The sequence below is a fragment of the Salmo trutta genome, chromosome 4, assembly GCF_901001165.1.
Source record: "Salmo trutta chromosome 4, fSalTru1.1, whole genome shotgun sequence".
NCBI classification, from domain to species: domain Eukaryota; kingdom Metazoa; phylum Chordata; class Actinopteri; order Salmoniformes; family Salmonidae; genus Salmo; species Salmo trutta.
This window is the reverse complement of record NC_042960.1, coordinates 63,633,657-63,736,937: the sequence shown is the minus strand read 5'-3', so window position 1 is coordinate 63,736,937 and position 103,281 is coordinate 63,633,657. Positions and strand designations below refer to the sequence as shown.

The following is a 103,281-nucleotide window of genomic DNA, read 5'->3' as shown; positions in this document are numbered from 1 at the left end:
TCCTCCCTTTCTGCATCCTTTGATTTTCTCTGTCCCCTATCCTCACAGAACAGGGCTCCGGGCAGCCGAGCGGAAATGGAGGAAAACTTGCCTCCCTGCGGACCTGGCATCCTTTCACTCCCTCCTCTCTACATTTTCCTCTTCTGTCTCTGCTGCTAAAGCCACTTTCTACCACTCTAAATTCCAAGCATCTGCCTCTAACCATAGGAAGCTCTTTGCTACCTTCTCCTCCCTCCTGAATCCTCCTCCCCCTCCCCCCCCCTCCTCCCTCTCTGCGGATGACTTCGTCAACCATTTTGAAAAGAAGGTTGATGACATCCGATCCTCGTTTGCTAAGTCAAACGACACCGCTGGTCCTGCTCACACTGCCCTACCCTGTGCTTTGACCTCTTTCTCCCCTCTCTCTCCAGATGAAATCTTGCGTCTTGTGACGGCCGGCCGCCCAACAACCTGCCCACTTGACCCTATCCCCTCCTCTCTTCTCCAGACCATTTCCGGTGACCTTCTCCCCTACCTCACCTCGCTCATCAACTCATCCTTGACCGCTGGCTACGTCCCTTCCGTCTTCAAGAGAGCGAGAGTTGCACCCCTTCTGAAAAAACCTACACTCGATCCCTCCGATGTCAACAACTACAGACCAGTATCCCTTCTTTCTTTTCTCTCCAAAACTCTTGAACGTGCCGTCCTTGGCCAGCTCTCCTGCTATCTCTCTCAGAATGACCTTCTTGATCCTAATCAGTCAGGTTTCAAGACTGGGCATTCAACTGAGACTGCTCTTCTCTGTGTCACGGAGGCTCTCCGCACTGCTAAAGCTAACTCTCTCTCCTCTGCTCTCATCCTTCTAGACCTATCTGCTGCCTTTGATACTGTGAACCATCAAATCCTCCTCTCCACCCTCTCCGAGCTGGGCATCTCTGGCGCGGCCCACGCTTGGATTGCGTCCTACCTGACAGGTCGCTCCTACCAGGTGGCGTGGCGAGAATCTGTCTCCGCACCACGTGCTCTCACCACTGGTGTCCCCCAGGGCTCTGTTCTAGGCCCTCTCCTATTCTCACTATACACCAAGTCACTTGGCTCTGTCATATCCTCACATGGTCTCTCCTATCATTGCTACGCAGACGACACACAATTAATCTTCTCCTTTCCCCCTTCTGATAACCAGGTGGTGAATCGCATCTCTGCATGTCTGGCAGACATATCAGTGTGGATGACGGATCACCACCTCAAGCTGAACCTCGGCAAGACGGAGCTGCTCTTCCTCCCGGGGAAGGACTGCCCGTTCCATGATCTCACCATCACGGTTGACAACTCCCTTGTGTCCTCCTCCCAGAGTGCTAAGAACCTTGGCGTGACCCTGGACAACACCCTGTCGTTCTCCACCAACATCAAGGCGGTGACCCGATCCTGTAGGTTCATGATCTACAACATTCGCAGAGTACGACCCTGCCTCACACAGGAAGCGGCGCAGGTCCTAGTCCAGGCACTTGTCATCTCCCGTCTGGATTACTGCAACTCGCTGTTGGCTGGGCTCCCTGCCTGTGCCATTAAACCCCTACAACTCATCCAGAACGCCGCAGCCCGTCTGGTGTTCAACCTTCCCAAGTTCTCTCACGTCACCCCGCTCCTCCGCTCTCTCCACTGGCTTCCAGTTGAAGCTCGCATCCGCTACAAGTCCATGGTGCTTGCCTACGGAGCTGTGAGGGGAACGGCACCTCCGTACCTTCAGGCTCTGATCAGGCCCTACACCCAAACAAGGGCACTGCGTTCATCCACCTCTGGCCTGCTCGCCTCCCTACCTCTGAGGAAGCACAGTTCCCGCTCAGCCCAGTCAAAACTGTTCGCTGCTCTGGCACCCCAATGGTGGAACAAGCTCCCTCACGACGCCAGGACAGCGGAGTCAATCACCACCTTCCGGAGACACCTGAAACCCCACCTCTTTAAGGAATACCTGGGATAGGATAAAGTAATCCTTCTACCCCCCCCCCCCTAAAATATTTAGATGCACTATTGTAAAGTGGTTGTTCCACTGGATATCATAAGGTGAATGCACCAATTTGTAAGTCGCTCTGGATAAGAGCGTCTGCTAAATGACTTAAATGTAAATGTAAATGTAAATGTAGTTCCATGCAATAATGGCTCTATATAATAATGGCTCTATATAATGTTCTGGATTTGGGGACTGTGAAAAGACCCCTGATGGTATGTCTGGTGGGGTAAGTTTGTGTGTCAGAGCTGTGTGTAAGTTGACTATGCAAACAATTTGGGATTTCAACACATTAATGTTTCTTATAAAAATAAGAAGTGACGCAGTCAGTCTTTCCTCAACTCTTAACCAAGAGAAACTGGCATGAATAGTACTTATATTAGCCCTCTGATTATAATGCAAGACGTGCCACTGTTCTGGGCCAGCTGCAGCTTAACTAGGTGTTTCCTTGCAGCACTCGTCCACACAACTGGATAATAATCAAGATAAGACAAAACTAGAGCCCGCAGGAGTTGCTTCTTGGAGTGTGGTGTCTTTATTACGGCCAGACCTCTCCCCATCTTTACAACCATTGAATCTATATGTTTTGACCATGACAGTTTACAATCTAGGGTAACACCAAGTAATTGAGTCTCCTCAACTTGTTTAACAGCCACACCATTCCTTACCAGATACAGCTGAGGTCTAGAACTTAGGGAAGGATTTGTACCAAATACAATGGAGATGTTCAGGACCAGTTTATTATTAGCCACCCATTCCAAAACAGACTGCAACTATTTGTTAAGGGTTTCAGTGACTTCACTAGCTGTGGTTGCGATGCGTATATGGTTGAATCATCAGCATACATAGACTCACAAATAGAAAAGAGTAGAGGGCCTAGAGAGCTTCTCTGCGGTACACCACACTTTACATGTTTGACATTAGAGAAGCTTCCATTAAAGAAAACCCTATGAGTTCTATTAGATAGATGGCTCTGAATCCACGATATGGCAGAGGTTGAAAAGCCATAACACATACGTTTTCTCAACAACAGGTTATGATCAATAATATCAAAGGCTGCACTGAAATCTAACAGTACAGCTCCCACATTCTTCTTATTATCAATGTCTTTCAACCAATCATCAGTCATTTGTGTCAGTGCAGTACATGCTGAGTGTATCTCTATAAACATGCTGGAAGTCTGTTGTTCATTTGTTTACAGAGAAATAGCATTGTATTTGTTCCAACACAATTTTTTCCAAGTTTGCTACGAGCTGGCAACAAGCTTATAGGTCTGCTGTTAGAACCAGTAAAGGCCGCTTTACCACTCTTGGGTAGCGAAATTACTTTGGCTTCCCTCCAGGCCTGAGGACAAAGACTTTCCTCTAGGCTCAGATTAAAGATATGACAGATAGGAGTGGCTATAGAGTCAGCTACCGTCCTCAGTAGCTTTCCATCTAAGTTGTCAATGCCAGGAGGTTTGTCATTATTGATTGATAATCATTTTTCCACCTCTCCCACACTAACTTGACAAAATTCAAACTTGCAATGCTTTTCTTTCATTATTAGTTTTTTATGCATAAGTACGGTGGCTCAATGTTCATTGTTGGCATTTCCTGCCTACATTTGCCACTTCGCAAATTACATAATCGTTTAAAAGAATTGGAAACATTAAATGGTTTTGCAATGAATAAGTCATCTGAAGATGGAGTTGAATTTGTCTTTCTGCACCTCATTTCATTTAAAGTACTCAAGTTTTTTTCCATCATTCTTTATATATGTTTAACATCATTGTCACATGTGCTCCCTCTCTGGCCTCTAGGTCACCAGGCTACTCATTATGCCGCACACCTGTCACCATCGTTACGCGCACCTGCATGTCGTCAGACTAACCTGGACTCCATCACTTCCCTGATTACCTTCCCTATATATGTCACTCTCTTTGGTTCTTTTCCCCAGACATCATTGTTTCGGTCTCATGTATGTGCGTTGTTCATGTTTTCTTGTTTTGTATTATTGTTATGTTTATTTATTAAAATACTCACTCCCTGAACTAGCTTCCTGACTCTCAGCGCACGTTGTTTCAGAATGACGCCTCACCTAAGGGAAGCATCAGGGAGTGGTTTTTTTCTCTCTTGTTTCGGTGGGAATGCCGTCGGGTCCGGGAGCCGCTACAGGCTCTCATGCCTCAGACAGATCACCAGGCTCTCCTGCCTCCGCCGGTTGGTCAGGCTCTCCTGCCTCCGCCGGTTGGTCAGGCTCTCCTGCCTCCGCCGGTTGGTCAGGCTCTCATGCCTCAGACAGATCACCAGGCTCTCCTGCCTCCGCCGGTTGGTCAGGCTCTCATGCCTCAGCCGGCTCATCAGGCTCTCATGCCTCAGCCGGTCTGTCAGGTTCCCGCACCCCAGCCGGCGACAAGTTCCCGTGCATCAGCAGGGGTGACCGGTTCGCTCCTGAACCCCAGGATCGTCATTTTGGTCAGCGTCCTGCGGCTGGAGCCACGCGTCAGAAGGTACTGTCACGTGTGCTCCCTCTCCTGCCTCTAGGTCACCAGGCTGCTCATTATGGAGCACACCTGTCACCATCGTTACGTGCACCTGCGTGTCATCAGACTCACCTGGACTCCATCACTTCCCTGATTACCTCACCCTATATATGTCACTCCCTTTGGTTCCTTCCCCAGGCGTCATTGTTTCGGTGTCATGTCTGTGCATTCGTGTTTTCTTGTTTTGTACTATGTTACGTTTATTTATTAAAACACTCACTCCCTGAACTTGCTTCCCGACTCTCAGCGCACGTCGTTACAATCACGAGTCACAGCAAAATCTTTTGTATGATCTCGTATACACTATTTTAGGCCCAGCTGTTGGAACTTTGGCTTTCCTGGATATAGCCACTATATTGTGGTCACTGCGTCCAATGGGTACAGATGCAGCTTTAGAACAAAGTTCTACAATATTAGTAAAAATGTGACCAATACATGCGGACAATCTTGTTCCTGTAATGTTTGTGAACACCCTGGTCGTTTTTTGTAATAACCTGAACCAGATTACAGGCACTGGTTACAGTGAGAAGCTTCCTCTTGAGCAGACAGCTTGATGAAAAACAGTTAATATTCACGTCCCCAAGAAAGTAGACCTCTCTGTTTACATCACATACACTATCAAGCATTTCACACATATTATTTAGATACAGACTGTTAGCCCTTGGTGGCCTATAGCAACACCCAAAAGAAAAGGCTTTAGATGTGCCAAGTGAACCTGCAACCACAACACTTCAATAACACTTGACATAAGATCTTCTCTAAACATTACAGGGATATGGCTCTGAATATATTCAGCAACACCTCCCCCATAAGAATTAATGTCTCTTCTATAGATGGTATATCCTTGTATTGCTACTGCTGTATCAAATGAATAATCTAAGTGAGTCTCAGAAATGGCTAATATATGAATGCTATCTGATGGTAGCAAGTTATTGATTACATGAACCTTATACCTAAGGCTACATATATTAATATGGGCTATGTTCAGCCCTTTCCTGGGTAGCTTATCAGAGCTAGACATAATACTGAAAAGAGCAGACAAAGCAAGATAAAAAATATATACATTCAGCAGTCCATCAATCAATTGGTGTGTGTGTGTGTGTGCTGCAGGGTTGAAGCTAAGAACCCATAGGCTTAGCTCTCTCATCCCTTCGAGGCTTTTGGGAGGGAGGGTGGAAAATGAGCCTGTCATAGCGGACGTAAGCAATGTCCCCACGCGCTCTGGCAGATTTCATAGCTGGGATAAGTTATTTTCTCTTCTGGCACACAGCTTCTGGATAGTCCTCGTTGAGGAAGACATACAGTGTATTCGAAAAGTATACAGACCCTTTGACTTTTTCCAAAAGATTTTACGTTATAGACTTATTCTAAAATTGATTAAATACATTTTTTCCTCATCAATTTACACACAATACACCATAATGACAAAGCAAAAACAGTTTTTGAAATTTTTGCAAAAGTATTAAACATAAAAAACTGAAATATCACATTTGCATAAGTATTTAGACCCAGAGAGGTTTGATTTGGTTCAAGTCCAGGCTCTGGCTGGGCCACTCAAGGACATTCAGAAGCCACTCCTGTGTTTTCTTGGCTGTGTGCTTAGGGTCGTTGTCCTGTTGGAAGGTGAACCTTTGCCCCAGTCTGAGGTCCTGAGCACTTTGGATCTTTCTGTACTTTGCTCTGTTCATCTTTCCCTCCATCCTGACTAGTTTCTCAGTCCCTGCTGCTGAAAAACATCCCCACAGCATGATGCTGCCACCACCATGCTTCACCATAGGGATGGTGCCAGGTTTCCTCCAGACGTGACGCTTGGCATTCAGGCCAAAGAGTTCAATATTGGTTTCATCAGACCAGAGAATCTTGTTTCTCATAGTCCTTTAGGTGCCTTTGGCAAATTCCAAGCGGGCTGTCATGTGCCTTTTACTGAGGATGACTTCAGTCTGGCAACTCTACCATAAAGGCCTGATTGGTGGAGTGCTGCAGAGATGCTTGTCCTTCTGGAAGGTTCTCACATGTCCACAGAGGCACTCTGGAGCTCTGTCAGAGTGACCATGGGGATCTTGGTCCCCTCCCTGACCAAGGTCCTTCTCCCCCGATTGCTCAGTTTTTAGCTGGGCGGCCAGCTCTAGGAAGTGTCTTGGTGGTTCCAAACTTCTTACCATTTAATAATGATGGAGGCTACTGTGTTCTTGGGGACAGAAATGTACCCTTCCTCAGATCTGTGCCTCGACAACATCTTGTCTTGGAGCTAACCGCTACACAGAGTCTACATCGTCAACATAGCTACTAGGACTAAAACATTAGTAAAGCTGCTACAATCATGAAGTACAGTGTACAGCAAGCAGTTTAGCAGTTAAAACGGTGGGCACCTGTGGAAATAAATTAATTAAATTGAAAGCTTACCATGACTTGGATGAGTTCCAGTGTTGGATAGCCTTAGCTAGCTAGCTAACATAAATAGCATTCCTTTCTGTTTGAGCCGGGTATTTGAGTAGCTTAAATTAGCTAGGTGCATTAGCTAGCTAAGTAAGTGAAAGTGGTGAAAAAATAGACAGGTCTTTCGCTCTGCTGCTTCTCCTGATTTTGTAAGAAATTATTTTGTTCAAAACTGTTCAACTATGGTATTTTTCTCGGAGTCAACTACTCACCACATTTTATGCACTGCAGTTCTAGCTAGCTGTAGCTTATGCTTTCAGTACTAGATTAATTATATGATCCCTTGATTGGGTGGACAACATGTCAGTTCATGATGCAAGAGCTCTGATAAGTTGGAGGACGTCCTCCAGAAGTTGTCAAAATTACTGTGTAAGTCTATGGAAGGGGCTGAGAACCATGATCCACCTAAGTTTTGTATTGAAGTCAATGTACCCAGAGGAGGACGGCAGCTATCTGTTCTCCGGCTACACCATGGTGTTATCCTACAGAGTGCTGTTGAGGCTACTGTAGATTTTCATTGCAAAACAGTGTGTTTTAATCAATTATTTGGTGACGTGAATATACAGATTATATATGATATCATACTAATGATAATATATATATATATCATACTAATGATGATAGATAGATAGATAGATAGATAGATAGATAGATAGATAGATAGATAGATAGATAGAAAGAGATATAACAGCGATCTGTTTCATTATATATATAACAGCGTATATGGATAGCTTGCTGCCACAGATCCTCCCTCTGTTGCATTTTTTTTCGTCACTCAGACTGGCATCGCCAAACTGTCTGAGAAATGTGCAAATTTCAGAAGGGGAATCAGCAGTTTACCATGGCTTTGGAATTACACTGGTAACATACTGACACTGTAATCTGCCAATTTGTGCAGAGGCTAACATAAACACACTTTGACAAACTGCATAAATGTTATTTGATCTGTGTGTGTGTGTGTGTGTGTGTGTGTGTGTGTGTGTGTGTGTGTGTGTGTGTGTGTGTGTGTGTGTGTGTGTGTGTGTGTGTGTGTGTTGTTCTCAGAATAGGCTGTAAGCTACTTAAAATAAACTTTGAGATGCTGCAGAAGTCAGCCCATTGGTATTTTGGTATTTATAATTTACCTTTGAGATTTCAATCTAATCATATTATTTGCAAGGGGGGGGGCTCACCGTTTCCAAAATCAAGGTCCGACCCCTTGGACTTGCCCGATAACTCAATATGTGACATCATCCTGCTACATGGGCCTTTCGACCAATCAAATGGAAGTAAAAAGCTCCAAAAGTAAACGTTCTAATACTCCTCCTACCTTTCCGCTGCACACTCCGTGCTTGTGGAAGTTGTCATGGAGATAGAACCGTCCCCGGCGTCTGCTCGCTGGGGTGTTGCCATGGAGATCCCGGCTAGAGGTCCGCTCGCGGCAGTGCTGGAGGAAGAGAGCAGCTCGCGGCTGGGGTCCGAGAAGCGAATTCAGGACCTTGGAGAGAAGCGGTGCCGAGGACCCCCTTTCAGCCAAGGGAACTACTACATGCTCATAGTGATCGGAGAGATAGCGACAGACCACCAGCTGCAACGCGCCAGAGACCACTTAGAGCGGGGTGAGTAGGCAACTTCAACGAGTCTCACTTTTACACACGAATTCTGTAATTCCAGCATGCATAACCTCCAATAGATACCTTTATTTAAAAAAAAGATAACATAGAACGGATTGAAATGTATAAGATGCAATTGAAAGATATGAAGAATGTGCGGCCGGTTTCCCAATGGAAAAAAAATGACGCATCAGGCATTTGAATCAGCAGTTTTGCACGAACGAATAGCCTACTACGCCACTTTTTAGTGGAACGAAAACGTTGTGGAGCCTTGCCTACACGTTTCACATTCGTTTGATAATTATAAGGGATTCTGTAATTCTTTGATGAAAAAATCTATACATTTATTAGTTTTTCAAATAGGGACACAAACAGGCAAGTCTCATGGATTCCCAGAAAATGTATGGTTGTTTTATAAAGCCTCCAACATAGTATGTAGCCTTGTGTAGCCTTTTTGTAATTATCAAACGAATTCCCCATCTATTTCCAAAAATGTGCCTGTGATCCTAACCAACATGGTCTCAGAGCATTTCATGTTATTCTGTACATAAATCCGAGACACTATGTTACATATGTTACATTTCGTGTGGTATGTATTATTTTGTGGATGTCCATCATTCATTTCATATGATATGTTACTATTTGCAATTCGTTCAATATGTTACGAATTTTCAAAACGTATGATATGTTACGAATTCCTAGCTGGCTAACGTTAGCTAGGGGTTAGGGTTAAGGTTAGGGTTAGGATTAAAGGTGAGGGTTAGGGGGAAGGGTTAGCTGAAAGGGTTAAGGTTAGGGGGAAGGGTTAGCTGAAAAGGTTAAGGTTAGGATTAAAGGTGATGGTTAGGGGGAAGGGTTAGCTGAAAAGGTTAAGGTTAGGATTAAAGGTGATGGTTAGGGGGAAGGGTTAGCTGAAAGGGTTAAGGTTAGGGTTAGGGGAAAGATTAGCTAACATGCTAAGTAGTTGCAAAGTTGCTAATTACCTAAAATGCTGAAGTTGTCCGTGATGAGATTCAAACATGCAACCTTTGGGTTGCTAGATGTTCGCGTTATACGCCCACCCTCCTTTTGTTTTTGTCTTAAGTAAACTTCTGTCTTATGTAACCCTACCAAAGTAAACTTCTGTCTTATGTAACCATACCAACGTAAACTTCTGTCTTATGTAACCATACCAACGTAAACTTCTGTCTTATGTAACCATACCAACGTAAACTTCTGTCTAAACTTCTGTCTTATGTAACCATACCAACGTAAACTTCTGTCTTATGTAACCATACCAACGTAAACTTCTGTCTTATGTAACCATACCAACGTAAACTTCTGTCTTATGTAACCATACCAAAGTAAACTTCTGTCTTATGTAACCATACCAACGTAACCTATCATACTAATTTGAGAATCCCGGATTTACATTTACTATGCTACGTCTAGTCTATGAGACCAGACTGTAATAACTCACATGTAGCCTGCCATGAGAGGGCCTGCTACAGGAAGAAAACAGTTGCACACATTCTCAGCAAAGGTGTTACAAAAACAACAACAATATGGAAGCCTAAATTGACCATGTAGGGGAAAAATCTGTTGACTAACTGCTTGTGCTTGTTACAAATGCACTGTGCCAAACTCCTGGGACATTGCCCTCATTAATAATGAGTCATCCGTTGCACTAAAGCATTCAAAATGATGTTCAGTTAAATACAGTAATGTTGTTGTCTTGTTCAAAACTATGGCTGTCATGTTCTTTCTGTATCAAGGGAGCCCAGGGCTATGCCAATTGTTGCACGTACAGTATGGAAACATCTTCAATATGAGCTAAAAAGACATGTTGGATGATAGAGAGTTGGGTACAAATGGAGGGTGTTGTCCACTGATTTCTGACACATGGCCCACGTCCTAAATGGCACCATATTCCCTTTATAGTGCACTACTTTTGAGCAGAGTCAAATAGGATGCCATTTGGAACATATTCATGGTGTGAAATATGCTAGGGGTTTACATGGTGTGAAATATGCTCGGGGTTTACATGGTGTGAAATATGCTCGGGGTTTACATGGTGTGAATGAAATATGCTAGGGGTTTACATGGTGTGAAATATGCTCGGGGTTTACATGGTGTGAATGAAATATGCTAGGTGTTTACATGGTGTGAATGAAATATGCTAGGTGTTTACATGGTGTGAAATATGCTCGGTGTTTACATGGTGTGAAATATGCTAGGGGTTTACATGGTGTGAAATATGCTAGGGGTTTACATGGTGTGAATGGAATGTGCTAGGTGTTTACATGGTGTGAATGAAATATGCTAGGTGTTTACATGGTGTGAAATATGCTAGGGGTTTACATGGTGTGAAATATGCTAGGGGTTTACATGGTGTGAAATATGCTAGGGGTTTACATGGTGTGAATGGAATGTGCTAGGTGTTTACATGGTGTGAATGAAATATGCTAGGTGTTTACATGGTGTGAAATATGCTCGGTGTTTACATGGTGTGAAATATGCTAGGGGTTTACATGGTGTGAAATATGCTAGGGGTTTACATGGTGTGAAATATGCTCGGTGTTTACATGGTGTGAAATATGCTAGGTGTTTACATGGTGTGAAATATGCTAGGTGTTTACATGGTGTGAAATATGCTAGGGGTTTACATTGTGTGGAATGTTCTAGGTGTTTACATGGTGTGAAATATGCTAGGTGTTTACATGGTGTGAAATATGCTCGGTGTTTACATGGTGTGAAATATGCTAGGTGTTTACATGGTGTGAAATATGCTCGGTGTTCACATGGTGTGAAATATGCTAGGTGTTTACATGGTGTGAAATATGCTAGGGGTTTACATGGTGTGAAATATGCTCGGTGTTTACATGGTGTGAAATATGCTAGGTGTTTACATGGTGTGAAATATGCTCGGTGTTCACATGGTGTGAAATATGCTAGGTGTTTACATGGTGTGAAATATGCTAGGTGTTTACGTGGTGTGAAATATGCTAAGTGTTTACGTGGTGTGAAATATGCTCGGTGTTTACATGGTGTGAAATATGCTAGGTGTTTACGTGGTGTGAAATATGCTCAGTGATTACATGGTTTGAAATATGCTGGGGGTTTACATGGTGTGAATGGAATGTGCTAGGGGTTTACATGGTGTGAAATATGCTAAGTGTTTACATGGTGTGAAATATGCTAGGGGTTTACATGGTGTGAATGGAATGTGGTAGGTGTTTACATGGTGTGAAATATGCTAGGGGTTTACATGGTGTGAAATATGCTCGGTGTTTACATGGTGTGAAATATGCTGGGGGTTTACATGGTGTGAAATATGCTCAGTGTTTACATGGTGTGAAATATGCTCGGTGTTTACATGGTGTGAAATATGCTAGATGTTTACATGGTGTGAAATATGCTAGGGGTTTACATGGTGTGAAATATGCTGGGGGTTTACATGGTGTGAATGAAATATGCTAGGTGTTTACATGGTGTGAAATATGCTCGGTGTTTACATGGTGTGAAATATGCTAGGTTTTTACATGGTGTGAAATATGCTCAGTGTTTACATGGTGTGAAATATGCTAGGGGTTTACATGGTGTGAAATATGCTCGGTGTTTACGTGGTGTGAAATATGCTAGGGGTTTACATGGTGTGAAATATGCTCGGTGTTTACATGGTGTGAAATATGCTAGGTGTTTACATGGTGTGAAATATGCTCGGAGTTTACATGGTGTGAAATTTGCTCGGGGTTTATGTGGTCTCTGGAGTGATGAATAACTCTGGGTTTGGCGGATGCCAGTAAAACACTACCTGTCCCAATGCATAGTGCCAACTGTAACGTTTGGTGGAGGAGGACTAATGGTCTGGGGCTGTTTTTCATGGTTCAGGCTAGGCTCCTTAGTTCTAGTGAGGGGAAATCTTAACGCTACAGCATACAATGACATTCTAGACGATTCTGTGCTTCCAACTTTGTGGCAACAGTTTGGGGAAGGCCCTTTCCTGTTTCAGCATGACAATACCCCTGTGCACAAAGCGAGGTCCATACAGAAAGTGTTTGTCGAGATCGGTATGGAAGAACTTTACTGGGCTGCACAGAGCCCTGACCTCAACCCCATCATCCACCTTTGGGATGAATTGGAACGGCGACTGCGAGCCGGGCCTAGTCGCCCAACATCAGTGCCCAACATCACTAATGCTCTTGAGGATGAATGGAAGCAAGTCCCTCGCATCAATGTTTGGTCATGTAGTGTAACTTAAAAAAAGGTAGGAGTGTGGATCAGAAAACCAGTCAGTATCTGGTGTGACCACCATTTGCCTCATGCAGCGTGACACATCTCCTTCACATAGAGTTGATCAGGTTGTTGATTGTGGTCTGTTGAATGTTATCTCACTCCTTTTCATTGACTGCTCGAAGTTGCTGGATATTAGCGGGAACTGGAACACACATCAATCCAGAGCATCCTAAACATGCTCAATGGATAACATGTCTGGTGAATATGCAGGCCATGGAAGAGCTGGGACATTTTCAGCTTCCAGGAATTGTGTACAGATCCTTGCAACATGGGGCCGTGCATTATCATGCTGAAACATGAGGTGATGGTGGCGGATTAATGGCACGACATTATATCATTCTGGCAGGTAGGTATAGGCTACTTTGTAGCTAGTTAACGTTTAATAGAGAAGGATTTTGGGAAAGCCTTTCCATCTACCAGAAAACGGTTAGATCTATCATTACCATCGCTATATTTTTCCTGTTCCTTAATTGTTTGACACCTGGATGTTTTACTTCATATTATGAGGTATGAGGCATGTCTTACCTTGCTTCAAAGTAGCCTATAGCCAAAATTCCACCATGGAAACGTGGAGGCAATCATTTTTTTAAACAGACTTCCCCATTATGCGTTCTCCTGTTGTGTTGGTTTTCTGTCAACTTACTTTAATTGTCTAACAGCCATAGGCATTATCCCAGTCATATTAGCATCCCATGATAGTTGTTGCATCTTTAGATCCCCCCCCTCTTTCTAACAGATATTTCCACCTCTGTCCATGAAACTGATCGCATGTGCAAATGTGCATTTTAGAACTGTTTTCCTGCACATTGCATTTTGGAACATTCACACGTAGGCCTACTGCCGTGTGTACATTTCTGCGCCTAAAATGTGAAGAAATAATAGTTGATCAACATTCCGATCTGTTAAGCGAAACATTCCGATCTGTTAAGCGAAACATTCCGATCTGTTAAGCGAAACATTCCGATCTGTTAAGGCGAAACATTCCGATCTGTTAAGGCGAAACATTCCGATCTGTTCCATCAACCCTATTAATTGATACGGCGTATACCCTCCACTACACCACTGAACATAGACTAGTTCAGGGAACAGCAAATGTCATGTTAAAAAACAGGCACAAGGAGATATAGGGAATAACTTACTAATCAAACGTCTGAAACATGTTCTGTATGAGCTTATGATGTAGGTTACAGGCATGTTCCACAAAAAACAAAGTGTCAGGAGAAGATATATAGCCTAGCTCACACACTAGCTTAGCCAGAACTAGAGGCAGAGAGGCAGACGGGAGGCAGACAGCAGCATGGAAAATTACCCCTTGTCAGTGTAATTGAGAATGTGGGCTCCCCCAGCTTTCTCCGCTCCTCGGACACGATGCGAACATAGTCCCCATTTTGTATTTTCTACCCTTCGTCCTCACAGGATTTCTCAACCACCTTTTGTATGGCAGCGTGTGCCCTCCACATAGATTTACAGGGGTGCTGTGCAGAACTTGTCCTGCATTATTCATTTGGTAACACTTCGGGAATGTGGCGAACATGTTTGAAGTATTACTAAGCATGTACAGTGCATTCGGAAAGTATTCAGACCCCTTGACTTTATCCAAATTTAGTTACGTTACAGCCTTATTCTAAAATGGATTAACAAATTTGTTTTCCTCATCACTCTATGCACAACACCCCATAATGACAAAGCAAAAACAGGTTTTTTGAATTTTTTGCAAATTTATACAAAATAAAAAACGGAAATATCACATTTACGTAGGTATTCAGACCCTTTACTCAGTACTTTGTTGAAGCACCTTTGGCAGCGATTACAGCCTTGAGTCTTCTTGGGTATGACGCTACAAGCTTGGCACACTTGTATTTGGGGAGTTTCTCCCATTCTTCTCTGCAGATCCTGTCAAACTCTGTCAGGTTGGATGGTGAGCGTCGCTGCACAGCTATTTTCAGGTCTCTCCAGAGATGTTCAAACGGGTTCAAGTCTGGGCTTTGTCTGGGTCACTCAAGGAAGGTAACTTAGGCCTCACTCCCCCCTATCTGAGATACCTACTGCAGCCCTCATCCTCCACATACAACACCCGTTACCCAAAGCACAAACATCCCTGGGTCACTCCTCTTTTCAGTTCGCTGCAGCTAGCGACTGAAAAGAGCTGCAAAAAACACTCAAACTGGACCGTTTTGTCTCCATTTCTTCATTCAAAGACTCAATCATGGACACCATGTTTTGTGCCGCTAGCATGTTGTGCTGTTGCCATGTTGTGTTGCTATCATGTTTTCATGTGTTGCTGCCATGCTATGTTGTTGTCTTAGGTCTCTCTTTATGTAGTGTTGTGTTGTCTCTCTTGTTGTGATGTGTGTTTTGTCCTATATTTATATTTATATTTTATTTAAACATTTTAATACCAGCCCCCGTCCACGCAGGAGGACTTTTGCCTTCTGGTGGGCCGTCATTGTAAATAAGAATTTGTTCTTAACTGACTTGCCTAGTTAAATAATTGTTAAATTAAAAAGATTTGTAAAAAAAAAAAGACATTCAGAGACTTGTCCCGAAGCCACTCCTGTGTTGTCTTGGCTGTATGCTTAGGGTTGTTGTCATGTTGGAAGGTGAACCTTCACCCCAGTCTGAGGTCCTGAGCGCTCTGGAGCAGGTTTTCATCAAGGATCTCTGTACTTTGCTCCGTTCATCTTTCCCTCAATCCTGACTAGTCTCCCAGTCCCTGCCGCTGAAAAACATCTCCACAGCATGATGCTGCCACCACCACGCTTCCCCGTAGGGATGGTGCCAGGTCTTGTTTCTCATGGTCTGAGAGTCATTTAGGTGCCTTTTGGCTAACTCCAAGCGGCTGTCATGTGCCTTTTACTGAAGAGTGGCACTCTACCATAAAGGCCTGATTGGTGGAGTGCTGCGGAGATAGTTGTCTTTCTGGAAGGTTCTCCCATCTCCACAGAAGAACTCTGGAGCTCTGTCAGAGTGATCAACTCCCTGATCAAGGCCCTTCTCCACCGATTGCTCAGTTTGGCTGGGCGGCCAGCTCTAGGAAGAGTCTTGGTGGTTCCAAACTTCTTCCATTTAAGAATTATGGAGGCCACTGTGATCTTGGGGAACTTCAATGCTGCAGACATTTTTTGGTACCCTTCCCCAGATCTGTGCCTCGACACAATCCTGTCTCGGAGCTCTACTGACAATTCCTTTGACCTCATGGCTTGGTTTTTGCTCTGACATGCACTGTCAACTGTGGGACCTTATATAGACAGGTGTGTGCCTTTTCAAATCATGTCCAATCAATTGAATTTACCACAGGTGGACTCCAATCAAGTTGTAAACATCTCAAGGATGATCAATGGAAACAGGATGCACCTGAGCTCAATTCTCGAGTCTCATAGCAAAGAGTCTGAATACTTATGTTAATAAGGAATCAGTTTTTTATTTTTAATAAATTTGCTAAAAATTCTAGTAACCTGTTTTCGCTTTTTCATTATGGGGTATTGTGTGTAGATTGATGAGGAACATGTTTTATTTAATCCATTTTAGAATAAGGCTGTTACGTAACAAAATGTGGAAAAGGGGAAGGTGTCTGAATACTTCCCGAATGCACTGTATTAATTAGTTGATCGTTACTAACTTAGTAGTATCATTTTCTAGTTGGGTGAATTGGTGTCTGATAAGTTTGTATGACATCAATTACAAGCAAATTAGTTACTGTAATGAGTTTTTCATCAACCACTTCAATGATGCTAATTGGCTCTTTGAGCCAATCAGTTGTTGAGCTGCAGTGTCATTCAGTGGGTGGCTCTTTATTTTACCAGGTAGGTTGACTGAGAACACATTCTCATTTACAGCAATGACCTGGGGAATAGTTACAGGGGAGAGGAGGGGGATGAATGAGCCAAGTGTACGCTGGGGATGATTAGGTGACAGTATGAGGGCCAGATTGGGAATTTAGCCAGGACACCAGGGTTAACACCCCTACTCTTACAATAAGTGCAATGGGATCTTTAATGACCTCAGAGAGTCAGGACACCCATTTAACATCCCATCCAAAAGACAAAACCTTACACCAGGCAATGTTCACAATCACTGCCCTGGGGCATTTTTTTAGACTAGAGGACAGAGTGCCTACTGCTGGCCCTCCAACACCACTTCCAGCAGCATCTGGTCTCCCATCCAGGGACTGACCAGGACCAACCTTGCGTAGCTTCAGAAGCAAGCCAGCAGTGGGATGCAGGGTGGTATGACAGTTTTCCCATGACTATTGAGCGATCACACACACACGCACACGCACACGCACACACACACGCACACACACCTCCTATGAGTTAGGTATTGAAAGACGGATACCCACTATCTTATCTCACCTTCCACCAGTCCAGGAAATTACATTTTAGACATGTCAAAACATGTCAAGTTGTCTGTCATAATGATCGATGCAATTGTCACGTCTTTGACAAGGGTTTTGTCAGTCCAAACACAAAATACCAATTTGAGCAAGGAGCATTGAGGCCTTTGCCAGAATTAATATCAGTGACTCAGCATTTCTGAGAATAGGCCGTAGTCGTCTGCAACGGGAACATTTCTCTCTCTCTCTCTCTCTCTCTCTCTCTCTCTCTCTCTCTCTCTCTCTCTCTCTCTCTCTCTCTCTCTCTCTCTCAGTGAAGCAAAACAGAGGCTGGAAAAAATACAAAATAACCTAAGTACAGTCATCGAATAGGATCAGAGACAGGCTTCTCCTGCGGTTAAGGCCCTGTTGAATAGGATCAGAGACAGGCTTCTCCTGCAGCTAAAGGCCCTGTTGAATAGGATCAGAGACAGGCTTCTCCTGCGGTTAAGGCCCTGTTGAATAGGATCAGAGACAGGCTTCTCCTGCAGCTAAAGGCCTTGTTGAATAGGATCAGAGACAGGCTTCTCCTGCAGCTAAAGGCCCTGTCGAATAGGATCAGAGACAGGCTTCTCCTGCAGCTAAAGGCCCTGTCGAATAGGATCAGAGACAGGCTTCTCCTGCGGCTAAAGGCCCTGTTGAATAGGATCAGAGACAGGCTTCTCCTGCGGGTTAAGGCCCTGTTGAATAGGATCAGAGACAGGCTTCTCCTGCGGTTAAGGCCCTGTTGAATAGGATCAGAGACAGGCTTCTCCTGCGGCTAAAGGCCCTGTTGAATAGGATCAGAGACAGGCTTCTCCTGCGGTTAAGGCCCTGTTGAATAGGATCAGAGACAGGCTTCTCCTGCGGTTAAGGCCCTGTTGAATAGGATCAGAGACAGGCTTCTCCTGCGGCTAAAGGCCCTGTCGAATAGGATCAGAGACAGGCTTATCCTGCGGTTAAGGCCCTGTTGAATGACATCTGATGCAGGTTTCTCTCTGAACTCATGAGAATCTTCACTCGAATCCAGTCTGACAAAGGCTCTCTATTGTGGGGTTGGAAACGAGGAAGTTGACTGGAACATTAATGAGAATTATTTGCTTGCTCTTTAATCAGTGGGCCTGTTCTGGTAATACGTTACTTTAAATCCAGGTATAATGTGTTATGATGCAGTTGTAATGCATTGTAAGACTTGTTATAACATGTATGACCCCCCCGGAACATGGCTTAGAAATGTTCAGCTTGTACTAAACCTGTTGCTCCTTAATAATCAGTGAGTCTGGTTCAGTAATAGACTTCAAGGTATGTATAACATGTTACAATGCAGTTATATTGTAAGCCTTGTCATAATCATATGACCCCCATTATAATGCCCTATTATTGTAATCTCATCATGATTCTGACAGTTATTTTGAGGAATACTCTGTTCCTTAACTAATTGACTAATGTTCTAGTCCAGTACATTTGTAAAAAAATATATATATATTTTTTCCATATTATAGAAAACATAATAGCTGTCTGGACCAACTTTTATTCATTCCAATTACATACAGTATCAACTGGGGTTAAATTACATCTTGGAGAAATGAAGGAACATTTCCCACTGAAATATTTAAAATAATTGTCACGTCCTGGCCAGTATAAGGTTAATTGTTTTTGTAGTTTGGTCAGGACGTGGCAGAGGGTATTTGTTTTATGTGGTTCAGGGTGATGTGTGTTTGGTTAAAGGGTGTTTGAGTTAGTATTTCCGGGGTTTTGGTTTCTAGACTATGTTTATGTATTTCTATGTGTAGTCTGGTGAGTGTGTTTCTACGTTGTGTTGATTGGGGTTGGGACTCTCAGTTGAAGGCAGGTGTTGTCTATCTGCCTTTGATTGAGAGTCCCATATATTAGGGTGTGTTTGTGGTTGTTATTTGTGGGTGATTGTTCTGTGTTCAGCCTTATGCTTTACCAGACTGTTTGTTGTTCGTTCGTTCATTTTCGTGTTTTGTTATTTTGGTATTCATTTTGTAAATAAATAATCATCAAGATGAGAAAACACATACCTGCTGCGTTTTGGTCCTCCTTCACCGACGACAACCGTGACAATAATACAGATAGAGATTTAAAAGACGTTGGTTGTTTTCCAATTTCCTTGCTCTGACTTCCTATCCATGTGCCCTTGCACAAGATCTGCAGATAATGAGAAATACTAAAATGGAAGTTTAGTATTTTATAAATTCATTTTAAATGGTTTATCACCACGAAAGTACAGTATGGGCCACTGTTGAACGGTTTCCCTCATCAAGTCCATTGAAGTTAGTAGTGGCTGTTTAAAGAAAAGTTAACAATGCATTACAGTTTCTTCTGGCCCATGTACTACTATCAGGATAAGAAACCATAAAACAGTTAGGGTTTTAAATAGCCAACTTATCCTTTAATGTAACATTACCCTCTTCTTCTGTCTTGTTATACCAGGGATCCGCTCCTGGGATGTCAGCCTCAAGTCATGTGACCTGGACCATCAGCTGCAGCTGTTTGTGACGCGTCACTCCGCCCAGTTCTCCGCAGAGGTTAGAGGTCAGTCAAACCTGGGTCCTGTGACGTCACACACACACGGCAACGTTGGACTATAAATGGGCCCTTTTTCAAACTAGCCTGGTCCCAGATTCTGTTTGTTCTACCTTGCCAACTCCTACGCTCTTTGTCACAACAAACAATGACAATGACATAGGAGTTGGGACCAGACCAGGCTCTTAACACCTAGTGACAAGAATTCATGTCAGAATAAATAAGATGATGACTTCATTATTACTTCAGGTACAGTAATAGGTGAGTTGAGTTACTCTGTGGAGTCCTTCCACCTTCACACACATATGAGATGTTTCTAGTACTACTCAAATGCTTTCACCCGTCCAGACTTGTCAGGTGACTAAATCCAATGAGGACGGAGGGAAAGATGTATTTCTTTACTGATAAGTCATGATAATAATATTATTCACTTACTCGTGTATCTTTATCAGATAAAAATGAGCTGTTGAACACAATACTAGGATGGCCAGGGGTTTGAGACTAAGGTCAGTAAGGTTTATTTTTTATTTTTTATCATTTCATTAACTATTTAATTACATACATGGTGTGGTCCATAAACGTTTTGTAATATTATTCCACATTTTGTTTGTGTTACAGCCTGAATTTAAAATGGATTATTGTAATTCTTCAAGCTCTGTTAAATTGTTGATCATTGTTGTTGATCATTGCTAGACAATCATTTGGTCTTGCCATAGATATTCAAGTAGATTTAAGTCAAAACTGTTACTCGGCCACTCAGGAACATTCACTGGCTTCTTGGTAAGCAACTCCAGTGTATATTTGGCCTTGTGTTTCAGGTTATTGTCCTGCTGAAAGGTGAATTGATCTCCCAGTGTCTGGTGGAAAGCAGACTGAACCAAGTTTCCCTCTAGGATTTTGCCTGTGCTTGGCTTCATTCCGTTTATTTTTTATCCTGAAAAACTCCCAGTCCTTAACGATTAAAAGCATACCCATAACATGATCCAGCCACCACTATGCTTGAAGATATGGAGAGTAGTACTCAGCGATCTGTTGTGTTGGATTTGCCCCAAACATCACACTTCATATTCAGGACAAAAAGTGAATTGCTTTGCAACATTTTTTGCAGTATTACTTTAGTGCCTTGTTGCAAACAGGATGCATGTTATATTCTGTACAGGCTTCCTTCTTTTCCCTCGGTTAATAAGGTTAAGGTATTGTGGAGTAACTACAATGTTGTTGATCCATCCTCAGTTTTCTCCTGGCACAGCCATTAAACTCTATAAATGTTTTAAAGTCACCTGCTCGACTGAGGGACCTTACAGATAATTGTATGTGAGGGGTACAGAGATGAGGTAGTCATTCAAAAATCATGTTAAACACTATTAAACACACAGAGTGAGTCCATGCAACTTATTATGTGACTTAAGCACATTTTTACCCATTAACTTATTTAGGCTTGCCATAACAAAGGGGTTGAATACTTATTGACTCAAGGCATTTCAGCTTTTCAAGTTGAATTCATTTATTAAAAAAAATGGAAAAACATAATTCCACTTTGACGTTATGGGGTATTGTGTGTAAGCCAGTGACCAAAAACCTAAATTGAATCCATTTGAAATGAATGAATAATTTCTGAAGGCACTGTAATTGTAATTTTCTTATATTTTGTGTCATTATAAGGCATTTGCATTTTACATCAGTTTTCAACAAGGACCTCTTGATCCATCTGAGTAGAATCCACAATGTACAGTAACTCAGAATAGATGTTTTTTGAGAAAGATTAAGGGGTCATCAAAGGATTTATGATTCATCTCCACAGCTACAGTGGGAATATGTATGATGATCTCAAGGCACGGCATTTCAATGCAGTCTGAATTCATTGCTCAAAGATCTCATAAACCACACATGTCCTAAACCACACACACACACACACACACACACACACACACACACACACACACACACACACACACACACACACACACACACACACACACACACACACACACACACACACACACACGGTAAATAGGGAACTATGATGGTGATTGATACTTCTACATCGCATCCAAGGGGCTTGACTGCTATCCCATAGCCTCTGTATTACACACACACACACACACACACACACACACACACACACACACACACACACACACACACACACGGTAAATAGGAAACTATAGGATACATTGTAACAATGCACTGACAGTAAGTGCTGAGCTATATCGAAGCCAGCAGAAATGACACAGCATTTTGTCAAGAGAAAGACATCCAGAGAATGTCCCATCTTATAAAAATGATTATTTTTAGTGGTGTAACATTTATTTTGGACCGTCCCTTCCGGGTTTTTCCATGTGGCTCTAAAAGGTGTGGTCATAAATACACACTCACATTGTGCTGCATTAAAAGCCCTCTCCTCCATCAGAGACCTTGTGCACTGCTTGTATGGGCAGCTTTGATCTAAAGTCGATCTAGTCTCTGAGGACCATTGCGCTAAAAGGGGGCGGGGGGGGCGGGGGGGGGGGGGGACTCATTGATTTCGCCAGGGTTTTTGTCCTCATTAAGAACAAACAAAAAAAGATTTGCGTCGTGGGGGTGTGGTTTGATGTGGGTGTGTTTGATGTTTGTTATATCCTTCCCTGGCAGTTATGGTTGTTTGTTCCTCTTCACTCACCGCAGTTGAGTTATCTCTGTAGTTGATTGTCTCTGTAGTTGAGTTGTCTCTGTAGTTGAGTTGTCTCTGTAGTTGATTATCTCTGTAGCTGATTATCTCTGTAGCTGATTATCTCTGTAGTTGATTATCTCTGTAACTGATTATCTCTGTAGCTGTTATCTTTGTAGTTGAGTTCTCTGTAGTAGATTATCTCTGTACTTGAGTTCTCTGTAGTAGATTATCTCTGTAGTTGAGTTCTCTGTAGTAGATTATCTCTGTAGTTGAGTTCTCTGTAGTAGATTATCTCTGTAGTTGAGTGCTCTGTATCTGAGTTATCTCTGTAGTTGAGTTCTCTGTAGTAGATTATCTCTGTAGTTGAGTTCTCTGTAGTAGATTATCTCTGTAGTTGAGTTCTCTGTATCTGAGTTATCTCTGTAGTTGAGTTCTCTGTAGCACTAGCGGTTCTGGGGGAGGGGGGGGACAGGGGGTGCCAGTGCCCCTGTGACAACAATTTTGGACCCCCTTGTGGCCCCCCTAAATGTGGAGTATGAAATCATTTTTACATAACTCATTTTTGCTATCGTTCTTTTTTTTACATCCGTTAGTAGACAGTGGCAACGATGATGATTATGAACATGGTCTTTTGCCTGCTAATGCCTGCAATGCAGTGAAGAAAACGATATGACAACAATAACGTCTAATGTAACTGGACCCTCTAACAGTACAACTGGCCCCAGCTTGGCCCCCCCAGTTGAAATGGTCTAGAACCGCCACTGCTGTAGTTGAGTATCTCTGTAGTTATCTCTGTAGTTGCGTTCTCTGCAGTTGATTATCTCTGCAGTTGAGGAGCCACTGTACTATCTATGACTGGCTAAAGGAATGACAGTTGAAATGATGATAATAATAATAATAAAAATAATAATTAGGTGGGTTGTTATATTTGTCGTATTTCACACATGTACAAGTCTGTGTTAATACACATGTGTGAATTGGAAATGTGTTTTTTGCTTATCCCAACTCTCCATGAAACACCCTTGGAGAGTGGGGTCACAGCCAGGGTCAGTCATTATCAACGGCAACCCTGGAGCAATTAGGGTTAAGTGCCTTGCTCAAGGGCACATCGACAGATTTTACACCTTGCTGGCTTAGGGGATTCGAACTAGCAACATTTATAAAGAACATGTCTGGTTCTTTAACATAACGTTGGGGACGATGTCTGGTTCTTTAACATAACGTTGGGGACGATGTCTGGTTCTTTAACATAACGTTGGGGACGATGTCTGGTTCTTTAACATAACGTTGGGGACGATGTATTGTAGCCATGTCTGGTTCTTTAACATAACGTTGGGGACGATGTATTGTAGCCATGTCTGGTTCGTTAACATAACGTTGGGGACGATGTATTGTAGCCATGTCTGGTTCATTGTCTCATGTCAATCAAACCCCGAAGTCGAGAGGCGCTGTGTGCTAATGACTCATTTGGGCAGTTCTGCTATCAGTTCTGCTATCAGTTCTGCTATCTGTAAAGAAACATGTGGGCTGTGGGTTGATTCTGCTGCTATGATTGGATGCGGCTGTGATTTGATTGATTTGGGTGCTGCCATTTCCCGTGTTTTGTGGGCATGTGGGCATGACTGAAATCTTAATCCAACCCAATGAAAACAGCGATGTCTTCGAATCGTTAAATCTCACAAAATACTGTTTTTGGAAAATACTAATATTATGTCTAAATGTATCTTACTTTTAAAAAACATTGTCCGTTTTAGGACTACAGATGTTTCTGACTATTATCTTTCAAAAATATATATGTTTTAACTGGGCAAGTCAGTTAAGAACAAATTCTTATTTACAGCCTACCTCGGATGACACTGGGCCAATTTTGCACCACCTGTGATTGGACTCCCAATCATGGTCAGATGTGGTGCAGCCTGGATTTGAACCGGGTACTGCAGTGACATCTCTTGCACTGAGATGCAGTGTCTTAGACCACTGCGCCACTCGGGAGCCTATGTGATGCCACATAGGCCATTTTCAACCAGAGAAGGAGTCTTTTTGGGTTCAGCCGCCCTTTATGTATCTCATAAGAATGTAGATATTTACTGTGATTGAATGCGAATAAAAAATAATAATATTTGGTTTCAGCCCAAGGGAACTACGAAATGTTTACAAGGAATTTAGCACTGATTTCCTTCAATAGAAGCGACAAACTGGCCTTGATACAAGAATAATGATGAGTTAATGGACCATACTGTCACTGCTCTCTATTTTGTGTTTAACATTCAGCTAGGTGTTCCACGTAACTTTTGACTTGTATTTTATTGATCCATGCCATTTGCAGAAACTGAAGAAATGCTGAATAGTCCGAACATGCAACCAAGACAGTGGCTTTGCAGTTTCTGGATGTCCAGAAAAAGAATTTTAAGTCAATATTTATGCTCTTAAATGGGTTTATTCTTGGGTTGAAACACTGGCACAATAAAGAGTTGGAAAATGGTCCCATACGGTGCTGTGTATAGCTTAGTATGTTGTTTTAATCTTAGACCACCTCTGCATTACATCATGTCTGCATGCTGGTCCTCCAGGCAGAGAGGGGGTAAGCGAGGCCACCAAACCCAGCCAAGGGAACTCGGGAATGGGATCAGAATGTGTCGATGTCTGGGCTTTGTGGTGAAGAGTGGAGACACAGGGACTGCTGGTTCTCTGAGGCAGCTTAGGTTGAGTGGGGCTGGAGCTTCTGAGGAGCGGGAGGGCCGGGGATGGCTGGGATGGGAGGTAGGAAGAGAGGAGGGCCAGGGATGGCTGGGATGGGGGGTAGGTAGAGAGGAGGGCTAGGGATGGCTAGGATGGGGGTAGGTAGAGAAAACGGCCAGGGATGGCTGGGATGGGGGGATAGGAAGAGAGAAGGGCCAGGGATGGCTAGGATGGGGTGGGTGGGTAGAGAAGAGGGCCAGGGATGGCTAGGATGGGGGGGTGGGTGGAGAGGAGGGCCAGGGATGGCTGGGATGGGAGGTAGGAAGAGAGGAGGGCCAGGGATGGCTGGGATGGGAGGTAGGAAGAGAGGAGGGCCAGGGATGGCTAGGATGGGGGGGGAAGAGAGGAGGGCCAGGGATGGCTAGGATGGGGGTAGGAAGAGAGATGGGCCAGGGATGGGGGTAGGAAGAGAGATGGGCCAGGTATGGCTAGGATGGGGGGGGGGGTAGAGAGTATGTAGGGCTGGGGATGGGGGGTAGGACGAGAGTAGGGCTGAGAATGGGGGAGGTAGAGAGAAGGGCTGGGGATGGGGGGGTAGGAAGAGTGTAGGGCCAGAGATGGGGGGGGTAGGAAGAGAGAAGGACGAGAGTAGGGCTGAGAATGGGGGAGGTAGAGAGAAGGGCTGGGGATGGGGGGGTAGGAAGAGTGTAGGGCCAGAGATGGGGGGGGGGGTAGGAAGAGAGAAGGGCTGGGGGTAGGTAGAGAGGGCTGGGATGGGGGTGTAGGTAGAGAGAAGGGCTGGGGCTATGGATTGCATTTGTCTATTCAGCATGAGAAAGGCTACAACGCAGATCAATGGCACTGGATGGGGAGGGGAATTCAACACTACAAAAATATTTAATGGGATCATTTTGCTTAGAGTCGATGAAAAACACCAGGGGCTGGTTTCCCGGACACAGATTAAGCATTGTCCTGGACTAAAAATCAATGTTCACGTCCACAAAGTGAAGGCTAGTCTTAACATCTTCTAGCGTGACACAACCAAAGGCTGGGGAATGTATTTGGAAACTGTGGTGTCATTTATGTTGTGGAACAATACATGACTCATTTTGTCAGCCTTGAAGATCCAATGCAGCCGTTATTATACAGTAAATTATTTCTGGGTAACAATGGAGTACCTTACTGTGACCGTTTTGAATTCAAAATGGTCAAAAAGAAAGGAGAAAAAAAAGCTTTTTATCTAAGAGCAATTTCTCAAGCAAGAATTGTGCTACGTTCTTAGAAATTCAAATCAAATCAAATGTTATTGGTCACATACACATGGTTATCAAATGTTAATGTGAGTGTAGCGAAATGCTTGTGCTAAATTCGTAGAAATTAGGGTGCCATTTGGGACGTCACTGGGACATTTCTATCACCTATCACCTTAACCCCACCCCTCAGCTACTCTCAGTCCATCCCACCTATCACCTTAACCCCACCCCTCAGCTACTCTCAGTCCATCCCACCTATCACCTTAACCCCACCCCTCAGCTACTCTCAGTCCATCCCACCTATCACCTTAACCCCACCCCTCAGCTACTCTCAGTCCATCCCACCTATCACCTTAACCCCACCCCTCAGCAACTCTCAGTCCATCCCACATATCACCTTAACCCCACCCCTCAGCTACTCTCAGTCCATCCCACCTATCACCTTAACCCCACCCCTCAGCTACTCTCAGTCCATCCCACCTATCACCTTAACCCCACCCCTCAGCTACTCTCAGTCCATCCCACCTATCACCTTAACCCCACCCCTCAGCTACTCTCAGTCCATCCCACCTATCACCTTAACCCCACCCCTCAGCTACTCTCAGTCCATCCCACCGATCACCTTAACCCCACCCCTCAGCTACTCTCAGTCCATCCCACCGATCACCTTAACCCCACCCCTCAGCTACGCTACTCTCAGTCCATCCCACCGATCACCTTAACCCCACCCCTCAGCTACTCTCAGTCCATCCCACCTATCACCTTAACCCCACCCCTCAGCTACTCTCAGTCCATCCCACCTATCACCTTAACCCCACCCCTCAGCTACTCTCAGTCCATCCCACCTATCACCTTAACCCCACCCCTCAGCTACTCTCAGTCCATCCCGCCTATCACCTTAACCCCACCCCTCAGCAACTCTCAGTCCATCCCACCTATCACCTTAACCCCACCCCTCAGCTACTCTCAGTCCATCCCACCTATCACCTTAACACCACCCCTCAGCTACTCTCAGTCCATCCCACCTATCACCTTAACCCCACCCCTCAGCTACTCTCAGTCCATCCCACCTATCACCTTAACCCCACCCCTCAGCTACTCTCAGTCCATCCCACCTATCACCTTAACCCCACCCCTCAGCTACTCTCAGTCCATCCCACCTATCACCTTAACCCCACCCCTCAGCTACTCTCAGTCCATCCCACATATCACCTTAACCCCACCCCTCAGCTACTCTCAGTCCATCCCACCTATCACCTTAACCCCACCCCTCAGCTACTCTCAGTCCATCCCGCCTATCACCTTAACCCCACCCCTCAGCTACTCTCAGTCCATCCCACCTATTACCTTAACCCCACCCCTCAGCTACTCTCAGTCCATCCCACCTATCACCTTAACCCCACCCCTCAGCTACTCTCAGTCCATCCCACCTATCACTTTCACTTCCTGACACATTGGTGTGGCTGGCGTCCAGGTTAAGCGAGCAGTGCGGCTTGGCAGACTTGTGTTTTGGATCTCGTGAAAAAGGGGTAAAAGTACAACAACAACAAAAACATTTTGTTTGTGGCAAGAATTTTGTGTAATAATTTAAATTGAGAAACTTTTGAATCAAGCGTTGTTTTGTATATCATTTCATAAACCATGTGCCATGGAAAAGGCATATCGAAAATCTTGTCCCAACTATTTTGCAACCTGTCTGGCACCGCGGTCAACATTTTGGTCCTCAATTAAAACTGATATATTTGTATTTATTTATTTTGATCTTTAATAAAAGGGCAAACAAACAAATTTCCTACCTTCTCCCCCTTCGACTTGCCTCCTCCATTTTTACGTTAATTCTGCAATCAGTTGGTTGTAATTTTGAATAAAGCAAACATTTCATATATGTTTGTTAACTGCACATGTGACATAACTCCACCTTCACTATTCATAATATCATTAACAAAGATAATTCATTTAATTTTGTATTTTTTTTATAAATATTTTATTTTTTTAATCATATAGTATATTTGAATTAAACAACATAATAATTTTAAAAAATTGTTCTTTCTTTTCTAGAGAATAAAACTGGAATTGCAACCAGCTTTGTATGGCTTGTTTTAGAAAAGACAATATTTTGAAAAAGGTTCGATTTTCAATTAGCTGAAAGTGAGAGGTTTTAATCTGGATAAAAGGAAAAAGACCACACTTTCTCCCACCTGCTGACAGATCTAAAAATTATTTGACTGCTAAAATGTGCAGTATTCTTTCCGGTGGGCTCAATCCCCCCCCCCTCAACACCCTACAGTGAAGCGAGGTATGAGGCATTGATTACCGTCAGCAATTTACTCTTATTAAATCCCCTATGCCTCTAGATGCTCAAAATATCTGCCTTGTAGCACTGTTCACATGTAAAGGTAATTTCCGATTGAGCCGACATTTGCAGCGTTTACCTTGAATGTAGTCTCCACGACCGCTGGAACATTGCCTTTATTTGCCAATCGCACAATAAAGCGGATTTTCAGCACTACGGTTTTAATTTAGGCCTTAGTTACACCACACCGAGGTGTGTAGGCTGAGCCGCACATGGGGAGTATCGATGGCTCTCAAACATATCCCGTCAACTGAATTGTCTCCATTTCCTCCCAAACTATCAAACTATCAAACAGCTATGGGAGCAGTGGGCTATGGGAAATGAGAGCGGATGCAGGCTTCAATGCCCAAAAGGCCTATGGGGTGGCTTAAAGTGAGGACATTTATTCTTTCAGTAAAAGGGAAAGAAAGAGGTGGAAACGAAAGCAGCTTTAATCGCCGTACATATCCACAGGTGGAGAGGAGGAGAGATGAGATGGTATAGTGTGTGTGTGTCAGATACAGTAAGCCCTGTAATAACAATCCCCACTAAGTAGATCACCCCGGCCGTCCTACAATCTAAGCTAGTTGCCCTCAATCTCACACAAATTATTAAGGAACCTACAAGGTACAACCCTAAATCCGTAAATTCACCTCTGCTGTTTTCAACCAGGATCTCAGCGGTCACTGCCTCATTGCCTGCGTCCTTTATGGGTCCACGGTCAAACCACCCTTCAACACTGTCAAACGCTCCCTAAAACACTTCTGCGAGCAGGCCTTTCTAATCAACCTGGCCCGGGTATCCTGAAAGGATATTGACCTCATCGCGTCAGTAGAGGATGCCTGGTTGTTCTTTAAAAGTAATTTCCTCACCATCTTAAATAAGCATGCCCCTTTCAAAAATTTTTGAACTAAGAACAAATGTAGATACAGCCCTTGGTTCACTCCAGACTTGACTGCCCTTGACCAGCACAAAAACATCCTGTGGCGTACTGCACTAGCATCGAATAGTCCCCGCGATATGCAGCTTTTCAGGGAAGTCAGGAACCAATATACACAGTCAGTTAGGAAAGCATAGGCTAGCTTTTACAAACATAAATTTGCATCCTGCAGCACTAATTCCAAAAAGTTTTGGGACACTGTAAAGTCCATGGAGAATAAGAGCACCTCTCAGCTGCCCACTGCACTGAGGCTAGGAAACACTGTCACCACCGATAAATCCACAATAATCAAGAATTTCAATAAGCATTTCTCTACGGCTGGCCATGCTTTCCATCTGGCTACCCCAACCCCGGCCAACAGCTCTGCACCCCCCGCAGCAACTGGCCCAAACCCCACCCCCCCCACCCCCCCCACTTCTCCTTCACCCAAATCCAGACAGCTGATGTTCTGATAGAGCTGCAAAATCTGGATCCCTACAAATCAGCTGGGCTAGACAATCTGGACCCTCTGTTCCTAAAATTATCTGCCGCCACTGTTACAACCCCTATTACTAGTCTGTTCAACCTCTCTTTCGTATCGTCTGAGATTCCTAAAGATTGGAAAGCGGCCGTGGTCATCCCTCTCTTCAAAGGGGGAGACACTCTAGACCCAAACTGTTACAGACCGATATCCATCCTGCCCTGCCTTTCTAAAGTCTTCGAAAGCCAAGTGAACAAACAGATCACCGACCATTTCGAATCCCACCGTACCTTCTCCGCTATGGAATCCGGTTTCCGAGCTGGTCATGGGTGCACCTCAGCCACACTCAAGGTCCTAAACGATATCATAACCGCCATCGATAAAAGACAGTACTGTGCAGCCATCTTCATCGACCTTGCTAAGGCTTTCGACTCTGTTAATCACTGTATTCTTATCGGCAGACTCAACAGCCTTGGTTCAAATGACTGCCTCGCCTGGTTCACTAACTACTTCTCAGATAGAGTTCAGTGTGTCAAATCGGAAGGCCTGTTGTCCGGACCTCTGGCAGTCTATGGGGGTACCACAGGGTTCAATTCTCGGGCTGACTCTTTTCTCTGAATATATCAATGATGTCGCTCTTGCTGCGGGTGATTCTTTGATCCACCTCTACACAGACGACACCATTCTGTGTACATCTGGCCCTTCTTTGGACACTGTGTTAACAAACCTCCAAACGAGCTTCAATGCCATAAAACACTCCTTTCATGGCCTACAACTGCTCTTAAATGCTAGTAAAATGAAATGCATGCTCTTCAACCGATCGCTGCCCGCACCCGCCCGCCCGTCTAGCATCACTACTCTGTATGGTTCTGACTTAGAATATGGGGACAACTATACATACCTAGGTGTCTGGCTAGACTGGAAACTCTCCTTCCAGACTCATATTAAGCATCTCCAATCCAAAATCAAATCTAAAATCGGCTTCCTATTTTGCAACAAAGCCTCCTTCACTCATGCTGCCAAACATACCCTCGTAAAACTGACTATCCTACCGATCCTTGACTGCGGCGATGTCATTTACAAAATAGCCTCCAACACTCTACTCATCAAATTGGATGCAGTCTATCACAGTGCCATCCCTTTTGTCACCAAAGCCCCATATACTACCCACCACTGCGACCTGTATGCTCTCGTTGGCTGGTCCTCGCTACATATTCGTCGCCAAACCCACTGGCTCCAGGTCATCTATAAGTCTTTGCTAGGTAAAGCTCCGCCTATCTCAGCTCACTAGTCACCAAAGCAATACCCACCCGGATCACGCGCTCCAGCAGGCATATTTCACTGGTCACCCCCAAAGCCAACACCTCTTTAGGCTGCCTTTCCTTCCAGTTCTCTGCAGCCATTGACTGGAACGAATTGCAAAAATCACTGAAGTTGGAGACTTATATCTCCCTCACTAACTTTAAGCATCAGCTGTCAGAGCAGCTTACCGATCGCTGCAGCTGTACACAGCCCATCTGTAAATAGGCCATCCAACCAACTACCTACCTCATCCCCATATTTGTTTTTCTGCTCTTTTGCACAGTAGTATTTCTACTTGCACATCCTCATCTGCACATATATCCCTCCAGTGTTAATTTCTAAATTGTAATTACTTCGCCCCTATGGCCTATTTATTGCCTTACCTCCTTACTTCATTTGCACCCACTGTATACATATTTTCTATTGTGTTATTGACTGTACGTTTGTTTATTCCATGTGCAACTCTGTGTTGTTGTTTTTGTTGCACTGCTTTGCTTTATCTTGTCCAGGTCGCAGTTGTAAATGAGAACTTGTTCTCAACTGGCCTACCTGGTTAAATAAAGGTGAAATATATATATTGTTTTAATTAGATGAGATGGTTCCATAATGATAACATTAGATGGCACATTCCTCACTCGCCAGATGCATAATTAAAGGGCCAGATGCGCAATTAAAGGGCCAGATGAGCAATTAAAGGGCCAGATGAGCAATTAAAGGGCCAGGTGTGCAATTAAAGGGCCAGATGCATAATTAAAGGGCCAGATGCACAATTAAAGGGCCAGATGAGCAATTAAAGGGCCAGATGAGCAATTAAAGGGCCAGATGAGCAATTAAAGAGGAATTACGCCCAGAAATCAAAATGTGTTATTACGCCCAGAAATCAAAATGTGTTAATTTTCTTCCAGACCAAAAACAAAAAAAGGTATTCTGATGTGATTTATGCATTGACATCAACTCAGAACATGAAATTTTGTTGTTTCTATATAAAAAAATAATTAGGGGGAGAGTGTAAAACAAAAATATAAAACATAATTTGGGAAAATATAAAAATAAGATTTTTGGGGGGTGACAAAAAAGCACAGATTTTATAGCCCCCCCCTTAGAGTTGTTTATTAACCATTATTTTACCAGGTATATTGACAGAAACATAGTGCACTACGTTCTCTTGGACACTAAGGACCAGGGGAAGAGTTGACAAAATAGTGCACTACGTTCTCTTGGACACTAAGGACCTGGGGAAGAGTTGATAACATAGTGCACTACTTTCTCTCGGACACTAAGGACCAGGGGAAGAGTTGATAACATAGTGCACTACTTTCTCTTGGACACTAAGGACCAGGGGAAGAGTTGCAGGGGAGAAGTGAAGAATGTTCCTATTTGGAAGCTAAACATACTAGAAAAGGTTGGAGTCCATGGGCTAGGATATGCTAAGATAGGCTAGGATATGCTAAGATAGGCTAGGATATGCTAAGATAGGCTAGGATATGCTAAGATAGGCTAGGATATGCTAAGATAGGATGCTAAGGTAGGATAGGATGCAATACCATACTTTGGTCCATTATTTATCTTAGTTTGACAGTAACAAGAAGACACAATCTCAGGAAACCCACTAAACCAGTACATACATTATATTACTTTAACAATGTGACTCCAATTAATTGAAAATGAATAAATCTAAAAACACTGTGCTTGCCATTTTATTAATACCAAAAGGATATTTTGAACTTCAAAATAACCTCTGCAAAAACAACAATTGTGTTTGTGCCAACTAATGATGTCCTTTGAAGCAGGAAACGTTCCCCAACACATATCTGGAAATCCAGACCTACACACAGAACATCATTATCATAATCACATTGTGTGACATGACAGAGGTCAGAGGTTGACCTGAGGGCAGTGGTGGGGTGATGATTAATAAGATACCTGGTCGATTGGTTCCAATTTGCTTGGTTGAATCCGAGTGTTCCTCTTCTTCAGCCATGTTACCATGGTGACCAGGATGACACCTCGTTGACCCTGACATTGACCCCTGGGGGTCCCAGCAGTCACTATATGGGTGACAGGGACAACTAAAGAAAACACTCAAATACACAAATTACATTACCGCGCTAAATACAAGACCAAAACCACTGAACAACTACTCCTTATTACCTTCTGCAGATGGGGGTGACGCTTGGCCTTGATAGGGGCATGTTTGTAAAGGAGTTCTGAATCTCAACTGCTGGTTGACAGGGACATTGTTGACAGGGGTATTGTTGACAGGGACATGGTTAACAGGGACATGGTAATAGGAACATGGTTGACAGGGACATGGTTAACATGGACATGGTTAACAGGGACATGGTTGACAGGGACATGGTTAACAGGAACATTGTTGACAGGGACATGGTTGACAGGGACATGGTTAACATGGACATGGTTAACAGGGACATTGTTAACAGGGACATGGTAATAGGAACATTGTTGACAGGGACATGGTTTACAGGAACATGGTTTACAGGGACATGGTTTACAGGGACATGGTTTACAGGGACATGGTTAACAGGGACATGGTAATAGGAACATGGTTGACAGGGACATGGTTAACAGGGACATGGTTGACAGGGACATGGTTAACAGGGACATGGTTGACAGGGACATGGTTGACAGGGACATGATAATAGGAACATTGTTGACAGGGACATGGTAATAGGAACATTGTTGACAGGGACATGGTAATAGGAACATTGTTGACAGGGACATGGTTGACAGGAACATGGTTGACAGGGACATGGTTAACATGGACATGGTTAACAGGGACATGGTGGACAGGGACATGGTTAACAGGGACATGATTGACAGGGACATGGTTGACAGGGACATGATAATAGGAACATTGTTGACAGGGACATGGTTGACAGGAACATGGTTGACAGGGACATGGTTAACATGGACATGGTTAACAGGGACATGGTTGACAGGGACATGGTTAACAGGAACATTGTTGACAGGGACATGGTTGACAGGTACATGGTTGACAGGGACATGGTTAACATGGACATGGTTAACAGGGACATGGTTAACAGGGACATGGTAATAGGAACATTGTTGACAGGGACATGGTTTACAGGAACATGGTTTACAGGGACATGGTTAACAGGGACATGGTTTGCAGGGACATGGTTTACAGGGACATGGTTAACAGGGACATGGTTGACAGGGACATGGTAATAGGAACATGGTTGACAGGGACATGGTAATAGGAACATGTTGGCAGGGACATGGTTGACAGGGACATGGTTAACAGGGACATGGTTTACAGGAACATGGTAATAGGAACATGGTTGACAGGGACATGGTAATAGGGACATGGTTGACAGGGACATGGTTGACAGGGACATGGTTGACAGGGACATGGTTTACAGGGACATGGTTAACAGGGACATGAATGGCAGGGTCATGGTTGATACTGTTACTATTACTTTGACTCTTTGAAATGGCATTTCCTAAATCTGTCAATTTCTGTGTCCTTGTCAGTAAGTGACTCGGATGCAGAAAGGAAACCTCATCTTCTTGCAGGTCTTCGGGGGCCCAGTGGATGGAGGAGCCATAATCTTACATGACTTTACTGAAACAGCGCAGTTAGTGTTCTGATTTGAAGCACCTCTCTTGGTTCTGTTTCCTGGGAAACACACTGTCCAATTCTAAACTCTTACAAACAGATTAGATTTTGTTTTGGTAACGTTACAATTATCTCCAAGGATATTACTGTAGGTTTAGAAAATAACAGGCTAGAGGAATCGAAACTTTGATATCGCAGGCTGTCAGCGGCGCTTTCCGTGGTGTTCGCTAGATCCTCGCTAGATTTATTGTCTCAACCAGGGGCGGAAATCCCGGGGGGGACGGGGGGACACGACCCCCCCATCCTGGGAAAAATATGATTTGTCCCCCCCAATATATCACTGAAACATAACTATGTAATTTAAATAATATTAATAATACGCAATGAAAGCAATTGTGCTGATTATAGACACTTAATAGCGCGTTTTTAAGTTTCAAAAGATTGCAACCCCCCCACCCTTTGCCTCACAATGGTTTGATCCACTGCCAGTTCCTTAGCTTGCTAGGTAACAGAGAAGTCGTATCTACTGTCTGAAAGGCACTCAATGCATGTAACTGACGTGAGGTTAATCCAGTCAATCGCGCACACACACTAGCTGAATATGCAGAGCTAGTGCGCAAATATTAACTATTAAGCTAGCTAGTACCTATTCCATTTATGTGGCGTCGTCAAAGATGGAATCAGCATGCAGATGATGTAAGTTAGTGCTTCAAAGTCCCTGTGATAAGGTTAGCGATAAACTGAAATCCAAACTGAACAGAACTACACTCTCTTCTACCATTGTCTTAAATATATTTAACGGTCTCGTTACAAAAGCTAAATTGTCGCAAGTGAACTTTTATTTATTTATTTTATTTCACCTTTATTTAACCCGGGTAGCAAAGATTATAGCAAACACCACTGAAACTGAATTGGTGCTCGCTAGCTTTGCAAATTCAGCTATTGTTGGAAGCCAGCCAATATGAAACAAACTATTAAAATTACAAAAGGTTGCAGCATATGTTGTGTAAATGGTGAACTCATACAGCTGTCAACTCTTGTCATTTTAATCCGTTTCACATTTGCTAGCTACCTTTTAGATCGAAGCCCAAATAGAATGATAGAAGATGATAGAAGCCCATCTCCTACTGTAAATAACCTACACACTGTGTGTGTAGCCAGCCAGCCAGCCAGGTAGAAAAATGGCAGAAAAATAAAAGACGGACATCAGAGTATTTTTCAGTACACCAAAACGCATAGTAAGAACCCTAGTAGCCTAATATCTCAAAGACTAGTTGATAAAATGTTCATAAGAAATAAATGAAATTCTAATGGAAATGTTTCACAATGATGTCATTAGGCAGAGCAGGCAACAGATGGCACACAGACAGCAGAGTTGGGGACAGATATGCAGGGACAGACTGGCAGAGACAGGGAGTCTCAGGTAAGTTTGTTGAGTCTTTGTTTGGCAACATTATGAAAGGTTCTCAATTTTTTGGACTTGTAAAATAGGAACATAATTGGAAAATGCCATGGATACCCCCACTCTCAACTTAAACTGGTGACTGAACTAAGATTTGTTAAAGGCAATGGTATTGCTGTTGTGATTAGTTGTGTAGTTTTGGGTACCGGTAGTTAGGAGTATGGCAAACACCTTATTTCTTTGGTTCCTCAATATACATTTACCATATTACAATGTAGGCTATGTTTTACAGCACTACTTTTGGTGTCCCCCTCAGGAATTGCTCTTGAGAAAATTTCATGTAATTGTCCCCTCCAAAGTTGATATCAGATTTTCGCCAATGGTCTCAACGGGGCAACTGTTGATCAATTCTCCCTTTTCCCTTATTTGTTGCTTTCCAAACAACATTTTAAGTGACTTATAATATCACAATGTACAGTATAATGTTCTTATAATGGAAATGCTCTATGCGTTATGCTGTTATAATCTAAATTGCTGCCCTTAAATAAATAAAAATATAAGTGTATTCCAAATAGTGGAGTCAGGAAGGTCCTTTTGAATTTTTATTCAGAAAAATTAAAACGATTACAACCTCTCTCCGTCTATCAACTGATTATTTCACCTGTCCATAGGTGTACTTTTCCCCCCATCATAACACCCTGGGCTACCTATCCCCCCCATCATAACACCCTGGGCTACCTATCCCCCCCATCATAACACCCTGGGCTACCTATCCCCACCCTATCATAACACCCTGGGCTACCTATCCCCCCCATCATAACACCCTGGGCTACCTATCCCCACCCTATCATAACACCCTGGGCTACCTATCCCCACCCTATCATAACACCCTGGGCTACCTATCCCCACCCTATCATAACACCCTGGGCTACCTATCCCCACCCTATCATAACACCCTGGGCTACCTATCCCCACCATATAACACCCTGGGCTACCTATCCCCACCCTATCATAACACTCTGGGCTACCTATCCCCACCCTATCATTACACCCTGGGCTACCTATCCCCACCCTATCATAACACCCTGGGCTACCTATCCCCACCCTATCATTACACCCTGGGCTACCTATCCCCACCCTATCATAACAAAGTGTCTGTCACAGGGTTCATTACTGTGTGCTTGGTTAGACTTAAAGATTGACAGTAATGAAAAACTAGTGTGAAAGGTTAAGAGGTTGTAATCAGATTACAGTCCGAGGTTCCTAGCTCTAGTAGCACCAGCAACTCAATCCGTATAAGGAGTCAAAATAGTATAAACAGTATTTTTAACAAATACAACACAAATGTCATCCCATACCCTTTTGCCCATTTTATTACATGGTCACATCATCCATATCTGTTTCTGACATTCCTCATCCTCATGACATGAATCCTCTGTTGGACAGAGGAGACATTTTTATTACTGTCAAGCTCCGCTAGATTGCAGAGAAGGAATCGATTGCCAACAGGCAGTCAAATTTATGGTTATTAGTTGAAGGAGATTGTTTCCCTATCACAAGGCACCACAGCAATATTGCAGACTGTTAATTTCCTCTCCTTTCTACAGCTCTTCAAGTGCTTTCTCATCTCCTCTTGTCTCATTCCTTTCAGATGTTTCACCTTTATTTAACCAGGTAGGCAAGTTGAGAACAAGTTCTCATTTACGACCTGGCCAAGATAAAGCAAAGCAGTTTGACACATACAACAACACAGAGTTACACATGGAGTAAAACAAACATACAGTCAATAATATAGTAGAAAAATAAGTCTATATACAAATTGAGCAAATGAGGTGAGATAAGGGAGGTAAAGGCAAAAAAGGCCATGGTGGCAAAGTAAATACAACTAATCAAGTCTTAATCATATGTATTGGTCAGCTGGTACTTTATTAGAAATACCATAATATGGTCAGTACTATACTGTATACTTATTCAACATTCTTACCAGGCATCTGTGCTTCTTCTTGTTTTATATGCCTTTTGTTTCAAGGTCATCTCAGGCCAGAGTGGTGGAAAACAGGTTTTAAAACTGTGTGATAGAGTAATCAAGATGTCCTGAGTCACTTCCTGGCTCTATCAGTGGCACTTCCTGGTTCTATTAGTGCCTTGTGACTCGACACAGCACAGTTCTCTGACCTCATTCGGGGCCCAGAGACTGGCTGTGTTTCATTACCTTGCTAGCCAATGGTGTTCTGACTGGGTCACCCTGCTCTCTGTCTTACCATGCCCCAATGCATTCTCCTGAGTAGAAGCCCAGGTTGAGCTGTGGATTACTTCCTTAGTGGAATGGTGGTCTTTTAATAACTGGGGTTAATCTTGTTACACGTAGTTGTGAACTTCCCTTAGGTTACGTCTCATCTCAGTCCTCCGTACACACACAGACACTTAAATTTGAATGAACGGTGTAGAGCTGCCAGCTTCCATTCCATGTCAGTAGTCTCTAAATCAACAGAACATGGCCTTGGCTCTCTCTTTTTCCACCTCCCTGCACATTGGGTTGACTTGTGCTTTCTAGGAAGCGTTTCTGCTCTACTACAGTGGCATATAGCAAGGCAGGAGGTGAGAGAGAGAGAGTTTACAGGGGTAAAGACAGAGAGACAGGGGAGTCAAAAGGTCATCCAAAGGGCTACATAGAGAGAATCCAGTGAACATTGTACAGTTGAAGTCGGAAGTTTACATACACCTTAGCCAAATACATTTAAACTCAGTTTTTCACAATTCCTGTGTCACAGAATATGTCGTACTCTTCGGCGAATATGTCGTATTTGAGAGAGAAGGACCAAGGCGCAGCGGAAGTGTGGATACTCATGTTTTTAATGTTGAAAACAAAAGGAGTAGAGCATCCACTGAAAACCAATAAACAAAACAATGAACGGTACTCACAATGTGACGGTGTGGCAGGCTGTACCAAACACAGCAGTGCTCACAACAATTCTCCACAACCCCAAAGACAAACACACACACCTATATAGGACTTCCAATCAAAGGCAACTATACACACCTGCCTTCAATTGGAAGTCCCAATCATCCAACCAACATATACAAACACAAACCTGTCACGTCCTGACCCCAAAACTAAAACACTAGCTCCATCTGCTGGTCAGGACGTGACATCCTGACATTTAATCCTAGTAACAATTCCCTGTCTTAGGTCAGTTAGGATCACCACTTTATTTTAAGAATGTGAAATGTCAGAATAATAGTATAGAGAATGATTAATTTCAGCTTTTATTTCTTTCATCACATTCCCAGTGGGTCAGAAGTTTATATACACTCAATTAGTATTTGGTAGCATTGCCTTTAAATTGTTTAACTTGGGTCAAACTTTTCGGTTAGCCTTCCACAAGCTTCCCACAATAAGTTGGGTGCATTTTGGCCATTCCTCCTGACAGAGCTGATGTAACTGAGTCAGGTTTGTAGGCCTCCTTGCTCGCACACGCTTTTTCACTTCTGCCCTCAAATTTTCTTTGGGATTGAGGTCAGAACTTTGTGATGGCCACTCCAGTACCTTGACTTTGTTGTCCTTAAGCCATTTTGCCACAACTTTGGAAGTGTGCTTGGGGTCATTGTCCATTTGGAAGACCCATTTACGACCAAGCTTTAACTTCCTGAATGATGTCTTGAGATGTTGCTTCAATATATCCACATAATTTCCCCTCTTCATAATGCCATCTATTTTGTGAAGTGCACCAGTCCCTCCTGCAGCAAAGCACCCCCACAACATGATGCTGCCACCCCCATGCTTCACGGTTAGAATGGTATTTTTCGACTTGAAAGCCTCCCTCTTTTTTTCTCCAAACATAACGATGGTCATTATGGCCAAACAGTTCTATTTTTGTTTCTCCAAAAAGTACAATCTTTGTCCCCATGTGCAGGTGCAAACCGTAGTCTGGCTTTTTTATGGCGGTTTTGGAGCAGTGGCTTCTTCCTTGCTGAGCGGCCTTTCAAGTTATGTCGATATAGGACTCGTTTCTTTGGATATAGATACTTTTGTACCTGTTTCCTCCAGCATCTTCACAAGGTCCTTTGCTGTTGTTCTGTGATTGATTTGAACTTTGCGCACCAAAGTATGTTAATCTCTAGGAGACAGAACACGTCTCCTTCCTGAGCTGTATGACAGCTGTGTGGTCCCATGGTGTTTATACTTGCGTACTATTGTTTGTACAGATGAACGTGGTACATTCAAGCGTTTGACAATTGCTCCCAAGGATGAACCAGACTTGTGGAGGTCTACAAAATTTTTTCTGAGGTATTGGCTGATTTCTTTTGATTTTCCCATGATGTCAAGCAAAGAGGCACTGAGGTTGAAGGTAGGCCTTGAAATACATCCACAGGTACACCTCCAATTGACTCAAATGATGTCAATTAGCCTATCATAAGCTTCTAAAGCCATGACATAATTTTCTGGAATTTCCAAGCTGTTTAAAGGCACAGTCAACTTAGTGTATGTAAACTTCTGACCCACTGGAATTGTGATACAGTCAATTAAAAGTGAAATAATCTGTCTGTAAACAATTGTTGGAAAAATGTATTGTGTCATGCACAAAGTAGATGTCCTAACCGACTTGCCAAAACTATAGTTTGTTAACAGGACATTTGTGGAGTGGTTGAAAAACGAGTTTTAATGACACCAACCTGTGTATGTAAACTGTATATAAGCTAACAATGGACTGACAAACTATGAGTATTAGACTTGTGCTGATAAATTATAGGTTGAGCTCCAAATGGCACCTGATTCCCTACAGGTTCTGTCTAGAACTTTAAAGGCTTCTTCAGCTGTCCCCATTGGAGAACCATTCGAATAACCTTTTTTTGGTTCCATGTAAAACCCTTTCCACTGAGGGTTCTACATGGAATCCAAAAGGGTTCTACCTGGAATCAAAAGGGTTCTACCTGGAACCAAGAAGGGTTCTGCCATGGGGACAGCTGAATAACCATTTTGGAACCCTTTTTTCTAAGGGGGTACATAATACTACACGTGTAGGGAATAGGGTGCCATTTGAGATGCAGATAAGTACTCAATGGGCCCTAGCTACGGTAACCGCTGTACATCCTATCTGCTGCACCTGCAATGCTAATCCAATAGCAGTAAAATGTCACCATGGTGGACTGACTGTCCCTTAATCCCACTGAGTTACCCTCACCAGTCAGCATGGTGGAATGACAGTTCCTTAATCCCACTGAGTTACACTCATCAGTCATCACGATGGACTGACTGTCCCTTAATCCCAATGAGTTACCCTCACCAATCATCATGGTGGACTGTCCCTTAATCCCACAGAGTTATCCTCACCAGTCATCATGGTGGACTGTCCCTTAATCCCACTGAGTTACACTCACCAGTCATCATGATGGACTGACTGTCCCTTAATCCCACTGAGTTACCCTCACCAGTCATCATGATGGACTGTCCCTTAATCCCACTGAGTTACACTCACCAGTCATCATGATAGACTGTCCCTTAATCCCACTGAGTTACACTCACCAGTCATCGTGGTGGAATGACTGTCCCTTAATCCCACTGAGTTACCCTCACCAATCATCATGGTGGACTGTCCCTTAATCCTACAGAGTTATCCTCACCAGTCATCATGGTGGACTGACTGTCCCTTAATCCCACTGAGTTACCCTCACCAGTCATCATGTTCAACTGTCCCTTAATCCCACAGAATTACCCTCACCAATCATCATGGTGGACTGTCCCTTAATCCCACTGAGTTACCCTCACCAGTCATCATGTTCGACTGTCCCTTAATCCCACAGAGTTACCCTCACCAGTCATCATGATGGACTGACTGTCCCTTAATCCCACAGAGTTACCCTCACCAGTCATCATGATGGACTGACTGTCCCTTAATCCCACGGAGTTACCCTCACCAGTCATCATGGTGGACTGTCCCTTAATCCCACTGAGTTAACCTCACCAGTCATCATGGTGGAATGACAGTTCCTTAATCCCACTGAGTTACCCTCACCAGTCATCATGGTGGACTGTCCCTTAATCCCACAGAGTTACCCTCACCAGTCATCTTGGACTGACTGTCCCTTAATCCTACTGAGTTACCCTCACCAGTCATCTTGGACTGACTGTCCCTTAATCCTACTGAGTTACCCTCACCAATCATCATGGTGGACTGTCCCTTAATCCCACTGAGTTACTCTCACCAGTCATCATGATGGACTGACTGTCCCTTAATCCCACTGAGTTACCCTCACCAGTCATCATGGTGGACTGTCCCTTGATCCCACTGAGTTACATTCACCAGTCATAATTTTCCACCAGAGATGTGTTTCCATCAAATTGACTTGATGCAGATTTTTTTAAATTAAATTTAAAATCTGTGCGTGATGACTTAGTGCACAATAAAAATACCTTTTGCGGTTTATTTCCCACGTTCCGAATTAAAAAATATAAATGAAATGGGTTTCCATCTCATTCTCACCTCTACTTATTTTTTTCACACAATATAAATTGCGTTATATATCTGGTATGAGATTATTATGGGCAAATTTGTTTTTATTTGTCAAACGGCAGCCAAGCATCGATCATCATGTCACCAGAATAAGACCATCGATATTTATTGGAAAGGAGCATCAAACTCATCACCTTGTACTTTCACCACCTCTGTGAAGTTCATCATAACTTATTTCATCTGTATCCTAATAAACTGTATGTTTCCTGATGAGTCGTAGTGGGAGAACCACAACATATCATCACGTGACCCCAAATTTACTTCCACATGATGGTTATTATATCAATAGTTGAGCATAAAGGTGTTTACAACGCCATTTCTTGCATAATTCATTTTAGACACAAAATGATCCCACCATGTCGAACTAACAAATTGTGCCGGCATTTCATGTTTCCATCAGCCTGGTCGTGACTTCTTTTTTCACGCGTCCGTTAAATTCATCCGCATGATGACATGGTTACATGATGACATGGTTACATGGTTACATGATGACATGGTTACCTGGTTACATGATGACATGGTTACATGATGACATGGTTACATGATGATGACATGGTTACATGATGACATGATGACATGATGACATGATGACATGATGACATGATGACATGATGACATGGTTACATGATGACATGATGACATGGTTACCTGGTTACATGATGACATGGTTACATGATGACATGATGACATGGTTACCTGGTTACATGATGACATGGTTACCTGGTTACATGGTTACATGATGACATGGTTACATGGTTACATGATGACATGGTTACATGGTTACCTGGTTACATGATGACATGGTTACATGATGACATGGTTACATGATGACATGGTGACATGGTTACCTGGTTACATGATGACATGGTTACATGGTTACATGATGACATGGTTACAGACTGACATAAGAGGGAAAACTGTTGATGCACAGCCAAATGTGGAAATGTCACCCTGTGTATTCTACCATTCTAACTCTCAACGTTAAGTAGAGACCCTGACTGATTTGTATAATTTGGTCAGGGCCCCACAACGGGGGCCTAGGAAACTGCATGGTTTCCCGATGAGTCGTAGTCGGAGGACCACAACATATCATTGCGTGACTCAAAGTTCACTTCGATATGATAGTTATTACAGTATCAATATTTGCACATAAAAGCATTTCGCATAATTAATTTTACCGACACAAAATTATCCCACTTTGTCTGGTGTGTTTTGTTTAGTCGACATTTGGAAAGTTTACCGAAATAATGTCTGTTTCCATTTGGCCTGTCATGGCATTTTGTATTCAACATGTATTTTACTGGCATAAAAAGGTTGGATGGAAACCTGGTTATAGAGTCATATTCAGACAAGTTGCCGGGGTCTTATTTTGTTGGTCTACAGTCGTGTCCAAAAGTTTTGATAATGATACAAATATTAATTTTCACAAAGTCTGCTGCCTCAGTGTCTTTAGATATTTTTGTCAGATGTTACTATGGAATACTGAAGTATAATTACAAGCATTTCATAAGTGTCAAAGGCTTTTATTGACAATTACATGAAGTTGATGCAAAGAGTCAATATTTGCAGTGTTGACCCTTCTTTTTCAAGACCTCTGCAATCCGCCCTGGCATGCTGTCAATTAACTTCTGGGCCACATCCTGACTGATGGCAGCCCATTCTTGCATAATCAATGCTTGGAGTTTATCAGAATTTGTGGATTTTTGTTTGTCCACCCGCCTCTTGAGGATTGACCACAAGTTCTCAATGGGATTAAGGTCTGGGGAGTTTCCTGGCCATGGACCCAAAATATTGATGTTTTGTTCCCCAAGCCACTTAGTTATCACTTTTGCCTTATGGCAAGGTGCTCCATCATGCTGGAAAAGGCATTGTTCTTCACCAAACTGTTCCTGGATGGTTGGGAGAAGTTGCTCTCGGAGGATGTGTTGGTACCATTCTTTATTCATGGCTGTGAGTGAGCCCACTTGTGAGTGAGCCCACTCCCTTGGCTGAGAAGCAACCCCACACATGAATGGTCTCAGGATGCTTTACTGTTGACATGACACAGGACTAATGGTAGCGCTCACCTTGTCTTCTCCGGACAAGCTTTTTTCTGGATGCCCCCAACAATCGGAAAGGGGATTCATCAGAGAAAATGACTTTACCCCAGTCCTCAGCAGTCCAACCCCTGTACCTTTTGCAGAATATCAGTCTGTCCCTGATGTTTTTCCTGGAGAGAAGTGGCTTCTTTGCTGCCCTTCTTGACACCAGGCCATCCTCCAAAAGTATTCGCCTCACTGTGCGTGCAGATGGACTCACACCTGCCTGCTGCCATTCCTGAGTAAGCTCTGTACTGGTGGTGCCCCAATCCCGCAGCTGAATCAACTTTAGGAGACGGTCCTGGCGCTTGCTGGACTTTTTTGGGCGCCCTGAAGCCTTCTTCACAACAATTGAACTGCTCTCCTTGAAGTTCTTGATGATCCGATAAATGGTTGATTTAGGTGCAATCTTACTGGCAGCAATATCTTTGCCTGTGAAGCCCTTTTTTTGTGCCAAGCAATGATGACGACACGTGTTTCCTTGCAGGTAACCATGGTTGACAGAGGAAGAACAATGATTCCAAGCACCACCCTCCTTTTGAAGCTTCCAGTCTGTTATTCGAACTCAATCAGCATGACAGAGTTATCTCCAGCCTTGTGAGTGTTGACGAGAGAATCACTGACGTGATGTCAGCTGGTCTTTTTGTGGCCGGGCTGAAATGCAGTGGAAATGTTTTTTGGGGGATTCAGTTCATTTGCATGGCAAAAAGGGACTTTGCAATTAATTGCAATTCATCTGATCACTCTTCATTTGACTGATCACATTCTGGTGTATATGCAAATTGCCATCATACAAACTGAGGCAGCAGACTTTGTGAAAATGAATATATGTTGAGGTGTTGCTTTGGTGACAAAGATATGTAACATTTCAGATTGGAGACTCCGACAGCTCTTGGGCACAGCTGGTTATGAATCCAAGTGATTTTATAATGTCTTGAGTCAGCAGGTGAGAGGGAGTGAATATCTTGCTAATTGGCAATTGTGGAGCATGCTTTATCAGTTGTTTACATTTCTGTAGTCGCTTTTAACCTTTCTCCTTGGTGTTAATTCAATACAACATGAACGTCTACTAGATCCAACAGTGTAGAACCCAATTTAACTTTTTATTTAACTTTTATTTAATTAGGCAAGTCAGTTAAGAACACATTCTTATTTACAATGACGACCTACACCGGTCACACCCGGATGATGCTGGGCCAATTGTGCGCCGGCCATATGGGCCTCCCAATCACGGCCAGTTGGGAAACAGGTGACTTCATACAGGTGTAGAACCTCATGAATCACTATTGACTTCATGCGGGTGTAGAACCTCATGAATTACTATTGACTTCATACGGGTGTAGAACCTCATGAATCACTATTGACTTCATATGGGTGTAGAACCTCATGAATCACTATTGACTTCATACGGGTGTAGAACCTCATGAATTACTATTGACTTCATACGGGTGTAGAACCTCATGAATCACTATTGACTTCATACGGGTGTAGAACCTCATGAATTACTATTGACTTCATATGGGTGTAGAACCTTATGCATTACTATTGACTTCATACGGGTGTAGAACCTCATGAATTACTATTGACTTGACACAGGTGTAGAACCTCATGAATCACTATTGACTGCATACGGGTGTAGAACCTCATGAATTACTATTGACTTCATATGGGTGTAGAACCTTATGCATTACTATTGACTTCATACAGGTGTAGAACCTCATGAATAAACAACAATCATGAATACCAATAGAGAATCCAAAACCCAGAAATAAAAAGTGGCTTCAGTCATCTGGCGTAAGAGTGCAATATCTCCTAAATGGTATCCTGGTGGGCCAAACAGATCCCAATCCTGGGTTTACTGGGGCTAAACAGAACCCAACCCTGTGTTTACAGGGGTCCAAACAGAACCCAACTCTGGGTTTACAGGGGGCCAAACAGAACCCAACCCTGGGTTTACAGGGGGCCAAACAGAACCCAACCCTGGGTTTACAGAGGGACAAACAGAACCCAACCCTGGGTTTACAGGGGGCCAAAAAGAACCAAACTCTGGGTTTACAGCGGGACTAACAGAACCCAACCCTGGGTTTACAGGGGGCCAAACAGAACCCAACCCTGGGTTTACAGGGGGCCAAACAGAACCCAACCCTGCGTTTACAGGGGGCCAAAAAGAAGCAAACTCTGGGTTTACAGGGGGCCAAACAGAACCCAACCCTGGGTTTACAGGGGGTGCACCAGGCCTGAACAGATAACAGGACACAGAGAATCCATGGAAGGAATTTTTACTTTGAACATTCACACTTTACATTACAAAGAGATAGCGCCGGCAGGAACGTCTGACAAGAAATTGAAATGAGACTGCAAACATTACTAGAATGACAAATTTAGCGTATCACTTTCCTTTTGAAACCGCTTTTCAGAAAAGCAAACATAACAAACTGAATAATGAATCAAGTCAAATCAAAACAGTGTTTGTGGCCAAACATGAGTGTGTGTCTGTCTGTCTGTCTGTCTCTGTCTGTCTGTCTGTCTGTCTGTCTGTCTGTCTGTCTGTCTGTCTGTCTGTCTGTCTGTCTGTCTGTCTGTCTGTCTGTCTGTCTGTGTGTGTGTGTCTGTGTGTGTGTCTGTCTGTCTGTCTGTCTGTCTGTCTGTCTGTCTGTCTGTCTGTCTGTCTGTCTGTCTGTCTGTCTGTCTGTCTGTCTGTCTGTCTGTCTGTCTGTCTGTCTGTCTGTCTGTGTGTGTCTGTGTGTGTGTCTGTCTGTGTGTGTGTGTGTGTGTGTTACCAGACAAGGTCTTAAAAGAGCAGTGCTGAACAGTGAAGTGTAACATACCTAGTGAGATATAGGTCTATTGCAGTGATACATTTGGTGTTGTTGAAGTTGCCCCAAGACACTGATCTCGGGTCAGTTTTACTGACCCACTAATGGTTAAGGTGAGGAATGGAAGCTGATCCAAGATCTGTACCCTCAGAATTACACCAGTGCCACGTCCGACTCTGTAGCTGGCAATCTCTGTCAGCATTCCAAACCGTCTGCAATCCTCAATCAGTCTTGCTGGAGAAATTTGATTGAATGCCACATCATTTACATAGCAGTCGGGCATCAGACAGCGATATCATATTGATGCGGTTAATGACATGATAAACACTTGTCTAGGCGTTTGGGAGATTTGGTGCACGACTGCAATGTCTGATGCTGTAGTTGATATCTCAGCTATACCGGCAGACAGAGGGAGTGACAATGGAAATGAAGGGGTGTGGTTTCACACACACACACACCATACTTCAATGGGCTGTGATGATCAGAGCAGCTGTTGCCTTGTGTCCCAATAACAACCATAGTGTGGAGGAGCGAGAGGGGGGAGAGGGGGGAGAGAGAAAGATGTGGGGAGAGGAGGGAGAGAGGTGAGGAGAGGAGGGAGAGAGGTGAAGAGAGGAGGGAGGTGGGGAGAGTAGGGAGGTGGGGAGAGTAGGGAGAGAGGGGGGAGTGGAGGGAGAGAGAGAGAGAGAAAGATGTGGGGAGAGTAGGGAGAGGGGGGAGTGGAGGGAGAGAGAGAGAGAGAAAGATGTGGGGAGAGGAGGGAGAGAGGTGGGGAGAGGAGGGAGAGAGGTGAAGAGAGGAGGGAGGTGGGGAGAGTAGGGAGGTGGGGAGAGTAGGGAGAGGGGGGAGTGGAGGGAGAGAGAGAGAGAGAAAGATGTGGGGAGAGGAGGGAGAGAGTTGGGGAGAGGAGGGAGAGAGGTGGGGAGAGAGAAAGAAAGATGTGGGGAGAGGAGGGAGAGAGGTGGGGAGAGGAGGGAGAGAGGTGGGGAGAGAGAGAGAAAGATGTGGGGAGAGGAGGGAGAGAGTTGGGGAGAGAGAGAGAAAGATGTGGGGAGAGGAGGGAGAGAGTTGGGGAGAGGAGGGAGAGAGGTGGGGAGAGAGAGAGAAAGATGTGGGGAGAGGAGGGAGAGAGTTGGGGAGAGGAGGGAGAGAGGTGGGGAGAGAGAGAGAAAGATGTGGGGAGAGGAGGGAGAGAGGTGGGGAGAGTAGGGAGAGAGGTGGGGAGAGGAGGGAGAGAGGTGAAGAGAGGAGGGAGGTGGGGAGAGGAGGGAGAGAGGTGGGGAGAGGAGGGAGAGAGGTGAAGAGAGGAGGGAGGTGGGGAGAGTAGGGAGAGAGAGAGAAAAGAGCTGTTAAATTCTACAACCACCTAAAAGGAAGTGATTCCCAAACCTTCCTTAACAAAGCCATCACCTACAGAGAGATGAACCTGGAGAAAAGTCCCCTAAGCAAGCTGGTCCTGGGGCTCTGTTCACAAACACAAACAGACCACACAGAGCCCCAGGACAGCAACACAATTAGAGCCAACCAAATCACGAGAAAACAAAAAGATAATTACTTGACACAGTGGAAAGAATTCACAACAAAACTGAGCAAACTAGAATGTTATTTGGCCCTAAACAGAGAGTACACAGTGGCAGAATACCTGACCACTGTGACTGACCCAAACTTAAGGAAATCTTTAACTATGTACAGACTCAGTGAGCATAGCCTTGCTATTGAGAAAGGCCGCCGTAGGCAGACCTGACTCTCAAGAGAGGATAGGCTATGTGCACACTGCCCAAAAAATGGGGTGGAAACTGAGCTGCACTTCCTAACCTCACATATTTCCCTTAGATTACACAGATCCACAAAGAATTTGTAAACAAACCTGATTTTGATAAACTCCCATATCTATTGGGTGAAATACCAGTGTGCCATCACAGCAGCAAGATTTGTGACCTGTTGCCACAAGAAAAGGGCAACCAGTGAAGAACAAACACCATTGTAAATACAACCCATATTTATGTTTATTTTTTTCCACTTTTGTACTTTAACTATTTGCACATTGTTACAACACTGTATATATACATAATGACATTTCTAATGTCTTTATTCTTTTGGAACTTCTATGAGTGTAATGTTTACTGTTCATTTTTATTGTTTATTTCACTTTTGTTTATTATCTATTTCACTTGCTTTGGCAATGTTAACATATGTTTCCCATGCCAATAAAGCCCCTTGAATTGAATGGAGAGAGGTGGGAAGAGGAGGGAGAGAGAGAGGTGGGAGATGAGGGAGGAAGGTGGGGAGAGGAGGGAGAGAGATGGGGATAGTGGGAGAGAGAGAGGAGGGAGAGAGGTGGGGAGAGGAGGGAGAGAGAAAGAGGTGAGGAGAGGAGGGAGAGAGAGAAAGAGGTGGAGAGAGAGATGGGGAGAGGAGGGAGAGAGAGAGGGGTGGGAGAGGAGTGAGAGAGGTGGGGAGAGGAGAGAGAGAGGTGGGAAGATGAGGGAGAGAGAGATAGGGGTGGGAGAGGAGGGGGGAGAGAGAAAGAGGTTGGGAGAGGAGGGAGAGAGAGGTGGGGAGAAGAGGGAGAGAGAGAGGTTAGAGAGGAGGGAGAGAGAGAAGTGTGGAGAGGAGGGAGAAAGAGAGAGAGGTGGGGAGAGAGTGAGAGAGGGTGGGGAGAGGAGGGAGAGAGGTGGGGAGAGGAGGGGGAGAGAGAGAGGTGGGGAGAGAAGAGAGAGAGGTGGGAAGATGAGGGAGAGAGAGAGATAGGGGTGGGAGAGGAGGGGGAGAGAGAGGTAGGAGAGAGAAGTGGGGAGAGGAGGGAGAAAGATAGAGATAAATGGGAAGAGGAGGGAGAGAGAGAAAGAGGTGGGAAGAGGAGGGAGAGAGAGGTGGGAGAGGAGAAGAGAGAGAGGTTAGAGAGGAGGGAGAAAGAGAGAGGTGGGGAGAGAGGGTGGGGAGAGGAGAGAGAGAGGTGGGGAGAGGAGAGGGAGAGAGAAAGAGGTGGGGAGAGGAGGGAGTGAGAGACAGGGGAGAGGAGAGAGAGAGGGGTGGTGAGAGGAGGGAGAGAGAGACAGGGATGGTGAGAGGAGGGAGAGAGAGACAGGGGTGGGGAGAGGAGGGAGAGAGAGACAGGGATGGTGAGAGGAGGGAGAGAGAGACAGGGATGGTGAGAGGAGGGAGAGAGAGACAGGGGTGGGGAGAGGAGGGAGAGAGAGACAGGGATGGTGAGAGGAGGGAGAGAGAGACAGGGGTGGGGAGAGGAGGGAGAGACAGGGGTGGTGAGAGGAGGGAGAGAGAGACAGGGGTGGGGAGAGGAGGGAGAGACAGGGGTGGTGAGAGGAGGGAGAGACAGGGGTGGGGAGAGGAGGGAGAGAGAGACAGGGGTGGTGAGAGGAGGGAGAGAGAGACAGGGGTGGGGAGAGGAGGGAGAGAGAGACAGGGGTGGGGAAAGGAGGGAGAGAGAGACAGGGGTGGGGAGAGGAGGGAGAGGGGTGGTGAGAGGAGGGAGAGAGAGACAGGGGTGGTGAGAGGAGGGAGAGACAGAGAAGTGGAGAGAATGAGAACACTAACCTCCTTATTTGCTATTTAAAGAATCTAAGCAGCGCCAGCATTACCAGCTGGCTGGGAGTGTTAGAAAGGCAGTAAATAGCTGTGATGTTTGTAAAGGGAGAGAGAAAGAGGCTTGTGTGTGTGTGAATAGATGCAGTACCAGTCCCATTGCACCAAACAGCTGCCTGATGTAGTCTCCTATCTGAAATAAAACATGCACGCACACGCGCGCACATTGTTACCCTGTTTGGATTTGCTATGTCATTAGATTGTTGTTTTCATGCCTTGCTGGGCAAGATAGCCTATTTGCTGCATGCTTCTTCTCCATATGAACCTATTCACCCCTAAGGCAATGTTATTATCTGCGTCATCATACTTCTATTTGTGTCAGATTTCTTCCAAATGATGAGCTGTTATGTTAAGAAACCTGTCTGGTTCCTGTTAAAACATTTCCATTGTCAGATTCGCCAGAATGTTCGTTTAGTCTTGAGTTCAGGCGGTGAGTTACCGCTGGTGCAATGTGAGTCGCATAGCGCCCCTCCCTGGCCTGAACCATAGGCGGCTGGCTGCCTGACGACGTTGCCGCATCCCGTCCCGCTTGGCCACAGGTCTGCATTCGTATCCAAATCTGCCAATCTTCTCTCCAGTCCCTCCCTCCCTCTCTTCCCTCCCCCTCCTCCTCCTCCTCCTCCGCCCGCAGACCACCAACAATGCTCTCCAGTTTCTAGACACACGACTCTCCGGTAAAGTGGCTCTGCATCGTTTTATCATACCTCAGTGCTCTGCATCGGTAACGGTATGTATGTCTATAACAAGTTATCTTGGCTAAACGGTTTAACAGAAAATATACGGAATGATTACCCTAGCCTATAGGTTTGGACTTTTCTGTGATTTAGTTAGTTTTCATTTAATAGATCACTGGTAGACTGCTTGCCGACGTGTACGGTAGGGATAGCCTCGTAGGGTGGTGACTGTCTCCTCCCGTTATCTATCCTCAGATGACCGCATTTCATTTCAATGTATTTCATCAGGAACTTTATGAACGCATTTTTAAACACCTCCGAGTTATTAACCATCCGTATGCTATTTCCATTTACAGTTTGACTACACATTTAATTCATATGATTTCAATATAATATTTACCGTGACAGTCATTTGTTGAAAACTTGCCAAAGACAGTCTTAAGTCATTAAATAATCAGACTTATTTAAACCTACCTTGACATATGGGACAGCAGTACAGGCTACTGTACGTTCAGGTGACGGATTTCAACCACTCCTTCCTTTATCCAACGTAACTGGATTAATGGTCTGTAAGATGAAGCTTGGACGCACGCATGTGGTATAATACGTTTTAATATTGAACTGTATCAGGTTGACGAATGTAGCCTTTGTATTCATTAGAATTTAATATTGACTGGACTGAGATATGAATAGGATTAAATACATTGGCGCAGTAGATTGCTGTTTTGTGTCCCCTGGGCGTCATGAGCTATAGTTCGATTCCTTCCGCTTGATTGGATAATGTACGTTTATTGAACTGTGGAGCTCGACCTTGTTGCGTGTATGACCTAGCTTGCCTCTCTCTCGGTTCAATCGAGGACAATTTAGAATCTCACAAGGACGCGCAAACGCCCCGATATCCTGCAAAATAGACTATAATGAAGTCTTCATGCTCGTGCACGTTCCTCAGAATGTGCACGGGCAGAATGTTTGGATTTGCTAAAGATATCCCGGGGACATTCATCGTAAACTAGATGAATTAGTCATATTTGTTAATGTCAGATATTTCTCTAAATCACCGCAGGGACTGAATATTGGTCAACCGACCGTTCACTCTGTTGAATGTGGTTCTTTGTTCAACGTTACCTTCTGCATTATGTTATGAATGAAACAAATATCATGCTGTAAAGAGATGGTGGGAGATAATTATTTTCCTGCTTTTGAATCAATGCGATCAGCACCCTTTTCGTTTGAGACTCAGGAGCAATGTTGTTACCTATGGATACTAGTGCTGGGTGCATTGGGAATATCCCAGGCCTCTCCAGTGACTCAGCAATGGTCCCTATGACTCAGACGCAGCATGTATGACATGTGTGTGTGTGTGTGTGTGTGTGTGTGTGTGTGTGTGTGTGCGTGCGTGCGTGTGTGTCTGTATGACTTGAGGGGATGATGAATGGAAATACTGATCGACAGCAGGGATGAGATGGAGGATTCAAATGATGTTACTCAAGCCTGAATTGAAAAGATGCCGCATTAATGCTTGTACTGCAATATAATGAAGGTTTATGTAAATTAACGATTTAGCCATTAGTATGACTGTAAAGTGGAGACGTTTCTTAAAAAAAAGAATATATATATATTTTAAATAAAAGGATCAGGCTCGCAGGCATGCATTCTGGGGGGGATGTTTTGAATCCCAACGTACACACACTGAACATATTGCAGCTCTCACTCACCCACCAGAGTCAAGTGAAAGTGCACTAGATTGACAGTGAGCTAAATGTGTCTGAAAGTGCACTAGATTGACAGTGAGCTAAATGTGTCTGAAAGTGCACTAGATTGACAGTGAGCTAAATGTGTCTGTGGGCTAGAGACACGAGTCATTAGATAAACATTAGATAAACCTGTTTGGTTGTTCTCTACAAGCTATATCAGTCGTAATCTTTTGTTTCTCTGACCTTCGTAGAGCTATTAGCTTGCTTAGGGTAAGGTGGGATACCTAGTCAGTTGTACAACTGAATGTATTCAACTGAAATGTGTCTTCTGCATTTAACCCGACCCCTCTGAGGTGGGGGGGGGGGGGGGGGGGGCTGCCATAATCGACATTAACATCAACATCTTCAGCACCCAGGGAACAGTGGGTTAACTGCCTTACTCAGAACGACAGATTTTTACCTTGTCAGCTCGGGGATTCGATACAGCAACCTTTACGGTTACTGGCCCAACGCTCTAACTACCAGGCTACCTGCCGTCCCAGGTCAAGCTAAAGGCGTTCGCATGCTTCCCATCCTAAATATTATGACGCCATTTTTGTGACGTTTTTGTTAGTTTTGGTCTTCGGCAAGGTTTTTTTTCTGCTCTTTGTGAACACAGCATTTTTCCTCGAGACAAGCCGAAGTTCGGAGCCGAAGTTCGGAGCCGAAGTCTACGACCCTTCGGCCATTGGGATTCTTCAATGAAACATGCCTTAAGTCTGGGCGCTGTCCTGATAGGTAACGTTTAGACACTACGGAAGTATGTTGCCCTTTTTAATTATGGAGGGTGGTGCCATCTGTAGATTATAGAGGGTGTTGCCCTTTTTAATTATGGAGTGTGGTGCCATCTGTAGATTATAGAGGGTGTTGCCCTTTTTAATTATGGAGTGTGGTGCCATCTGTAGATTATAGAGTATGTTGCCCTTTTTAATTATGGAGGGTGGTGCCATCTGTAGATTATAGAGTGTGTTGCCCTTTTTAATTATGGAGGGTGGTGCCATCTGTAGATTATAGAGGGTGTTGCCCTTTTTAATTATGGAGGGTGGTGCCATCTGTAGATTATAGAGTATGTTGCCCTTTTTAATTATGGAGGGTGGTGCCATCTGTAGATTATAGAGTGTGTTGCCCTTTTTAATTATGGAGGGTGGTGCCATCTGTAGATTATAGAGGGTGTTGCCCTTTTTAATTATGGAGGGTGGTGCCATCTGTAGATTATAGAGTGTGTTGCCCTTTTTAATTATGGAGGGTGGTGCCATCTGTAGATTATAGAGTATGTTGCCCTTTTTAATTATGGAGGGTGGTGCCATCTGTAGATTATAGAGGGTGTTGCCCTTTTTAATTATGGAGGGTGGTGCCATCTGTAGATTATAGAGTATGTTGCCCTTTTTAATTATGGAGGGTGGTGCCATCTGTAGATTATAGAGTGTGTTGCCCTTTTTAATTATGGAGGGTGGTGCCATCTGTAGATTATAGAGGGTGTTGCCCTTTTTAATTATGGAGGGTGGTGCCATCTGTAGATTATAGAGTGTGTTGCCCTTTTTAATTATGGAGTGTGGTGCCATCTGTAGATTATAGAGTATGTTGCCCTTTTTAATTATGGAGGGTGGTGCCATCTGTAGATTATAGAGTGTGTTGCCCTTTTTAATTATGGAGTGTGGTGCCATCTGTAGATTATAGAGTGTGTTGCCCTTTTTAATTACGGTCCCATTCATTCAGTTGTGATCCCCAGGTTTCTAGGAAACCGAGGGATTTAATAACCATATCCATAACAATCTGGACATTCCACATCAACAGACAAAAGCTTGATAAACAGTAGTGGTCTGCCAAGTCATTTAGCAGGCACAATCAGGTGATCCTACTTTATCCACTTTAAGTCCATTTCTAATTGAGGGACATTTGCGATTACTGTTGTCATTATACGTCTACATTTTGCTACAACTACTTTCTGAATGGTTTCAAATCAATGGAGTCTTAGCTACTCAACAGGGTGCTTTACTTCCTAATCTGTCAGGATTTGGGATTGGGTTTGAAACAATGAGCCACTCTCACTCTGAAATTAGGAGTGTTGGTTCATGACCTGGCCGACAGTTGCATGTCTGGGGAAATATGTTCGGGAACTTATGTAATCACTGGCCTGAGACTTAATTTAGATAACCTAATTTGTTGAAGTGAAGTGCAATCTATGAATAACTACAGGTAATCATACACACACAGACTCTCTCTCACACACACAGACTCTCTCTGACAGACAGACAGACAGACAGACAGACAGACAGACACACACAGTTGTCATTAAACATGTATAATTTGCCACAACGACACTACATGCTTTCAAAGATGGGTCAATGTGCTTTACCTGAGGCTGGGATTTAGTCTAGCTAGCCTAGCTTGGTTTAACCAGACGGAATGCCCTGCCACCATTGTTTCACTGAGCATTCAGTCTGGTTTACCCAGGCTAAGATTTACCCTCAAGCATGCCTCAGCATTGAGTTTCCTCATCAGAGTATGTGATTAAGTTGATCAGCTATTAGACCAATGAAGAACTACTCTACTGCAATATTCTGAAGTAGATTACAAGACTCTTCTAGTACTGAGGGACTAGTATGTAAATACAGTAACAGTAGCTCTCAAATCAGATTGAACCGTTTCACTTCCATCCCAGTCAGACTCTATGTGGACCGTTTCACTTCCATCCCAGTCAGACTCTATGTGGACCGTTTCACTTCCATCCCAGTCAGACTCTGTGTGGACCGTTTCACTTCCATCCCAGTCAGACTCTGTGTGGACCGTTTCACTTCCATCCCAGTCAGACTCTGTGTGGACCGTTTCACTTCCATCCCAGTCAGACTCTATGTGGACCGTTTCACTTCCATCCCAGTCAGACTCTGTGTGGACCGTTTCACTTCCATCCCAGTCAGACTCTATGTGGACCGTTTCACTTCCATCCCAGTCAGACTCTGTGTGGACCGTAAACAATTTGGGTCACTGGTTGCTTTTGAGCCCTAGAAGGATGGAAAATGACTAGGCTCTCATTATAGTTCCAAACCAGATCACATGGTTCCACTTTACAGTGAAGTCTGTCTGACCGCCGCTCACCATTTCACCACGACAACGGCTGGAACACCTCCTGTACCACGACAACGGCTGGAACACCTCCTGTACCACGACAACGGCTGGAACACCTCCTGTACCACGACAACGGCTGGAACACCTCCTGTACCTCTACAACGGCTGGAACACCTCCCGTACCTCTACAACGGCTGGAACACCTCCTGTACCATGACAACGGCTGGAACACCTCCTGTACCACGACAACGGCTGGAACACCTCCTGTACCTCTACAATGGCTGGAACACCTCCTGTACCTCTACAACGACTGGAACACCTCCTGTACCTCTACAACGGCTGGAACACCCACTGTACTTCTACAACGGCTGGAACACCTCCTGTACCACGACAACGGCTGGAACACCTCCTGTACCTCTACAACGGCTGGAACACCTCCTGTACCTCTACAACGGCTGGAACACCTCCTGTACCTCTACAACGGCTGGAACACCTCCTGTACCTCTACAACGGCTGGAACACCTCCTGTACCTCTACAACGGCTGGAACACCTCCTGTACCACGACAACGGCTGGAACACCTCCTGTACCTCTACAACGGCTGGAACACCCACTGTACCTCTACAACGACTGGAACACCTCCTGTACCACGACAACGGCTGGAACACCTCCTGTACCACGACAACGGCTGGAACACCTCCTGTACCACGACAACGGCTGGAACACCTCCTGTACCTCTACAACGGCTGGAACACCTCCTGTACCTCTACAACGGCTGGAACACCTCCTGTACCTCTACAACGGCTGGAACACCTCCTGTACCATGACAACGGCTGGAACACCTCCTGTACCATGACAACGGCTGGAACACCCACTGTACCACGACAACGGCTGGAACACCTCCTGTACCTCTACAACGGCTGGAACACCTCCTGTACCTTTACAACGGCTGGAACACCTCCTGTACCTCTACAACGGCTGGAACACCTCCTGTACCTCTACAACGGCTGGAACACCTCCTGTACCATGACAACGGCTGGAACACCTCCTGTACCATGACAACGGCTGGAACACCCACTGTACCACGACAACGACTGGAACACCTCCTGTACCTCTACAACGACTGGAACACCTCCTGTACCTCTACAACGACTGGAACACCCACTGTACCTCTACAACGGCTGGAACACCTCCTGTACCACGACAACGGCTGGAACACCTCCTGTACCACGACAACGGCTGGAACACCTCCTGTACCACGACAACGGCTGGAACACCTCCTGTACCTCTACAATGGCTGGAACACCTCCTGTACCTCTACAATGGCTGGAACACCTCCTGTACCTCTACTACTTGTCTTTTCTGTCCTTCTTTCCTTCATGAGCACCGATATGTAGAAGCACCGGATATATCTCCATCTTATTGTGAACACCTCTCAATCACATTCAGATCCTTGAGGAAAGGAGACAAGAAAAGGAAGATACTAGAACTGTCAGGCTCTGAAATGACACCAGTAGAAAGAACAGGCGTCTGTCTCAGAGAGTGCAGTAGTTTTGGGGCTCCCGAGTGGTGCAGCGGTCTAAGGCACTGCATCTCAGTGCTAGAGGCTTCACTACAGACCCTGGTTCGATTCCAGGCTGTATCACAACCTTGGGAGTCCCATAGGGCGGTGCACAATTGGCCCAGCGTCACCCGGGTTAGGGTTTGGCCGTTGTAGGCCGTCATTGTAAATAAGAATTTGTTCTTAACTGACTTGCCTAGTTAAATACAGGTTAAATAAAAATAAAACAATTAATTAAAGTGAGCAGTCTCCCTGCCTGCTGTGTTGGGGTACAGAGAGTGCCAGCTTTCTAAGGCTACTGTGGTGCTGAGGGACTGTGTGGGCGTTCACTCTCTCTCTCTCTCCCTCTCTCTCTGCAGTGAGTAAACTCTCCCTTTGAAATGCAGTGGGTAGGTAGGACAGGACAAATTTCTCTCTACTACAGTATCTCTATCTTTCACACAGACACACACCATCATTCTCTCTATATGGTCTGTCTCTTGGTAGAAGGATAGAAAGATAGTCTGGAGAGGGGGAGAGCAGACGGCAGTCACATCACAGAGGCATTATTGCTGAAAGCAAGCATATTGGGCTGAGGCGACCGTTCCCCTTAAGCTGTGCAGTATAGCAGTAAACATTAATCCTCTACTGAAGAGCTCTATTCCCACTGGTTGTCCTGCACCATCTCCCTCCTGATCCCAGATCTGCTGACTGCACCTGGTGCACCAGGCATCCAATTTGCCTGACACCTAGGCTCTAAGGCGCTTGGCCTCAAACCAGCCGTGCACGCAAAAACGGTCCTTTTGGGAAGCTCAATTTCATGTAGGCTACAGCTCTGCCTTTTTTTTATGTAGAGTTCCATAGTGGAATTCTCCCTGAGGAAACTATATTATTAGGTTTGTCACCATGCTGGCTTGGCATCGTTCTCATGATATGTTTTGCAGCTATTCTTGATTTTTATTTGTGTATTGTGTTAGCTTTTAAAGGAATAAAAAAACATGCCTCAAGCTTTAACATAAATTCCCACACTGCAACGAGAGACAAAATCAAAATCCTAAATCCAGTGAGAGACAAAACATAATTGTGGGCTGAGAGTTTTGAGTACGTAACCACCACGTCAATACGGAAATCTGTTGTCCAAAAATAATCCTGCCTACATATTTTACATATGTCTTAGCGCTCAACATTCACTTGAAGAGGCATATCTATGGCGTTTGTTGTTTTAAAATAAACTGGTTGAAACCAACCCGTAACCCCAAACTGCCTACTAGCAGTTCTGAAATCCACCCTAAACTAAGAGTAAATTCCCAGGCCCACTTCCTCTCCATGAAGAGTGACTGAAAGGCCTCCAGGCAAGCAGTGGTTTACTTGATAGCCACACCAATTTTACACCAAATGAGTTTTCTGAGTAACTTTTCTTTAGGGGAATTGCTATCTCTGTCAGCTTTCCTGAAGTCTGAAGGATTTGGAAGGACTCAGTGTCCCGAAATAAGATTTGTGAGATGGGAAAGAATGGAGAATGTTCTTTCTCTCTCTCTCTCTCTCTGGGTTTTCTCACCTCGAGCGATGGTGTCACTGTGTTGAAGGTCACTATGACAGTTATTTTTCATAATACCTGTCTCCTGGTTGTCCATTTGACCCCGTGACCCTGTCTTGGGTTGTCATGAAGATGGATGACATGTCACTGTGCATCAACTCATTGGTGACCTGAAACCTGACACCTCTGGCCTTTTGCGATGCTCAGCATAACAAGCATATTTGACAAGGGATGACAAGCTTATGTTTTTTGTCATCCAGTGAAAGAAATCCAATACCCAGAGAGAGTACTCCAGTATGTTACCGGCTGTGTGGGCTGTAGATTAGCTGTGGTTACAAGCACAACATTGTGGATGTGGATTGTGGATGCAATTAGTATTCATTACCAACTTGTTATCGTTTGCATCCTGCGGCCTCATGCAATTGACTTCCCTAAATCTGAATTATTTAATAAGAGAAGTCAAAACAAGGATCTATGGATTAATTTTGTTTTAAATTACTGTTCTGTCTCCCCTCGCAGCTTCTTATGTAATAGTCAATCAAGCTCCTTAGTAGCCTACATAGAATAGAATAAGGGGAAAATAAAGACATGATTTTGTATGAAATATAGTCAAACGGGAGTGAAAGAGATGGTTTGATCAGGAGAGTTGGAGGTGAGATATTTATTGGAAGTGTGGCTATGACCTTTGACCCACACAGGGCCTCTATAGGCCCCCTGTGTCAAATCAAATCAAATTGTATTGGTCACATACACATGGTTAGCAGATGTTAATGCGAGTGTAGCGAAATGCTTGTGCTTCTAGTTCCGACCGTGCAGTAATATCTAACAAGTAATCTAACAATTTCACAACAACTACCTTGTTTCACAACAACTACCTTATACACAACAACTACCTTATACACACAAGTGTAAAGGAATGAATCAGAATATGTACATAAATATATGGATGAGCGATGGCCGAACGGCATAGGCAAGATGCAGTAGATGGTATAAAGTACAGTATATACATATGAGATGAGTAATGTAGGGTATGTAAACATTATATAAAGTGGCATTGTTTAAAGTGACTAGTGATACATTTATCACTAGTCACTAGTTTACAATTTTTTAATTATTAAAGTGGCTAGAGTTGAGTCAGTATGTTGGCAGCAGCCACTCAATGCTAGTGATGGCTGTTTAACAGTCTGATGGCCTTGAGATAGAAGCTGTTTCTCAGTCTCTCGGTTCCAGCTTTGATGCACCTGTACTGACCTCACCTTCTGGATGATAGCGGGGTGAACAGGCAGTGGCTCGGGTGGTTGCTGTCCTTGATGGCAGTAGTGATGTCATGGTTGGCACAGTGTGGTTGGCACTGTCTGTCTGTCTGTCTGTCTGTCTGTCTGTCTGTCTCTGTCTAGTTATGCATCTCTTCACTCTACTGCCTATGTTCCTCTATCTCTCCATCCTTATACTCTCTCTCGGTTTCATGGTCTGTTATTTGACCATCACTGCTGTGTCCTCTATTTGTCCTTGTCTCTCTGTCTTGATACTGATGAAGGTGAATATACTTAGTTTGCTTCTTTCCTTTTGTTGTATATTATTATAGCACATCCTTCCTCACTGGTCAGAGAAGATTGGCCATGCATGTGAGAGCAGTATGATGCCAGCCCAGCCTATACATCCAACTGTTAGCTTCCTGGAGTTTATTGTGTCTGATCCGAGCAGTAAGGTATGGAGCCTTGCATGCCGACTAAACCGGGCATGCGTGTGCGTGCGCCATCCCGCGCATTTAGATTTTTGTCCATCCACACCAGACGTATTCAGGACACAGCGGTTGAAATATCAAAACGAACTCTGAACCAACTATATTAATTTGAGGACAGGTTGAAAGACATGAAACATTCATGGACATTTAATTTGTCCTGGGATATAAACATTGGGTTATTATTTTACCTGAAATAATGCACAAGGTCATTTTTTCAGGATTTTTGTAGAATTCGTGTGTTCTCTACTCCCACAATTAATCCACAGATAAAAGGGGAAACCTAGTTAGTTTCTAGTAATCTCTCCTCCTTCAGTCTTCTTCTTCTTTGGACTTAATATGGCGGTTGGCAACCAACTTTAAGGTGCATTACCACCACCAACTGGACTCTAGTGTGGACCTCAGTTCGTCTTTCAATCACCTATGTGGGTGTAAGCTCGTGAAAACCAATGAGGAGATGGGAGAGGCGGGACTTGCAGTGTGTCAAGTGTCAAAAATATAACCAAGTTCTATTTTAGCGCCTGGCTATGCAGACGCTCGTTGATCGGCGTGAGAAGTTTGGATGAAATGATTGAATAACATGTGCAGTACCAGTCAAAAGTTTGGACATACCTAGTTATTCAAGGGTTTTTCTTTATTTGTACTATTTTCTACATTGTAGAATAATAGTGAAGATATCAAAACTATGAAATAACACATATGGGGCAGCAGTAGCCTAGTGGTTAGAGCGTTGGACTAGTCAACAAAAGGTTGCAAGATCGAATCCGTGACAAGGTAAAAATCTGTCGTTCTGCCCCTGAACAAGGCAGTTAATCCACTGTTCCTAGGCCGTCAAGAAAATAAGAATTTGTTCTTAACTGACTTGCCTAGTTAAATGAAATATGAAATCATGTAGTAAGCAAAAAAGTGTTAAACAAATCAAAATATATTTTCCATTTGAGATTCTTCAAAGTAGCCACCCTTTGCCTTGATGACAGCTTTGCACACTCTTGGTATTCTCTCAACCAGCTTCACCTGGAATGAAAATAGTAAAAATAAATAAAAACCCTTGAAATGAGTAGGTGGGCCCAAAACTTTGACTGGTACTGTATGTGTACATAGATTTTGCAACGCTCGTCCATTAGAAAAACAAATTTTCGTTAGTCCATTTGTGTGCCTTCATGAACACACTCCTGGACTCAATGGCCACGCCCAGAATCCAGTTGAGGGTCTGAGATTGGGACAGATTTGGACAGCTTGGAACTCGAAAGCCCAGCTGTGATTAACATAGAGAGGGTTTCACTGGCTTAGCAGCACAAACATCCAGCACTGCCAAATCACAGGACTAGGATTACGGCCAGGAACTAGGACATACACTTCCCGTTCGGCTTTAAGGTGCAAGTTGGTGAGCCAATCGACACCCAAGAAATGGTTGGCTGGTGTTAGGATCGGGCTTGTTTAGGAGAAACAGTGGGTGGCTGTCTGCACCTTACTCTCAGTCCCTGATAGACTCTGTCACAGGTGCCTTAGCAAGGTCATAGGAGAAAAGAGACACACATTGTCTGAGGGTTTGGAAATAATTCCATAACAGATGCAAAAATATATCTTATTTATTTTTAGGACAAAATGTCCCGAAAGTTAAAAGCCAAAGGTGCTAAAGTGAAGTTGAGGAGAGTGCAACATTACCTACAGTAACATTTATATGTAATATAGAGATGTGTTGTGTGGAACTCACATATTTCTCAATCATGTTGAGTAAATATATGGGTCAGCTTTATGCAATATATTTATATTGATTGTGGACCTCTATGTAGTTCAATGTGATTGCTGTTATTAAATATGTTTTTTGTAATATATACAGGGTTGTTTTTTATTTTAATATATACAGGGCTGTTTTGTAAAAGAGATGTTTAATCTCAATGTGACTCCCTAAATAAAGGTCAAATAAAAAAATATGGTCTGTCTATATGGTCTTTCCACTGAATAAGCCCATAAACGGTGTATAGAGACATTTGAGGTGGCCATTTAGGCAGGGATCTACGCTGATATTTTTTACAAGGAGCAAGTCTGGGTGTAAATTTTGAAAAAAATGCACAATTAAAAATATTTGAGGTAATAATGCTAGAATCCTTACATTTTTTCTAGGCGCACTGGTGTTGCTAAATAGAAATTCTAGGCCGCACAGATGTTTAGGTGTATATGCAGGTAAAATGGCCTCCCTCTAGAGCCATGTTAGCTTTGTGCAGATATGATACATCAGTGGTTCAGCATCTGATAAGGAAGCCTGCATGAAAGTGGACTTTCACTTGAAACGTAATACTTGGTGTTCTGTGAAGGTTGCGTAATGATCATTTGGCTATTGCCTGGTCTCGCCGACTCTTTTTAATTTTCCAGTTCACTTCTTTTTCTAATAAGTAATAGTAAAGATAATGGCCCTTTGTCCTCAGAAGAGAATTAAGTCACATTAGCTAAATTAGATTAGTGGCGATAACCTTGTTTTGATGTGCCTCTTTACTTTACTTTTGTTTACTGCGATTGGGCGTCTTTCAACAAGATGACCCGGCAGGCATCAGGTCAAAAATGGCCTTCTTACTTTTCCCCTGTTGACCTGTTGGGTGCTGGTGTTGCGTAAAAAAAGACCACCTTGTCACCTTGTCTCAATGAGTTAAGAGTGACTGCAGTAAACAGGAGATGACATCGTCAGGTCACCGTTGTCAGACGAAGCCCTCAGAGCTTTATCTAAACGCTTAGCGTCATAGGGCTGCCATGATGGCCCCATACTTGTTGTGTACTTTTGAAGGTGTCTTAGCAAGCCAATCAGTCTCTCATCCATAGCTTACTCACACTACTGAGCCAAACCAAGCCCAAGCCCAGCTATAATTGGCACGGTAGTGTGAAAAGGGTACCAGAGAGTTTATTTATATGCAGGTTTATGAGGAGAATGCATCAGATCTCTATCAGGTACCAGATTTATGCCGGTTTGTATATTTTGTGTGTTTCGATAGAGGATCTTAGCCAAAACACAGGCTACTACATGAGACTGTATCTGTATCTAACGCCCTTGATAAGAGTTGTCTGCCGGTAAATACAGTTGAAGTCGGAAGTTAACATACACCTTAGCCAAATACATTTAAACTCAGTTTTTCACAATTCCTGACATTTAATCCTAGTAAAAATTCCCTGTCTTAGGTCAGTTAGGATCACCACTTCATTTTAAGAATGTGAAATGTCAGAATAATAGTAGAGAGAATGATTTATTTCAGCTTTTATTTCTTTCATCACATTCCCAGTGGGTCAGAAGTTTACATACACTCAATTAGTATTTGGTAGCATTGCCTTTAAATTGTTTAACTTGGGTCAAACGTTTCAGGTAGCCTTCCACAAGCTTCCCACAATAAGTTGGGTGCATTTTGGCCCATTTCTCCTGACAGAGCTGGTGTAACGGAGTCAGGTTTGTAGGCCTCCTTGCTCTCACATGCTTTTTCAGTTCTGCCCACAAATTTTTTATAAGATTGAGGTCAGGGCTTTGTGATAGCCACTCCAATACCTTGACTTTGTTGTCCTTAAGCCATTTTGCCACAACTTTGGAAGTATGCTTGGGGTCATTGTCCATTTGGAAAACCCATTTGCGACCAAGCTTTAACTTCCTGACTGATGTCTTGATGTTGCTTCAATATAGCCACATTATTTTCCTCCCTCATGATGCCATCTATTTTGTGAAGAGCACCAGTCCCTCCTGCAGCAAAGGACCCTCACAACATGATGCTGCCACCCCCTGTGCTTCACGGTTGGAATGGTGTTCTTCGGCTTGTAAGCCTCACTCTTTTTCCTCCAGACATAACAATGATCATCATGGCCAAACAGTTCTATTTTTGTTTCATCAGACCAGATGACATTTCTCCAAAAAGTATGATCTTTGTCCCCATGTGGAGTTGGAAACCATAGTCTGGCTTTTTTATGGCGGTTTTGGAGCAGTGGCTTTTTCCTTGCTGAGCGGCCTTTCAGGTTATGTCGATATAGGACTCGTTTTACTGTGGATATAGATAATTTTGTACCTGTTTCCTCCAGCATCTTCACACGGTCCTTTGCTGTTGTTCTGGGATTGACTTGCACTTTTCGCACCAAAGTACATTCATCTCTACGAGACAGAACGAGTCCCCTTCCTGAGCGGTATGACGGCTACGTGGTCCCATGGTGTTTATACTTGCGTATTATTGTTTGTACAGATGAACGTGGTACCTTCAGGTGTTTGGAAATTGCTCCCAAGGATGAACCAGACTTGTGGAGGTCTACAATGTTTTTTCTGAGGTCTTGGCTGATTTCTTTTGATTTCCCCATGATGTCAAGCAAAAAGGCACTGAGTTTGAAGGTAGACCTTGAAATACATCCACAGGTACACATCCAATTGACTCAAATGATGTCAATTAGCCTATCAGAAGCTTCTAAAGCCATGACATCATTTCTGGAATTTTCCAAGCTGTTTAAAGGCACAGTCAACTTAGTGTATGTAAACGTCTGACCCACTGGAATTGTGATACAGTGAATTATAAGTGAAATAATCTGTCTGTAAACAATTGTTGGAAAAATTACTTGTGTCATGCACAAAGTAGATGTCCTAACCGACTTGCCAAAACTATAGTTTAACAAGAAATTTGTGGAGTGGTTGAAAAACAAGTTTTAATGACTCCAACCTAAGTGTATGTAAACTTCCGACTTCAACTGTATCTAACCATTATGTAGTTCTGGGGGATCTGCAGGTACCTATCTAACCGGTATCTAGTAATCGAAAAAATGCAAAACTGACCCTAAATCAACTGTGTCCTACTCTGTACCTCACATTCTGATAACTCTCTGCAACATGTTTTATCAGTATGAGAAGCACGACGGATGCCAAGCATCTAACATTGATTCAATATCGTCTCAGTTCTAGCTCAACTCCAGCTGGTATAGCTGGCTACAGTGACACAGAGTTAGATGCTGCCTCTGAAGACCAAAAGCAAGACAATTTTAGATGCCTTCTTTTTTAAATTCCTTCAACATCCTCTCAGTCCCTGATTATTGCTAAATGTGGAGCAGGCTATGTGGAGCAGGCTATGTGGAGCAGGCTATGTGGAGCAGTGCAGCATCTGAGCCGTGGTTGAGCTGCTTTTTAAACAGAGTGCTCTCATTTCCAGAGTTCAGATGCAGGTATTTATATCAAGCAGGTCAGCTGAGGTAAAGGAGGACCGAGGAGAGTAACAGTGAGTTCTGTCTGGATAAACAACCTTCTGTCCTCTGGGTGTTGGAGTGCTGTATGGAGAGTCAAGTCGAGTCTGGAGCTAATCGTTTAGGTTCCTCCTGACTGAGGTTCTTAAGTCAACGGCTGACCAAGCCGGACGTGATCCAACATCAACAGTGTTGCTTTAGTCGTTTACCTCAAGACATTGAGATTTGTCAGTATCTGCTCTTGTTTCACTGGCTTCTCATTCAAGTTCTTCTGAATGTGGGTGTCTGGGTGGTTCGGGTCTTTGTGGATTGTGTGGGAGAGTTCATATGGGATTTTATTATGTGTATCGTCAAGAAGTTAGTACCACCCTTGTACAGAGAAGTGAGGACACAAGCTAATTCTATGGTAATGTCCCTCCTCTGTGATCTTCTTTGATCTTGAGGAAACAAGCCTATTGCTGAATGTGTGATGGAGGCTGCTTTCAGATGTTAACAGCTGCTGAATACTTTTTTTTGTACATGTCAGGAAATGACGCAGAAGTGAGAGGTGACAGAAAATCCTTTGCTGAAATTAGAGCAGTCTGAGGATATTGAGCAGGAAACTCAACCACCAAATGCATTTGTTCAGCCTTTAGCCTCTTTTTTAAGATTGGAGTTTTCGACATGCCTTTTGGCTGGATGTCAGTTACCTTGAAGTGGGATGCTTTCGCTGTTTCTGGGATGCGAGTTAAAGGAAAAGCCAGTGTGATGAATAGAGGAGGGAAACTTGGCTGAACATCCCTGCTCTTCAAATGGACTGTTTAAACAAAATGGCAAAGCTTGGAAACACAGCTGTCTGACGTGTACTCGTGATTTAGTTTTACGTGTTTATATTACTAATTATGACTTAATCATGGTGGACTCAGATGGACAAACCTACATCAATAATTGAGTGTAATCTACGTTTATACTCTCCATTACTAGTTTGAGGTTGTTTAGGGGGAAGATCAGCTTTAATATTGCAGATAGATTGTGGCTTCCATCAATGTAATTGTCTGCATCACTTCCAATCCCCCATATATGTTTTTGCAAATATGTATGTATGTATGTATGTATGTATGTATGTATGTATGTATGTATGTATGTATGTATGTATGTATGTATGTATGTATGTATACCCCATATATGGGGGATTGGAAGTGATGCAGACAATTACATTGATGGAAGCCACAATCTATCTGCAATATTAAAGCTGATCTTCCCCCTAAACAACCTCAAACTAGTAATGGAGAGTATAAACGTAGATTACACTCAATGCATGCATACATACATACATACATACATACATACATACATACATACATACATACATACATACATACATACATACATACATACATACATACATACATACATACATACATACATACATACATACAGTTGAAGTCAGAAGTTCACATACACCTTAGCCAAATACATTTAAACTCAGTTTTTCACAATTCCTGACTTTTAATCGTAGGAAAAATTCCCTGTCTTAGCTACAATAGTCATTTACAACATTAACAATGTCTACACTGCATTTCTGATCAATATGATGTTATTTTAATGGATAAAAAATGTGGTTTCTTTCAAAAACAAGGATACTTCTAAGTGAGCCCAAACTTTTGAACTGTGGTGTATGTATATGTGTGTATGTATGTATTTATATGTTTATACAGTTGAAGTCGAAAGTTTACATACACTTAGGTTGGAGTCATTAAATCTCGGTTTTCAACCACACATATTTCATGTTAACAAACTATAAGTCGGTTAGGACATCTACTTTGTGCATGACACAAGTACTTTTTCCAACAATTGTTTACAGACAGATTATTTCACTGTATCACAATTCCAATGGGTCAGAAGTTTACATACACTAAGTTGACTGTGCCTTTAAACAGCTTGGAAAATTCCAGAAAATGATGTCATGGCTTTAGAAGCTTCTGATAGGCTAATTGACATCATTTTCTGGAATTTTCCAAGCTGTTTAAAGGCACAGTCAACTTAGTGTATGTAAACTTCTGACCCACTGGAATTTGCCAAAACTATAGTTTGTTAACAAGAAATTTGTGGAGTGGTTGAAAAACGAGTTTTAATGACTCCAACCTAAGTGTATGTAAACTTCCGACTTCAACTGTATAACTAGGTCTATTTTTGCTACAACACAGAGTGCTGCGGATTGAATCAAGCCTTAAGTCTCTAACGTAAGGTATTATTCACCTGTCTACCTACTGCGCAGTATAGACTATTCTAGAACGTCGTTACTAACTTTTCTCTTAAAGCCACTTGCTGCAAACTCATTTCAGTGAGGATAGGATTGCTGGAGTTTTCCTGTTATAAATCTGAGTGTGGATTTGCAGGCATATCTTTGGGGCGGATTTACTTCAGAAAATGTGGGGGTGGAATTGAGCATCTCGGTTCATTAGCATGAGCTAGTTTCTCAGAGATTACCACACATTCTAGGTCCACTTTGACCCTTTAGAAAGCAATATTGAGCCATTAGATTCAAGTTCTGATATGCTTCAATTCCCCATACCCATTTTAGAGTTGGTGAGACACAGGGCCACACATATATTACCTTAACTTGAGCATTTAGAGTTGGTGAGACACAGGGCCACACATATAATACCTTAACTTGAGCATTTAGAGTTGGTGAGACACAGGGCCACACATATATTACCTTAACTTGAGCATTTAGAGTTGGTGAGACACAGGGCCACACATATATTACCTTAACTTGAGCATTTAGAGTTGGTGAGACACAGGGCCACACATATAATACCTTAACTTGAGCATTTAGAGTTGGTGAGACACAGGAACACACATATATTACCTTAACTTGAGCATTTAGAGTTGGTGAGACACAGGGCCACACATATATTACCTTAACTTGAGCATTTAGAGTTGGTGAGACACAGGAACACACATATATTACCTTAACTTGAGCATTTAGAGTTGGTGAGACACAGGGCCACACATATAATACCTTAACTTGAGCATTTAGAGTTGGTAACAGGTAAGGGATGTGCACATGATACCACAGCACTGAACTGCAATGGGATACCCATTTACAGCCAGTAGGGATGCTCATTACCTTACTCTTTAGTCTAAACAACATCAGGGAGTTATTAGGCTGGTCCCAGATCTGTTTGTGCTGTAAAGCTCCTGCTGTCATGGTGATGCATAACAATGATCCTAGGAGATAATGATCATAGGGAGATATACAGCATAAACAGATCTGGGGCCAGCCTAATGACTTCTACTGCTGCTGTTGTTGCTTCTCTCGTCACTGTCAGACTGACCAGCCCCTGACTGACACAGACTCTTTGTTCATCGAGTATCACACTGTACCAGTCTGCAGTGTCAGAGAGGGGGGGGGTGTCATCCTTCAGGGACAAGCAGCTGATGAAATCTCCTCTGTTTGACCTGAGTGAGCACATTAGCAGGGTGAAGGGACGCGCTTCTGATCGCTCTAGGTCTGATGTCATATGTCTTTTGTTCACGTATTCTACTACTAGGCCCATGTTTTGAATATCCCCCAACGTCCCTATTGTATTATGTTGCTCATATTCTGTACTCCCTCATTGCTTCTGGAAGATATCAAAACAAAGTGGTGTAGAATCATGTGGTGATCATTTTATCCCCCGCAGTCCGAGGACGGCTAGGCTGCTCTTCCAGTAGGCTCTGATGAACAAGGGTTCTCTCTTGGTAGCTCACTGCGCATCTATAGTTGGCCTATGGCAGTACAACTTACAGTAGCTGTCCCTCTCGGTGTGCCTGGTCCCAGATCTGTTTACGTTGTCTAACCAGCTTTTTACGGGAATTGGCATGACAGAACAAACAGATCTGGGACCAGACTAACAGTTTGCTGCTTTCTGCAGCTAATAGCAGCACTCGGTCAGTTCTGTAGCAGTGGCCAGGTCACCTGAAGCCCCAGGTCCAGTCTCCTTTCCTCTCTTACAGACTAATGCTGCTTTGCGTCTCACTGAAAAAAACCCCCACAAGAGGCCAAGTCAGGGTAATGATGAGAGATTTGGTCCTTTTCCATGGCAACGGTAACCAAGTGAGCCTTGTCCTGTGGTCGGAGTGCTTTTGTTCCGAAATGTCTCTGAATTGTTACCACGACATCCAGAAAGGTTCATATTCCTTTTTTTCCTTTTATGCCTGTGCTGGTCGGTTTCCAGTTTCCAAGTTCTATTAGCTTTCAGTAATAATTGTATCCTCTGCTACTACTAATAAGACTGTCTGTTCATCAGTGGTGTAATGATATAGCCAGCATTTAAGAGTAACAAAGCTTGCTTTATCATTATCACCTCCACCATTCAGAAGAAGTTTCACTTGGTTTTGTATCAGCCAATGATTCTGTTCCTCCTGGGTCAACTGACTGACTCCAACCAATCACAGCATTGCCATGACGATCACTTAATTTACACGTCTATTTGTATTCATTTGTCTACATTAATATGCATAATACCTGTGACGTGCGTGGGTAGCTATTCAAATGCAAACTTTATATTTTGGAAATGGATCCAAAGTATCCATTGTGATTTTGAATCCAAAGTATCCATTGTGATTTTGAATCCAAAGTATCCATTCTGATTTTGAATCAAAGTATCAGGTTGTCCTTCTCATCACCTAGGCCAGCCTTTTTATCCCTTAATATAGGGATCTGTTCAATCCATAGTGCTGGTTAAGGGCTTGGTTAAGGGCTGGTACGTAAGCATTTCACTGTAAGGTCTACACCTGTTGTATTCAGCATTTCACTGTAAGGTCTACACCTGTTGTATTCAGCATTTCACTGTAAAGTCTACACCTGTTGTATTCAGCATTTCACTGTAAAGTCTACACCTGTTGTATTCAGCATTTCACTGTAAAGTCTACACCTGTTGTATTCAGCATTTCACTGTAAAGTCTACACCTGTTGTATTCAGCATTTCACTGTAAGGTCTACACCTGTTGTATTCAGCATTTCACTGTAAAGTCTACACCTGTTGTATTCAGCATTTCACTGTAAGGTCTACACCTGTTGTATTTGGCTCATGTGACAAATAACGATTTGAACATCCGATTTATTGCATAATTGACAATTATAGGCAACGTTCCTACGGTCGCGGAGACTGCATACACGGTAAACGCTGCATAGGTCGGCTCAATCGGAAAATTCCTTTTACATTTTAACTCGGATCTTCCGCTGTACGGCTTGAATCCAGGCCTTAATCTTTTACCCTGACTCACTTCAGTCGATAATCCAGTAATCACTACCTTGCAGGTTGCCCGGCGACATGAAGCCGACTCTCTGCAGAGGTCTTTCACAGCAAACGGATGACAGTGCAGATACCAAAATGGCCGCAGCACGGGAAAACTCAGGGGATGTATAGGAATCCCTATCAGAGTCTGCATTGGTCCTTAAACAAAAGGCAATGAAATGCTTATCGTCACACTTTTGAACTTTAATGAGTAGAAATGCTGACAGGGACGTTCAACATCATATGTACTGAGTAGCCTCATATGGTTTATCGTATTTGCCCTCTCTCTCTTTATGTCAGTGACTTCATACCTAAGTGTCTGTGATATTGACCAATAACCTGAAAACCATATGCTCGCAGCCCTTGTGATGGTGATTGGCCGAATATTTCAGAACGTTTGGCAATGTTGATATGTTACAAAGCCATGCAATTCTAGCTTAGGTATTGTCCAATTCTCAATTCCCTTGCATGACAATACCAATAGCTGTTCAACTTTGTTCTGTTCTAAGAAGCTCTGATTTCAAGCCACAGCCAGTAGACATTTGGTGACCTATTTCCTTCTCCAACTTTTGTTCTTGCCTTGACGCACTGTCTCTATAAGCGTCTGGCCCACATACTGTACAGGCACCATGCAGTACTAAATCTCCCAGACTCAAAGACTGGATGCTCTCCAGCAGGATGTCTTTGGGGCAGACTGCTCAGACTCTGCCAAGATTCTCAGTAGCCTCTTAAGTTGTTGACCTGTGCCAATGTTGCTTATGTCTAAAAGGATTTCAAAGGAACCCTTTTTAAAGCAAGTACATGAACGATATTGACAAAACACGTCCTCTCTCCTCATGTTGTTCGACGTTCTCGCCCCTGTAGGACAACGGACTCTCCACCACAAGAGTGATGTCCTAGAGACTGTGGTGTTGGTCAACCCATCCGAGGATACGGTTGCTTTAGAGGTGCGTTTACAAGATTTTAAAAAACATTTAGGAAAATCTAGTCTTGTGCTATATTTAGACCTATCAATCATTACATGCATTTTGTTTTTACATTAATTGTCATGATGATTTAGAATCTCATACATTAAAAAAAAATAAACACATCCTGAAAGAATTTTTTTTCTCTCACTGTGATTTAAGTGGCATACCATAACGACTTAACGAAATTGAAAAGCGTTTGATTAAATTCAGAGCTTAACCAAGTGTTTCCAAACTCCAGTCCTTGAGTACCCCCAGCAGCACACATGTTTTTGTTGTAGCCCCTGACAAGCACACCGGATTCAACTGTCAACTAATCGTCAAGCCCTCAATGAGTTGAATCAGGTAGAGTTTATCTGGGGCTACAATAAAAATGTGTGCTGTTGGGGATACTGGAGGACCGGAGTTGGGAACCACTGGCCCTAACCAATATAAAAAGATAAAAGTCATTATCTTTACCCTGTGCTGTGTCCTATAATTATCCTCTGTCTTGCTCTCTGGCCCAGATCCAGTCTCTTGTCACAGACTCAGCAGGACATAAACTCCTGGTCCTGAGTGGGCAGAACTCAGACCACGGTGACCTGCTTCTCCAAAGTGGGGTTTTCACCTATCAGAGCTTCTCACAAGTCTTTGCTGATCCTGGGGTAAGCTATTACTGTTCAGAACAGTCAATTCCTGTTCAGAACAGCCTTTTCTGGCATCGTTGACTCTAGTCTGTAGTACTGTTTAAAAAAAAGAAAAAGATTAGATTACCAATGAAAAATGAATCTTAAATATTACTCCCATGAACTGGAATTGTGGATAAAAATCAAAACAGCAATGTCATTGAGCAATGTTTGTAAATCAGCACTGACCTCTGACCTTGGGGCTTGTCATTCTCCTGTAGGTCAGTGATTTGCTGGGCGAAGCGGCCCCCGAGCAGCGGGCCACACTCACTGTGTCCTGCCGAGCGGAGGTGGGTTGGAGCTCCCTGGGTCAGCAGCAGCACTTACGGGAGTTCCTTGAGTACAGATTGAACCCTGAGCCTGTGCTCCCCAAGATGGAGGGAGTCACAGAGTTCACGGAGTACATCTCCGAGACGGTAGACGTGCCTTCGCCCTTTGACCTCCTGGAGCCACCCACATCTGGAGGCTTTCTGAAACTGTCCAGGCCCTGTTGCTATGTCTTCCCTGGGGGGAGGGGTGACTCGGCCCTGTTTGCGGTCAATGGCTTCAACATCCTAGTAGATGGAGGCTCTGAAAGGAAATCATGCTTCTGGAAGTTGGTCAGACACTTGGACCGCATCGACTCGATTTTACTCACTCACATCGGTGCAGACAATCTGCCAGGCATTAATGGGCTTCTTCAGCGGAAAATAGCAGAGCAGGAGGAGGAACAGTCACAAGGCTCCGCTAGCTACAGCGACTGGATGAAGAACCTGATCTCTCCAGAGCTTGGTGTGATCTTCTTCAATGTACCCGAGAAGCTACGTATGCCAGAATCAAACCTAAAGGTCAAGCGTAGCATCGAGGAGGCCTCACTCACGTTGCAGTACCTCAACAAACTGGGAATCAAGCCGGAGCCTCTCTGTAGACTGGTCAGTAACCCTATTGAGCCTTTAACTCTTTTCCATAAGATGGGAGTGGGCAAGTTAGACATGTATGTTCTGAACCCCGTCAAGGACAGTAAAGAGATGCAGTTTCTCATGCAAAAGTGGGCGGGTAACAGCAAGGCCAAAACTGGCATTGTGCTCCCCAATGGAAAAGAGGGAGAAATATCCGTACCTTACCTGACGTCAGTTACAGCATTAGTCGTCTGGCTTCCTGCCAATCCTGCAGAAAAGATTGTCAGAGTGCTGTTCCCTGGAAACGCACCACAAAACAAAATCCTGGAGGGGCTGGAGAAATTAAAGCACCTTGACTTCTTGCGATACCCAGTAGCCACACAAAAAGACATTGCCTCAGGAGCTCCACCCGCTGTTGTAAAACAGACAAAACTGAAGCAAAGGACAGACAGCAAAGAGAGTCTCAAATCATCTCCCAAGACTACCAAAGCCCCAAAGAAAGAAGCAGACGATGAGGTTTCGGTGACCACAGAGGCAAAGAGTGACTCTGTGAAGGAAGAGAGGAAACTGAAAGAGAATGAAAAACCCACAAAAATACTAAAATCCAAGACTGATGGACCAGAAAATAAAAAATTATTGAAAGAGAAATCCTTGAAAAAACACTCAAAGGAAAGGGCATCCAAGATGGATGAGAAAAAAGACAAGGAAAAGAAAGAGATAAAAAAAGTAAAGAAAGATGACGCAGCTAAAAAAGAAGACAAAAAAAAAGACCCCAAAGTTGACAAGAAAAAGGAAACGTCCAAACCAGAGTTGAGAAAGATAACAAAACCTGACCTAAAACCCCTCACACCAGAGGTCAGAAAGACCCTGCACAGGGCAAAAGCGTCAAGTAAACCCAAAACCGACAAAAGCAAAGTCAAAACGGCCAAGGCAGAGCCTGCTGAACCCAAATCTGAGGAACTAGCAGCAGATACCATTCAGCCTGAGCCATTACAAAATGGGGCTGTTGAGGGCATGTCTGCTTCCTCCACTCCAGATGATCTTACCAAGCCACCGGAGAGTGCAGTGGAGACACCAGCAGAAGAAAGCATGACTGAATCCCCTACCCAGGAGGAGGAGAAAGAACAGGAAACTGTCTCTCAAACTCCAACGGGCACAAAGTCTCCTGAGAAGGGAGTAGCCACAGCAATGGAAGTTGAGGCTGAATCTCAAAGAAAAGAGGACAAATTAGCACAAGAGCAAAAAGAAGAATTTCAAGCACAGGATGTGGATATCTATGAGGATGAGGGAGCTGCCATTGAGGACGATGAAGTGGAGGAAAAAGAAGGCCTGATAGCAGAGAGGAAAACGGTAGAGGAAAGTATGGGGATGGAGGAAGAGGAAGATATGGGGATAGGGGAGGAGGAAGAGGAAGGAGAAGATAACAGACTAGACAGGAAACATGAGGTGGAGGAAATGGAGAAAGCTGAAAAGCCCACAGCTATGGCAAAAGAGGAAAGCAGAAGGCCTTCATCCCAGGAGGAGGAAGATGAAGATGTTGTTGAAAAGGCCGAGCTGGAAGAGGTAGAAGACTTAGATGTGATAGCTGATGAAGAGGTCAAAGACAAACCTGAAGAGGGAGAGAAAGAAACATCGGCCAAGAACTGGGAAAGCAAAGCAGTCGAACAGACTGCTGGAGCCAAAGAGGAGGATGAGGAAGATGAGGAAGGCTACATCTCAAATGTGGGAGGCGCTACAGCCGACATAGTATCAACACTGCAAGGAGCCGCTGCTGCCGAGCCCATCTCCTTCATTCAAGACGAAACCATTCCCGGCTACTCCGAAACTGAACAGACCATCTCGGATGAGGAGATTCATGAGGAGGCGGAAGACAGGATACCACACCTTCAATACGAAGTGGGTACATATGACATCTCTGTCCCAGATCAGACAGGCTCCTTTGACACCATCCACGGGATGAAGGAGATGCAAGCAGCAGCTATAGCTGATGTAACAGCCAAAGGTTTCATTAGTGGACAGGAGCAAGTATCAGTATTCACTAACATCATGTCTGCTCCCTTGGCTGAGGAAGAACTTGTTTCCTCAGCCACATCCATCACGGAGTATGATAAATTGTCCTCCTTTCCTACCTCTATTGCAGAGGACCAATTGGCTACTCCCGTCACTACACCTCAGACTGAGGAAACGGGCAAAAGCTCACTGCTTAATGATACTGTTAACAGCGTTCCCCTGGCAATTCCAACCGAGGCCACACATGGGAAAGAACACTTCCACTCTGCTGGGACCATCTCACCAACATCCTCCTTGGAGGACGACAAGTGCTTAAAGTCACCTCCATCTGAGGAGTGCCTTCCTGTTGTCTCTGATGTGAAGACTGAGGATAAGGTCATCAAGGCTCATGATGAAGAGGAAGAAGAAGAAGACCAAACTCCTAACGTTGACATTTCACGTGAAAAACTACAGGAGAGTTTTGCCTCTCCTCAAATGTTCCAGGATAGAGAAAGGGATGTGGAAAAGCTCCCTGCCTCTGAGTCTCACGTCTTCAAACCTGTTCAAGATTTGAAGCTGGGTCACCCACCAGTTGATGAGGAGGTACAGCTCTTTAAGTCCAAAGAAGACATCTCAACGGCAGTGCCTTCAAAACCCCTTTCACCTCCACCCTCTTTCTCAAAGCCATTTAGGTCAGACTCAGTTACTTCAGAAGGTGAAGAGCGGTGCTTCAGTCCAGACGATAGCACTGTGAAAATGGCCTCTCCCACACAGTCTGGACCTCCCAGTGCAACCCACTCTCCAACTCACTCTCCTCTTCATCAGTCGCCTGTGGAAGAAAAGACCAAGGGCTTCCCAGGACTGGAGCATCAAATACAGGAGGATGTTCATGATTCAGCCACCAAAACAGATGATGAGGATGCGAAGACAGATCAAGAAGATAATAATGAAAAACTAGATGCTGACATCCAGAAAGAAAGTCAACATGAGTCAGATGCACCACCATCTGGGGTGAAATCATTTGAAAAAGACTTGCCGGTTACAAAAGTGGAAGAAATAGACGGTCTCTCCACTTCCAAAGATGAGATCCAACCGAAACAGGAGACAACTCCTCTTCCCTCTGAGTCAGTCACAAGGAAAGACGAAGTTTCCTTATTAGGAAAGGAATCTTTACGGGAAGACATTTCTAGTGGTGAGGCTATACTCGAACACAGTGATGGGGAAGACGATGATGACCATCAAGAGAAAGAATCCAAAGTGTGCAGTAAGGCTAAATTCCCAAAGGAGAAGGAGAGTAGCTTCTTAGATGATGATGACGGTGAGGATGATGATGATGATGATGTAAAACCCATAAAACAGGACTTGAAAGAGACAGAAAAGCATGACAGACACGAGGCTGAAACCACCAAAGAAGATAAGAAAGTAACAGAAAAGGTTGTTACTACTGAAGCTGAACCCATCAAGGAAGATAAGAAAGTAACAGAAAAGGTTGTTACTACTGAAGCTGAACCCATCAAGGAAGATAAAGATTCGAAAGTGAAGGGAAAAGAGGACATTCATGATGCTGAATTCGTCAAGGACGATGAAGATTTGAAAGTGAAGGAAAAAGGTGATATTCATGAAGCTGAACCCATCAAGGAAGATAAGAAAGTAACAGAAAAGGTTGTTACTACTGAAGCTGAACCCATCAAGGAAGATACAGATTCGAAAGTGAAGGAAAAATGTGATATTCATGAAGTTGAACCCATCAAGGAAGATTACGATGGGAAAGTGAAAGAAAAATATGTCATTCTTGACGCTGAACCCATCAAGGAACAGAAGAAAGAAACAGAAAAGGTTGTTACTACTGAAGCTGAACCCATCAAGGAAGATTATGATGAAAAATATGTAATTCATGAAGCTGAACCCATCAAGGAACAGAAGAAAGAAACAGAAAAGGTTGTTACTACTGAAGTTGAACCCATCAAGGAAGGTAGAGATACTTGTGGGGCCGAGCTCATCAAGGAGGAGAAGTGTGAACCTATGAAAGAAGAGAACCAGAAAGAAATAGAGACTATATTAACTTCTAAAGATGAGCTAAGCTCTTGTATCTCTACCTCTAAAGTGGAGCCAGCCTCAGACTCCACCACAACACAACAGCTAGTACAAGAGAAAGATAGCTTTGTGGCTGATCCCATGAAAGATGAGACAAAAGAAAAGAATGCTTTTGACACTGAACCGATAAGAGAAGATAAAATAGAAAAAGAGCGAGATACCCTTGACAGTGAACCGACGAAAGAAGAGCACAGAGAGAAAGAGAAGGGTGATACATGCATGGCTGAATCCACCCAGGGGGAGAATAAAGAAAATGATACTTTTTTTGAGATTGAAGTCAGTCAGGAAGAGAAAATGGAGAAAGAGAAAGATGATACTCATGTGGCTGATGTCAGTAAAGAACGGAAGATGGAAAAGGATCAAGAGAAAGAAGATATTAGTGATTTCGAAGACGTCAAAGATCAGAAAGATAGAGATAAAAGTTATGAACCTGAACCCATCAAAGATGAGGAAAGCGAGAAAGATAGAGATGAACGTTATGAAGCTGAACCCATCAAAGGAGAGGAAAGCGAGAAAGATAGAGATGAACGATATGAAGCTGAACCCATCAAAGGAGAGGAAAGCGAGAAAGATGGAGATGAACGTTATGAAGCTGAACCCATCAAAGATGAGGAAAGCGAGAAAGATAGAGATGAACGTTATGAAGCTGAACCCATCAAAGGAGAGGAAAGCGAGAAAGATAGAGATAAAAGTTATGAAGCTGAACCCATCAAAGGAGAGGAAAGAGCAAAAGAAAATGAAATAGCTGACAAAGTCAAAGATGAGAAGAGCAAGGAAGAGACAGAAAAATCTGATTCTCATGAGATTGAACCTGCTAACGAGGAGGAAGAGCGCACCACCACACAGACAAGAACGGTAGAGAAACTAGAGGGGACGTCTGCGACAAAGCTTCAGTCTACATTTCAGGTTCAGTACTCAGACGGAGATGAGGAAGAGGAAGATGAATCCATTTGCATGGCTGGTGCAGGCTCAAGACCTGTATCAGTGGAACCTAGACAATCAGAACACGACATCATGTCTCAACATCTGCTCTCAACTCAGCCATCAGAGAATGTGCTTAGTGACCAAACGAAGGACTGCCACTCTGAACAAGCCACTGGGCCTGCGTCTTCATTACCGAAACGGGAGGCCTCTCCTGATAAAGACATCAAAGAGCAGCATAAAGGACAACATAGACTCTCCCCTGAACTAGAAAAGGACACCAGGACAACTGAGACCACATCAGGACCCCATCTCAGCCAAGAGCCCACCATTGGTTTTCCTACCTTGAAAGAGGATCCAGTCTCTGCTATCTCTAGCACCAAAGAAGAACCAGGCTCAGACTCCATCACTACAGACAGCCAGATTATAAGTTCAACACTGTCACGCACCGATAGCCAGGCTATAAGTTCAACACTATCAAGCACCGATAGCCAGGCTATAAGTTCAACACTATCAAGCGCCGATAGCCAGGCTATAAGTTCAACACTATCAAGCGCCGACAGCCAGGCTATAAGTTCAACACTATCAAGCTCTGACAGCCAGGCTATAGGTTCAACACTATCAAGCGCTGACAGCCAGGCTATAGGTTCAACACTATCAAGCGCTGACAGCCAGGCTATAGGTTCAACACTATCAAGCGCTGACAGCCAGGCTATAGGTTCAACACTATCAAGCGCTGACAGCCAGGCTATAGGTTCAACACTATCAAGCTCTGACAGCCAGGCTATAGGTTCAACACTATCAAGCGCTGACAGCCAGGCTATAGGTTCAACACTATCAAGCGCTGACAGCCAGGCTATAGGTTCAACACTATCAAGCTCTGACAGCCAGGCTATAGGTTCAACACTATCAAGCTCTGACAGCCAGGCTATAGGTTCAACACTATCAAGCGCTGACAGCCAGGCTATAGGTTCAACACTATCAAGCGCTGACAGCCAGGCTATAGGTTCAACACTATCAAGCTCTGACAGCCAGGCTATAGGTTCAACACTATCAAGCTCTGACAGCCAGGCTATAGGTTCAACACTATCAAGCGCTGACAGCCAGGCTATAGGTTCAACACTATCAAGCTCTGACAGCCAGGCTATACGTTCAACACTATCAAGCGCTGACAGCCAGGCTATAGGTTCAACACTATCAAGCGCTGACAGCCAGGCTATAGGTTCAACACTATCAAGCGCTGACAGCCAGGCTATAGGTTCAACACTATCAAGCGCTGACAGCCAGGCTATAGGTTCAACACTATCAAGCGCTGACAGCCAGGCTATAGGTTCAACACTATCAAGCGCTGACAGCCAGGCTATAGGTTCAACACTATCAAGCGCTGACAGCCAGGCTATAGGTTCAACACTATCAAGCGCTGACAGCCAGGCTATAGGTTCAACACTATCAAGCGCTGACAGCCAGGCTATAGGTTCAACACTATCAAGCGCTGACAGCCAGGCTATAGGTTCAACACTATCAAGCGCTGACAGCCAGGCTGTAAGTTCAACACTATCAAGCGCTGACAGCCAGGCTATAGGTTCAACACTATCAAGCGCTGACAGCCAGGCTGTAAGTTCAACAATATCAATCACCGATAGCCAGGTTGTAAGTTCAACACTATCAAGCACCGATAGCCAGGCTGTAAGTTCAACACTATCAATCACCGATAGCCAGGCTGTAAGTTCAACACTATCAAGCGTTGACAGCCAGGCTATAAGTTCAGCACTATCAAGCATTGACAGCCAGGCTATAAGTTCAGCACTATCAAGCATTGACAGCCAGGCTGTAAGTTCCACTCTCTCGAGCACCGATAGCCAGGCAGGTGTGGAGGAATCCACCCAGCATGAAACACTGCTGCCTTCTATGACAACAAGCAAAGAAGCATCTAATGCGGATGAAAAAACGAAGCATGTTTCTCAAAAAGGAGAGGAGAAACCAGGCAAGGAAGCTGAGAGGGAATTGGAAACAGAGCGGGAAGTTGCTTCCCCGGGACACACACAACCTTGTTCATATTTTCTCTTGGATAAAGATTCTGCGAAGTTTCCGGAGGAAGTGGGCCACATTGATGCTTCAAAAGCAGACAGTGCCTCTGAAAAAGTGGAAGGTTTTGACAAAATGAGAACAGAGAAGGAGGCGATCAGTGTGAGCTTGCAAGAAGAAAATCAGGGCTTTGGCATGTCTAAGTATGAACCCTATGAAAAGCCCATTTCGAAAGAACAGGCATCAGACAATAAAGAAGACCGTGAGGTTTCTAGAGAGTTTGATCGGTCAGCACATATTGGCATTGATGATAATAGGAGAACTAGGCAGGCAGACGCTGGTGCAGCTGCATTCGACTCAGAGGACGAGGAAAAAGAGGAACCGCTGTCATTCAGCAGCGTTGATTACACTCCCCCACGTTTCACAGAGGGCGAGAGAAGCCCCAGTTGTAGCCCAAGTGCCTTCCCTGAACACAATGACAAAGAGAAAGGTCAAGAAGAAGAGAGTGATAGGAAGGAGGGACATGCTACACCACACGTGGAAAACAGCTTTGCATATTCAGAGACTCAAGACAACAAAACCACCCCAGCAGAGCCATGCTCATTACCTTTCAATCTCAAAGAAGATAAACCTGAAAAAATTGAGAAAGATGAAATGAAGGACGATGCCTGGTCGGCCCCTCAAACATCTACAGGAGAGACGGACAAGACTGGAGCATCTCCTAGTATAGAGGAGTATCTGCCAGTCCAGTCAGGCAGAAAGGAAACAGCCTCTCTGTCATGGGGCCAATCCAACCTTGGTGCCCAAGCTTCAGCTACTACCATGCCTTTTGAAGACATCCCTGAGAAGCAGACAACAGAGAAGGAAAAAGATGAGCCAGTGAAAGACAAGTTGGATTCATCTGATAGTGAGCGAGGAGACTCTCCCTCTGGTCGCTACTCACCAGCGGAGAAAGACATGTTACCTCATCAAGTTTCGCCTAAGGAAAAGGAAAATCAGGCTACTGCTGCCCCCCTGGCCGCATATTCAGGACATCTCATAGACGATAATGTTCTTGCATCTGAGTACACTCAAATTGGCAGCTCTATCTCCAGTAAATCTACAATGGGCTATTCTGAGAGGGAAGACACTCCGGACAGTGTATATAAGAGGCTACTGGTGGTAGGAGAGGATTATGATGATGATGATGATGATGATGATGATGATGAAGATGAGGATGGTGAAGATGCGGAGGAAGAAGAAGAAGAAGCCAGTGATCTAGATGTGGAGAAGGGTGCAAGAGAGCAGTCTGAAAAAGAAATCTGTAAAACTACATCGGATGATACAACACCTTCTAAACTTCTTGTTACAGAAGAAGAGGACAAGAAGGCCCTCTCACCCGAACCCAGCCTCCTCAAAAAGGAGGAACCTACCCATTCAATGACCACAAGCAGCCCTCCACTGGTAGATACTGCAGATTCCCTTTTGAAGAATGTAGTTGGTGCCTCGCCCCTCCAGTCTGGCAGTTCCACTGCGATGGAACAAACAGGTTCTGGAGGATATCCTTCTGAATCTTCAGAGTATTCTGAGGACAGCCAGCTGGGGTTAAAGGAGGAGAGGTTTGACAGTCCTCACCTATCTCTGCCAACCAAGTCCAGTGAAGATAAACATTACAGTCAGGGAGACATTGAAGCTGAGAGGCAGAGAAGCCCAGATACCGCTAGTCGAAAACCAGAGGAAGCTCCTTCGTCTTACCTCCCATCTGCCTCAGCTTCTCTATCAACCAGCCACCAGTTTCGAGAGGAGGTAGAGACTCCCGTCACAGTGTCTAGTGCCCCCTACAGGACAGATTCTGAGGTTGCTTCTGTTGAGTATTCTTCATTCAAAGATGAAGACTCCTCAGTCAAGCACTCAATCCTCTCAACCTCAGGGGTAATACTAAAAGAGGAGTACCTAGAAGCCTCTGAAAAGCTTACCTCTACAACTACATTCAGTCTGACACAAGTCTCTCCAGTCTTATCTACTCCAGCCAAAGACGCTATTCAACAAGACACATCGTCAAGCCCTAAAATGGACAAGGGGCAGACCTCTGATACCTTTCATAAACTTGAGGGCATTGTTGAAACCAAAACCATGTCTGCTGGGGCTTCAGAACCATTAAGTTCCCAGCTGTCCAAACCCGCTGAAACCATATCCACTTCGAGGGCTCTCTTTGATGTTTCCCCATTGCAAAGAGCTGACTCTTCTGACAGAGAATCCCAGGGCTCACTGGGCAGCAAAGAGTCATACACTTATGAAATGGAGGACAGTACTCTTCCATGCCGCATTGAATGCCAGAAATCTTCAGTGACAGAGCAAAAAGAAGGCATGCTGTCAATGACTGAGACACACATGGTCACCATCGTCTCCAGTACAACCACAACAGTGACCCAATCTGCTGTGGTGACAAAACCACAGGAGTCAACTGAAGCCTCTTCCAATGGGTCTACTGAGGTTAGCACAAGTGCCCAAGAAGTCTTCAGTGGAGCAAGCAAAGCCTCTTGTGCCACAATGTCAGATCTACCTAAATCTGATCTGCTTAAATCTGATCAGAAAAAGGAAGAAGAAGAAGAGACAAAGAAAGAGAAAGATAAGATGGAAATGAAAGAGGAGGAGAAGGAGAGCAAAGTAGAGACCCTAAAGGAGGACAAGGAAATGCCAGAGCAAAAGGATAAGAAGAAAGAGATGCATGAGAAGAAAGATATGGATGAAAAGAAGGAGATGGCTGGAGAGAAGGAAAAGGTAGAGGAAAAGCAATTAGAGGAGAAAGATGGGAAGGAGGAGGAGAAGAAAGACCAGACTGATGAGGAGAGTGAAAAAGAGAAGGAGAGGAAAGAGGGAGAGAAAGAGAAAGTAGAGGATAAAAAAGCAGAGAAACAGGAAGAGAAGACGTCCGAAAGGAGAAGGAGTAGCTTATCTGACTGGGAACTCCTACAAGGGCCGGGCGCATGCCCAAGCGCCCCTCCAGGCTATGAAGATGACAGGGAAGAGGAGGAGGAGGAAGCGTACGAAACGGAAGAAGCAGAAGAAGCAGAGGAAGAATACGGTCAAGAAGAATGCGTAGCTCCAGGCCAGCCCACCCCGCTGTCCACAGCAGAACATGCCCACCATACAAAGGCATCTGCCAAAACAGATGGAGAATCCAGTCGTCCCACTGACCTGCATATGGAGGCTACCTCCTCGTCCCCCCCTAGCTACTCCTCATGTGAATACAAACACCGCAAAGGAGAAATCTCCCCATCCTTCATCAACCCCAGTCCACACGCCCTCTCCAGTGATGACGGCGAAGAGGACAAAGGGAGCGACCAATCTCTTGAGGGGGATGAAGACGACCGCGAGCAACACTCGGTCAAGAGGAGGTCTCACAAGCAGAAGCGACATCTCACTCAATGTGGAGCTACTGGAGCAGGGGAAGGGTCACAACCAGTTTCCATGCCTCCCGGTGGCATGGCAACTGGACTCGGGGTGGTGCTCGCTGGAGAGGAGACGCCTCCCACATCAGTGAGCGACTCGTTAGCGACGCAGTCTGACTCAGACGTACCTCCAGAGACCGAGGAGTGCCCGTCGATTACAGCAGAGGGAAACCTGGACTCAGACGAAGATGCAGAACACCTGCCGGTGGATAAACTATCTGCCTCTGCCACAGGAGGGGGCCATCAACCCCCCTCGCCCAGATCAGCTGCGAAGGCCCACGACCCCCTACCTGCCCCTATGAAGGACCCCCTCCCACACCCGCCACACCCTGACGTGTGCATGGTGGACCCAGAGGCCCTCCCTAACGACCAGAGCAGCACAGAGAAACTTCTCAAGAAGGATCACAAGACAACCAAGAGCCTACGGAAGGGCCTGGGCAAGCCTAAGTCTGCTTCCCCAGCCCGGAAGGGGAAGAGGTCCACCACCCCTGTGAAGCAGACCTCCAAGGACTCCTCGCCTCGATCGGCCTCTCTGAGAAGGAGGGACACGGAAAGGAGCTCCAGGCTGACGCAGAAGTCCGAGGGCCTGGGATCCAAGGGTGACCTACACGCTCCAGGGAAAGGCCTGGTGAACGGCGTCAAGAGCAATTTGGGTAAAAATAAAGAAGGATGATATGACTCCATATTCAGTAGTAGAGGAAACTTGAAAAACATCAAAGATGATAACAATGCAATACCTTATAACCTTAAAGGGGAAAGGAAACACTTTAGGAAGTAAATCAGTTACAGTTAGCTGGTGTAAACCCTGGTGTTTCCATTACCCTTTAAATGTCAAATATCATCCCCCAAAGGTTTGATGACACACACTTCCCCATTCTAATTTACTCTTGATTTACATAGACATAAGTCTGAATCCCCCCCCCCCCGCCCATTCAAACAGGGGAAAAGTCATTAGTCATTCTAAAGTCATTAGACATTCTAAAGTCTAAAGTCATTCTAAAGTCATTAGACATTCTGAAGTCATTAGTCATTCTAAAGTCATTAGACATTCTGAAGTCATTAGTCATTCTAAAGTCAGTAGAGACTTCTCCAATTTTACAATATGGTCCCTCCTCCTCCAGGTACCAACTCCCAGAAATCTAGTTCAACCATCCCCCCCGGGCCTCCAATCTATGTGGACCTGGCCTACGTGCCCAACCACTGCAGTGCCAAGAACGTGGACCAGGAGTTCTTCAAGCGGGTGCGTGCTGCGTACTACGTGGTGAGCGGCAACGACCCGGCCGGTGGAGAGCCCAGTCGTGGTGTCCTGGATGCCCTTTTGGAGGGCAAGGCCACATGGGGCTCCAATCTACAGGTGCTTGCTCTTTTTCTTTCCCTTAGTCTCTCTCTGTCTGCATACATGCAGGCTCTGCTGTTAAGTAAATGTTTGACTTTTCTCCACATTGTTAGTACATTCTGTTTGACTTTTCTCCACATTGTTAGTACATTCTGTTTGACTTTTCTCCACATTGTTAGTACATTCTGTTTGACTTTTCTCCACATTGTTAGTACATTCTGTTTGACTTTTCTCCACATTGTTAGTACATTCTGTTTGACTTTTCTCCACATTGTTAGTACATTCTGTTTGACTTTTCTCCACATTGTTAGTACATTCTGTTTGACTTTTCTCCACATTGTTAGTACATTCTGTTTGACTTTTTTTTCTTCCACATTTCGTTTTCTACGTTTTTCCTAAATTTGTTTTGACTTTTTTCTCCACATTTCCATTTAGCCTGTGTTTTCTCGCTGTGGAGACATTCTGCACCACTGCTAATCTCAGGATCCAGAGGGATATATTCAGAATCACTGATCTGAATCACTTGTAAAATGGACTTGGTAGTGTAAACAGATGCTTGACAATGCTTTAGACAATGTATGCCATTGTTTACAGCCACTGAGACGGACATCATTATTTGAGCATTTAGATTGTGAATGTTACAATGTACACACACTACCGTTCAAAAGTTTGGGGTCATTTAGAAATGTCCTTGTTTTCCATGAAAACATACATGAAATGAATTACAAAATGAATAGCAAATATTGTCAAGATGTTGACAAGGTTATAAATAATGATTTTTAATTGAAATAATAATTGTGTCCTTCAAACTTTGCTTTTGTCAAAGAATCCTCCATTTGCAGCAATTACAGCCTTGCAGACCTTTGGCATTCTAGTTGTCAATTTGTTGAGGTAATCTGAAGAGATTTCACCCCATGCTTCCTGAAGCACCTCCCACAAGTTGGATTGGCTTTATGGGCACTTCTTACATACCATAAGGTCAAGCTGCTCCCACAACAGCTCAATAGGGTTGAGATCCGGTGACTGTGCTGGCCACAGGGTATGGCATGGCGTTGCAAAATGGAGTGATAGCCTTCCTTCTTCAAGATCCATTTTACCCTGTACAAATCTCCCACTTTACCATCGCACCCCCAGACCATCACATTGCCTCCACCATGCTTGACAGATGGCGTCAAGAACTCCTCCAGCATCTTTTCATTTTTTCTGCGTCTCACTAATGTTCTTATTTGTGATCCAAACACCTCAAACTCAGATTCGTCTGTCCATAACACTTTTGTCCAATCTTCCTCTGTCCAGTGTCCTGTGTTTTTTTTGCCCATCTTAAACTTTTATTTTTATTGGCCAGTCTGAGATGTGGCTTTTTCTTTGCAACTCTGCCTAGAAGGCCAGCATCCTGGAGTCGCCTCTTCACTGTTGACGTTGAGACTGGTGATTTGCGGGTACTATTTAATGAAGCTGCCAGTTGAGGACTTGTGAGGCGTCTGTTTCTCAAACTAGACACTAATGTACTTGTCCTTTTGATCAGTTGTGCACCGGGGCCTCCCACTCCTCTTTCTATTCTGATTAGAACCAGTTTGTGCTGTTCTGTGAAGGTAGTAGTAGACAACGTTGTACGAGATCTTCAGTCTCTTGGCAATTTGTCACATGGAATAGCCTTAATTTCTCAGAACAAGAATAGACTGATGAGTTTCAGAAGAAGGTCTTTGTTTCTGGCCATTTTGAGCCAGTAATCGAACCCACAAATGCTGATGCTTCAGATACTCCACTAGTCCAAAGAAGGCCAGTGTTATTGCTTCTTTAATCAGAACAACAGTTTTCAGCTGTGCTAACATAATTGCAAAAGGGTTTTCTAATGCTCAATTAGCCTTTAAAAATGATAAACTTGGATTAGCTAACACAACGTGTCATTGGAACACAGGAGTGATGGTTGCTGATAATGGGCCTCTGTACACCTATGTAGATATTCCATTAAAAATCATCAGTTTCCAGCTACAATAGTCATTTACAAAATTAACAATGTCTACACTGTATTTCTGATCAATTTGATGTTATTTTGATGGACAAAAAAATAAATAAAATATATATATATATATATATATCAAAAACAAGGATATTTCTAAGTGACCCCAAGCTTTTGAACAGTATTGTAATTGTCAATGTTGTACAATATTCCCGGTTGGCAAAACTGGTTGCAATAACATCAGTATGACATAGTTTGTGACATCATAGTCCAGTTGTTTACTGGTTGTACTGTAATATGACATTTTGAAAAACATTAATTTAGCATCCGACAAAACACGTCTTAATCTGGTTGTAATTTGACCAGACGTCTTAAAAATAATTTTCCTGGTTCGTTATAATCTTCTTATGACATATTATTGACCAGGGAAAAAAATGTTTTATGACGTTATGCTGCCTAAGTTTGCCGGCTCGGCTGATTGCTTGATCAATGTATTGATGAATTTGACTTGATACATGTCCTCCATCTTTAACCTAGGTGACTCTGATCCCTACTCATGACACGGAGGTGACGCGGGACTGGTACCAGCAGACGCACGAGAAACAGCAGGATCTGAACATCATGGTCTTGGCCAGTAGCAGCACAGTGGTCATGCAGGACGAGTCCTTCCCTGCCTGCAAGATTGAGTTCTAAGTTCTGCACCCGTTGCTATTTTACCTTCCTCTTCCCCCTCATCCGTGCTACTCTTAATCCTCCCATATGTAAGATTCCATTGCATTTGCTGTCGTCTTCGGCATGTGCACTGGCTTCCAACTGGTCAATGTTATCTGACAACAGCCAGTTACAGTATGTCAGGCAGAAACATAGCTAAAGTACAGGGTACATGGTAGCTGTACAAAGGTGTGATGTATATTTGTTTCAATTATGCTTTCCATTTAAACAACATACTTGCACGATAAAAACACCTCTTTATTAGATTCGGTCTTAAACAATATTGTTTTTTTCTCACATATAACCTCTCCAATGTGCACATATTGTGATCACGCACATCTGTGATGAGGATCATTCTCAATAGTTATTTCAGCTTTCAAATCACTGTACTGCACCTCAAATCCACATCTAAATGGACAACACTTTCCAATTAAAAGTGCTATCTTAACAATGTATCGATTTGTCTAGCGTTGTTGGGGCATCTAGTGCCTAATGCTACATTAAGATTGTGCACAGTTAAGTCACATTCAACATGTGAAACTTAAACACTCTTACTTATTGTCTTAAACTCAACAGAGAAATACAAAATGAAAATAAAATGTATAAATTGCTTATCCAAAGGGCCAAAGTAAGTGCCAAAACAGTCTTGAGGTAAGACAGTGGCCGTGTCCGAAATCTGGCTTGCCTACTACTTACCTAAACTGTATACTGTGTACTAATTGTACTAAATACTACAATGTACTTAGTAAAAAAACGTATGCAGCAAGCAACAAATATCAACATACTACTCATCCAGAATGAGAAGGCATCATCAAACGTGTTATCGCACTTGTTCCCCCGTCATTTGTTCATTTTTTGTAAAGCACATCTGATTATCAGCTGGTGTCGAATGAGGGCGGCTGTGAAAAAACGATTCACTTCCTCAATAGTGTGTAGTAAATTCTACCAGACGAACAGCCAAAATAAGTATGACATCTGGGCATTTCATGAATACTCGATTTTCGAAATTTCACATACTCAAACAGCCTACTATTTAGGATGCAAGTATGGATATTCGGACACGGCCAGTTGTTAACACTCTCCAAAATAAGTCCAAAACCGTTACGAGATGAACAGTTACTTGATCTCGCTTGTACGCAGACTACGCACAATGTTGTATAATGGTAGTAGCTTAGCAAGTATCCTAAATTGAGGCTTTGTTTTCGATATATAAGACATTACTCCTGTTAGGAGATATTACGTAAGATGCAGCTCTAGATGCTGTACCGTTTGACTTTCTCAGTACTCTTAACTACGTCAACTGGTATTACAGAGGACTATTACCACATAGCTTGTCGTGAAGCTTTAGGAGGGGAGTGCTACTTTCAGTTTAAATAACTTGCTAGCTTTTATGAATTATTTTTCCTCAGTAGCTGAAGCATGATTCTTGCATTTAGCTCAGACTACTCCCTCGAGGAAGTAGAGTTTTTTTTTTTATTTGACCATGTGTCTAGTCCTTGCCGTCTTCAAGTAGGGAGTAGCCTATAAACATGTTCCAATACCTTACCGTTTGGCTGTGTGTTTGCTAAAATGAACGCTACACTGTAGGCACCAGGCAAAGAGATGGTTCTCTTGCATTAGCTATATTTCTGCTGGATGTAATGGTTCTTTATCAATATATGAAGCAGTGGAGGCTGCTGAGGGGAGGAACGGCTCATAATAATGGTCGGAACAGAGTGAATGGAATGGCATCAAACACAATGGAAACCATGGAAACAATGTGTTTGATGTATTTGAAACCATTCCACTGATTCCGCTCCAGTCGTTACCACGAGCCCGTCCTCCTGTGATCTGAAGCCATTATCATGGTCTTTGTTGGTATGTTGATATGTTGATACATGGAGAGATTATGTTATAACACATTAGAGAAGGATGTTTAAATGAATGCAGCTGATTGGTCGGGACAGAGGCAACCGAGATGAATGTATTACGTTTTTATGTTTTCTCCCGTTTTCAGTTATATTATACTGTCTGTATGAAACTATTTAATGAATTGATGGAAACTGCATTGATTTTCCATGGCGAATGTAGCAGTAGAGTTTACTCCGTCCCACTAAGACAGGGTTGTGTGGAGGTTGTGTGAGTGTTCTTGTGCAACAAAAAAAAAACATGACTGCGGTGGTAAACAATCGCTCTCATGTGCCTTCTGGTTGGGGTATTGGTCAAGAGAGAAGGGTTACTTTTATAGTAGGCATTATGGAGAGGGGAACCTGGATCCAGGGATAACACAAGAAACTGTGGAGAGGGGAACCTGGATACAGGCACAACACATGAAATGGTGGAGAGGGGAACCTGGATACAGGGACAACATATGAAATGGTGGAGAGGGGAACACTTTAGAATATCAAACAAATCCATAGTTGTTGTCCAGGAATACTGCATCTAGTCTGATCCATGTGGATGGATGCTGTATACTGTATACACACCGTTGGTAGGTGAAAAGGTAATTAGCCAGCTTAGACAGCACATTTTAGATTCAGTTTCTTATCAGTTTATTGCTGGTTAGCATTTGTCCCCTATCTTAAAGTGCCGCCCAGAAAATACATCAGACAATAACGTGGTCAAAGAGCAAGAATGCACTTTTCAAAGGGGAGAAGAGGAGCTTAGGAGTGGGGCTGTGGTTCTAGTGAGAGAAGCACACATGTTATTTTTTATTTTTATTTAGCGTTCTTTACCATAACGTGGACTATGGTAGCCTTTGATTTTAGAATAGATGGCTAGAGCAAACACTCGATACTGTATGTGAAGACGTTCCAACAATAACACAAGGTAGATATTTATCAAATAAAACTAAACTTTTCAACCCTAAAATCATATTTATCAAACGAACATGAATGTGACGTTGATTGTCGTGGATAGAGATGTGGCACGTGTACCACAGGTCTTACAAGTAGAATGACGTTTTGTGTTGTAGTACATGCTTGAGTGACACACACAGAGAGAGACAGGGACAACATAGTGTGTCTTCAAAGTTACCGTTTGTGGTGGGTAATCAGAGGTGGAGCTTCTTACTTTGTCACACTGTTCATTGGAGCTCATTACAAAACGTGATTCAGATTTGCGTTAAATTCCATAGAGATTATAGAGTCACTTTTTGATTGTTTTATGTTTTATTGTACTTTTCTGGTAGTTTTTTGTAGTTGTATTAGTTCAATTAATTGATGTATAAATTATCAGTATTAGATTTTTTTCATTGATTTGAATTGTTTTTCAATATTTCAGTTACATGTAGGACTAACAATTATGATTGTCTCTTTTGTTTACATTTCTTAGATTGTATTTTTGAAAAGACTGGCTAAAAATGTATTTTATAATAAGCGTCTGATTTTCAGCATTCTTTTTTGCTTAGTGATTCTTAAATGTAACGTGTTTATGTTTAGAGCTGCTGTGTTGTGTGTTTGGGGCTCCTGGCTTGAGGCCAGAGAGAGTGGACTGGGTGGGGCAGACAGAGATTGTTGGAGAGACTGTCTATGACTCATAGTTTGCAGACGGACAGACATCCTTTACATCGACCTGCAAGAGGAACATTCTCTCCCTCTATCGGATCCAGAACCTAACTGAGTCTCCTCTTAGGCTAAACCCATAAAGCCACAGTCTGTAGCCATCTTGCATTAGCCTGAGAACAGTGCCATCTTTGTTTTTTTTTTTTCTGAACTTACTCAAATGTAGGCTGCAGGACAGCTTCCCCCAGGTCTGTTCCTAGCCCGGCCCACTCTCTGACTAGCAACGCGGTAGAGCTAGCCGGACTCGCGGCTCCGGCTGTATGGTTTCTTTCAGTATTATTGAGATACTACATTTTGTTAGTATGCACTGTGAATGCGTTGATATGCTTGTCATGTTGATTAATAGGAAGGTCAGAATAGCTGCTACGCTGAGTGAGAGCATCTCTATCCTCCGGGGATAGAGCTGGAGGATGTTTATCAAATAGCTGTGTATGCGCAACTACATATCCCGGGATAGAGGGGCCACACTAAGCCTACGACAGGTTGTCAGTGAAGGTACAAATACATGGCTTTGGATATATTACAATGTCGCCACGAACTACTGCTTCTAAACTGATCATATCAATCTAAGTCTCTCTACCCTTTTTTGGCACTCTATGGCAGGTACAGATCTAGTACAGGGTAGGTAAGGGGGAAATCTGAACCAGGCTCAAGATTGGCTGTTTAACGTATACTGTCTATGGCATGGGTTTTCTGAATGGGCTGATATGGTGTATTGTCCTCAAGTCTGACTCAAGTCTGAGTTTTGTTTTAAGTTGTGGTGGAGCATCTTGGTGGTTCGATTCCAAATACCTAGCTTTAGGATCAAGCACCCTGGGCCCCTGGCAGATGGCTGTGAAATGCTAAACCTGAAATAATACTATTGGTACTGTTGGTACTGTTCTGAATGCTGCTGGACAAAAAAACCAGAACAAAACAGAATTGTACGCAAATATCGAAGTGATATATCAGTGGAAGAAAGCCTAAGGAAGAGACAGACTACTGTATTCAGATTTAATTTCTAGAACAATGATTGTAACTCAAAACGGATAGCACAGTTTATTCATATTGCAGTGGCTGTTGTTTCATTTGCGGTTCTGTCCCAAGAGGAGAAAACTGTAATTTATGACAACACAAAGACTTGGTGTCCTATACTAACAGAAACATACTTACAATAACACAGAAACTAACTGCAGCTGAAACTTTTCCTGAATATGACTTGAAAACACATTGGAGACAGAAAAAAATTACGAATTAGTCAAATGAATGATACATGTACATTTATGTACTGTACACAACTATGTATATACACCTTAAAACAAAATCTAAATAGATATGTTATGAAATGTATGATCCTTCTTGTTATTTTAGCAGATTTTCATTAAGTGTATGATCAAAACTTCCCAAGCCTTGAACAAAGAAACATAGCCAATGCTAACTAGGTAGCTACAGATGAAAAATAAACGTCTTTCAGTTTAATTTCCATTCTCCCAACTCTCTCATCATAAAAAGATTCTTTTGAACATATATCATTGTACCATTTTATCTCTCTGCATGTGAACTATTTGGTTATAATCCTGAATGTAATTGTTTATTAACATGAAAATGAAAACAGGAAATGCTATTTTAAAATGGTATATTTGAAACAGCTGATTGTTTAACTGGTACTGGGATGGCATATATTATTACTGTGCTGTGCTTGACTGTTTTGCCCTAAGATGTTGTTATAATAAAAAATGTTGTAGTTCTTCGGTCTTTGTCGCTGTATTAATCTTAGTTCTGTTACTATCTTCAGTGCAATTGTAGAAAATTCTCTCTCTCTCTCTCTTTAAATCTAAAATGCAAAACTACAACTAGGCCTACCGCAGATTAATTGTAAAAGGGAAACAGCCTGGTGATCACCAATAAAAATGCATTTATTGAAATCAGACCACGAGCCTCTTGTTGTTTTGGGATCTTTCTCTCTCATGTGAGTCAGTTTTGTGTTGTGACTCCTATGTAAATGAAGGGGGAGGGGCATATGCAGACTAAAAGGAACACATCGTGAAAGATTTATTAGCCCAAAAATGTAACCAAAAGGAGAAATTAATGAAATAACTATGAAAACAATGTACTCTGAGGCTGTCCTAATATGGACACCATAAACTATATGAACACCAAACAATGAATTAATTCCTTCACAAATCCATTCAGGTTGAAAATGTTTGAGGAATGGATAGTATATAGAGAATTGATAGGGTATTATAGAGTATTGATAGGGTAGTATATTATAGATTAGGATTGTATAGAGAGTATTGATAGGGTATTATAGTGTATTGGTAGGATAGTATAGAGAGTATTGGTAGGGTAATATAGAGTATTGGTAGGGTAGTATAGTGTATTGGTAGGATAGTATAGGCTATTATAGATTAGGATAGTATAGAGTATTGGTAGGGTAATAAAGATTTGGTAGGATAGTATAGGATATTATAGAGAGTATTGGTAGGATAGTATAGGATATTATAGATTAGGATAGTATAGAGAGTATTGGTAGGGTAATATAGAGCATTGGTAGGGTAGTATAGAGTATTGGTAGGATAGTATAGGCTATTATAGATTAGGATAGTATAGAGTATTGGTAGGGTAATATAGAATATTGGTAGGGTAATATAGAGTATTGGTAGGATAGTATAGGATATTATAGATTAGGATAGTATAGAGAGTATTGGTAGGATAGTATAGGATATTATAGATTAGGGTAGCATAGAGTATTGGTAGGGTAATATAGAGTATTGGTAGGATAATATAGGATATTATAGATTAGTATAGTATAGAGAGTATTGGTAGGATAGTATAGGATAATATAGATTAGTATAGTATAGAGAGTATTGGTAGGATAGTATAGGATATTATAGATTAGGGTAGCATAGAGTATTGGTAGGGTAATATAGAGTATTGGTAGGATAATATAGGATATTATAGATTAGTATAGTATAGAGAGTATTGGTAGGATAGTATAGGATAATATAGAGAGTATTGGTAGGATAGTACAGGATATTATAAACTCAGCAAAAAAAGAAACGTCCCTTTTTCAGGACCCTGTCTTTCAAAGATAATTCGTAAAAATCCAAATAACTTCACAGATCTTCATTGTGAAGGGTTTCAACACTGTTTCCCATGCTTGTTCAATGAACCATAAACAATTAATGAACATGCACCTTTGGAACGGTCGTTAAGACACTAACAGCTTACAGACGGTAGGCAATTAAGGTCACAGTTATGAAAACTTAGGACACTAAAGAGGCCTTTCTACTGACTCTGAAAAACACCAAAAGAAAAATGGGTCCCTGCTCATCTGCGTGAACGTGCCTTAGGCATGCTGCAAGGAGGCATGAGGACTGCAGATGTGGCCAGGGCAATAAATTGAAATGTCCGTACTGTGAGACGCCTAAGACAGCGCTACAGGGAGACAGGACGGACAGCTGATTGTTCTCACAGTGGCAGACCACGTGTAACAACACCTGCACAGGATTGGTACATCCGGACATCACACCTGCGGGACAGGTACAGGATGGCAACAACAACTGCCCGACGAGTTACACCAGGAACGCACAATCCCTCCATCAGAGCTCAGACTGTCCGCAATAGGCTGAGAGAGGCTGGACTGAGGGCTTGTAGATCTGTTGTAAGGCAGGTCCTCACCAGACATCACTGGCAACAACGTCACCTTTGGGCACAAACCCACCGTCACTGGACCAGACAGGACTGGCAAAAAGTGCTCTTCACTGACGAGTCGTGGTTTTGTCTCACCAGGGGTGATGGTCAGATTCACGTTTATCGTCGAAGGAATGAGCGTTACACCGAGGCCTGTACTCTGGAGCGGGATCAATTTGGAGGTGGAGGGTCCGTCATGGTCTGGGGCGGTGTGTCACAGCATCATCGGACTGAGCTTGTTGTCATTGCAGGCAATCTCAACGCTGTGTGTTACAGGGAAGACATCCTCCTCCCTCATGTGGTACCCTTCCTGCAGGCTCATCCTGACATGACCCTCCAGCATGACAATCCCACCAGCCATACTGCTCGTTCTGTGCATGATTTCCTGCAAGACAGGAATGTCAGTGTTCTGCCATGGCCAGCGAAAAGCCCAAATCTCAATCCCATTGAGGTTATCTAAGTCTTTGCTAGGTAAAGCCCCGCCTTATCTCAGCTCACTGGTCACCATAGCAGCACCCACCCATAGCACGCGCTCCAGCAGGTATATCTCACTGGTCACCCCCAAAGCCTATTACTCCTTTGGCCGCCTTTCCTTCCAGTTCTCTGCTGCCAATGACTGGAACGAATTGCAAAAATCCCTGAAGCTGGAGTCATATTTCCCTCACTAACTTTAAACATCAGCTATCTGAGCAGCTAACCGATCGCTGCTGCTTTACATAGCCCATCTGTAAATAGCCCACCCAATCTACCTACCTCATCCCCATATTGTTTTTATTTACTTTTCTGCTCTTTTGCACACCAGTATTTCTACTTGCACATCATCATCTGCTCATCTATAACTCCAGTGTTAATTTGCTAAACTGTAATTACTTCGCTACTATGGCCTATTTATTGCCTTACCTCCTCATGCCATTTGCACACACTTTATATAGACTTTCTTTTTTTCTATTGTGTTATTGACTGTAGGCTTGTTTACTCCATGTGTAACTCTGTGTTGTTGGTTGTATCGCACTGCTTTGCTTTATCTTGGCCAGGTTGCAGTTGTAAATTAGAACTTGTTCTCAACTAGCCTACCTGGTTAAATAAAGGTGAAATAAAAAACAAAAAAATAAAAATAGTAGAGAGTATTGATAGGGTAGTATAGAGAGGGGAAAGGAAATGGGGCATGTCAGAGGGAGCGTCCCTTTCATGTACAGTCCAGGGTTTATTTAAAGTATTCAGACCCCTTGACTTTTTCCACATTTTGTTACGTTACAGCGTTATTTAAAAATTCATTAAATAATTTTGTTTTCTCTTATCAATCTACACACAATACCCCATAATGACATCACAATACCCCATAATGACAAAGCAAAAATATGTTTTTAGAAATGTTTGCAAATTTATTACAAATAAAAAATGGAAATACCTTATTTTCATAAATGTTCAGATCCTTTGCTATGAGACACGAAATTGAGCGCAGGTGCATCCTGTATCCATTGATCATCCTTGAGATATTAATACAATTTGATTGGAGTCCACCTGTGGTCAATTCAATTGACGAGACATGATTTGGAAAGGCACACACCTACCTGTCTATATAAAGTCCCACAGTTGATAGTGCATGTCAGAGCAAAAACCAGGCTATGAGGTCAAAGGAATTGTCTGTAAAGCTACGAGACAGGATTGTGTCGAGGCACAGATCTGGGGAAGGGTACCAAAAAATGTCTGCAGCATTGAATGTCCCCAAGAACACAGTGGCCTCCATCATTCTTAAATGGAAGAAGTTTGGAACCACCAAGACTTCCTAGAGCTGGCTGCCCAGCCAAACTGAACAATCGGGGGAGAAGAGCCTTGGTCAGGGAGGTGGCAAGAAACCGATGGTCACTCCGACAGAGCTCCAGTGTTCTTCTGTGGAGATAGGAGAACATTCCAGAATGACAACCATCTCTGCAGCACGCCACCAATCAGGCCTTTATGGTAGAGTGGCCAGATGGAAGCCACTCCTCAGTAAAAAGCACATGACAGCCCGCTTAGAGTTTGCCAAAAGGCACCTAAAGGACTCAGACCATGAGAAACAAGATTCTCTGGTCTGATGAAACCAAGATTGAACTATTTGGCCTGAATGCCAAGTGACACGTCTGGAGGAAACCTGGAACCATCCCTACGGTGAAGCATGGTGGTGGCAGCAACATACTGTGGGGATGTTTTTCAGCGGCAAGGACTGGGAGACTTGTCAGGATTGAGGGAAAGATGAACGAAGCAAAGTACAGAGAGACCCTTGATGAAAACTTCAGGGTCCAGAACGCTCAGGACCAACGACTGGCACGAAGGTTCACGAAGGTTCACTTTCAAATACGACAACGACCCTAAGCACACAGTCAAGACAATGCAGGAGTGGCTTCGGGACAAGTTAGCTAGCACTGACCACACACAAAGCTAGCATTGACCACACACAAAGCTAGCATTGACCACACACAAAGCTAGCATTGACCACACACAAAGCTAGTGTTGACCACACACAAAGCTAGTATTGACCACACACAAAGCTAACACTGACTGCACACAAAGCTAATATTGGCCACACACAAAGCTAGCACTGACCAGGGGCGAAAATCTGATATCAACTTTGGAGGGGACAATTACATGACATTTTCTCAAGAGCAATTCCCGAGGGGGACACCAAAAGTAGTGCTGTAACACATAGCCTACATTGTAATATGGTAAATGTATATTGAGGAACCAAAGAAATAAGGTGTTTGCCGTACTCCTAACTACCGGTACCCAAAACTACACAACTAATCACAACAGCAATACCATTGCCTTTAACAAATCTTAGTTCAGTCACCAGTTTGAGTTGAGAGTGGGGGTATCCATGGCATTTTCCAATTATGTTCCTATTTTACAAGTCAAAAAAATTGAGAACCTTTCATAATATTGCCAAACAAAGACTCAACAAACTTACCTGAGACTCCCTGTCTCTGCCAGTCTGTCCCTGCATATCTGTCCCCAACTCTGCTGTCTGTGTGCCATCTGTTGCCTGCTCTGCCTAATGACATCATTGTGAAACATTTCCATTAGAATTTCATTTATTTCTTATGAACATTTTATCAACTAGTCTTTGAGATATTAGGCTACTAGGGTTCTTACTATGCGTTTTGGTGTATTGAAAAATACTCTGATGTCCATCTTTTATTTTTCTGCCATTTTTCTACCTGGCTGGCTGGCTGGCTACACACACAGTGTGTAGGTTATTTACAGTAGGAGATGGGCTTCTATCATCTTCAATCATTCTATTTGGGCTTCAATCTAAAAGGTAGCTAGCAAATGTGAAACGGATTAAAATGACAAGAGTTGACAGCTGTATGAGTTCACCATTTACACAACATATGCTGCAACCTTTTGTAATTTTAATAGTTTGTTTCATATTGTCTGGCTTCCAACAATAGCTGAATTTGCAAAGCTAGCGAGCACCAATTCAGTTTCAGTGGTGTTTGCTATAATCTTTGCTACCCGGGTTAAATAAAGGTGAAATAAAATAAATAAATAAAAGACAATTTAGCTTTTGCAACGAGACCATTAAATATATTTAAGACAATGGTAGAAGATAGTGTAATTCTGTTCAGTTTGGATTTCAGTTTATCGCTAACCTTATCACAGGGACTTTGAAGCACTAACTTACATCATCTGCATGCTGATTCCATCTTTGACGACGCCACATAAATGGAATAGGTACTAGCTAGCTTAATAGTTAATATTTGCACGCTAGCTCTGCATATTCAGCTAGTGTGTGTGCGCGATTGACTGGATTAACCTCACGTCAGTTACATTCATTGAGTGCCTTTCAGACAGTAGATACGACCTCTCTGTTACCTAGCAAGCTAAAGTTCTGACAGTGGATCAAACCATTGTGAGGCAAAGGGTGGGGGGGTCGCAATCTTTTGAAACTTAAAAACACGCTATTAAGAGTCTATAATCAGCACAATTGCGTTCATTGCGTATTATTAATATTATTTAAATTACATAGTTATGTTTCAGTGATATATTGGGGGGGACAAATCATATTTTTCCCCCCCGGGATTTCCGCCCCTGGCACTGACCACACAGAAAGCTAATATTGACCACACACAAAGCTAACACTGACCACACACAAAGCTAACACTGACCACACAGAAGTCAACAATGAGCTGTTTATAGAAACACAAAACAAATGGGCTGACTGGTTGGTAGTTGACGCCACATTCATCATCTCTAGTCTCACTTATAATAAACATTTACTGATTAAAGTCACGAAAGACTGAGAGTACAAATGAAATCTAATTCAAACTTCTGTAACCAATGATGAATGGATGTTTATACACTGAGTGTACAAAACATTAAGAACACCTGCTCTTTCTATGACATACAAGATGACATGTATAACATGATATTTTTTCCCAACAATGTGTCAGGCTTCTGTCAGGACTTCATTTAAGTGTTTTACCCAATAAATGACTGGGAGATTATACATATGGATGGTGTGACTCTCATTGTTTTTTATATCTTACAGTTTATTCTCCGTTAGTCAGCACCTCCACACTAAATAATGTTCTCTGGGTGTGTGCCAGCTCAATGCTTTTTATAGGAGTTCATCTAAAATCAATTCGTTTTCCATAAAAAAATGTACCTGCTCAAACAAAAATTACGCTATTGGTTCTCTTATACCTTATTTGGACATTCTTGTTAGCCAGGTATTTGCAAACCTTGATTAATGCCTATTCTTCAGTGCTGTTAAGATAAATAGTACATTTTTGTGAGGATTATTAATGGCTAAGTTTAAAGTAGCACGATATGCTTTGGTCTATAAATTGCTATTGTCAATCTTGGGAGACTATGATATAGGTTCATAGTCAAAAATTAAATGGAAGTATGCTAATAATGAATATTTAATCATTCAGCAAGAGCCAAGTCAATGTCTGTCAATCTTTTTACATAATTCAAACCAGAAAACTGTAAAGTAGGAGAAAATGACAGATTTTCAATGCAGGGATGATATCCTACTTCCCATTCTGCAAATATTCCCTTTACATCAATGCATGATTTACGAATGCATACAGTATCTCAGGTTAGGAGTCAACCGTATGTCAACAGAAGATGTAAGGAGAGACGTCAGAGAACATGTTACAGGCTTGGTCACCATATCATTTGACAGGTAAATAATACCGTTACCCCTGTTGGCTACAGGAGGTTTGAAAAGTTAAAGTTATATATGGGAAATATGAGAGTAAGGTTTACCAGTGCTGACTGCACCACACTCACACTGTACAATGCCTTCAGAAATGTCAATAAGTAAGTATTAAACCCCTTTGTTATGGCAAGCCTAAATAAGTTCAGGAAGTTGCTTTAACAAGTCACTTAAGTTGCATAGACTCTTGTGTGCAATAATAGTGTTTAACATGATTTTTGAACGACTACCTCATCTCTGTACCCCACACATACAGTGATCTGTAAAGTCCCTCAGTCGAACAGTGCACCGACTCCCAATCACGGCCGGTTGTGATACAGCCCAGGATCGAACCAGAGTCTGTAGTGACATCTCTAGTACTGAGATGCAGTGCCTTAGACCACTGTGCCACTCAGGAGCAGTTATAAATTGCACTTTGGATGGTGTATCAATACACCCAGTCACTACAAAGATACAGGCGTCCTTCCTAACTCAGTTGCCGGAGAGGAAGGAAACCGCTCAGGGATTTCACCAGGAGAAAACTGAGGATGGATCAACAACATTGTAGTTAGTCCACAATACTAACCTAAATGACAGAGTGAAAATAAGGAAGTCTGTACAAAATACAATATTCCAAAACATGCATCCTGTTTGCAACAAGGCACTAAAAGTAATACTGCAAAAAATGTGGCAAAGCAATTTACTTTTTTTCCTGACTACAAAGTTTTATGTTTGCGGCAAATACAATACAACACATTACTGAGTACCACTCTTCATATTTTGAAGCATAGTGATGGCTACATCCTGTTATGGGTATGCTTGTAATCATAAAGGACTGGAAGTTTTTTCAGGAAAAACATTTCTTACTGAATGGAGCTAAGCACAGGCAAAATCTGGTTCAGTCTGCTTTCCATCATACACTGGGAGATGAATTCACCTTTCAGCAGGACAATAACCTAAAACACAAGGCCAAATATACACTGGAGTTGCGAGGACAGAGGACAGTGAATGTTACTGAGTGTTGACTTAAATCAGATTGAAAATCTATGGTAAGACTTGAACATGGCTGTCTAGTAATGATCAACAACCAACTTGACAGAGCTTGAAGATTTTTTTTAATAATAATGTGCAAATATTGTACAATCCAGGTGTACAAAGCTCTTAGAGACTTACCCAGAAAGACTTACAGCAAGGTGATTCTAGAACGTATTGACTCAGGGGGTTGAATACTTTTCTATTTATTTTATTTTGTACAAATGTTAGAGTATTTTGTGTAGATCTTTGACAAAATATAACAATTAAATCAATTTTAATCCCACCTTGTACCACAACAGAATGTAGAAAAAGTCAAGGGGTGTGAATACTTTCTGAATCTGTATCTATCAAAAGTATTTTTACATTTTATTTTGATATATACGGAGCCCTGACTTAGCAAATGAGCTGGTTTGAATGAAATCTCAACATATTTCACCTGGCTGACTTTATACTGCAAAATGAGTGAAGGCTCTGACCTTGGCCAATATTATTACATCTCTCTCCTTACTAGTATCATGCCAGATCATGCTATTGATTGATGATTTATTGATCCTAACGCACGCACGCACGCACACACACACTCTTATAAGCTACCATGTACATTACTGTTCAAAAGTTTGGGGTCACTTAGAAATGTCCTTGTTTTCCATGAAAACATACATGAAGTGAGTTGCAAAACGAATAGGAAATATAGTCAAGACATTGACAAGGTTATAAATAATGATTTTTAATTGAAATAATAATTGTGCCCTTCAAACTTTGCTTTCGTCAAAGAATCCTCCATTTGCAGCAATTAT

General features: G+C 43.3%; 1 protein-coding gene across 2 annotated transcripts; it reads left to right on the top strand.

The window, feature by feature from the left end:
* Nucleotides 1-8,275: 8,275 nt before the first annotated feature.
* LOC115192851 (microtubule-associated protein 1B) lies at nt 8,276-91,200 on the top strand. Of its 2 annotated transcripts, XM_029751747.1 has the most exons (8): nt 8,276-8,542; nt 19,620-19,721; nt 72,943-73,025; nt 73,550-73,687; nt 73,930-78,009; nt 78,064-85,699; nt 86,168-86,400; nt 88,880-91,200. In XM_029751747.1, exons 1-8 carry the CDS (start codon nt 8,290-8,292, stop codon nt 89,033-89,035), a joined length of 12,681 nt encoding a protein of 4,226 aa, XP_029607607.1. In that variant the 5' UTR covers nt 8,276-8,289; the 3' UTR covers nt 89,036-91,200. The 2 variants fall into 2 exon arrangements, with proteins under 2 accessions (XP_029607607.1, XP_029607606.1); XM_029751746.1 differs by having other exon boundaries at nt 73,930-85,699.
* Nucleotides 91,201-103,281: the final 12,081 nt, after the last annotated feature.

Bases quoted from the DNA above. Each gene is read 5' to 3' on its own strand.
- LOC115192851 (XM_029751746.1), top strand. From the start codon at position 8,290: ATGGAGATAGAACCGTCCCCGGCGTCTGCTCGCTGGGGTGTTGCCATG. The intron at 8,543-19,619 runs GTGAGTAGGCAA...TTGTTATACCAG, and splicing joins CAGAGACCACTTAGAGCGGG to GGATCCGCTCCTGGGATGTC. The intron at 73,026-73,549 runs GTGCGTTTACAA...TCTCTGGCCCAG, and splicing joins AGGATACGGTTGCTTTAGAG to ATCCAGTCTCTTGTCACAGA.